A 144,179-nucleotide genomic window follows, 5' to 3' on the forward strand; every position below is an offset into this window, starting at 1 on the left:
AAAGTAGGTTCACTCCCAGGTGCTCTCAAAACATCCTTGGTCTTCCTTACTCTAGGTGTAACAATAGAAGGAATACCCAACTCATCATCAATGCTCTGTTCTGAGCCACTGGATTCACTATCCACATAAGAGTGACCTGCATTCACATCAAACATGGGCAAATCAACCTTCTCTTTTCCTTTTCGTGATACCTGCATACCACTATCTGCATTGCTTTGAGAAGATTCTCCTGATCTCAATCTACTTGTCCATGGTGAAGAGTGTGAAACACTACTAGAGGACGCTCCAGGTCCACTAATATTTTGTGACTGCTGCTGTGAATTTTGTGCAGCATTACCATTTTGTGCATCTACATCATCAATCACATTTACTGGTTTATACCAGCTACTCATCTCATCAAAAACAACATCTCTGCTCACTGTAAACTTATGAGTAGAAGGGTTATAGCATCTATACTCTTTTTGCTGCAGAGAGTAACCAATAAAGATGCACTTCTCAGCTTTTGGATCCAACTTGGATCTCAACTCATCTGGCACATGTACATAGGCAATGCAACGAAAAATTTTCAAATGAGAAATATCTGGTTTCCTACCAGTATACCTCTCCTCTGGAGTCATTCCATGTATTGCTGCAGTGGGAGTCCTGTTCATTATGTAGACTGTTGTAGCAACTGCTTCAGCCCAATAAAAATCTGGCAAGTCTTTTTCATTGAGCATGGCACGAGATACCTCTCCAATATGCCTGTTTTTCCTTTCTACAATTCCATTTTGTTGTGGGGTATGACTGCATGAATATTGCTGCTTTATGCCATGCTCCTACAGGAACCTTGCAAACTCATTTGAGAGGTACTCTCCCCCTCCATCTGACCTTAGGCATTTTATTTGCAGGCCTGTTTCTTTTTCAACCATAGCTTTAAGGGTTTTGAAATGCCCAAAAACTTCACTTTTCTTTTTCATAAAATACACCCAAACTTTTCTGCTATAGTCATCAATAAAAGTGACAAAATAATGACAGCCTCCAAGAGATGTAGCTTTAGTAGTCCACACATCAGAGTGGATTAATTCCAATGGCTTCTCACTCTCTTGAACATGTCTAGGAAATGGTTTCCTTGCCTGTTTTCCAAACTGACAGGCTTCACATACCTTATGCATTTCTGCAACCTTGAATTTAGGCAAACCTGCAACAATATTTTGGGCCTGCATTGACTTAAGTCGCTGTACATTAACATGACCAATGCGTTTATGCCAGATATCAATATCTGCAACTACACCGGTCCCATGTGCAAACATTGCTGTACTCAATTCAGACATGTCTGCATCCAATGTAAACATTCTGCCCTTCTTCTTTCCTTTTGCTATCAAGCGACCTTTATTTTTCATATCCTCAACAAAGCATCCATGAGGATTAAATCTGACCTGCAAGCCCTGCTCAACCATTTGACCAACAGAAACCAGATTCTTGGTGATATTCGGGACATGAAATACATCGGACAGGTATTTCTTTTTCCCATCCTGCATAGACAAATGAATTTTTCCAATCTGCACAATAGGATGTGCAGTATCATCACCAGTCTCCACAAATCCTAGTTTTTCCATTTTTCTTGCATCCTCCATCCACTCTGCATGACCTGTCATGTGGTTTGATGCACCTGAGTCAACATACCATACATCATTGCTTTCTTCTACACTTGTCACAGAATTATTCATGTGCTACACCATAAACAAGTGCTCATTTCTGTCATCACCCTGTCTGCTAGAAGATGCATAATTCCCTTGTTGCAGTTTTCCATTCACGATGTCATTCTGCTTTTTATAGCAGTCTTTAGCCATATGACCCATTTTACCATAGTAGTAGCATTCAACATTACTGTTTGCATTTTGACCTCTTTGCCATCCACCACAACCTCTTTGGCTCCCCCTGCCTCTAGAGTTACCACGTCCTCCTCCATAGGACTGGTTTTCTTGAGTTTGCTGCATATTCTGATTTCTACCACGGCCTCCATATCGGCCTCCTCTACCTCTGCCTCTACCTTTGCCTCTACCTCTTCCAGCATTTGAGTAGAAGATAGCTTCTTTTGAAGTTCCTCCTGAAGAAGATGCACCACCATTTCTCTGCTCCTCAGAAATTAGAAGAGCAATCAACTCCTCAAAATCAGGAAATCTTTCACGGACGGAAATGGATGTTCGGAATTGTGCATAATCCTTTCCTAGACCATTCAAGGTCACAGAAACTAAATCATCATCTTCCACTAGCGACCCAATGGAAGCAAGTGCATCTGCAATCTTCTTCACCTTCATGTGGTAGTCATTGATGCTCATACTTTCTCTTTGCACATTGTGCAACTCTTGCTTGAGCTGCATTTTCTTGGCTTGAGTATTTGTGCTATACATTTTTGACAGAGTATCCCATGCCTCCTTTGGCGTACTTGCATCCTGAATATGCACAATCATAGAGTCTGAAATGCTGATAGGCAGCCAGTACATAACTTTTCTGGCTCTCTCATGCCATGATTTAAATGCCTGCATTTGCTGTTGATTGGGAACATCAGGAAGAACTGGTTCTTCTTCATTTCCTGTAACAAATTCCCAATATCCTTTTCCCATAAGGAAATTCGTCATTCTAAACTTCCATGCTTGGAAGTTGTTCTTGTCAAGCTTTTCAGTGACAATCTGTGAAAGAGAATCAGACGCCATTAAAGAATACTGCAAAAAATTCTGTCACTGCAAAAAACACAGCTTCACCCTCACAAGGGCAAATTTGCAAAACTGGCGAAAGTGGTATTTGACCACACAGTCACTTCCTAGTGACGATTTTGCATAAACATGAACCAAGGATGATTCTAAAACTCCCTATGTCTCTGCACACAAGCATATGATGCAATTTCTGTGGTAACTTTTCACGGACCTGTAGAACAGTGGTCGCACAGCATAAAACAGGGCTTTTTCCTGAGTACGTGCAGAAAACTTCCGCCTCCAAAACAGGCCCCGAAATGGCCTCAAATCAAAAAAACAGGGTCGCCGAGGGCTAAAGCCTGTTCCCGCAACATATACTGCCCTCTTGCTTCACCGCGAAGGGCGTCTCAACCTGAGACAATGCACTCCTGCACTTTCCGGCTATGCTACCTGCAGAGATCTACTCCCAAAACAGAAAATGAAAGCAACACTGCTCCTCTTACCAGAACACCGCGAGCTTGGCTTGCTTTCTTGAGCTCCTTACCACGAATAAGGCTCTGATACCATGTCAAGATTGTGGGAGAGAAGGAAGGAGTCTCACTTGTAGCTTTCTTGCTTGCACAATGGGGGAATACACACAAGGGTGGAGGCTGAAAACAGTTTTCCTCTTCTTAGTTGTGTAAGCCAAAAAGAACTCAAGTACAAAGAAATAGAAGAACCCTATATATGGGTCTCAAACCAAACTCAACTAATTAAGGTGGCATACTAACTGAGCCACGAACTAGAGTAGATAAGGATAGCTATCATGTAGCTATTATTCATTGGCGGTGTACCAACCGTGTTTGCAACTGACAAGTCGGTGACATAAATACTCAACGGTCACCCTGGCGTATCACGAGTGGAGCTCGATATCTCAACAGGATGTTGATAAACAAGTTAAGCATGTGCCCTTGTGACCAAGGATTTGGTCTATTGACAAGGGCACCAATGCTTCTGTAGAGGAGATTTCAATTCTTATAAAATGAGGTTTTGTATTCAAGCATGATGGCATTCCACCTACCCCCAAAAATACTACGACCCACGAGACAAAACCACTTATCTCTTCAAGTGGCAAGCGAAGAAAAAAATGGAGACATGGTATTTCTAAGGATGCAGAAAGAAAAATTGCGTTGGCTGAGGCATTGGATGTAGTTTTCATGGAAGAGAAAGTAGTGGTGGAAAATGAGAAAGTCATATTTTATGTTATGTCAGAGCATTTGTATGAGGTGCATGTCAATCCCGAGCCCTTCTGCACGTGTCCTGACTTTCAAAAGAGAGAGTTGAAAAGTAAATCCTTCCTAGCCTGTGAGCACATGTATTATGTCTACATTCGTGTGCTTGGGATGGACAAAAATCAACATATGATGATGCATCAACCTTTCCTTAAGCAAACTGATTTAAATTTTATGCTTGCCCTTCCGCGAATCATAAAATGCAAATCAAACACTTGAGAGTTTTATGTTGGCTATTGTTCAATGAGATGGGGACCATGCAGTACTGAATGAAAGATTTAAAGGGCATATGAAGAAGTGGAGGTGGACGTTCATTTTGGATACATGATGTGAAGGGACCACATATTTGGTATTTTTCTTTTTGAGCATAATGAAAACTCTAGTAAAAGTAGACATTATTAATCATGGACCAGTTATCCATTTGTGGACATGATTGGACGAGGATCTAAAAGTGGAATTATTGATCATGCTTTTTTGATTCATTGAGGGGGCCATCTATTTATAGGTTAGGGATCTCTTTATAAACTATGCTTATTTAGTATACAAAGTAATTTCATTTTTCCTGATTTGATGCTCCAACTTCATTTTTGTTGAGCCAATTTTTTTTCAAGGTAATCTAGATCTTTCTCCTCTTCTCCTATTATGAAAAGTGTGCAAGTTTATTGTTTGCCTTTTGCTATGATGAATACATCCATAAAGCTTGGTATTCACTGAGGGGGGTACCTATTTGTAGGTGATGGATCTCATTATAAATCATGCTTATTTTGTGTGCAAAGAAATTTCATTTTTCTTAATTTTAATGCTCCAAGTTCATTTTTGCTAGTTGTGACAATTTTTTTCTCAAGGTAATCTCGATTTTGTTTCATAAAGCTTGTTGATCACTTTGTTTTAATTCCCCTCAGAGGATTGTCTATTTATATGTGAAATATCTCTTTATAAATCATTATTGTTTTGTGTGCAAAGCATTTTCATTTTTCCTGGTATTGATGTTGCAAGTTCGTTTTTGTTGATTGTGATACTTTTTTCTTAATCTAATCTTGATCTTTATCCTTTACTCCTATTATGGAAAGCATGGTTACATAGAATATAATCATGTATCATCTACTCTAGGCACATTTCTAATATATATTATGGTTGCTTCTCCTTCCCATGTTACACCTTCTCAATTGTTTGCTTCCCCTTATCACGTTATCAAGGTGTTTTTTGATCTAAACCATGTTCTAATTTCTAATTTTCATTTGTTAATTGGGTATTTTTAATCTAAACCATGTTTCATCTAACCTTTGATTGGCAAGTCTGCTATTGATCTAAACCATGTTTCATCTAACCTTTGATTGGCAAGTCTGCTATTGATATAAACCATGGCCAAGTTTGATGTTGAACCAAACCATGATATGGTTGCTTCCCGTCCTTATGCAACAACTCTACTCTTTGCTTCTCTTTTGCATATTGCTCTTCCTTCCACTTTCCATAGTCAATTTTACTAATTTTTATTTTTAGCACAAGGTTTTCTTTAAATTCTACATGAGTCAAGTCATGCCTAAACCTACACAGGAGGAGCTAGACATGAGAAAGACCTTCAGAACCGCAAATGGTAAACTAGATTCGTTGTCAAAAGCTACAAACTATGATGAGAAGTGGTCAATAACTGATGCAACATTTGCCATTGGAAAGGCTGAAAAAATACTTGTGGCCAAATTTTTCAACAAGAGGATGAAAATGATATATCCCTTGTAGATATGTTAGAGTTAAAGCTCCCTACAACCATTGCATATATGAGAAGCTTTGGAGTGATTAGTAAAAAAGATGAGGAAGATATTGACATTTGTTGCTATCAAGTCCACATATCGACACTATATAATAGTTATATATAAGTGGCTTTCATAATTTGCCTAAATAGTTGCAAGAGAAATAATTATATTTTCCTATATTGAGTTCTTTTTGTGTTTTGTTTAGATTGACTCATAATTTTAGAGATTAGTCTGATTGATAAGGATACTTTTTGAGATGTGTGGTAGAAACCCAATTTTGTTCATTTTTCTCTCTTGGGTATATTTTGAGAGTTTGAAAAAAATGGTCCCTTGAATAGCTTGTTTAATAAAAATTTTCAATATGGATAGCAAGATTATCCCTCATAAAGTTACAAATTTTGTGAAAAAACTCCAAGTTTTGGCAAATACATTGAAAAACTCCAAGTTTTGGAAAATTTTGTGAAAAAACTTCAAATTGGGGGCTTGCTTTTTTAAATCCCCCGTTCTAAGTGACTTTTTTGAATTTAATACTGACCTATTCAATGCACTTTGCTTACATGCAGTTACCCTTGAGTTTTTCTTAAATTTTTTCATGATTTCCTATCCTAATTGATTTTTTAATTTCAGTGTGAATTAATTCGATGTATTGTGATTGCATGCTGTTATTCTTGTTTTTAAAATTTTATAATCTAAATTAATATTTTCTACTTTATTCCAACATTCCTTTCTTGTAAAAAATTTAACTTGCTGTTTGCTAATTATAAAAAATTCATCTAAAATTTAAAAGAACTTTCATTATGCCTATGAAAAGGACTTGGGATTGTGTTGCGAGAGATGGTGCATTGTATACACTCATGGCTTCATTTGTAGCTCCTGCACTTTCCTCTCCAAAGTATCGTCTTTTTGGGGCCATCATAGATAGAGAGTTCTCATATGCTAGCCTTCCAAGCTTCATCAGTCTTGAAGGGTATGACTAGGAGCCTCAAATCAAGATGAGGATCTTGTAGAGATGAGTCTTATATTCATAGACGCTATAGTTGAGTGGGGAGAGGAGTTTTGTTGATCGTAGTGGGTTCTTTGATCGATAATCTCGAGATTCTTTCCTTTGTAACTCTCATCTTCCCTCCCTTTACTACTACACCCTCTTCTTCTTGTCCCTATCTCTCATACTCCTCTATCCTCTCCTTATCCCCTTCTCCTTAATTTCTCCTACTCCTTGTCCTTTCACTTCCTTTCTCTCTTCTTTTATCCTTCTTCTAAATCCTCCTTCTACTCTTCTCTTTCTTCTTCTATCCTTCTTCTTTTTATCTTCTCTTTCCTTCTTCTCTTCTTCTCCTTCTTACTCTTCTCTCCTCTATTCTTTTCTCCTCCCCTTCTCCTATTTCTCTCCTTCACATTCTCCTATCATCGTCTCCTCTTACTCTCCCCTCCTCCTATTCTCTCATCTTTCCTCTCTCTTTCTCTAATAGTAGTAGCAAAACTGACATGCAAGAAGGAGATTAGCTTAGCTTTAAGGCTTTTATAGACTTAGCTTCTAAGGCTTCTTATTATGATGTAGTGGATAGATGGTTATGATATCATTGAGACACTCATCGGGAAGAGATTAATGGCGTGATGATTATGAAGTTTTGATTTCATGCTCAAGTAGCATCGCGCGTTGATGGAGATGAAGATGGCAGCATTTCAAACAAAGGTATATGCTATTTCATTAATGATTACCTCATCTATTTTTCTTTCCTTTCTCTCATGCAATTATCACTAAGGTGAAAATTTTAAGTTTGAACCCCCTCATGAACTCAAGTTCATGCAAAGGAGGGGGGAAAAATTAATTACAAACTTTATTTGATTGTCCTCAATTACCTTTCTAATGAAGTCATAATAGATCTCAATGTGCTCGATCTTTGCATGAAAGACCCGATTTATGTGCCAATTGAATGACACTCATAGAGTCTAAATACAATGTAGGAGTTATAGTCATATGGAGGTCAAACGACCTAGAACCACAAGACCTTGCAAGTCTTTGTGGTTTGCCATTTGCTTAGCCTTGGTACTAGACAAGGCCATTTATTTTTGCACCTTTGACATCCAAGAAATAGTACCTCCAACAAAGGTGAAGATATAGCTAGAGGTAGACTTCCTACTATCTACATGTCCTACATACTCAGGGTCTGTGTAGCCCATGACTCTAGTATCTTAGCCACCATAACAAATCCATATATCTGCAGTGCCCTTAAGGTGTCTTTTGATACCCTTCACAATGTCCCAATGTCATCTACCAGGTGATGCCATATAATGAGCCACAATTCCCACTTCGAATGCTATGTCAGGTCTAGTGGGCTAACATGGCATACATCAAGCTACCCATCATAGATGCATATGGGATCTTGGATATCTTGGCCCTCTCATCATCTTGACTAGGGGCACTAAGAATAATTTTCATGAGTAACCTTCACATGAAAAGGTAATGGGTAGCGAATAAGCTTACCACATTGCATATGGAACTGCTCAAGGACCTTATGAATGTGCTCCTTCTGTGACAAGTAGAGGGGTCCCTTAGAGCGATTGCATATGATGAGTATACCAACTATGTAAGGCATGCCCCATGTCGTTCATCTCAAAGATATTTTTAAGTTGAGTCTTCAAATCATCTAGCTTATTATGAGCACTCCCAATAATCAACATATCATCAATATATAGCACCAAATTGATAAGGCTACCATCACAAGGCTACCATCACACATCTTTTCATGTAAACACTCGGATCCATATCATTATGGGAGTAACCTTGTGAATGCATACAAGCATCCAACTTCTAATACCATGACCTAGGTGCCTACTTAAGTCTATGAATACTCTTTCTCAACTTACATATTAGGTGTTCCCTATCATTTTCCTCAAAGCCCTAGGTTGCTATATATAAATGTCCTCATGCAAGTCCCCATTAAGAAAAGTTATTTTCACATCCAATTGGTACAAATCCAGATCCATCAATGCAACCAAGGGTAATATCAAGGGTAGAGTAGTCATCTTGACCATAGGAGAGAATATCTCATCAAAATTAATCCCCTTTTCTTACTTAAAATTCTTAGCGATCAATTTGGCTATATATACTAGCATGGGGTGACATGGATACTCTTCAACTTATACATCCTCTTGCATGAGATCAAGAGGACATGAGGCTCTAGTGGAGTAAATCAAAACTAGATATGGGGCATATATGGTATGCCCTCTTTGTCCAACATCGTGATCTTGCATAACAGGTACATCCTAGGCCACTACATCATTAGCACAACTACAATAGTTGTACTATAATAAGAGGCTCTAACATGATGGCTGCAGATAACCTTCTGATCTTGTGGATACCAAAGGAGACAACCCATCTTACCTACATCACTAGATCTAAGAAAGATGCATTTGATGGATTTTGGATGCAACTTATTACACTTGTCTTTGGACATATGTCACAAAGCCTCACATGTAAATACTGGCAAGTGTGTATATAAGGGAGATTTACTAGACCATACCTTCTCTGCAACTTTACCCACTAAGAGAAATGCATGGGGACCTCAACTAGGGGAGTTTTGAGGTCTCCAAAATGCCTTTTAGAATGTAGAGAGAGTGTGATTTAGACCAATAGGAGTAAAACCTCCGTGATGGAACTTCTATTTTGAAAAAATAAGAGATTATTTTCTAAAAAGATATAAAATTTTTATAATTAGCCTTTATATTAATGATGTAGGGTCTCGTCCCCTTCATATTATTGGCACGATCATATTTAATCTAAATTCAAATCACAAAATTTTGGGTGCTTCAAACTTTTCACTCGTATTTTTCCCTCCTTATTTATCTTACTCCTCTCTCTCTCTCTCTCTCTCTCTCTCTCTCTCTCTCTCTCAACCATGGATCAAGAAATTTGATGTTCAACAAGGCACCCAAGCTCTTAAACTACATTTATACCAGTGTTCAATTAATTTCAAAATGATGAAAAATGGATTCATATTTTATTCAACTTCTTTAATGACAAACATTTGTGTTAAAAAGTTTTACAGATATCAAATAGGAGAAGAAGAGTATACCATATAAAGATATTGAAGCAAATTTGTCTTTACTTTCAATACATTTTCAAGTATTTACAAAGCAATACAGGAAAGTTATTACTTTTTATGAGGACTTTTCCTAGAAGAGATATCCCTTTTAGGAGTCCTTTAGGCTTTCTTTAATACTATAGTTGTCATAGGTATTGAGAATATGCCTTCAATCTGTGATGGTTTTGGACATATCTTCTTCCTTGTCCATTTTCACACTTTGCATGGTCTCTTGTCACTTTTGTCTTGACATCATTTTCACTATCTTTTTAAACCTTGTTCTTACCTTGATTATATTTCTCTTGTTGTGGTTGGATACAATTGATAACCATATACATCAATAGCAAAGATTAAAAAATCTAAATTGTTTTATAAGTAGCAAAAGTTCAAATGATGAGATAAGCCTTGAATCATTGCACTTACACCTTGATATTTTCACGTGATTTCTTCAAAGAATTAATGAAATGAAATTTATTGGCCTAAAAAGTTTAGTTGGCTTTAATGCATGATAAATTTTCTAAGATAGTTATCTAAGATTGTACTTTATCATTGATTGCTTTGCAAAAAATCAATGCTAATGATGGAAAAAATAATTAGGATCTATAGTATCCAATTACTAGTTTACAAATTCGGATCCATATAGAAAATACTTAAGACTTAAGAATTCAGTGATTTTGACACTAAATTTAATCCTAGGAGGCCCAAAAACCTTAAAAACTATTGTGAGCATGAGCTATTTAAGCTCTGGGGATAAAGTTTCAAGGTTGTAGTTTTACATTGTATCTTATGAAGTGTGAAATACTAAGGAAGAAAAAGCAGTGTAAGCTACAATATGTGCGTTTCATAAGACATTGGTGAAAAATGACAATGTGTCTTATGAAATGCAAAATACTGAAGAAGAAAGGTAGTGCAAGCTACCATATTCATATTTCACAAGACAGTGGTGAAGAAGGATAACGTGTTTCATGAAACATGAAATACTAAAGAAGAAAAGTAGCATAAGCCATCATATTCACATTTCATAAGACAATGGTGAAGAATGACACAACATTAGAATATAATAGTGAAGAAGGATACACAATTAGATGTTTCAATCCACCCAGGCAAATCACTATATGTATACCCTCTATATCACATGTGTTCAAGGCCTATTTATAAATTTCCTTATTTGTGAATTTTCCCTTAATAAACATAACCCTTTTCTATTCAAATTGTAAGTACTCCCTTTATCTGGGACCTTTCTGTATGTAAAAATGTGTAAAAATGGTATTTAAAAAATCCCTTATGTTGAATCCACGTGATACATACATATATTTATGACTGAAATCCCTGGGCAATCTTATAATGTGTCTTAGGAAAAGTGAATTACTAATAAGGAAAAGTAATACAAGCCATTATACTCACATTTCATAAGACAATGGTAAAGAAGGACACATGATTATATGCTTTAGCCCTTAGCTTTAGAAACATTATTTTTAGCCCATAGCATGCATAGATACCCAAAAATTGTGTTTCTCAAGATAACTAGCTAATCTAATTAGTAGTTACCCATTTTTAAAGAAAGTAAGGTTTGCAAGGATTAAAACCCTAGGTACCCATTTATTTAGCAATATTCAACATCAAATTTTTATAAAATTTTGGGAGATGGAGATTAGACTTAGATATTTTACTTGTCCCAATAGTTGATATCTTCTAAGAGGTATACACTTCCCAAAATTAGACTTTTCTTGTAAGAAACATTTTTGGAATGCAATAAACTACATCCTTGTAAATGTCTTGTTTGAAATAGGAAGCTCTTTTATATATGACTTCTCAAAAGGTATTAAATACCCCTAGATTTTTAATTTTAATTTTTTTGAAAAAGTATACACTTTCAAGGCCAAAATGGCTATTTTTTCTTACTTTGAAGCCCTTTTGTAAACACTTTCTTTTCATTCTCAGCTCATTTCTTTAGACACTCAAACAACATAACTGTATGCATACACTCAAGACCTTAGACTTATAGGTAAGATATCTTTTCAAATGTGTCTATTTTCTCCTTTGAGATATTATGAAATAAAGTTTAATTATTTTCTAGATAGATTAGGATAAATATTTACATATTGAACTATGTGTTTTGTTGCAATGTGTGTTTGAAACTAATGTTGAGAAACTTATCATGCAAATATTTTTTGACATCTTTAGATTCAAATAAATACTTGGTTATTTCATGAAATAAAATTATAATTACCCCAACTAATAGTGTAGATTTATATTGTGCATGTCTTACCACAAGTTTTGATCCATTTGATACTTGGAAACTAGTTTTTCTCTCTTGTCTTATGAAATGCGATTTTAGTTCATGACTTTGTACTTTGTCTCCAAGAAATTTGTATTTCTTACAACACTCTAAATTTTTCTCCCTTTATCTTATGAAATGCGAGTTTAGTTATGACTCAACTGTAGTCTCTCTCCAAGAAATTTGTGTTTCTTACAAATAATCTAATTTTTTCTGTGTTGTCTTATGAAATATGATTTTAGTTTATGGCTTTGTAGTCTATCTCTAAGAGATTCACATTTCTTACAATAGTCTTACTTTTCATATGGGTTTTTATTTTGGGTAAAGACAAAGCACATGTGAGTGTTTGTTATAAAAATTGACAAAAATGAATCCATTGAGGAGATGAGTAATTATATGCTTTTTGAATTTCTTCACAAAGAAATACATTCATCTAAGTTCAAGGATATCAAGGCAATGTTGAATGTTCCTTGATTTGATCCATTTAATCCTTGAAATCTAGTTTTTCTCCCTTGATTTATAAAATGCAATTTTAGTTCATGAATCTATAGTTTGTCTCCAAGAAATTTGTGTTTCTTACAATAGTCTAACTTTTTCTTAAAAACCTTAGAAATCAAATGAATGGATCTTTTGTTAACAAAGTAGAAAATGTAACTAAGTTTAGGTATATCAAGGTAGTGTTGAATATTCCTTTCAACCTTCAAGAGCTTCTAGAGAATCTTATTGACATTTGTGAAATGTTATGATTTGATTTGTAAAATTTTGATCATAAACCTACTTTCTTAATATGTTAATGCTAATAAATACAAAAAGCATACGAGGTTCACTTGTTTTCACCATGCACTAACTTATCTCTATGTTTTGTAAATAAGTAATTCTTCAATCTCAAAACATCTTTCTCTACAACAAGATTGAGTTACATCCTACAAAACAATTATAACCATCACTAATAAAACTCATGAATGACGAGTTATTATGATGATTGATCTATAGCTAAGGATGTGATTGAAGATCAATATTTGAAAGCTATGCGAATTCAAAAAAAAAAGAATAATGGGGAAGAAAATAGCAAGAAGAAGGAGAAAGGAATAAGGAAATGAGGAGGGAGGAAGACCACCAAAGGTCGAAAAAATTCAATGAGTATTTATTATCACTTTTATTATCCTTGTCATCTTTATGGAGGCCTAGATTTGTAAATTTGATGTAGGCCACAAGAATGCTATGATAATGACATTTTACGATGTTAGATATGCTTATTTATTTAAAAATAATCTTTTTAAAATAGCAAAAAATACAATTTCAATCCCCAAATATTTTCTCTCTCTAGGATCTCTTATAGGGCAGCTTTGAGGCCTCAAAAATCTCCTAATGATAAACGAGATTAACAGTAGTAGTAATTGTCTCAGCTCAAAAGTACCATGGTAAACCTACCTGACTAAGCATGATGCGGACTCTTTCTTGAATAGTCCTATTAATGTGCTTTGCAACACCATTTTGGGGTGGGGTATATGGAGCAATCACTTGATGCTTGATACCCCTCTCATCACAAAGCTGCTAAATACCTTAGAGACATGCTCACCACCATTATCAAATCGGAGGCATTTTAGCCTATGCCCAAACTCGTTCTCAACCATAGCAAGAAAGCATTGAAATGTAAATAAAATATCCAATTTTTGCTTAATAGGATAGTCCCAAACCTTATATCAATAATCATCTATGAGTGTAAACAATGTCATCATCTAATTGTCTAGCTAAGATAAGGCTTTTAGTCAAAGTCATGACATGGTGTACATCATGAAGCAAAAAAGGAGCACTAGTACCAAGCTACAACCTAACATGACCTATGCTAATGATATCCAATTCAGTCTCCTAGTCTAATAGAACTCGTAATAGTATGGTAGCTATGAAACTAATGACGATGTGGGGTAACATGAAATGAAGCCCCCAAAAAAATCAAGAATCCAACATGGAGAGTAAGAAGATAGAGCATCTTCAATTGAGTAGTATCAAGTGATGAGCCAACAAGTATGTAATAATTAAAACTATACTCCATGGTAATTATCTCCTCTATCTTCACACTAGACTTAGGAACAATGCCACAATCATTAGAAGATTTGGCACGCTATCGTGCCACTTTTCATCCTCTGTGTGAAAACTCCAAATGTTACATGTGTTGGGACAACTATGTTGAGAAATGACAAATGATGTATGCTCCAAGAAGAGATGTCATGAATCCCATATGCATAATGGAGAGAAAGGGAACCTTCATGAGCCTATAAAGTGATGTACCTTCTTATCATTCAATGATGAAATACAATTGTACTCTTTGCTTTTAGTCATAGTTAGTAAGAATGTATTTATGAGTCCAAGATTCCATCTTGGAACCCTTTTCACTTGAGTAATGGTTGGTCTATCTAATCTATGTCATCATGAACATTGTCTTTGTGTTCCATCTGCCATAGCCATGCTCTAGATCCATGAATTTTCACATGGTATCAGAGCCCAGCTGAGCATGGCATAGCTCCATACACTACTTCCCTAGTTTGTCTTCACATCTAGTCATTTCTATTCAGTTTACATTCAACTTATGACTCCATTTTCAACTTCAACTTCATTTTGACCTTCATGTCTACTATAGCTAGACTACACCTACCCTGCTTTGATCTCCTAGATCTTCCTCCACAAGCCAAATCTCATCAAGCATCCTTCTGAAGAAGTGTTCCATGACTCAATGAGGATCTTTATGTCACTTTACACTATAACATTGGGGTCTCCGATTGCCCAACATTGCACAAATTATTGTTTGTTGTCCTTGTGTGTGCTTGCAAACTTTCATATCTACTGACCTTGGAGAAGGTAGTGTGAGCAAAATAGGTCATTTTATGTAAACGCCCCGAACAACGTAGTATGCTTAACAATTATGATATTCGCTTGTTTTCGAGATTTAATATAAAAGAGAATGAACACTTAAAGCTGAAAATGAAAATTACTCACAAAATTACAGCCATGAAAATGTAAAAAGTAATGGAGACAAGATTGAGGGTTGAAGATGGGAAACCCCCCCCCCCCGAAGGAGTGTATTTCTGCTCAACCCAAGTCCCTTAGGGAAGAGCTCAGTTACAATCAACCTGAGAGTGAGAAGAAGTAATTCTCACTCTCACAAGATCCGGCAAGATGTACAAACACACATGCATTATCTATTATGCAATGATAAGAACCGATTTCTTTACAGTATGAGAGAAGAAAAAGGGGAAATCAGCCTTCTCCATCGTTGAACAGTAGTACATGGATAGGGCTTGCTTCTTGTTGCTAAAATGGAAGAAAGAGCTTGAAAAGGAGGTGCTGTAATGAATTTACAGGCTTGCTATCCTGTAAAACAGCAGTGATAGAAGAGGGAATATGGAGGAATTTGATAATGGAGAAGTGGGGGATGATGATGGGGATGGATGGGGCCAGTTTCTGGCTATCTGTGGCTGCTGTACATGAGTTTACAGTAAAGAAAAATGATGCTGAATGAAGAAAAACGAGCTCTTATTCATAGGAGAGGGAAGAGCTAGTACAAAAGGGGAAAGTGGAGTAGCACAAGACAAGTGTCCAACCACATGTCATGAGATGTGACAAGTGGTGGGACACTTGGAAACTTGTGTGACAAGTGTCTTGACACTTGTCTCTTCTCTATGACCTTCCTTTTTGGGTTGAATACTGTCAAGAATAGAAACAACCAAATTTAGTAAGCACAGTCAGAGTACAGAACTTACTATTTTTAGGATGACATCCCTATTTTTTAGGACTAGCATTTTTAGGCTAATTCGAGGCTCCTAAAATTTAGGGACCTCCTAAATTTAGGGATCTTCTAAAATTTAGGGACCCCCCCAATATGGGTGTCATATGAAAGTTTTTTCCGTGTACATCGAAAAAATGGTATCCGAATCTTCATGTGACTTTCCTATGCAAAGAAATGTGCATTTCAAGCTTTCAACCCACACATGCACATTATACAAGCATTTCATGATCATGCCATCTTGTTGATTGTAACTGTATGTTCTAGTGGATCTAGCCCACACTTCAAGGCATCAATCCTTTCTGTGTGTGAGTCTAACCCTGATATGCATGAGTTCTAGTCACAAGCGCTCAATCGGGCCATATAGGTGGAAGTGTGAACTATCTTTTCTCTAACCCACCGCGTGGGTCCACCATAACCTGTGACCACTCATCAGTGGCCAACTCCAATGCACTTTTCTTTATATCTAATTATTGCAAAGGAAATAAATTTAATAAATCACTATATAGACAAATTAATGAAAAAGGATACAAATTCTGTTTCTATAGAGTTGTGACAGCCCTCTGGCTTTTATTCAGCTATCCTCAATTGAAAAGCTTCTTGATATTGCTGTAGAATATTTGGGTAATCCTTCATGAATTTTTTATCTACCCACTGCATCTGTTGTGGGTAGATTCTTGAATTTTAGTAAGAATTTTTGTGTCACAAGGCCACTTCTCGTGGTTCGATCCTTGAGAATCAAAATCTTTTCAGGTTCCAAGAGTTGCTCTATTTCTTCAACTTCTGGGGGATTTTCAGTAATGGGTTCCTTTGGTTCTGGTCCTATGTAAGGTTTTAGCAAACTTATATGAAAAGCATTGTGTATTTTCCAATGAGTAGGAAGCTCAAGTCGATAAGAAACTTCATTTATTTTCTCAATCACTTTGAAGGGTCCAAAGTATCTACTGGAGAGCTTTGGAAAAGACGAATTTTGACCAGAAGCTTGTTTGAGCCTGCTTTTATCAAACTTTAGCAAGACATATTGACCTTTTTCAAAAGCCAAAGGTCTTCTTCGTTTATCTGCTTGTTTCTTTTGTCGCTCTTGGGCAACTTTGATAGTGGCTCGAACTTGATCCATCGTGGTTTTTAAATCTGAAGCAAACTCATAAGCAGCAAAAATCTTATCTTTAGTGTGAATAATTGGAGGAGGAATCACTTTACCCTGTACTATTTGATTTGGAGCTTTCCCTGTGGATGAGTGCATTGTATTGTTGTAAGCAAACTCCAATAATGGAAGATATTTCTCCCATTGTGACTTATGCTCACTAACATAAGCTTTCAACATATCCAAAAGAGTGAGATTCATCACCTTTGTTTGGCCGTTAGTTTGAGGATGAAAAGCTGAGGAGAACTTTAAAGTGGTTCCCAAATTCTCAAATAAAGCACGCCAAAAGTTACTTGTGAATTTGGAGTCTCTATCTGAAATGATCTCAGAAGGCATACCATGTAATCTAAAGATATGTTGAATAAAAAGTCTTGCAGCTTGTGCGGATTTCAATGTTTTATGACATGGAATAAAATGTGATTGTTTGCTGAATCTATCAATTATGACCCAATTCATGTCATGAACTTGAGGTGTTCTTGGAATACCTGAGATGAAATCCATTGTGATAGATTCCCATGGATCTTTGGGCACTGGAAGAGGTTGCAACAATCCTGGAATCTTCTGCCTATCATATTTGGATTTTTGGCATACCAGACAAGCCTCAATGAAGTTATGTGTATCTCTTCGTAATGTTGGCCAATAAAAGTAGCGCTCAATTGCACTTAGAGTGGCTGCCCTCCCTCTATGCCCTGCATAAGGGGGTTCATGACTTTCTTTAAGCACATTTTGTCGAATAGGAAGAGTGACACAAAGGCGATTGTTCATGAGAAGGTAACCGTCTTTGATGGAATAATCTGGATGAGAACCTCCTTGCTGTAAATTTGACCAAATTGCCGCAAAATTAGTATCTTCATCATAAGTATTCTTAATCGTTTGAAAATCTTCATGATGAGCCACTGTAATAGTTGCAATGTGAGGCACTCTAGAAAGTGCATCAACAACTACATTTTGTTTCCCTGGAGTGTACATAATTTGAAAATGAAACATAGACAATAAATTTCCCATCTTGCATGTTTCTCATGCAAATGCTTTTGAGTCTTGAAATACTTCAAGCTTTGATGATCAGTAATAAGGAATTCATTGCCTAAAAGATAATGTTTCCATATCTTTAAAGCATGAACCACTGCTAAGAGCTCCTTTTCATAAATGTCATACATTTTCTCCACATCATTTAGACGGTGGCTTTCAAAGGCTATGGCATGGCCTTCTTGATTTAGCACTGCACCAATACAATCACCGCAAGCATCTGCTTCCACCATAAATGGTTTTACCAGATCTAGAATGATAAGAACAGGTCCAAAAGTAAGAGCTGTTTTTAGCCTTGTAAAGGCTGCCTTCTCTTTTTCCTTCCATTGGAAAGAGATCTTCTTCTTTGTAAGGTCATGAAGTGGAGAAGCCATATGTGCAAAATGCTTGATGAAGTGGCGGTAATAAGAGCATAAGCCAAGAAATGATCGCACCTCATGTACATCATGAAGATGAAGCCATTCTTGGATTATCCTGATCTTTTCAGGATCCATCTGAATCCCTTCAAAAGAGATGACATGCCCAAGGTAATTTATTTTATGCATGAAAAATTCACTCTTTTTACCATTTACCAAGAGTTGATTTTGTTGAAGTAATTGTAGAACAATTTCCAAGTGTTGATGATGCTCCTCTTCATTCTTGCTAAAGACAAGAATATCATCAAAGAAAGTATCAACATATTGTCGATGCTCTCTAAAGATGCGCTCCATCATTCGATTAAAGGTGGCTGGTGCATTGGTGAATCTGAAAGGAACCACCAAGAATTCATAGAGACCATATGAAGTGCGGAAAGCAGTTTTGTGTACATCTTGTGGTATTACCCTAATGTGATGATAACCACTCTTTAGATCAATGCGGCTGAAAACCTTTGAGCCTCCTAGACGATCCAAAATGTCGTCAATTATGGGAATAGGAAACCAATTCTTCATAGTAATTTTCTTGAGGGCTCGATAATCAATGCACATCTTGAATGTGCCATCTTTCTTTTGAACAAGAAGAACCGGTGAACAAAATGGTGAGCTACTTGGCCTAATTAGCCCACGGTTGAGTAGGTCTTTGACTTGCTTTCTGATTTCTTCTTGTTGAGCACGGCTCACACGGTATGGTGCTATATTAGGAGGAGAACTACCTGGGATAATATCAATATGATGGTCTTCTGGCCTTTCTGGGGGAAGCTGATAAGGAAGATCTTCCGAAAAACAATCTTTATACTTTTCCAAGAGCTAAAGTCGGTCTTGGTTTTCAGCATTCATATTATCTTTTACATAAGTGACATAAAGCAAACAACATTGAACACAATCCTTAATTGCTCTAGAGAATTGTATCTGGCTTACCATAGGTATGGTGTCTCCAGAAACTCCAGCTTGGATCTCATACTTCTTGCCTTTGTTGGTGAGTTCTACCTTCTTTTTCTAAGAGAAGATGGTTGAATCTACTCTATGATTCCAGGGCATGCCAAGAATCACATCGCAACCATCAAGGTCTCCGATACAGAAGGTATCTTCCTCACTGTAGCCTTGAATTTGAAACTTGAGCTTGCCAATGTAGGGTATCACAATCTTCACTATGTCACCTTCATCAACATTTAAAGCTTGGCAAACTTCTGCCGGAGTGTCCATCTCTTCATTCTTTAATCCAAGCTCTTTACCTAATTGCAAGGAAATGATATTTTCATTCGCTCCAAGATCTATCAAGAATCGTGCTTGTTTACCTTGCAACTGTCTCCAAGCTTTTAATAATTTGCGCATCTCTGGAGTGTGAGTTGTGTTTGCAACTACATCATTGATAGCATTGATTCTCACTGGCAACTTAGGCTTGTTGTCAGAAACCTTGCTTTGTCCCTTGTTTGGACATTGCTTCTCTATGTGGCATGTTTGTCCACATTTAAAGCACTTCCCTTCTTTCATGAAGCGTTGCTTTTCTTCTTCGGAAAGTTGCTTTGCTTGTGGGTATAGATTGGAGTAAAATTGAGGAGCATTAGGAGGTGCATAGGGCTTCATCTTCTTTTGATTTGATGGCTGCTTTTGCCGCTGCTTTTGTCCTTCATTTGGGACTGAATACTCCTCATCATCAGCTACTCTCTTCTTATCATTCTTTTGGAATGATTTGTTGCCATTGTGCTCCATTTCCCATGTCTCAGCATGGTCAATGAGTTCCCTGAGACTAGAACAATGATAATGATTAAGAGCAGTACGAAGTTTAAAATGCAAACCTCCTTGAAACTTCCTAAGCTTTTCCAAACTGCTGATCTTCTTGAAATGTTAGACCTTCAAAAGTAGCTCCCAGAATCTCTTGGTATAGTCACCAAGTGACTCATTTTTCCTTTGCCAAAGCTGATTCCATTCCATTTTTACATCTCTTTTGAAATGAACAGGAAGAAATTGGCTTTGTGTCATGCGAACAAAGGACCGCCATGATTTTGGGGTAGCATGATCATATTCCAACCCCGCCCACCAAGTATGGGCTAAGTCGGTTAAATGTAAAGCTGCAAACTTAATCTTTTCTTTTTCTTTATACTTGTCACGACCATACAAAATTTGAAATTGACGAATAAACTTCAAAAGAAGATCAGGATTTCGAGAACCATCATACATACTGAACTTGATCTTCTTTTCAAGTTGAGATAGTGAGTTAATCTTCTTTTTCTTCTTATGCCTTTGTCCATGCCCGGATCTTGAGGTTGAAGATGATGAAGTGCTTGATGGGGATGAAGATGGAGACGTGGGTGAAGAATGTCGACGCCTTTGACAATGATGAGGCCTTCCACGAGAAGGGTGTGAATCTTTGTTACTAGAAGAGGGTCCATTAGAGTAGGTGCCAGATGACTTTGAAGAAGAGGATGAGCTTCAACGCGATCTCTTTCTTTGTCTTGAAGTAGAATGGGATTGCCTCTTAGAAGTAGTTGGACTTGTTGATCGGCTCCTTTCATTGGTATGGCTTTGTCTCCTTGAAGCATATGGGCTTCTTTCCTTGAATTCTTTGGGATTCTCAACTTTTTCTAGTTTGAGAAGTTGGTCACAAATTTGATGATTCTCCTCTCTAAGACTTTGAATGGCTTGAAGGATAGCACTCGACTGATCCATTGAGACTCTTAAGAAAAAAAAATATGCTCAAGCACTCAATGCAAGGGCTGAAAACAAACAAACTTATAATTGTAAGCACTACCAGTGTTGGGGGTGAGGACCGAGCCAAAGCTCTGATACCATTGTAAATGCCCCGAACAACGTAGTATGCTTAACAATTATGATATTCACTTGTTTTCGAGATTTAATATAAAAGAGAATGAACACTTAAAGCTGAAAATGAAAATTACTCACAAAATTACAGCCATGAAAATGTAAAAAGTAATGGAGATAAGATTGAGGGTTGAAGATGGGCAACCCCCCTTGAAGGAATGTATTTCTGCTCAACCCAAGTCCCTTAGGGAAGAGCTCAGTTACAATCAACTTGAGAGTGAGAAGTAATTCTCACTCTCACAAGATCATGCAAGATGTACAAACACACATGCATTATCTATTATGCAATGATAATAACTTATTTCTTTATAGTATGAGAGAAGAAAAAGGGGAAATCAGCCTTCTCCATCGTTGAACAGTAGTGCATGGATAGGGCTTGCTTCTTGTTGCTAAAATGGAAGAAAGAGCTTGAAAAGGAGGTGCTGTAATGAATTTATAGGCTTGTTGTCCTATAAAACAACAGTGATAGAAGAGGGAATATGGAGGAATTTGATAATGGAGAAGTGGGGGATGATGATGGGGATGGATGGGGCCAGTTTCTGGCTATCTATGGGTGCTGTACATGAGTTTACAGCAAAGAAAAATGATGCTGAATGAAGAAAAACGAGCTCTTATTCATAGGAGAGGGAAGAGCTAGCACAAAAGGGGAAAGTGGAGTAGCACAAGACAAGTGTCCAACCACATGTCATGAGATGTGACAAGTGGTGGGACACTTGGAAACTTGTGTGACAAGTGTCTTGACACTTGTCTCTTCTCTATGACCTTCCTTTTTGGGTTGAATACTGTCAAGAATAGAAACAACCAAATTTAGTAAGCACAGTCAGAGTATAGAACTTACTATTTTTAGGATGACATCCCTATTTTTTAGGACTATCATTTTTAGGCTAATTCGAGGCTCCTAAAATTTAGGGACCTCCTAAATTTAGGGATCTTCTAAAATTTAGGGACCCCCCCCAATATAGGTGTCATATGAAAGTTTTTTTTGTGTACATCGCAAAAATGGTATCCGAATCTTCATGTGACTTTCCTATGCAAAGAAATGTGCATTTCAAGCTTTCAGCCCATACATGCACATTATACAAGCATTTCATGATCATGCCATCTTGTTGATTGTAACTGTCTGTTCTAGTGGATCTAGCCCACACTTCAAGGCATCAATCCTATCTGTGTGCGAGTCTAACCCTGATATGCGTAAGTTCTAGTCATAGGCACCCAATCGGGCCATATAGGTGGAAGTGTGAACTATCTTTTCTCTAACCCACCGCGTGGGTCCACCATAGCCTATGACCACTCAACAGTGGCCAGCTCCAAAGCACTTTTATTTATATCTAATTAGTGCAAAGGAAATAAATTTAATAAATCATTATATAGACAAATTAATGAAAAAGGATACAAATTCTGTTTCTATAGAGTTGTGACATTTTAGGCTTTGCGTAGCCATAGCCAGAAACCAAAAAGCTTGACTTTGTCTTACTATTATCATTAGTAGTGATTCTAATCACCGAGCTACACTCTTTGGAGATCACAATAGATCTGGAAGTCCCGAGTAAGCTTAGAAGTCATCCACAAAGATTCAAGAGAAGACCAAGACTCCATACCCATTCCACGTTGTCGTATTGCTGCGCATTCGAGGTGTGAAAACCACCCAAAAGTTGTGCATGAGCTTTGTTACTTTGTACATACTTTGATGTAGACGTTGTGCTTTGCTTTGCTTGAACATTTTTCTTTCAGTTGGTTCATGTTTAATTTTACAGAAGAAACAAGCGTAAGTTCCTTAAGAGGTGAACTGTTCTTCCTCACAACTGAGAATGGAACGGTGGATATCTTGTTTATCCATCTCTTTCTACATTACACACACTTGATGCTCACACAGCAGGTTGTTATTGTTTTGCCATTGATCCGACTGGGAGGTGCTTTGCAATGGGAGTGCAGATGCTCGTGTGAAATGCTTTGTGTTCGTACTTTTATCAAGCTTGAAGTAAAGCAAAAGACCTAGAGTTGAAGGGACATGCAACGTGAAGAGGAAAAGATGTTGCTTTCCTGTGTGTGTAAGAGAGGAAAGTGTGGCTAAATAAGTGGGTTTTTTCTGGTTTATGACGCAGGTAAAAGAGGGGAATTTTAAAAAACTAAAGAGGGCGGGACAGAAAAAGAGGTAAAGACTAATCTAGGAAAAGGAGGACAGAGTATTCGGGAAAAAAAAGAAGTGCAGAGAACAAGTGAAGAAGAACAGAGCATACGGAGGAGGAGGCACTCTTTCAGAAATAGATCTAGGACTCTCAAGGAGCTTGGGCATGGGATCTTAGAGGAGTTGTGAGAGCTTGGCATGACTCAACAGGCTGTATTGGATGTCGGAATTGGCAATGGGATTCTGGCTATTTGGGCAGCTCAAGCAGGTGCAAGGAAGATGGTGTTGAAAACATTGTCGAAGTGAAAGAAGGATCTGTCGAAAAAAAAAATAGATCTACCTGAACAAGTTGATGTCTTCATATCTGAGTGGATGGGGTACTTCCTTGTTCGTGAATCAATGTTTGATTATGTCATTCATGCTCGTGATCGGTGGTTGAAACCAACACGAATCATGGATGAGGGTGTGAATTGAGGAGGCAAAGACCTGTTGCTACAAAGAAGAAGTTATAGCTGAAGCCTTGCGCAGGAGGGAGGCAAGAGTGCTGAAGCCTTGCGCAGGAGGGAGGCGGGAGTGCCATCGTTGTTTTCAACATATTTCGGTTGCAATCAGTATCAGCCCTGGAATGCTACAGCTGAGTCAGAGGAACTAGAAACCACACACGTTGCTGTGAGACTGAGAAGGAACGAATGTGAAGACGACGAACCGAGGAGCTCTGTGACATCAAAGGACAGTTACGAGAGGAAGACTACATCAAATCTTCGTCGTATGATGCTGTGAATAGGGTGATGAAAGTGAGAAGAAGAACGACGACGGCTACTGTGGCAGAACGAGGAAGACGGCTACTATGGCAGAATGAGGAAGGAAGATAAGCAAAAGAAGAAGGGAGATGGTACTCTGCTGGAGAACAGGGGAGGCGAAAGTGCGGGACGAACAGGAAGATGGGACATACACACACAGAGGATCACTTTAATTCCTGGAAAACCTGCAGCAGACCTCTCCTTTTGCTCGATTCCGCCATCGTCGATCTACCAGGAGTCTGCACACCAAGGAGCTTCATTCAAAGAGCTGCAAAGAACCAGGGGGTCGCCTGCTGGCTGCATTCCCATCGTATAGGGTCGTCCTTGTGACAATCCTTCTGGCATGATTCGATGAAGCAGCTGAGAGGAGTGGTCTTTGATCTTGTTATAAGGCTATTTCATGCAAATCCATTCGAGCATGGGGACGATTGCTTTGATGAAGCTTGGAAAACGTGGTTGATGATCTGATTCTGGAGGGAGCGATACTGCACACGCCACCGCCCATGCAAATTGCCAATGTCTGGGAGCTTTCTTGATGGCTCAAATCAAAATGAAAAACAATTAAAAACTAATATCTGATAGTGTCCTCTTGCTGCTGTGTCTAAACTTCCATATCTATCTACTTTCAAATTCCCCTCAGCAAGTGGCCTGCTTCTGGAGCCAGTATCTATTTCGGGAAAATGCAAGAACATACACAGAGAAATCAAGACAATGATTATACCCAGCAAGCGTAAACAACATGAACAGTTGTTACATTGAAGAAGACATCTGAGGACTGAGATTCCTTGCGAGGTCTACGAACAATTTCTACTATAGGGATCTTGGAATGTTGCAAGGCGAGGATCACCAGTGAACAAATTGAAAGCAACACCACATCATTGCTGTTCTAAATGCATCAGAAACATGTGGAAGCATTGATTTTGATGATCTCTTGGAGCACCATAAAAAAATGATGTTCAGCAATCTGAAGAGAAATCCAAATCTGTCTTCATTGATTGAATCTTAGCATATCTGAATGACAAAGAATACTTTCATAAACACTTTTTCTTTGGATATCTATACTCTTGCTAAAATTGGGAATTGAATAGGTTGTTTCCTTTCTTTCTTCATGCAAAGCTTTGTATCTATGATAATGAAGACAGTAAAACAGTCTATGATTGAGGAAACAGATTTGTGACCTTATGAAGATGTTTGTGATAAACATGAAGGATTGAATTCATAAGAGATCATTGATAATTCAGAGATTGATCCATCGAACCACTGTAATTAAAACTTGTGGAAAAAGCAACTCTCCTTTTGTTCTTATAGACTTTATTGAAGCAACTATGGAGCTGAACAAGAGGGTGGAATCCCTTTTAAATGCTCAAACGAATGCAGGGTGTCCTGAAATTATAACAGATTTTACTTCATTTTTCTTGCTAGATCTTCTAGCCTGAAATTATCAAGGACTTCTGAAGTTGCGACATTGCTTTCCAAACCCTTCGACATCTTTGGTGAACTCGACGTGAAAGCGTCGCAGAAATTTGAGGATGGGAGATACTTCAGCCTCTATTTCAGCTTCCTCTACAACTCCAGCTGCGTCTACTTCAGCTCCATCATTGACTGCTGCGTCAAGTACTTCAACGGAGGATCTAAAACAAATTTTGCAAAATATGTCCATGTATATGCAGCTCCAAAATCAGCAAAACACAATTGTATATGCAGCAGCAACAACAATTGCATCAACAGCAATTGTCTCAGCAAAGGCAACTCTATTCGGAGCAGGAGAATGCAAACAGCGCGACTAAGGCTATTGAAGCAGTTGAGAGTGAGAAGAAGCTATTTGATGGGCGTAATGTTTCAGCATATTTGAAGACATATGAGATCAAGATGGGGTTTTTTGGAGTTCCTGCTGGACTTATGAGTAAGTACTTCCTTCGTCTTGTCACACCTGCTTTGAGGACAAAAGTGACTAATCTTTTTATTCAAAATACACATTGGCAAGATTTTAAGAAGGCCTTGAAAGAAGAATACTTCCTTGAGGACTTTGGTATGGCTACTCGACGGTCATTCCGAGAGTGGGTCTACATGCCAAACAAAGGTCTCGCTACTTCGGAGTTGATTCGAGAGTTCGAAGAGAGGTATAGTCAGCTTGATGCCATTGAACAAAAAGCATTGGATGTTGAAAAAGTTGAGCTTTTCTTGCAAGCTGCAGATCCTGCTCTTCAAGAAGAATTGGGTGAGCTTCTTGAAGATCGCACGAAGCCTATGGGTCTTAAAACTGATTGGCAGGATGCTCAGGATGCAGTCTCGACTTTGACCAAGAGGAGGATATGGAAGACTCACCTACAGAATGGTTCCATGACACCTACACCATCATCAGCTCCTATGCCTACTTCTATCCCTGTTATTTCTTCTCCTCCTCAGCCAGTTTCTTGGCCTATGCCAGTGCCTACTGTTTCTACTCCACCTATTCCTCCTGTTCCACGACCGATGCCTACACCTTCTGCTCCAAAACCATCCGCTCCATAGGTGCCTACTTCTCTTGATGACATAATCAAAGGCATCACAGATTTGACACTGGAGTCAGTCAAAGCGGAGTTGGTGGGTAAGTTGAAGGAGCAGTTTGCTTCGATTGTGCCTACTACTTCTTCTAGTCTCCTACTGTACCTAGGAGTGCTCCTAGTGCACCTCGGAGAGATCGGAGATGTATTTGGTGTGATAGTACGGAGCATCAGCATTGCAGGGATTGTGACTCTTTTCAGGATGCAAGGAGGCAGAATTTGGTATATTGGGGGCAAGATGGTAAGATTTGGTTGACTGAGACAAGAGATCCACTTGCTACCAACTTTGGTAAAGGTGGAATGAAGAAGTTAGTGGAGTATATGGCTGCGCGTACTTCTTATGTGACAGCTAGAGGTGATGCTTCTGCATATGGAGTACAGATTGAGAAGGGATCAGAGACTCAATCAGCACTATGGACTTATGCTATGGAGACTGCAAACAAGGGGAAAATTCAGCAAACTGTTTTGACTAGTGCAGGCTCTAGCATCAGATCAGAGACAGGTTGGGACTCGCCTGTTGACAGGTACTCTATTTATGCTTATTTGGCTAAATCTCATGGTGCATATGTATTTGTTGAGGAGAAGCGTAAGAGGGATGAAGAAAATCCAAGTGCAGCTAAGAAGACTAGAGGGGGTGAGTTTGTTACTCCACCTACTGCATGACCATCTTCAAGACCAGGGCCAGATCGACAGATGGAGGATGCTCAAAAGAGAGAAAAGAGGCAAGAGCCTAGAGAGAGAAAGCAGCCAGGATTCAGATTGATGTCCGATATTGAGACATCTACAGACATGAAGAAAATCTTTAATGATAAGATACTTGGCAGTGAGGTGACTTTCACTATTTCTGAGATTTTGGGTATCTCAAAAAGAGAGTTTCAGGATCAGTTTCAGGAGGTCTTGAAGAGGAAAAGACATGCATTGGCTACCACTGATACACAGGGAGTTTTGATTGGAGAGTTGGATGAGGATGAGGATGAGGTCATGGTTGATAATGCTTCTGTTTTTCCGCAGGTAGAGAAGAGGGTTCAGCCTATGCATTATGCTGAAATTGATGAGCCTGTTTTGATACCGCGTAGTCACTTTTCGCGGAGCCATTGGGCTAGGGCAACTACAGAGACGATGGTAAAGATTGGAGAGAAACAGGTGCCTTATGTTGCATTGGTTGATCATGGTTCAGAGATTAATCTCATAGTTCGTGGAGTTTATGAGAGTAACAGATGGCCTATGGATGTAGAGCATGGGTGGCGTATGAGAGCCGCCAATAACAATGCAGGTGATTTATATGCTGCTTGCCCTAGTGTCAGGGTTTCTATTGGTGATGTAGAGGAGGATTTTCATTTCTTTGTGCAGGATTCATGCTCTTATCCCATAATTCTTGGACAACCATTCATTACAGAGATGCGCATGGAAACAAAGGTCATGGATGATGGATCTGCTTATGCACGGATTCGCAGTAAAGATGGTATGAGAGCAGTTCAGTTTATGACTGTATGCGTGAACCATGTTAGAAACAGAGATACTCTCAGAGATGCACCCTTACCCACTATGAGGGATTCGGGTTTTCATTAGGTACCGCCGTTTCGTGAGACGACGGTGGTACAGAGGAGAGGAGATTGGAGTTCTCGCCTCGTGGCAACAGTGTTTTCTCCTTCGGTTATGTTGGGATTTCAGCAAACAGTTCAATGAGTTATCAGAAGACTTCTAGGTTGCCTAGAGCTGCCAGGTAGTATATATGCAGGAAGGAGAAAATTTTGAAAAATGCAGGAATTTTGGAGGATGATGAGCACATAGATGGTATGTATGACAGTGTGATTTGTGCAGATACAATGGCAGAGATGGGAGATATGCTGAAAACTGATATGTTGAATTGTCATGGTAATGTATTAGTGCAATCCCTGGACATGTTTCATGAAATTGCAGATTTTGTCACAGATTGAGTCAGAGGCTGAGGAAACTCAGCAAAGAGTGTTGAATGCTGAAGAAATTCAGCAAATAGAGTTTCCAGCTGGTTATGATCAGCTTTCAGAGAGATAGAGGGCTGAAAATTTTCAGCCAACAGAGTTTACTACTGAAATATTTCAGCATTCAGAGTTTGGGGCTATTTCTATGCAGTCCATAGAGCAGAGGGCTCAGAATATTCAGCCATTAGAGTGCAGAATTGCTGATTTACAGCAAGGTTTATGTAATGCAGAAGAGCATAATGAAGCCAGGGTTGACACGAAATACAAAACCGTGGATAAGAAGGTGAAGCCGGTTGCTGTACCGCTTCCACCTGACAGTGATCAGCAAATAGAGAGGGCTGCTAAACAGCAAATTTTGAGGAATCCGGAGCATATTGGTCATAAATTTTCAGCAGAGACACTTGCTGAATTGAAAATTGGAAATGGTGATTTCTTGTTACCCATAGAGAAGCAATGCTTTCAGGATATGCTTGAGCGTCATGGAAGGGGATTTGCTTTTTTGCCACATGAGATTGGATGTGTGAATCCTGATATTGTTGCTCCTATGGTCATTTTTACTATTCCTCATATCCCATGGAATCTCCGACCTATTCCAGTGCCTAAAGCACACTTGCCAAAGTTGATTGATTAATTGAATGAGAAAATCAGGATGGGAATCCTTGAGCCCTCATCTGCACCATACTCAAACAGGTGGTTTACAGTTCCTAAGAAGAATGGTACTCTCCGATTTATTCAGGATATGCAGCCAGTGAACAGAGTTACTATCAGGAATGTTGGTATAGGTCAATTTGTGGATGAGTTTGCAGAGGCATTTGCTAGACGTGCCATCTATTCTTTGGGTGATTTGTATTCAGGATATAATCAGTTTCAGCTGGCTTTGGAAAGCAGGGACATAACCACCATGAGAACTCCTATTGGGCTTGTCAGGATGTGTACCTTGCCTCAAGGTGCCACTAATTCTGTTGCGCATATGATGAATGCCATGCATGAGGTCCTTCGTGATTACATACCTCAGCTTACTATGCCTTTCTTAGATGATGTGCCCATTAAGGGGTGTGCAGAAGAAGAGAAGAATGAGAGCCTAAATGAGCAGGGATGCAGATACTTTGTGGCTGATCATATTTCAGCATGTGAGAAGATTTTGGCCAGGTTAGAAGAAGTGAACTTGACACTTTCAGGGCAAAAATCTGTTTTTGGAGTGAATGAGGTTGTTATTGTTGGGCATATGTGTGGATATTATGGCAGGAAACCCTCACCTGATAAGGTGAATGCTATAGGAAAGATTGCAGAGTTTTGTTCTACTACTTCAGAGGTACGGAGATTCATTGGTGCTTGTGTGTTTTATATGATTTGGATACCTAATTTTGCACACATAGCAGATTGTTTGTATCAGCTGCTTCGAAAGGGGCAGAAATTCTATTGGGATGAGAGCCACACTAAAGCCATGCAGAAATTGAAGAAGTTATTGCAGAATGCTCCTACTCTCAGGAAAGCAGATTATAATTGTGATAGGCCTATTGTATTGACAGTTGACACTAGTCCAATTGGCATAGGTTGGGCTGTGGGTCAAGATGATGCAGATGGAAATAGGTATGCTATTCGGTTTGGGGTGAAACTCCTAAACGAGAGACAGAGGAGATATCCGCAAATCAAGAGGGAGTTATTGGGGATTGTCACGGCTCTCAAATGTGACAAGGAGTACTTTATTGGAGCTTCAGTTGTGGTAGAGACAGATTGCTTGCCATTGATTGGTATGATCAAGAGTTGCTCTACTCCGGATATAGCCATGTTGAGATGGATTGCATACATCAAGTCATTAAATCTAGAATTTAAACACATAGCAGGGAAGGATAATCCAGTGGCAGATATGTTTTCTAGAGCCAGATATGATGATGAGGAGACTCTACTTGCAAAAGAGGATGATGCAGAAATTTCAGCCACTATGGTTGATCATGTTTGTCATGTCCATGATATTGTGGCTTTCATAGAAGAACTTTATGTTGGAGATTGGTTGCAGATTGGCAGGTACCTTAGTACACTAAGCAAAAGAGATGAATGGACAGATGAAGAGTTCAAGAAGATCAGAAGGAAAGCCTATGGTTATTTTCTCAAGGACGGATTTCTTTGGAAGCATCCGAAGAAAAGAGGCGGATTACCTTTGCGGGTTGTCTGCGATAGAGAGACACAGTTAAGGTGATGAGGGAGTTTCATGAGAGTCCTTGGGCTGGTCATAGAGGAGTATGGGCTACTTATGAGAAAATCAAGGAGAAATATTGGTGGAAAGGCATGTACAGAGATGTTTCTCACTTTGTTGAGACTTGCAAAGACTGCCAGATGTATTCAGTAGTGCGTCATAGAGATGAGCTTCATCCGACTTATCCGCTATGCATTCATTATAAGTGGGTGGTTGATTTGGTTACCATGCCTATGGGTCTATGGCAGATGAGATACATTTTTTTGGCTAGAGAGGATCTTACCAATCATGTTGAGGGAAGATCTTTGAGAACGAAGACCACTAGTGCAGTGTGTAAGTTCTTATTGGAGGAAATTTTCTGTAGGTATGGTTGTGTGGGTAAGATCACTGCGGATCGTGGTGAATTAGATGCAGATGAAGCTAGGGAGTTTTTCTCTCAGCTAGGAATCAAATTGGCTCTAACCACAGCATACAATCCAGAGGGAAACGGAAAGAGTGAAAGAGGGCATCCGCTGATAGTGAAAGCATTAGCCAAAGCATGCAGAGGACGGATTGGAGAATGGCCAAGACTTCTACCATTTGCTTTATGGGCTGATCGTACGACTCATAGTGTTACCACAGGATATATGCCTGCAGAGTTGATGTATGGTCAGAAACCTGTTATGCCGATTGAGACTTGTGCTTTGACTTGGTCAGTTTTACCTTGGCAGGAGGATTTGACGAGAGAGGAGCTCTTAGCTCTTCGGATTCGACAGTTGGAGAGGAGACCTGAGGATATTCAGCTAGCTATTGACAGGTTGAAAGTTGCTAGACTAAGGAACAAGGACAGGTTTGATAGCAGGCATCGCTTGCGGCCTAGAGCAATAGAAGAGGGAGATTGGGTATTGGTCTTTGATAGCAGCCTTGAAAATCAGCATACTGCACTTCGGAAGATGGTGAAAAGATGGTTTGGGCCATACATAGTCAGACATGTCTTTGATAATGCAACATATGAGCTGACTGAATTGGATGGGACAGTGCTTAGAGTGCCTATTGCTAGAAAAAGAATCAAGATTTTCAAGAAAAGAGATGATGAGGATTATGCATTGGAAGAATTTTCAAGAGAAGAGCAACAACAAGAAACTCCAATGGAAGAGACAGATGATATGATAGATAATCTTGTTGATCTACCGGAAATGCATAATGAAGAGATTGATCTGTTTGTGGATCTAGATGATAATGATCATGGGTAGTTGGCCCATCCGGAGGATGCGCACGATTAGAGGGGGTGGATGTTGTATTGCTGCGCATTCGAGGTGTGAAAACCACCCAAAAGTTGTGCATGAGCTTTGTTACTTTGTACATACTTTGACGTAGACGTTGTGGTTTGCTTTGCTTGAACATTTTTCTTTCAGTTGGTTCATGTTTAATTTTACAGAAGAAACAAGCGTAAGTTCCTTAAGAGGTGAACTGTTCTTCCTCACAACTGAGAATGGAACGGTGGCTATCTTGTTTATCCATCTCTTTCTACATTACACACACTTGATGCTCACACAGCAGGTTGTTATTGTTTTGCCATTGATCCGATTGGGAGGTGCTTTGCAATGGGAGTGCAGATGCTCGTGTGAAATGCTTTGTGTTCGTACTTTTATCAAGCTTGAAGTAAAGCAAAAGACCTAGAGTTGAAGGGACATGCAACGTGAAGAGGAAAAGATGCTGCTTTCTTGTGTGTGTAAGAGAGGAAAGTGTGGCTAAATAAGTGGGTTTTTTCTGGTTTATAACGCATGTAAAAGAGGGGAATTTTAAAAAGCTAAAGAGGGCGGGACAAAAAAAGAGGTAAAGACTAATCTAGGAAAAGGAGGACAGAGTATTCGGGAAAAAAAAGAAGCGCAGAGAACAAGTGAAGAAGAACAGAGCATACGGAGGAGGAGGCACTCTTTCAGAAATAGATCTAGGACTCTCAAGGAGCTTGGGCACGGGATCTTAGAGGAGTTGTGAGAGCTTGGCATGACTCAACAGGCTGTATTGGATGTCGGAACTGGCAATGGGATTCTGGCTATTTGGGCAGCTCAAGCAGGTGCAAGGAAGATGGTGTTGAAAACATTGTCGAAGTGAAAGAAGGATCTGTCGAAAAAAAAAATAGATCTACCTGAACAAGTTGATGTCTTCATATCTGAGTGGATGGGGTACTTCCTTGTTCGTGAATCAATGTTTGATTCTGTCATTCATGCTCGTGATCGGTGGTTGAAACCAACAGGAATCATGGATGAGGGTGTGAATTGAGGAGGCAAAGACCTGTTGCTACAAAGAAGAAGTTATAGCTGAAGCCTTGCGCAGGAGGGAGGCAGGAGTGCTGAAGCCTTGCGCAGGAGGGAGGCGGGAGTGCCATCGTTGTTTTCAACATATTTCGGTCGCAATCAGTATCAGCCCTGGAATGCTACAGCTGAGTTAGAGGAACTAGAAACCGCACATGCTGCTGTGAGACTGAGAAGGAACGAATGTGAAGACGACAAACCGAGGAGCTCTGTGACATCAAAGGACAGTTACGAGAGGAAGACTACATCAAATCTTCGTCATATGATGTTGTGAATAGGGTGACGAAAGTGAGAAGAAGAACGACGACGGCTACTGTGGCAGAACGAGGAAGACGGCTACTGTAGGCTGTTTCTTGCATGATTCGACGAAGCAGCTGAGAGGAGGGCATATCCTTTTGCAACCAACCTAGCTTTGTACCTACTAATAGAACCATCTGCATTGTGCTTAATCTTATAAACCCACTTACATCCAATAGCTTTCTTGCCAATCGGCAATGATACTAGATTCCAAGTCTTATTGCTCTCTAATGTAGCCATCTCCTCATCCATTGCTGCATCCCAATGAGAATGACCAACAACATCCTCAAAACAAGTGGGATCAACATCCTCAACTAGTTTCACCATATAAGCATAATGGTGGGCTGCATAACCTTCAAAACCAAATCTTTTAACAAGATATCTGACCCTGCTAGATTTGCGTACCATCGGATCACTCAATAGAGCCTTTACATTACTATGAGCTCTCTGTACACCTGATGTCCTGACTAAAGAAATACCAAGCTCATTATCCAAGATCTTTGAGCCACTGGAGTCTCCATCAAGAACTACATCAATGCCATCTAACGCTTTATTATTTCCTTTGTCTTTACCTATAGTGCTACTAGATGCACCTGAAGATGTAGAGCTACTCCTTAGTCTCCCAGACCAAGGACTACCAGATGATGTCTCTCGTCCACTAAGAGTATGTGATTCTTGCTTTTCAGCCTGCACATGAGTGTCATGATCATCATCATCCTCCAATACATCACCACTAGATGCATACCAACTGCACATTTCATCAAAGATGACATCCCTACTCACTCTGAACTACATGTGATAGGGTCATAACAACGATACCCTTTCTGCTCTAAAGAGTATCCAATAAAGATAAATTTTTCTGCCTTTGGATCAAGCTTCTTTCATAGCTCATCTGGACCATGAACATATGCAACACAGCCAAATACCTTCAAGTGCGATACATCAGGCTTCTTGCCAATAAAGCATTCTTCAGGAGTCATCCCATGAACTGCATATGTGGGAGTTATATTCATAATGTAGACAGTAGTATGGACAGCCTCAGACCAAAAATGTTTGGGCATATTCTTTTCAACCTTAATACCCGTGCAACTTCTACAATATGTTTGTTTTTTCTTTTTGAAACACCATTTTGCTGTGGGGTATACCTGCATGTGAACTGTCTCTTTATCCCATGAGACCTCAAAAAATCACTAAACTCATTTGAGAGGTACTCTTCCCCTCCATGTGACCTCAAGCACTTTACTTTTAAGCATGTTTCTCTTTCTACTGTAGCCTTGAAAGTTCTAAAGTGCTCCAACGCTTCACTCTTTTCCTTTATAAAATATATCCACAACTTTCTAGAACAATCATCAATGAATGTGACAAAGTATAAACTACCTCCAAGAGATACATTTTGTGTAGGACCCCAAATATCTGTATGCACAACATCAAGGATATTTCTACTTACATCTTTGTCATGTGAAAAGGGTTGTCCTGCCTACTTATCACACTGACATGCTTCGCATACCTTATGAAATTCTGCAATTCTATACCCTTTGGACTGCATTAATTTCAGTCTTTATACATTTGCATGTCAAATGTGTTTGTGCCAAATTTCAATATCTGCAACAACATCTTTTCCTTTAGCATTCATAGCAGCATTCATAGTAGGAATTCCAACATCCAGAGTAAACATGCGTCCAACTCTACTTCCCTTTGCAACCAACCTGCACTTGTCATTGAAGTCTTCTGCAAAGTAGCCCTTTGCATTAAATCTGACTTGTAGCCCTTGCTCTACCATCTGACCGCGACTGACACCAAGTTCTTTGTAATAGATGGCACATTTAATACATCTGAAAGACTCTTTGTCTTACTATCATGCAAGGACAAGGGAACTTTTCCAATGTGTGACATTGGGTGGCATGAATCGTCACCCGTCTACACATAACCTGTATTTTGCAAATCCTACATCTCTCCAAACCATTCTACATGGCTGGTCATACGATTGGATGCACCTGAATCAACATACCAAACATCATCATGTGTTCCCTTTCCTATAATAGTATTCAACAAATGTTGCATAACAAACAAACATTTATTTTTTTCTTCATTTTGTCATGAAGACGATGATAGTTTCCTTGCTGCAACTTACCACTACAAATATCATCTTTTTTAGCATAACATTGGGCTGCAATATGACCTGTTTTGCCACAGTAGTGACACACAATACCAGAGTTGTTAGAACCTCTATTCTGCCATCCACCTCTTCCTCTAAAGCTCCCCCTGCCTCTAAAGTTACCACGACCTCCTGAAACCTACATATCGCCAAATTGCTGATTCAATCTATTTTGCTAGTTGTCACTACCATGGCCTCTTGAGAAGGATCTGCCACGTCCCCTTCCTGAACTGGAGTAGAAAGCTTGGACCTGTTCACTACTTTTTTCAGATGTCTCACTCTGCATATTAATCTCTTCAATGATCATAAGGGAGACCAACTCATCGAAATCTGGAAATGGCTTTCTAACATATACGAAAGTTACAAAAGACTTCCAAGCCTTTGCATTGTTAAGTCCACCCTAGGTAGACAACACCAAATCATCATCATCAAGCATTGCATCAATTGCTACCAAGGCATCTGCAATGCTCCTTACCTTTAGTGCATACTCATTGATAGACATCTTCCCTTTCTTCAATGTATTCAAATCTTTCTTGAGTTGAATCTTTCATGCCTTTGTATTTACGAAAAACATACTTTCAAGTATGGTCCAAGTTGCATATGAATTCTCTGCATTTTTAATATGTCCCAGCATATTATTGTCAATTACTGTAGACAGCCAATACATGACATTTTTATCTTTTGCATTCCATTTCTTCCGTGCCTTTGTCTCTTCTACAGTTGGAGGATCACTTACCTCTGACTCCTTTTCTTTACCTAAAAAAAACTCGTAGAGGCCTTTTCCAATAAGGAAGTTCGTGACATGGAACTTCCATGAAGGGTAGTTGTTCTTGTCAAGCTTCTCAATGATGGGGTTTCCAGTGTTCTCTACCATTATCACAAAACTAATATGAAACAGCAAGCAAATGTTCTGCAACCCTCAACTTGTAGTGCACAGCAATACATCAGAGAGCCTTTTTCACTCTCTGCTCAACAATACATGCAATCTGCAAACAGTTTGCAGATAAACCTTGTGTTTATTTGCTGGTAAACACCTTTGAACTTACAGATCTAAAATCTGTAACATGTGCACTTGTATACAACAAACACACCTCAAATTGTAGGATACCTCGAACTGTTGTCCGTAACATTGCGAGTCTAAAACGGGGCCTGAAATGACCTCAAATGGCAAAATAGCAACGGGAAAGCCCTTAAGGGATAATCTGTAGAATACACAGTGCTCTTCGTGCATACCAAATCTCACTGCAATCTGAGATTTTTCCTATGCCCTGCTTCCAATGCCTCCATAGGCATTGTCCAAGAGAAGAAGTAGAGAATGTAAGAGCTTCTTACATGTTGCTTGCTTGCTCAAATCCTTAGCTTCTCTCCTTCGATTTAGCCTTCATAACCAGCCTCAATCAGTGGTGCAGCTCTGATACCATGTCAAGAATCGCGTGGTGGGGGGACTTGCTCAAGATACTACGTCGAACACACACAGAATGCACAAGGAGAAGCTCACTCAAGAGACAAGAAGAGAGATGGAGACCAAAACGTTTTCTTGCTTGTTTCTTCTTCTTCTTCCACACACTTTACAATGTACACAAAGTATAGATAAGATACATCATAAAGGAATGTGGCCTAATAAGTCAAACAATGCATAACCAACTACACTAGTCGACTGATGCTATAATTATGCCAGCTGTAAATAGGTGTAACAACCTGAATATAATAAGTAATGAGTCAGTGGCCATGTGAGAGTCATAATGACCCCTGATGTGCTAAGTGTAGATGTGTGGGCCCATCTAACTAGGTGGTCCATCATTAATGTCCGCATGTGTTGAGCTTGTCATCTCAACAATTAAGACATGCAACATATAACTCACTAGAAGAGTTGTTTGCAGCTCTCAATCGCCAATCTGGATCAATATCTATGGGCCATCTACCACTTTCATAGAGACTCCTTGCCATGAGTTTATCTTGGATCCATGGTCTAAGAGTGCAATACATGGTGTTTCTTTTTCTCCAATTTTGACGGTTGTCTCCATTGTTGCTCTTGCCCAATGCGTATGGGAGTAGTGACTGTTTGGAATGAACCGAGCCTCTTCCTCCTCATGCAAGTGTTGTAGACGGCCTTCTTTTTGAGAGGTGGACTGCCCAACTGGTTGGACCAGGCGACCATTACATTTTTAGCTTTCACTTATTTAATTTTTGCATTTATGCTTTCTTTATCTTCAACTTCAATTGCTACAATTAATTATTTAACTGCTTCAAGATAAATTCCTTGTGAAGTCATCTTCTCTTCATCATGTACTAAAACTCTAAGAACTTGCAAAAAAGCATGCACTGTTTCTTCAACTTCATCACCAACATATTGTCTTTTCCTTTTGATTACATTAATAATTACATCATGGAATTCACATTTGGAAATTCCAAGAATTTTACCTAAGGTGAATTCAATTTTGCTTCCCAGAATTCATTCTTCTAGGAGTCGTTTAAGATCAGTTCACAGATTCTATGTCAAACTGCAATTTGTAGCCTTGATCCTTGCCTTTCTTCATTCCTTCGATCTTCCTTGTTTGTGGCGCATCTTCCATCTCTTGATCTGGGGTTATATTTTCAACAAGATTTAGTTGTTCAGGCGTTCTTCTAGTTACCCATTTCAGAGGGCTAGAAGAGAAAGGACCTGATTCATATTCTCTTCTTCTCTTTTCTTCAATCAAGACTTCTTTATGATTGATGTTAGCCAAATGTGCAAAGGCAGAAAAAGAATCTACCAGCTCTTTCCAACTAGTTATTCCTCGAATGCAGTGTCCAAATCTTCTTTGGTTGCTTTACCACATTCCATTTGATCTAGTGCCTACATCCATACTTTAGATTGCACATTAGCTTTACACGCTTTCAAACTTGATTCAATTGGCTCAATTTGTAGCCCAAAGGTAGCTACATCAATTGTTGCATAGGCATTCTGTACAGCTAAATCTTCTAATCTTTTCTTCATTCCACCATTGCCAAAATTTGGCTCTAGTGGAAGACCACCAGTGGAAGACCAGCTTCAACTACATGAATTTTTTCATCTTTCCAAAAGAGGAGCTTCTGTGCTTCAACCTCACGGAAGGCAGAACACTCCCTCTTTGGCTGTCACACAAAATACATCATCTCTTAAAGCCTTCTCTCATGGATCTTTGAGTTGATGAACGTCCTCATTCTTCAACTTTGACATCTAGCTTCTCCACCTTGGAGCTAATTTCTAGAAGATTCAAATGAAGGGTACACATACTTTTAATGAGTTCATCCATGGCATCATTTTTAGAAGGAAAAGAAGAAGAGAGAGTTGGTTGGTTAGTCAAAGGAATAGGGGATTTTAAAGGTGGAACAAGCTCTACCAATGGAGTTGTTGAAGTTGAAGTAGATCCCAATCTTAGTGGCATCCACTCTTTTCGAGCAATCATGTTAATTGCATCAGTAACATCTCTCCATGCAATCTTGACTCTTGATTCGAAAGTAGCATCTTCTAGGCGATCAACACGCTTCTATTGTAGAATGGGATTTGCAGCCTTAAGGAATAACTCAATCTTCTGACCTTTCATATTTTATTGGTATTTAGCATCAAGTTGTCCAAATTTACTTTCAAACTGGTGGTATAAAGCTGTTGCAGCTTAAACCTTTGTTGGGTTTCTCAACCCAATCAGTGAAACTTTTCTTCGTCATGAGGCGAGAGTCTTCTAAGAAGAATTCTTCCATAGGGCTTTTTTGAATGTAGCCCAATCCGCATCTTGCTGAAAAATACCATGGATTGTCTCTTGCAAACCATGCTTGGCTAGTCTCGCAAAATAGAGACTCTATGAATGTTGTGGTACACCACAGAAGAGCATTTTTTCAACATACAAGTGAATAAAAACAAAGGCATTTTGACCATTAAATTGTTTTAATTGCTGCCCACAACTTCCTCTAGGGCCTTGATAGATGTGGAATCAATCTTATCTTCATCTTACCTTTGTTGTTATTGTCTCCGAAGATGGTAGAGATAAGAGAAGGTTTGAAGGTCTCAAGCCAAGTTCTTGAAGATAAGAGACAACAGGGCAAAGGTAAATTTAGGAAGAGGAGACAGAAGAGAAGGGGTTCGAAGAAATTCAAGACATAAAAGAATACTAAAAAAAAGAATTAGAAAATGTAGAAGAATACTAACAGAGATGAAGCCTGTTAGTTTCTTTCAGTATTATGAGAAGATATAACTCTAATAGACAAAAACGTGTATAAAATAATACCTTCCTCTATGCTACTCAGATCATCAATCTGATGCTTCCAATGGCTCTGAAAGGGGGTAAAGTACTAGCACACCTAGTCAGAATTCTGCCAAATCACTTCTTCTTCATCTCCCCCTTAAGAATGCTGTTCACTGCCTGAAAACAGTGATCGCGCGTCGCGCGATTTCATCAATATCTCTTTTTACATAAAATCCTCTCAAATTGGTTGAAAGCTACATGCTTTCTTTTATATGTCATCCTAATCTAGAAGTTGTCTATAGTTTTATAGATTTTTACAAGATATAATATCTAGAATATCAAAAATTGGCTAAAAACTTGTCCAAAAAAATATAATATTTTGAACCATGGATATTAATACTAATGCCTAAAGTGGCATTGGCTCTCTAAATCTAAAAGGAAGTCACACTCTAGATTTTTTTACACGGTGTGCTTCTAGCGGCACGATAATGTACCAAGAGAAAGAGAGATTTTCACTTTCAATTGGAGGATGAATATGAACCAATGCTCAAAAGAACTATAGAAAGGGATGATGCAATAAGATACATGATGTAACAAGAAATAAATGTAGGGAAAAAAAATGTGGACCTTTGGGTTGATGGGTGCATTTATCCACCCGATCTAGTCACTCAAAGGCCACTACAATTTGAAGGGCTTACATTATTTGTAAAGTTCTTTTGTGAAGGCAATGAAGGATTGTATGGATATGCATGCAGACTTGTCACACAAGGATTAGCAAGGGTTCATCAAGCCTTGAGAAATATGCAAACAAGATTACAAGGGAATATGCAGTCTTTGATGGAAAATGATAGATTATTGGCTAAGAATAGGGAGAACCAAAGCCTACAACAATCAATGTCTATCATTGAAGATGCTATGCATGCTACACACATGCAAAACATGGAGTCACAGTCTAAAGTTATGGACTTGGAGAAGGAGAATCGAAACATAAAGAGGAAGCTCATAAAAACTTTGGAGATTGGGCCCACTTTAAAAACCAAAGAAGCACATCGGCACATCCGATTAGTTAAACCAATTCACCAATTATTTAAAGGAAGTGGACAATATCATAGACACTGGTACAATGAGAAATATGTTCCCTCATGTAGAGAATGATACTATTGCCAAAGTCCTAAGCAAGGATATGGTAAAAAATGCATTGGAAAATCGTAAATTCAAGGATATTGTAGATTGTGCCACAAGTGAATATCTTAGGGATGTGAGCAACATGTTTACTACTACATATGCTTAGGGATTATGTGACATGGTGGGAATGAGTTCTAAGTCATATAGTTTGCTCTATCAACAATTGGATACAGAATTTAGGCAAGTCTTCAAAACTAAGCGAGTAATACCTCTGCCAAAACCATTTCATGTGAAGAAGGCTCGAAAACAACTAAATGAGAAAGTTTTAGAACTAATTGGTGAGCCAACACATCTGGAAAATACACACATATTGAAGTATGATTCCAAATAAGTTGCATTTGTATTGAATACATCCAACAACTTTGTATTGGATATATGTAGGGCTCAAATTGCTATGGTCAAGTTCTGCAGTATGTCTATGGAAGAATGTAGAGGTAAGCTTAAGTTTCTCCTCAAACTTGGTGAGAGTGAGATTATTAAGGGACAAAAACTTGAATTTGTGAGTATAACACTTATGAATCAAGCATTGGATCCCAACATCAATGAAGAAGATCCTTTATACTTCAATGTACAATCACAGAGTAAAATATTTTGCAGAGGGTTTTTCTATTGATGCAAAGTAATCTCCCGCAATAGAAAAACCTTGGGCTAAGTACTCCCTCTGCGAGATCAACAAACACTGGTCCCGCACCGTGTGTAGGAAGCCGTGGCTATAAAAAAAAATAGTTCCACGCAGGAACACCCTTCATGGGACAAAAAGATAATGAATTTAGTGCAAATTTTTTAATTAAACCCCCTCCCCTTCAGTTGTTGCATGGTAGGGAGAGGGAGCATGAGTAATGGTGTGGAGGGGCATGGGGAGGAGGGCATGCACCCTGCCATGTGTGTAGCTATCCCCCCCCTTTCAAGCTATATGAACCCCCCCTCTCAAGATTGAGGGGAAGAGGAGAGAGGATCGTACTGTGCTGCATGTTGCTGTGGTCGCCACGCTGCCATCACACTGCCATGCTGTCATGCTGCCTGGCCACTGCTCTCGCCTTCACCACCACCATCATCAGCATCGTCATCATCGTCTTCATCTACCCCATCATCATCATCATCATCTCCCCAATCAACACTCTCTCTCCATGTCATCCCAGTGACAAAAGCTTAGAGGCTTCTATTGGAAGCTTCTAATAACAAGGCTTCCATAGGCCTTATTCACCCGTGCCTTCCCCGATTTTTAAAAACCGGTCTTGCAAGGCCCAATTTCTGCACAGGGGAGAAATCTCGGCCTGGTAGGCCATTTTGGAAATTGAAAAAAAGGGCAAGGAGAGTTTGCAGATTCCAAGTCCACTGCACCAATGGCTCCTAAGAAAAAGGCGAGAGAAGCAGACGTGGGAGCTTCCACCCTGAGTATGCGAGTGGACAACGCCCCGAATCTTAATGCCCAGGTTCCCATAATACTTCCGCATGGAAAAGAGGCATTAAGCATGTTTTAATTATCGTAGGGAAGTTTAAATGCATTAGGAAATTTATTTACTCATTCAATCCACAAGCTAGTTGCATGTTGTTGAGATATCGAGCTCCACTCGTGATACGCCAGGGTGACCGTTGTATATTTATGTCACCGACTTGTCAGTTGCAGACGCCGTTGGTACACCGCCCATGAATAATAGCTACATGATAGCTATCCTTATCTACTCTAGTTCGTGGCTCAGTTAGTATGCCACCTTAGTTAGTTGAGTTTGGTTTGAGACCCATATATAGGGTTCTTCTATTTCTTTGTACTTGAGTTCTTTTGGCTTACACAACTAAGAAGAGGAAAACTGTTTTCAGCCTCCACCCTTGTGTGTCTTCCCCCATTGTGCAAGCAAGAAAGCTTCAAGCGAGACTCCTTCCTTCTCTCCCACAATCTTGACATGGTATCAGAGCCTTGTTCGTGGTAAGGAGCTCAAGAAAGCAAGCCAAGCTCGCGGTGGTCTGGTAAGAGGAGCAGTGTTGCTTTCATTTCCTGTTTTGGGAGCAGATCTCTGCAGGTAGCACAGCCGGAAATTGCAAGAGTGCATTGTCTCAGGTTGAGACGCCCTTCGCGGTGAAGTAAGAGGACAGTATATGCTGCGGGAGAGGCCTTTAGCCCTCGGCGACCTTGTTTTTTTGATTTGAGGCCATTTCGGGGCCTGTTTTGCAGACGGAAGTTTTCTGCACGCACTCAAGAAAAGGCTCAGTTTTATGCTGTGCGACCACTGTTCTACAGGTCGGTGAAAAGTTACTGTAGAAATTGCATCGTATGCTTGTGCGCAGAGACATTGGGAGTTTCAGAATCATCCTTGGTTCCTGTTTATGCAAAATCGTCACTAGGAAGTGACTGTGTGGTCAAATACCACTTTCGCCAGTTTTGCAGATTTGCCCTTGTGAGGGTGAAGCTGTGTTTTTTGCAGTGACAGAATTTCTTGCAGTATTCTGTAATGGCGTCTGATTCTCTTTCACAGATTGTCACTGAAAAGCTTGACAAGAACAACTTCCAGGCATGGAAGTTTAGAATGACGAATTTCCTTATGGGAAAAGGATATTGGGAATTTGTTGCAGGAAATGAAGAAGAACCAGTTCTTCCTGATGTTCCCAATCAACAACAAATGCAGGCATTTAAAACATGGCATGAGAGAGCCAGAAAAGTTATGTATTGGCTGTCTATCAGTATTTCAGACTCTATGATTGTGCATATTCAGGATGCAAGTACGCCAAAGGAGGCATGGGATACTTTGTCAAAAATGTATAGCACAAATACGCAAGCCAGGAAAATGCAGCTCAAGCAAGAGTTGCATAATGTGCAAAGAGAAAGTATGAGCATCAACGACTACCACATGAAGGTGAAGAAGATTGCAGATGCACTTGCTTCCATTGGGTCGCCAGTGGAAGATGATGATTTAGTTTCCGTGACCTTGAATGGTCTAGGAAAGGATTATGCACAGTTTCGGACATCCATTTCAGTTCGTGAAAGATTTCCTGATTTTGAGGAGTTGATTGCTCTTCTAATTTCTGAGGAACAGAGAAATGGTGGTGCATCTTCTTCAGGAGGAACTTCAAAAGAAGCTGTCTTCTACTCAAATGCTGGAAGAGGTAGAGGCAGAGGTAGAGGAGGCCGATTTGGAGGCCGTGGCAGAAATCAGAATATGCAGCAAACTCAAGAAAACCAGTCCTATGGAGGAGGACGTGGTAACTCTAGAGGCAGGGGGAGCCAAAGAGGTCGTGGTGGATGGCAAAGAGGCCAAAATGCAAACAGTAATGTTGAATGCTACTACTGTGGTAAAATGGGTCATATGGCTAAAGACTGCTATAAAAAGCAGAATGACATCATGAATGGAAAACTGCAACAAGGGAATTATGCATCTTCTAGTAGACAGGGTGATGACAGAAATGAGCATTTGTTCATGGTGCAGCACATGAACAATTCTATGACAAGTGCAGAAGAAAGCAATGATGTATGGTATGTTGACTCAGGTGCATCAAACCACATGACAGGTCATGCAGAATGGATGGAGGATGCAAGGAAAATGGAAAAACCAGGATTTGTGGAGACTGGTGATGATACTGCACATCCTATTGTGCAGATTGGAAAAATTCCCTTGTCTATGCAGGGTGGGAAAAAGAAATACCTGTCCGATGTATTTCATGTCCCGAATATCACCAAGAATCTGGTTTCAGTTGGTCAAATGGTTGAACAGGGCTTGCAGGTCAGATTTAATCCTCATGGATGCTTTGTTGAGGATATGAAAAATAAAGGTCGCTTGATAGCAAAAGGAAAGAAGAAGGGCAGAATGTTTACATTGGATGCAGACATGTCTGAATTGAGTGCAGCAATGTTTGCACATGGGACCGGTGTAGTTGCAGATATTGATATCTGGCATAAACGCATTGGTCATGTTAATGTACAGCGACTTAAATCAATGCAGGCCCAAAATATTGTTGCAGGATTGCCCAAATTCAAGGTTGCAGAAATGCATAAGGTATGTGAAGCCTGTCAGTTTGGAAAACAGGCAAGGAAACCATTTCCTAGACATGTTCAAGAGAGTGAGAAGCCATTGGAATTAATTCACTCTGATGTGTGGACAACTAAAGCTGCATCTCTTGGAGGCTGTCATTATTTTGTCAGTTTTATTGATGACTATAGCAGAAAAGTTTGGGTGTATTTTATGAAAAAGAAAAGTGAAGTTTTTGGGCATTTCAAAACTCTTAAAGCTATGGTTGAAAAAGAAACAGGCTTGCAGATAAAATGCCTAAGGTCAGATGGAGGGGGAGAGTACCTCTCAAATGAGTTTGCAAAGTTCTTGCAGGAGCATGGCATAAAGCAGCAATATTCATGCAGTTATACCCCACAACAAAATGGAATTGCAGAAAGGAAAAATAGGCATATTGGAGAGGTATCTCGTGCCATGCTCAATGAAAAAGACTTGCCAGATTTTTATTGGGCTGAAGCAGTTGCTACAGCAGTCTACATAATGAACAGGACTCCCACTGCAGCAATACATGGAATGACTCCAGAGGAGAGGTATACTGGTAGGAAACCAGATATTTCTCATTTGAAAATTTTTGGTTGCATTTCCTATGTACATGTGCCAGATGAGCTGAGATCCAAGTTGGATCCAAAAGCTGAGAAGTGCATCTTTATTGGTTACTCTCTGCAGCAAAAAGGGTATAGATGCTATAACCCTTCTACTCGTAAGTTTACAGTGAGCAGAGATGTTGTTTTTGATGAGATGAGTAGCTGGTATAAACCAGTAAATGTGATTGATGATGAAGATGCACAAAATGGTAATGCTACACAGAATTCACAGCAGCAGTCACAAAATATTAGTGGACCTGGAGCGTCCTCTAGCAGTGGTTCACATTCTTTGCCATGGACAGGCAGATTGAGATCAGGAGAATCTTCTCAAAGCAATGCAGATAGTGGTATGCAGGTATCACGAAAAGGAAAAGAGAAGGTTGATCAGTCCATGTTTGATGTGAATGCAGGTCACTCTTATGTGGATGGTGAATCCAGTGGCTCAGAACAGAGCATTGATGATGAGTTGGGTATTCCTTCTATTGTTACACCTGGAGTAAGGAAGACCAGGGATGTTTTGAGAGCACCTGGGAGTGAACCTACTTTGCGCAGGTCTACGAGAGCTAGGTATCCTGTGGATAGGCTGAAATATGATGGATTTACAGCCATTCACTATGCATATATGGTCAAAGTGATACAGGAACCAGAACCCACATCTTTTGAGCAAGCCATGGGAAAAGAAAAATGGGAGAAAGCCATGGATGAAGAAATGGATGCCTTGGAAGCAAATGCTACATGGGAGTTAGTACCTTTGCCTAAAGGTAAGAATGCAATTGGCTGTAAGTGGGTTTATAAGGTGAAGCACAATGCTGATGGTTCTGTGAACAGATACAAGGCAAGATTAGTAGTCAAGGGGTATGCACAAACATATGGCATTGACTATGAAGAAACATTTAGTCCGGTTGCAAGGATGGCAACCGTAAGAGCAGTCATTGCTATGGCTGCATCAAAGGGATGGTCTTTACATCAGATGGATGTAAAGAATGCCTTCTTGCATGGTGATTTGCAAGAAGAGGTCTATATGGAGCAGCCACCAGGTTATGTGCATGCTGTTCATCCTGAGTTTGTTTGCAGGTTGAAGAAAGCCTTGTATGGCTTGAAGCAAGCACCTAGAGCATGGTCTGACAAGATAGGACAGTATCTTGTCACTATTGGCTTTCAGATTTCCAAGGCAGATTTCTCACTTTATGTGAGAAAAACAGAGAAAGGTATTATGCTGCTTGTCATTTATGTTGATGATTTGATTATGACAGGTGACAGTGATGAAGATATCCTTCATGTGAAAATGCTATTGAAGCAGAAGTTTGAGATGAAGGATTTGGAAGAGCTGCGTTCTTTCTTGGGCATTGAGGTGATTAGATCACCAAGTGGGATACAGCTCTTGCAGAGGCAGTATGGATTGGACATGCTGTCCAAATATGGGATGACAGGTTGTAAGCCTATTTCAGTTCCTTTGGAGCAAAATGTGAAGCTGAGCACAGATGCAGGTGAGCTTCTAGAAGACCCTACTATGTATAGACGCATAGTAGGAAGTTTGATTTATATGACTATTACCAGGCCAGATTTGAGCTATGCTGTTGGATTGGTAAGTCAGTTTATGCAGGCTCCAAGGAAACCACATTTGGATGCGGCTAGACGCATACTTAGGTATGTGAAGTCCACATTGCAGTATGGACTATTTTATGAGACTGGGGTTCAGATACAGTTGCATGGATACACTGATGCTGATTGGGCTGGTAGTATTTCTGATAGACGATCTACCAGTGGATATGTATTCTCTTTTGGGAGTGCTGCAGTCACTTGGAGCAGCAAGAAACAGCCTACAGTTGCCTTTCGAGCACAGAGGCTGAGTATAGGGGTGCAGCAATGGCTGCATGTGAGGTAGCTTGGTTGCATAAGCTACTTTATGATATGCATCAGTCTACAGATGGGCCAGTTGTCATTTATTGTGACAACATGAGTAGTATACACTTGGCAAATAACCCAGTCTATCATGCTAGAACAAAGCACATTGAGGTGCATTATCACTATGTGCGAGAGAGGGTTTTACTAGGTCTTATTGATCTAGTTTATGTCAGCACAGAGGATCAGGTAGCTGACATATTCACGAAGGCATTGGGCGCAGAGAAGCTGCGCAAGTTCAGAGACCTGCTTGGTGTGCAGGAATTGGGATTGAGCTCGAGGGGGAGTGTTGAGATATCGAGCTCCACTCGTGATACGCCAGGGTGACCGTTGTATATTTATGTCACCGACTTGTCAGTTGCAGACGCCGTTGGTACACCGCCCATGAATAATAGCTACATGATAGCTATCCTTATCTACTCTAGTTCGTGGCTCAGTTAGTATGCCACCTTAGTTAGTTGAGTTTGGTTTGAGACCCATATATAGGGTTCTTCTATTTCTTTGTACTTGAGTTCTTTTGGCTTACACAACTAAGAAGAGGAAAACTGTTTTCAGCCTCCACCCTTGTGTGTCTTCCCCCATTGTGCAAGCAAGAAAGCTTCAAGCGAGACTCCTTCCTTCTCTCCCACAATCTTGACACATGTCGTGTATTTGCAATTGCTTGCACTTCCATGGTCAAGAGTAACTGCAATTCTAAACGTATGATGCATAAGCTAAAAGACAAAATTGTGCATCTCCCAAAGGAAAAGATTTATGAACTTGATATTATGCAATTCACGTGCAACGTTACTTACAATCTAGGTTGCGATAAGCAGTAGAAGAAGGATTAAATCAACCATGTATTCATTAGCATCTCGTCACGAAAGAATGATGCATCCATGCATAGAAGCTCTTTTATCAAAGTTTGAAATTGGGAAAGGATGCATTTTCATTAAAAGACTAAAGCCTTGAATTTGATATATATACGTGGGATTTACAAGAAGTAGTTCTGAATGTCAACTTATACCGTTTAGGGCAAGGCAAAGAAAGATCATTGTAGATCTTATAGCTGCATAGAAGGAAAAGGTCTATGGTCTTGAAATTGCCTATTTGCATGGGATGATACATCGCATACATCTTGCAGTTACTTACATTTTTTTTCTTTAGGGGAAAGTACTTGCTAAATTAGAAGAAAGTATTTGCATCTTTAAAGTGAAGATTATCTTTACTCGCGGGTTGGTTGGATCAACTAAGTAATCCACATATAGTTGAGTAGCTCACATGAAAATCATAAAGGTACGATTAGATTGCATATGATGATCACCTCAAAGTGCTAGGTGGGGTTAAGTTATGTTAAAATTTTTCCTAGTATCACACTTGGGTTGCCGACTTAATACTTCCAAACTTAAGGGATCCTACCCACATCCATGAAATGTTAGGATTATCTAATCACCATACAAGAATGATCTAGGGTTCCCACCCTCTGGATTAGTTGACCTAATACTAGACCTCCGCAATGAATTTAGGAACCTTAGGGCCAAAGCGTTATCGGCCTGGTAGGGTTGGGGTTGGGTTGGGTCAAGAGGACTCTCAAGCCCTTATCTTGATCAATGGTATTCTTGATCTAGAAGATCTTACGAAGAAAGATATAATCCCTCAAGTCAGATACTGACATCTATCTTGTGCTACGAGCTGCAATGCCGTACGTTCTTGTGTCTAAATCACAAAATGGTATTGCTACTCCTCAGACCAAGTTTGGCGAGTTCTAATTGCAAATCAAATTTCCTTAGAATTGAGAAATCATCCTGCTTCAACACTCTTCCTTGAAGTCTAGTTTGTCAAGCCAAAGTAACCATGAATTGCCTAGTAAGCAATTGACCAATCAAGTGAGGACAATGGGGTTATCTAGGATTTATTGACCTTAATATAAGGAAACCTAAGGTATTAACAATTTGGGTTAACAGGGTATAAACCCTAACCCAAGGAAAAAGGGTAAACAAGCAAACTCATCTTATGAAACCCTTGGGATCTTGCCAAGTTGGAATTGATCCCGAATCAAATGCTGGATGTATTCAGAGAGAAGGATTCACACCTTAGCAATTGGCCATACAAATGACCACTGGAATGCTTGTGATTGTATACTTAGGAGCACTGTTTGTACTTCTTTGCTCAAGGAACTAATTCCAGAAAAGTAAATAATGCTTCAGCTTGAAATCTTAGAGGGAGAGGCAGTATCAGTTACCTTCGATTGTCAGCCTGACCCTATTTAAGGGGGTACTGGACCAAACCCACCACAAGAGGTCTCTCCGTGGGTGCAACTTGGAGCAGGAGGACGCCTGGGTGCCAGTAGGGACTCTGGTCGTAAATCCCTTGCCTCCGGATCCTGCACAAGAGGCTGATGTGACTCAAGATGGGATCTCGAGGCCCACATACTAGTCAACGGGCGGAACTTGGAATAGGGATCTTGGATTAGCCTTCGGGCGGACTATTTGATGTATTTCAAAGACTGATAAATAAAGATCAAATGTTGAAAAGAAACTTGTTTGACATTGTTTTTCTATATCAATGCCTAAGTTACGTGAAGGGATCGGTGATTAATTGGTTAATTAAGGAAGTTGTTTTTGCGTGTCAAACTAAATGTGGTAGGTAATTAGATAACTAAGGCAACCTGAGGAAAGTGTGGTGGATGTGAACCTGGGTCTGTCTTACGGAAGGGTGGTCTGAGTTGGCCGGGAACTTTTCTCAAAGGAATTGACAGCAAGGTAACAATGACCTAGAATCTTTAGAGCTAGAGTCTCGATTTATGTTGTTTTGGGGGAATGGAATGGGACTATGCCTTACGGGTAGAGAAGTTGAGCTTCACATCCCTCTCGTTTCCCATACTCCTTGAACCAAGTACAGTATAAATCCACTTTGACCTTGATGTTTCTGCATAAAGTAGTTCATCTGGGGCTCGATGCTAGCTACTTCCTAGGAACTTGACCATTAGGGAAACCCTAATTTAGGTCGATCCTAAGTGGAAATGGCCAGAATGCTTCCGCTTCGTGACAGACTCGGGAAGACCTAGATCACAAACCCCGTGACATTCCTTGGGAGTGCCGAGCGGCGCTTTTTGGACTCTCTTCCTGATGGGCTACTAAGACGTGTCCTACAAGAGGACAAGGGGACACGTTACAGTTGGTATCAAAGCGAACCAAAAAAATCCAATATTTACAAGAAAACTTAATGAGGGAAAGTAGAGAAATATTGCCGTTAAGAACATTTCCTTACTTACTTACTGATGTTGGCCTATAGAATCGCGAAGCATGGAACAAATTCTTGGTGTTCCAAGTTATGTTTATGACTGCAATGCGTGCTTCAGATTATCGACAGAGGGTAGGTATGATGAATATCCTAGACCGCATCTACAATCCTTCACCCTTGTACGTGGAATGGAGATGGATGGGTGAATCACGAATTTATTACATAGCTGCCCACCGACTTGCGTACCTTCAGACCAACTTGAAGAGAATCAAGTGGATGGAGGATTTAAAGATCGTGAAGCTGTTCATATTTGTCGAGGCTCATGCAAACGCAACCCTACATGTCGGTGGTCGAAAGGTCAAGCAGAACAAGTATGTGTATGAGGAAGTGACTCGAATAATCCCTGCTAAAACAGAATCAAGGTGCTGGGACGTTATGAGAAGAACCAGTACCAAAGGAATGGATACCCCAAGCTTCCTATGACCTATCAATTCCTAAAAATCCATGACCCCATTCCATATTATTACTTAGTTCTCGTAGCTGAATGTAACACAATCTTATTTTCTCCAAACAGATGTGACAATTAGCTTGTTTTACCTTTCCAAAAATAATTGTACTCAGAAGGGCTATGTCCATATGAATGAAATAGACTTTTTATCACTGTCTATCATGGCTATAAGTGTTCGTAAAGGAGTTAAGTGATTAGGTCACTTGGCTAAAAGCCGAATTGGGCATGTAATGTGAGAAACGTTTAGCAAGTTTTTAACATAAAGAATTTTAATGCCCACGCGCAACCTCAAGTGTAGATTCCTAGTCCGGACCCCTACACCAAGTACGGCTGTAATTCAGGAGAAGAAGTTTCTTCTCAAAAAAATCAAGCCATCAGAATTTGATGGTAAGGGAAGGATCGTCCAAATTGATGCCGAGATCTGGATCGAATCCATGGAGGATTATTTCAAAGCAATAGGTACTGCACCCACTAACTAGGCTATGCTCGCCAAACTGAAGCTTACTGGTGAAGCAAGACTTTGGTGCAAACAATGGTACAGAGACCAAGGGATCTCGAAAGGGTCAGTTACCTGGAAGAAGCTTAAAAAGGCTATGCGAGGGAGATATCTACCACCTGCCTACCTCACACAGAAGATGAACAAATTTTATGAACTAAAGCAACTTGGACTATCCCTTGATGCATACTATTCAAAATTCATCTCTCTCTTAAAGTACACACCACAAATAGATATGGCACAACATGTGTCAAAGTTTTGTGCCTGATTAAACCCACCCATTAACACTTGCCTAGAATCAATGCGCCTAACAGACTTTCAAGATGCACTCATTCCAGGTGCACCCATAATAAAAGAGGTGTAGACCAAGCCAAGAAATAACAAGACTTGGTCTTACAAGGATCAAAACAAGGGAATGTATAAGTCTCAGGCTAAGAGAGCGCAGAGCCAAAATCAGGGACAAAGGAAGAAAGCTAGGGCCAACACTTTTAACAACTTTATTCTTAGCCAAGGTAATGGCCGCAATCTCCATTGCTTCCATTACAACGAGCCTGGTCACTTCAAAAGGCAGTGTCCCAAGCTTAGAAGAGGACAACATCAAGGGCCATCCCAAGGAGCAGTCCATGGCTAAGGAGCCACCGTCATGGCCAGAGGAAGAACCTCTAGTCTTACCAACGGGTGATGAAGAAGATCCAACCATGGATGTTGTCATTGAGAGGGCAACGGTTCATGCCGCTCTTCACAAGAAAGGCCCGAATCGCCAATTCTCGGTGATTCAAACTCCACCACTAGATTCCGAGTTATGAACCTAGGTGTACATGAATGTTTGCTAGGAATGGATTGGCTAATATCCAATGATGCCCATATTCACTGTGAAAAGGGCCAAGTCTCCTTTCAAAATTCTAGAGGGGAACTGGTCACAACTCAAGGAGAGATTAGGAAGCCAAAAATTCTACTGGCCAAAGCAACACGAATAATAAAAGGAGTTAGAAAGGGGCTACCAATCTATTTGATTAAACCAAATAAGCTAGATCAAAATCAGGAATCTAGGGAAGAACCTTCGTGGTTAAAGGAACATGCAAACGTATTTCTTGAAGAGCTGACAGAACTTCCTCCTCAAAGGGAAGTTGATCATGAAATCAAGCTAGCGCTAGGAGTTGCACCAATCTTAAAGATACCATATAGGATGTCCATCCCAGAAGCGATTAAGCTGAAAGAGCAACTCAAGAAACTGTTAGACCAAGGCTACATCTGTCCTAGTAGTTCACCATGGGGAGCTCTAGTGCTATTCCAAAAGAAGAAAGATGGAATGCTTTAGTTATGGATTGACTACAAAGAGTTGAATCAATGGACCATTAAAAACAAATATCCCATTCCAAGAATAGATGAACTTCTTGACCGTCTTCAAGGTGCGAAGATATTCTCTAAGATAGATATCAGGTCTGGATATTATCAAATAAGGATCAAGGAAGAAGATATCCCAAAGATGGCATTCAACACAAGGTATGGTTACTTTGAATTCCTAGTCATATCATTCAGGCTGACAAATGCTCTTGCTACCTTCAATAGGTTAATGCAGGATATCTTTAGGCCCTATCTTGATGACTTGGTACTCGTCTTCTTTGACGATACCCTAGTCTACTCCAAGCAGGAAAAAGATCATGAACCCCAGCTTCACATCATCCTTGAGACAATGAGAGCATACAAAATTTATGCCAAGAAGAAGAAGTCTACATTTTTCAAGTGATAGATTGAATATCTAGGAGTCATTGTATCAGCGGAAGGAATTTCAGTAGATCTGGCCAAGGTCAGAGACGTTTTGGAGTGGCCAACACCAAGATTTGTCAAAGAAATACATAGTTTTCTTGGATTGACAGGATGGTACAGGGTCTTTATCAAAAACTATGCTTTGATTCAGCACCTCTGACTGATCTACTAAAGAAGCAAGTATCAATTATATGGTCACCTGCTCAATAGTCCAGCTTTGACAAACTAAAGCAAAGCTTGGTATCAGCACCTATCCTAAAACTTCCAAATCTTAGTAAGAAGTTTGAAGTGATAACTAATGCTAGCACACTTGCCTTAGGATGTGTGCTTATGCAAGAAGGTCATTCCGTAGCACACTCCTCAAGGAAATTGAAGAGCCATGAAAGGAACTATGCTACCCACGATTTGGAGTTGTTGGCTATCATCCATGCTCTCAAACTTTGGAGACACTACTTACTGGGTAACAAATTTACCCTATTGATGAACCATAAAAGTCTTAGATGGATTTTTACCCAGAATGAGCTCAATATGAGGCAACTTCAATGGATTGAGGTATTGGAAGAATATGATTTTGAAATCAAATACCAGCCTGGAAAGGAGAATGTAGTTGTCAATGCACTCGGTTGCAAGGCATTTCTAAATTCTCTAATTTTGCAAGATCCATGAACAGCAAGATCTCTAGCCATAAAGGTATCCATGCCAAACAACCCAATTCTTGAGCTAGTTAGAGAAGAGGCATGCCATGGCCCAACCTATCAGAAATTGCTAAGGGATATCCCTATCAAGGATCAAGACCCAAAGCTACAAACAAAGTATCAATAATTCTCTATCAGTAGTGGACTTGTCTACTATAGGATGAGATTATGTATACCAACAAACCAATCACTCAAGCCACCCCGTCATGACCCCCTTTACCAGGTGTCATTACCTAGTGAGTTCTACTATTTTAGTATTACTCACTTACTTCCTAAGCTCCCCTTAACCCCATATGGGTGTCCAAAGCCTCGAGACGGTCATCCCTTGTGCTTGTCTCCCCATAAGTTACATTTATTAATGTAACAACACAGTTTCTGTGGAGGGTATACAGAGTGCCATGGATGAGAGTGGTATAAGTCGAAATGGCTACGGTTTCTTACAAAAAGACGTTACAAGTTCATTTAAATCACATGGTATTAAGCCAAAGATTCTACCGACAACTGCAGCAATTTGGAGACTTCAAAAATATCTTAACTTAAAGTAGGAGGAGTATGTTGGAAAGCTCTATCACATCAATGGAGAGTTTCAGGTAAAACATGGTCTAGTTGTCTATGATGAATACAACAATATCTTCATGGATTTGGAGATACTGTAGGTTTGAACGGTTGAGTTTTACAACATCTCACATACAGAGACAAATGGCATATTGAACTTTACATTAAAGATGGATGAGTGTTAGATTCTGAAAGACGTTAAGATGGAGAGGGTAGCCATTACATTGATGGATAGGGCAATGGCAAGCATGCCAAGGGATGATCCATGTTACTTCAGTGTATAGTCCGAAATGAATTTATGATGCTTGGGACATTTCTGGTTGTGTCAGAGAATTATGAAGCATTGAAATGGGTCTTTCAAAAGACTTCACTACCAAATGTTATTAATGCTCAAATGAAAAGATAGAAGACACTACTGGTTCTTCCAAACAGGGGCAACTTTCAAGTTACTTGGCATCTTGCATCAAACTTGAAGACTCTAAAGTGCTTATATAATTGTAATAGAGGCCTAGTCACCCTTCCTTGCATGTATGGCATGCAAGATGCAAAACCACTTGATCAAAAGTGGCGGAAGAAGGTGCCTAATCGTCACCATTTTGACAAAGATTTCAAACCAATTTTTGATATACCTCTATCAAATGTACATATATGTACAATGCATGCACTTTTTCAGGTGATTGAGAACCATGTCAACATGTACATTGGATTTGCTTGGAAGATCAGAAACCACATAGAATAAAAGATTCAGGGGATTGCCACTCTTGATATGTTATTGGCAGACATGAATCTTCATGGAGGAGAGAAAAAAATCGTGTAGGATCAAAAAAAGTCAAACAACGATGGTTTTGAGATTCAGGAATCACACTCATTGACAGCCTCTTTGTATGGAGCTTCAGGGCCAAGGACATGCAGGCTTACCTATCCCATATGCACAGTGGTGCCTACTGCAGTTTCCTACTTTCCTATAAAGCATTGTACTTGCTTCCTTTTCTTAATACAATGATAGTACTCTTTTCTTTTCAGTTCAGTGTCATTGTCTACATACACAAGATTGTGTTTATGAGTCCAAGTCTCAATCTTGGAACCTAATTCACTTGTGTAACAAACAGTGTCTTTGTCTTCTCCATCATGAGTCCACTCTTCTCCTTCCATCCACCATAACTGATTGCCATGTCCTAGATCCCGCTCATTTCAACATGGTATCAGAGCACAAATGGACATGGCACTACTCCTTCAGCTCCATTTCACTTTCATCTAGCTCAAGTCCAGCTCAAGATTTCATCTTCTACTCTTTTTTCTCACTGCCCTGTTTGGTAGCCATAGCCAAACCTGCAGCTACCTGCCTTTGAGCTCTTAGATCTCTTGAACCAGGAAGTATCTCCCCAAGATCTCTTCTAGAGGATTGTTCTTAAACTCCTTGAGCTTCTCTCTGTTGCATAGTAGTCCAACATTGGGCTCCTATAGCTCCAGCATTGTCATTCTTCTTTACTTTTGTCCTGTGGCCACCATAGCCAGCCGATAGAGGGCTGAGATCTCCCTCTACAGGTCAAATCAGCCTATGACCTCTTCTTGGAAGATGTTCCCCAACATTAGTGCAACTCCCTATCACATTAATTGATGACATTGTTGCTCTCTGGCCCCGGCATTACAAAAATCGACTGCGCCTGTCCTGATCTGCGCCTTTTCTGATCGAGCTCTCTGCGTGCGCCGTACTGCCCACGATTTGATCGATATCCATGGGGCTTTGATAGCCCTTGAAGTAAGCTTCCTGTACATATAAAAAGTTTGGGAAATGATAAACTACAACTCTTGCAATTTGCAAAAAACCACGCCCCTGTCTCAGAAATCCTAATTCCACCATAGCCAAAATCTCCCAAGCTCATTTTTTCTCTCATTTTCTCACTCTTGACACTAAACCAAGCTAAATCTCACTCTGACCCATTGTCCCAGCACCAAATCAAGGAGGGGAAGGACTTGAGGAGATTGAAGAAGGACCGAACGACCCCGAACAAGAAGAATCAAGCTCAAACATCAACACAGACATAGTGTGTTTTCACACTGTCATTACTTGTGTCTCTTGACACATTGTAATCTACTCTTCCACTGATAAAATCTCAGAATTCTGGAGTTGATTTGCTGCTTTAGCCATCCAACATGGGAAAAGACTCTCCAAATGCTCAGTTCAAGGGAGTCGGGTTTCACACCTGGCAAACCCGCATCAAGCTCATTCTGATGAAGAAGGGTCTTTGGGCCATCACAAATGGCAAAGAGAAGAAACCTCGGGATGCAGACCTTGCAGTTACTTGGCAGAAGAATGATGACAAGGCACATGCCATCATTAAACTGGAATTGGACAACAGCTACATCCATCATGTGGATACCTATGACACATCCCATGACACTTGGGACAAACTGGATACCTTATTTGGTGCACAGTCAAAGTCGTCTAAGTATGGTCTATTAATTGAAATTTTCCAACTTGATATGAAGCCTCATACATCCCTGGCATCCCATCAGAACTACAAGGAAAGCCTGCTTACTCAACTTGCAGGGATAAAGCTAAAAATGGATGAAGATGTTTGTATTGGTGTCTTGTTAAAAAGTTTGACTCCTGCTTGTGATAATGTATCAACCACTCTAACCAATATGCCTGATCCTCAACTTGTTGACATTAAAGCCTCTCTGCTAGAGGAAGAAAAGAAACTTAAAAGCAAAGAAGAGCCTAGCACTTCAAAGGATGAACAAATGTTATATGTAAACAATAGATACAAAGGTAAAAAGGAACCACTCTTCTATGACTTCTGCAAAAGGACTAGACACACTGAGAAGTTCTGTCATGCTAGAAAGAGGTCCCAAAAGGCCTATCTTGCAGCTGTGAAAGGAGAAGAAGACCATGGACAAAAAGATGAAGAAAAAGATGAAGATGAAGACCACTAGGATCGAAAGGACAAGTCTCATCAGTCCTTCTACTCTCATTACTCTGATAGACTATTTTAAAAGCCTTGTATTTCCTTGCCCTAATGCTTCTTGCCATAAGCTTTGTAAACTCCTCATGTAACTTGGCATTATAGTCCCTGTACACTTTGTGAGGCCCCTGTTACAGCCTCTGGATGTCCATCATGTTTTGGTGCCCACACTCTTTTTTTTGCGACAACCTCTGGTGTCTACCATGTTTGTGGTGTGCCCACACTTTGCAGGTGGTTCTCATTACAACCTCTACACACTTTGTGCCTTTCTAGTTGTGATTGAGGAGGGGTGTTGAGATTCAACAATCACACTCATTGACAGCCTCTTTGTATGGAGCTTCAGGGCCAAGGACATCCAGGCTTACCTATCCCATATGCACAGTGGTGCCTACTGCAGTTTCCTACTTTCCTATAAATCATTGTACTTACTTCCTTTTCTTAATACAATGATAGTACTCTTTTCTTTTCAGTTCAGTGTCATTGTCTACATACACAAGATTGTGTTTATGAGTCCAAGTCTCAATCTTGGAACCTAATTCACTTGTGTAACAAACAGTGTCTTTGTCTTCTCCATCATGAGTCCAGTCTTCTCCTTCCATCCACCATAACTGATTGCCATGTCCTAGATCCCGCTCATTTCGACAGATGGACCCTTGGCCCCACAACTATTTGTGCACATGCAAATAGTTTCGAGGGGTGTGTAAGCCCCTCCACTGTAATGAATGAAGCTAAGGGGAGAGAGAAGAAGAGCCAAAGAGAGAGAAAGAGAGCAAGAAGAAGAGAAAACAAGACAAGAAGAGGAGAGAGAGAGACAGAAATGAGGAGAGAAGGGAAGAGGAAGCCATGGAATCTAGAGATGAAGGTGAAGAGTATGTTGTTGATAATAACTGGTTTCCCTAATCTGGGACTCTTACACCTTATATACCCCGGTCAATGTGACTGGGTGTCTGACCCCTAGTCAGTGTGTATCCTATTTATTACAATTCATCTCCACTCTAATGGTTTTTGCCCTAAAAAAAAGGAGAAGTAGAGGGGAGTGATGGTGGGCTAAGGGGGGGTTGCAAAGTACTACTCTGATCCCTTTTACAATGAAAAATGGGTGTGAACACCTCACTTTTCTAACGCATAAATTAAACCCATAATTTGCAAATATGATCATCAATGAAGAAACATAATATATGTAACCACTCAAAGTTGCAATCTTTGTAGGACCCCGTGCATGAGAATGTATCAATTCAAGTGGCTTCTTACATACATGCTTTTCATGTAGAAATGCACGCCTTACTTGCTTTCCAATTTGATACACTTCACATACTTTATGCATCCCACCAACCCTAAACTTAGGCAAGCCATCTACAATCTGTTTTGATTGCATGTCTTTTAGATGCTACACATTCACATGACTAATTCTATTATATCAAATTTCAATATCAACCACAATACCTGAACCTTGTGCAAACATGGCAACATCCATTTCAAGTAGACTTACATCAAGAGTAAACAATCTGCTAGCATGTTTTCCCTTTTGCAATCAACCTGCAATCATTTTTGAGAGCTTTTAAATAACAACCATCTGATCAACTATTATAATAATGCTATTATTCTTCTCCTATAACCACCATTTCCCAGCTTTAGTATCTCAATATTGTTCAGAATCCTTTGCATTTCATGCAACAAGAGCAATATTTCCTTTTATTTGGCTACACACGTAGTTGGGTTTTAAGACTCCCCCTTATTTTTTCTTACCTCTGCTCTAATTGTTTTCTCATTGTATCTATTTCCTAGTGTAACCATTGGTTCTCTTGCTTCAAAATGCTAGAATGGCCTAAAAGATTCTAAGTATATGCTAGAAGCCCTTGATGATCATATCCAATAAACCTCAGTAATAATGAAGAATATGAACAGAATGGATGGGTGCTTCTTGTCATAGAATCCACATGATATAGCCTGCCATCAATCCATAAATCAATGCTCTTTCTTCCCTTGATCTCATTGCTTCCAATACACTCTGTGTGTGATTGGACACCTTGTTTCTTTTGCAAATAGGTGGATGCAATTGAGTTATCAAGAGGTGATCCAAGGTTCAAATGGAAGTAGTTTTGAGGGACAATAGATGATCCAAGCTTACAATGGAAGTGATTTACAATTCCCCAAAACAAAAATTTGAAAATGAAGAGGGAATGTTTTGAGAGAGTCATTGACTCCTCTCTTGTCTTTCTAGTATTTCTCTCTCCTTGACATTCATTCTCTATCCTCTTTTCTCTCTCCTTTGTACTCGTATTTTCTCTCTCTTGCAATATTCTTTCTCTCACTCCTAGCTCACTCATTTATGTACTTGAATCCCTTTTCTCCTAATGTGTATACAAATAGAAACCGATCAGCTTCAATTGATTCATTGTTATAATTCATTAATATAGCTAGATGCATATGTAAGTTATGCTTTATCAAAAGCCAATTTTGTGAGCTCTTACTTTTGCATATCCACCAACCTCTTTTTCTCAAGAGTTTCTCAAAGTGGACTTGCACTTTGGTTTTCTTAGTTTACATGGTTATCCTTGACCTCAAGCAGAGGGTTTCTCTTAGACACATCTTGGTACTACATATTTGTATCCTTATCCTCAAACATAGGGTTTCTCTCAGACACATCTTGGTCAAAGTCGTCTTAGGTTATCTTAGACATCTTGGTCAAAGTTGATTTAGACTATTGTCTCATTGGGGGGTCCAAGTGTTATGAACCTTCATCATGAGAATTCAAGTCATAACCTGTCATGAGGCACAAAAATGGCACAATGGAAAGGCACACAATATATATTGATTAGGAATCCTTGTATTTATGATATAGAAAAATACAACATTGAGGCACATCTTAGGACTACATCCTCATCACGCCACACATGTGAGGACTACTCCTTATATAGGTATTTCTAGCTCCAAAGCCATTGTATAGCTACAAAACCCATACCCTTACACTTGCCCCCACTTAATGGATTGTTGTGCTTAGCAATCTAAGGGTGGTTTTCTTGACTCATTTTGGGATCTTAACATAGCTCATTCTATTAAGATGTTCAATGTCTGCCAATCTAAGACTTGGCTCATTAGCAGGGTATTAACACAACCTTTTCTATTAATATGGTTAGTGTCTACCGCATTATGACTTGGGGGTCTTAACACAACTTTTTCTATCAAGCTAGCTAGGGTCTACCCATACAACTTAGTGCTTATTATTATTTTGCATTCCATTCCACCCTCGACTCCATTACATTTGAGGAGTGGAGGCTTCATAGTCCTAACTTTATGTGCCTTGGTGCTTATGGCTTTGCAAGCCAAGATTTGTAGGCATGATCTTAAGTTGTTGTGTTGTTGGGTTGAAGAAGTGGTGGTGTGATTGTGGCCATGTTGTGCCATACCTTAAGGGAGATAATCTATTGAGTTTCTCCTTGCATTGTTCCTCCCTTTTGTCTTGCCGTCATGTGGACCTTGGGGACTTTGGTCTCTTCATTTTTTACCAAGATGCTTTGCTCTCATCTCCAAGTCAAGAACTTGGGCTATTCTCCTTGGCCTCTTTGTTGGATCTTTCTTTCTTGCCTTAAACTTAAACAAACTAGTTGGTTCAACTTGCCTTTTCACAGGAAGATGTGGTCTTGGTGCATGGCAACTCTTTGGCTCTTCTTAGCCTCATTTGTAGTTGAAATTCTTGGGGGGAAATAGACTAAGATCAGATTTTGGGTTGCAAAAGTAGAGGTGTCATTGACTTCTTGGGGGTGATGCCCATATTTGGAGTGCTGTGTGTGTCACCGATCCATAGCATTGGGATGACAACGACTTGCATAACTTGTGGCCTAAATGCCAAGATATTAAGATTTAGTAGCATTGAATATGGTTCCAATGGGTTCAATAGTCCTAAGACATTCACCTTAAGAGTGAGCTGGAGAATTCCCAAGACTCAACTAGCAAGGATCCCTTCCATGGCACTAAGTTACCTTGATCAAACCATATTATGAGCACTCTCTTGAGCTCTCCCTCCTTTGAGTTTTTATCCTCTAACTCATTTTTTCTGATCTCATAAGGGTTTGCCTCTTTAGGCTCAAAGGTGTAGCCAATGATTCCATTGCTAAAGTGCACTTGCTTCCTGCTTTGATATGAGTTGGCTAGGATGTGGCCTTGGATTGAGTTGGATGGGATGCAGTCTTGGATTGAAAGCTTAGTTTGCTTCATCCTGAGCCACGAGTTTAGCTTGGGGGTTTTGGAGGCATCTTCATTCTCATCTCTCATCTTGGCTCTAGCAGCTTGCCTCTATTTTTTGGTATTTGGTTTTGCCTTCTTCTTTTTCTCATTATCATTCTCCTCTTTCTCTATCTTTCCTTCCTCTTTTTGGCCTCCTTTTTCCAGGTCTATCTTTTGCTCCTCTTCTCCCTTCTTGTTCTTGCCTAAGTCTAAGTCAACTTTTATCTCTTTTTCCTTAGCCTTCATACCTTGATCTATCTTTTATTGTTCTTTTTGTTTTAGCCTATTTTCTTCCTTTGGCTTCCTAGCTCTCCACACTCGTTCTTATAGCTTAGCTCCTCTGCCTCTTTCTACTTGCTCAATATTTTTCCTAGCTTTCTTCTTCTTGTTTTTTTCTACTTGTTTCTGCACATCTTGCTCTAGCTCCTCTTTCTCTTCTAACATCTTCCTAGATAACTCTACTTATTTTTTGATCTCTTTTCTTGTTACATCTTTTCCTTGATCTTCTCTATGGCTCCATCTAATAACTCTTTTTCTTCTTGTTTCCTATCATCTTCTCCTATCTCATCTCATTTAATCATGATTTTCTCCTTCAACTCTCTTTCTAGCTTATCATCATTGAACTTTGTGGGGTTTGGTTAGTTGTTGAGGTTAGGGTTGAGGTTTTCCAAGATCTAGGCTGAGCTCATCCTTACCCTTCTCTTTTTCTTTGACTTGTTGGGGTAGAGGTATTCTAAGATTTGGGTTGAGCTCATCCTCTCCCTTTTCTTCTTCTTTATCTTTTGACTCTTCATTTTTCCTTCTCCTTTAGCTATCTCATCATCTAAAGTAGAAGTGTTGGCTCCATGTAGTGGATGCCGTACCCGAGGTGCTTTCACCCTTCCATTCTTATCTTCTAAGTCTATCTCCTCATCTACTTCTTCATCATCCTTGAGAGCGGAATTTAGGTGACGGAAAGTGCTTAAAAATAGCTAAAAATTATGAAGATCAAGGGAAAAATATCCACCGTCAAAGGCGGCGGCTCGATCTAGGACGATTTTAAGCGCCAAAGTGCTTTAAAGGCGCCCGAGCGACACTTGGTGATTTTTCATAATTTTTCAGACAGTCATGCGGGTTGACACAAGCTACTGGCCAATGCGGGATGCTAAGCTGGACGCCCAGGATTTTTCAGAGCTCAATTCGGAGTCCGGACGGGGAAATGGCCAAGGAAACGGTCAAGATATGAAAAGGTGGACACTTGGGAGGCCAAATTTGAGCATGCCTTTTGAGTTTGGACCCCCCCCAAAAAATTTATGCACCTTATGAAGCAAAAAACGTGGAGAGAGAATGAAGAGGCATGAAAAAACGTGGAAGAAGATGGTGCCCGAAAAATGCGCCATGAATGGATGAGAGGCATCATGGCTGCTGCAAACAACCCCCCCAATGGATTATGGGGCTTCATTCCCCTCTGTCTGTGGACTCTATCGCCGCCTCTCACCCGAGAAATGGTGGTCTCTATGAAGAATTCTGATTTCAGTCTTTCTCTCTCCTCCCTCTCTCTCTTCTAAGAGGCAGTTCATGTGTGGGAAGGAGCAATGAAGAAAGAATGATGGAGACTTGTCCGGCATGGACCGGATTGCTCCACGGGCTGAGAATGGTGATTTGTGATGTTGCTGGACATGAAGTGTTGCTGTTTTCCAAATCTACAGCCATGGACACAAAACCCGAAACACACGTTTAAGCGGTAAACTAAAAAATTACAAAGAAAATTTAGTGTTTTATGCTTTTGATTGATGGAATGCCGTTCATATGGACTAAGATTTGATTATGTTGCTGATTCTTCTGAGTTCTTACTGTTTATAACCAGAAATTATGAAAAACATGCATTTCATGGCTCGAAATAATGTCAAGAAACTCGAAAACCATGAAAAATGGGGAAAAACAAGGGTTTTGGGCATATAAATGGGGAAAACCATTGATACACATCAACTAATCTTTCAATTTTGTTGCAAATGAACTAAGGGCCACAGCCCACAAATTGGTTTTCATTTTCAGCAATTTAAAAAATACAAGAAAATGAAGAAAATGGCGGGAAAATGATAAAAAAACCATAAAAAATAGGGGAAAAATACATTTGGGGCTACGAAAAATATAGAAAAATAGGATTTATGTTTGTTGATGTATAGCAAGGCTGGGGCATGAAGTTATGCTTCAGTTCAGCCTTGTTTATATGTTTTAGTGCGTGTTTCCTTCCTTTCTCCACATAAAATGACAAGGAAACCCTGAAAGAAATGAATATAATGATGCACTATCAACGGGGAAGGGTAGAGTTGTGGAAAAAAAAATGGTTAAATGCCGTTGAGCATGAGGAATAATTTGTTGATTTTATATGCATTGCATCTAGGACGGAATAATAATGATAAAATTAAAACCTAGTAGCACGAAGATCACTTCGGTGCTAGGTGTTGCAACGAAGCACAAAGCGGTTAGAAAGAAAAGCATGAAAGAGATGTTTTGCACTTGCACGCTGCTGGTTTTTAAAATGTTTGAGCACTAGGCATCCACCTCTTTGCATGATCATTTAGAGAAAATTAAAAGTATCAGAGTTAGCTCCTGGATATGCATAGCAATTGTTTTCAGTAGGCCTGTGACCCACCGTTGAGAGCGTGAGGTTCCTATGCTGTAGGCTAGTCGTGGGATCCTAAAGGGGAAGTCAAGTAAGGACAATGGTACATTCCTGGATACGTTTATTTGGTACCTTGAGCGACGTTTGTGCGAAATGTCTAAATGTCGAGCGGCGCATCGAGGGGCAAATCCCCAAGGTGTAGGAGAGTCGCAGAGGGTTGACGGCATTCAGCCGTAGGAGGAACCCCATGTGTATGTGATTCGAGCCTTTTGGCTATGTGAAAGGGACTCCCTCTGAGGAGCAATATTGGGTTAGGATCAGTTGGACTACAACGTATTACAAACGCAATGTTTAGGAAGGCAGAGATTTTGATAGACGCTCCTGGCCGCGAGGCCGAGGGGTTGTCTTGCGCATAGTGACGAGGTCCGGCTAGTGCATGAGCCAGTGCCGGCCCGTTTTTTGGTCCATCAGTGGTGCGTCTGCCGGGAGCTGCTTAAAAGTGGCGGTTCTCGAATCCTGGTTGTTTAAGGACCAACTAGCAGTTTATGCCAGAGGATACTGAGCTTGACCCATTATTTATTGATAAGCATCGTCTAGCAGAAATCCAAAAGCAAGAAAGAGACGAAAGAGCTAGGCGACGTGCTGAAATTTTTAGGAGATATTCCCCTAAGCGTAGCGGTGCTGAACCCTTACGAGGGAGTGGATCTAGTGGTCTTAGGACCACAAGCAGTAAGTTAGGAGAAGGTGGAAGCTCTAGTGCTCCCCTTCCTTCCATAAGCCAGTCCACGTCAATTGCGGGAGGTGTAACCCCACCGTTCCCTATTCCTAGTGCAAATCCAATCCTCGTCATGGCGCAGCCTATTGCAATTCCAGCAGGAACGACGGATTTGCCGGCTCTAGGTTACCCGCTACCCATTTTTAATGGGCTAGTTGAGGAAGATGCGGAACTCCACATTAGGGAGTTTCAAAAGCTGATGTTTAACTGTCGCATTCAAGAAGAAGGGCATTTAATGATGTTCTTCAACATGACTCTCAAAGGAAGAGCTGCTATATGGTATCGTGGTTTAGAAGCCGGAACCATATTGAACATTGATGCATTTTATGGAGCTTTTCGAAGGGAGTTTGCCCCTGAAAGGGGTGGGCAATATTGGTTGCGTGTACTCAACGTGACCCGCCAAGATCCACACGAGGATATTCGTGCTTATGCGAAGAAGATAAAAGAGGTCTTCCGCAAGTTGGACACCTCTATTCCTATCCCCGCAGCTGCCCAATTGCAATATTTCCTACATGGGTTGGACTTCAATATCCAATTGCAGTTGAGTAGTGTCCCCTTGGGGGATATAGATACTGCCATTACACGAGCACAAGAGGTGGAATCCCGACTACAAGCAGCCTATGCTTCTAGAGGCAATTCGAACATGGGTCTAGTATTGGGAAACAATATGGCAATAGCCAATGGCAGTAGTGGCCAAGGGATAACGATGGCTAACCCTAATGGGAGAGGGAACATGATGCAGAATGTGCCTTTATTACCAGCTCCCCCTAGCATGTCGATGCCTACGGGCAGTCAAATGGCTCCAAATGGTGGAGGCCAGGCGGTCAATTCTAACACCATGCCTGCAGCTTAACAGCCTGTGCCTAATCGAATTGTTAGGCCGATTGAACGACATAGTAATGACCAAGGCTATGAGTCGAGTTCTTCCAATGTTCTTGGCGAGGTTAAGGACATGATGAAGCATTATACCGACATGATTATGGAGCAGTATCGACAAATAGCTGTTGATGTCAACTTCCTTAAAAAACAACAAAATTTGATAGGAAGTAGATACCCGGAGGAGGGTGCACCGTCGAGGTTTAGTTGCAAATGGTGTGGCGGGCAGCACTATCCAAGAAATTGCCCAAATGTTAAGTGCGATATTTGTGGAAAATCCGGCCATCTAGCGGCTACTTGCTGGAGTAAGATCAGTTCTCTCCAACGGGGTAGTCGGCAACCAGGGCCTGTTAATCATCGTGCTCAAGGAAATGATTCCCAGCCAGAAAATGGGCCTAAACAAATACTTCAACGACCAAAGACTACAGTGGAAGAGCTACCAAGTGGAAGTGGGGTTAGTTTGATTGAGGCTGTATGCGTTAATGATACTGAAACCTCTAATCTACGAGCTGTCCTTACAAGAGGTAAAAAGGGTAGAGAAGCCGACATGGATAAGCCTGTCGACGGAAACCCTAAACAAGGCGACAAAGGAACGCAAGTTTTGGATCCTGCCCTAGAAGGGGGACCTTTGAAGCCCGTAGAGAGTAAAGCCGATAAGGAAGCACCAAAGAAGAAGGTGAAAGTTAAGAAAGAGGCAATAAAGCCAGTTCAGCGACCTAAAGAGCGGATGATTTGGCGTGAAAAGCGAGCTCTTTCGAACTATCATGAATTCGATTTGGCGGGCTCTCTTTGCGAAGTCAAGCCGGATGTGAACCTTTTGCAGCTTATTAAGCTTTCCCCAGGAGTATGTAAGGAATTTAGAAAGATCCTACGTACCGGGTATATCGTAGAACCTTTGGGTATTGCGCGAGTTGGTGATGACTGGTTTGAGCATGCTGAGAAGCATTGCCCAAGGGTTGCAGCCTATGTCGATGGGATATTAGTAGATTATGCCATTGTCGACACGGGATCATCTGTTAACATTATGAGTTCTGAACTGATGGAAAGGTTGGGTCTTGCGATTCAGAAAGATACTTCCACAATTCTCAGAATGGCAGATGACAGTTTGAGACAGCCGGAAGGCTGCATTACTAAGGTCCATGTCACTGTTGCAAATGTAGAATGCATGTTGGACTTTAGGGTGATTCGTTTTGCAGGGCGGCCAAGTTACCAAGTATTACTTGGACGACCTTGGATCTTGCAAGTGGATTGCCAAGTGGATATACCCGCCGGTCGATTAATATTCGGCAGAGGTGCTCAGCGTGTGGTGGTTGATGCTTATCCTGAGTCCCCGCAGAGTGAGAGGGCTCCTCTATCTTCTACAGAATTGGAGACATTAGAAGATTCATCTGTTAGTGAGGCATCATCGAGTGATGAGTCCAAAGAGGGATCCACCACGGAGGACATCTATCAGATCACTTTGAACGAGCCGATAGAGGCCCAAGATCGTATAAGAGATGCAGATGTTATCGAGCTAGACCTTGGTACGCTTGATGATTCGCGGCCAATCAAATTAGGCTCTATGCTCAGCTCAGCAGAAAGGGAGGACTATGTGGCCTTGATCCAGGAATTCCGTGATATCTTTGCCTGGAGTTATGATGAGTTGAGAGGCATCCCTCCCAGTCTTGCTGTTCATACAATTCCGTTGAAAGAGGGCAGTCGTCCTGTACGGCAGAAAGTAAGGCGTATGCCTTTCGAATTGAGGGACGGGCTGTTTGAGGAGTTACAGAAGCTTCGAAAAGCGGGTTTGATTTTTCCTGTGCAACACACGGAATGGTGTTCGCCAGTTGTGATTAGAAAGAAGAAGAATAATCAGATCCGTTTATGTGTAGACTTTAGGGAGCTGAATAAGCAGACAGTTAAGGACTACTACCCATTACCATTTATTGACCAGATTTTGGATCAATTAGCGGGTAGGGAGATATATTCGTTTATGGATTGCTTTGCAGGATATAACCAAATGGCAATTGCAGAAGAGGACAAGTTGAAAACAACTTTTATCACTGTATTTGGCACTTTTGCTTACCACGTGATGGCTTTTGGTTTATGCAATGCGCCTGGTTCGTGGCAACGAACAGCCGATAAGACATTCGGTGACATATCCCCTGACGAGTTGAGGGTGTTTATTGATGACTTAGGGGCTGCCACCGTGAGAGAAAGGCAGTTGATTATTTTGAGAAAATGCTTTGAGCGCTGTAGACAATTCTGCATCGCCTTAAACCCACGGAAGTGCGCTTTTGGAGTACCTTATGGGCTATTGCTGGGCCATGTGGTCAGTTCGGTAGGAATTGCGACAGACCCCGAAAAGGTCAAAGTTATAATTGCCATGGGTCCACCACGCACTCCGAAAGAAGTTCATAGCTTTCTGTCTTCGGTTGGTTACTACCGTAGATTCATTAATGCCTTAGCAGAAAGAACGTTACCGCTTACAAATTTATTGTCCTTTAGCTGTTCGTTTGTGTGGGGTGACCCTTGTAAGGTAGCATTCGAGGATGTGAAACAAGAGCTAGCAAGAGCGCCCGTTTTAAAAGCACCTAAAAGAGGTGAGGTGTTCTATATATTTTCAGCAGCCACCATGTATAGTATCAGCTGCTGTTTAGCCCAATTTTGGGAAGAGAAGTGGTACCACCCGATTGCTTTTGCTAGTCGGAAGCTGGGGGTATCCGAAATCAATTACACCTACATGGAGAAATTATGTCTAGCAATGGTCTTTGGGACCAAGAAGTTCAGGCATTACATTCTCTATGAGAAAGTCGTGCTTTATACGAAGGCAGAGGGACTTCGACTATTGATGAATAAGTTACAGCCGCCTGATCGTTTAGCGAAGTGGTTGATCACTTTGCAGGAATTTGATTATGAAATCAAGAGTAAGCCACCAAGGTTGCAAGGCATCGTGGAATGTCTAGTGGACTTTGGGGAGCCGAAAGAATCTGTGGCTGAAGGTAGTCACATGGAGATGTTATTTAAAATAGATACGGCATCTATTCCCTCCTGGTATGCTGCAATAACGCATTATTTATCAACGGGAGAGGCGGGATCCGAACTATCTAAGGCTGAGAAAAGGAAAATTAAGCAGCAAGCGTTAAAGTTTGCTTTGATCGCAGGTACATTATATCGGCAAGGGGTTGATGATATCTATCGCCGATGTGTGATGCCTGACGAGGTGCCATTCATTTTGGAGGAGTGCCATGATTCTGCTTGCGGTGGCCATTTTGCTGGACGGCTTACAGCACAAAAGGCTTTAAGAGCAGGTTATTGGTGGCCTGCCATCTTCCAGGATGCGTTTGCGTATGTTAAGCGATGCGATATTTGCCAACGACATGATAGTCGAGAGAATAGGAAACGACCACTCACCCCTATTATGGCGATACTTCCATTTGAGAAGTGGGGAATAGACTTTGTGGGTCCTATTACTCCGTCATCGACTACGCAAAAGCGGTACATCATTGTAGCAACTGACTACTTCACAAAGTGGTCAGAAGCACGTGCAACAAGGAAAGATGATGCTAAAGAAACTGCTAGTTTCCTTTTAGAGCAGATAATATGCCGGTTTGGTCCGCCGAAAGAATTAGTATCGGACCGCGGAACCCATTTCCTGAATAAGGTGATCAAAGGTTTGACAGAGTTGTGGAACATCAAGCATAACAAGACAACCCCATATAATCCGCAAGCCAATGGTCAGGTTGAAAGCACCAACAAGCAGCTTGTAGGCATCCTATCCAAAATTGTGTCGGAAAAGAAACGGGATTGGGATAAAAAGTTATACGTGGCAGTATGGGCTTATAATATGACTTTCAAACGAGCCACTGGCCATACCCCGTTCAAGTTAGTATATGGGGAGGAGTGTGTCTTGCCTCTAGAAATTGAGCTGCCGACTATTCGGTTTGCCATCAATCATTCTTTGAGCGATGAAGACGCTCTTTTTGAGCGCTTGACGACACTGGCACATTTAGATGAGCTTAAGTTGCAGAGCTTATTGCACCAAGAAGTGGCGAAGCGCCGAATGAAGAAGCTACACGACCTCAAAGCCAAGAAATACACCTTCAAGAAAGGACAGCTTGTTCTATATTATGATGCACGACGTGAATTATTTCCAGGCAAGCTAGAACCCAAATGGGATGGGCCCTATAAGATCGTTAGAATAGGAAAGAATAAATCCACAGTTTTGTTAGCTGACCTTGAGGGGATAGAATTTAAAAATAAGGTTAATCTTAATAAGATTAAACCTTATTACTTCTGATTGTACTAATGCTATAACTGCCTTGCAGGTCTAGGCAAGATTGATCAAACATCTGCAAGGAAATCGTGATAGAGGTTGATGGGTCGTCTGATCCCTTATTTAGAACACCCATATTTGGAACAGAGGTATCATCAGGGAAAGCTCATTTGGTGGAGCAAAGGATACAAGGTGATTGAGCAAGAAGGCGGGACATTTATTTGGGAAATCAAGGTCTTCTGCCATCATTGCCTACAACTTTTGACGAGCATCCCTGTTGAATTCAATGATGATGGAGGGATGGAGCCTACAGTCCACCCGTTGAATATGCTGAATTTCGATTACCATAATTACGAGTAGAGTTCAGGATGGCAGGATATGTAAACCCTTTATGGACGTACACCTTGTACTTTGATGGGGCGTCCAGGGGTGCATGCAAAAAAGGAAGTGTAGGAGTTGTCATCCGAGACCCCCGACGACGCATTGTCATGAAGTTAGCTGCTTATCTCGGGGCGAATTTTACCAATAATATGGCAGAATACAAAGCCCTGATTATGGGTTTGAATATTGCAAAGAAGGGTGGTATCCGCCAGTTGTTGGTGAAAGGGGACTCTCAGTTGGTTTTAAATCAACTCAATGGGACGTACATGGTGCGGAACCCGATCCTTTGTATGTACCATCATACTGCCATAGCCCTGCTAGACGAATTCGATCGAGTGGCTTTTCAGCTGATTCCACGAAATTGGAACCAGTTTGCCGATTCATTGGCTAATCTTGCGTATGAAGAGGACCTCTTCTTTAATTGTGGCCCTTGTCCCGATATATCTATTGATGGTGAGACAGGACCTGGTCGTTTGTGGGGTATGCTTTCTGAACATGCCCTCTTTGGCAGACGATGGTTGATTTGGGTGATGCAGAGGGTAAGCGAGACTCATCTACCTTTATTATCTCAGACTCATAGACTGATTAGACGACATGTGATGCGAACACCTCTTGCGATATACGCAGGAGGGATAGGTCATAATTTAATGCACCTAGTTTAGGGCTACAAGCCCTGTTCCCCTGGGAATGGTATGCTTTGATGTCTATCATAATTGTTTCTAGGAGGATGTTATGCATAGTATTGTTTTATTTCATTAGGCCAAGAGGGCCGATTTAGTTTTGTAGCAAAGTCATGTCTGATTTCATTAGGCCAAGAGGGCCATTTCCCTGTCTAGTGCGGGTGCGTTTAATTGGGTTTTGGTTTAGTGTTGTGCTGGACAGGTTTCGCGGGTTGTGGAATTTTGTGGAGCCTGGAGGAGCCTTTGCTGCGATGGAAGCTTCTTGTGGCCATTCCAGGTGATATTTCTCCTTTACGAGTACCTTTCTTTCCTGTTATATGTGTATTTGTACTTGTCAAGGGGACACATTTTTTTTGGGGACCGGCAACCAAGGCATGAAGTCCCAGGTTTGGGCTAAGTATGTTTGAGGAAGGTCGGAGTAGTCATTGCCTCCTGTAAAGACATTGTTAGACATTGAAAGACCTGTTTTAGACGAAAGTCCTCGTGGCTCTGTTCTGCTAACCTGCTCGGCAGCCGTTCTAGGAGTTCTTGTTAGTAGTGAGGCAGTTAGATAAGCCTGCTAGAAGATCATAATGCTGATGCCAAGAAATCCTGAATCTCCCAAAAGATGAATATAAATACGAAGGTGTGTAAAAAGGGGTTCTAACCCCTATCAATGAAAAGAAAAGAAATGAAAATAGATGAGCAGTTGATCATTGCCTTGCGAAGGCCTGGTAGGTTCTTGGGGACGAGTCAGACCCGGGGCCGATACCTTGTTTTCCTAGGGGTGGCTTCTTGCTGGAAAAATAATATCAAAACAAGGAAGGTTGGAGCGAAAATAAAAGTGAGCATTAGAAAAGGATTAAGTGTCGCCTTGCGAGGGCTTGGTAGGTTCTTGGGTGCCGAGACAGGTCCTGAGACCGATGCCCTGTTCTCCTTGGGTCACTACGCTCAGCTCCCTCCTTTTTACATGCCCAAGTATGTTCATCTCATAAAAACCCTAAAAGAAGAAATGGACTGAAAGAAAATATCCTTTGCTCAGGCTATAGGAGTCCTCGCCTTGTAGGAGCTCCTAGTTGTGTTGTCTTTAGTTGGTCAGTAGTTCAGACTACCACTTAGGGCAACCTCTTTGGCAGTTTTTTTTAGTTTGGCTGTGTTGGAGCAGCTGGTTAGTGACTCACTTCGGATCTTCTATTAGATGATGCTAGGCCTACTCCTTGTGGATGTCATGCCTTGGTTCTGTCCAGGGGTAGGGGGAGCATTGTGCTGAGTTTTATGATGATAATTGTTTTGTATCAGTTTGATGCTTCTTTGGTTGTTTATGTGCAGATATGTTCGTGGATTCGACGGGCTGAGTCGCCCTATCCCGTGGTCGCCAATGAGAGCGGAATTTAGGTGACGGGAAGTGCTTAAAAATAGCTAAAAATTATGAAGATCAAGGGAAAAATATCCACCGTCAAAGGCGGCGGCTCGATCTAGGACGATTTTAAGCGCCAAAGTGCTTTAAAGGCGGCCGAGCGACACTTGGTGATTTTTCATAATTTTTCAGACAGTCATGCGGGTTGACACAAGCTACTGGTCAATGCGGGATGCTAAGCCGGACGCCCAGGATTTTTCAGAGCTCAATTCGGAGTCCGGACGGGGAAATGGCCAAGGAAACGGTCAAGATATGAAAAGGTGGACACTTGGGAGGCCAAATTTGAGCATGCCTTTTGAGTTTGGACCCCCCCCAAAAAATTTATGCACCTTATGAAGCAAAAAACGTGGAGAGAGAATGAAGAGGCATGAAAAAACGTGGAAGAAGATGGCGCCCGAAAAAGCTGCAAACAACCCCCCCAATGGATTATGGGGCTTCATTCCCCTCTGTCTGTGGACTCTATCGCCGCCTCTCGCCCGAGAAATGGTGGTCTCTATGAAGAATTCTGATTTCAGTCTTTCTCTCTCCTCCCTCTCTCTCTTCTAAGAGGCAGTTCATGTGTGGGAAGGAGCAATGAAGAAAGAATGATGGAGACTTGTCCGGCATGGACCGGATTGCTCCACGGGCTGAGAATGGTGATTTGTGATGTTGCTGGACATGAAGTGTTGCTGTTTTCCAAATCTACAGCCATGGACACAAAACCCGAAACACACGTTTAAGCGGTAAACTAAAAAATTACAAAGAAAATTTAGTGTTTTATGCTTTTGATTGATGGAATGCCGTTCATATGGACTAAGATTTGATTATGTTGCTGATTCTTCTGAGTTCTTACTGTTTATAACCAGAAATTATGAAATACATGCATTTCATGGCTCGAAATAATGTCAAGAAACCCGAAAACCATGAAAAATGGGGAAAAACAAGGGTTTTGGGCATATAAATGGGGAAAACCGTCGATACACATCAACTAATCTTTCAATTTTGTTGCAAATGAACTAAGGGCCACAGCCCACAAATTGGTTTTCATTTTCAGCAATTTAAAAAATACAAGAAAATGAAGAAAATGGCGGGAAAATGATAAAAAAACCATGAAAAATAGGGAAAAAATACATTTGGGGCTACGAAAAATATAGAAAAATAGGATTTATGTTTGTTGATGTATAGCAAGGCTGGGGCATGAAGTTATGCTTCAGTTCAGCCTTGTTTATATGTCTTAGTGCGTGTTTCCTTCCTTTCTCCACATAAAATGACAAGGAAACCCTGAAAGAAATGAATATAATGATGCACTATCAACGGGGAAGGGTAGAGTTGTGGAAAAAAAATGGTTAAATGCCGTTGAGCATGAGGAATAATTTGCTGATTTTATATGCATTGCATCTAGGACGGAATAATAATGATAAAATTAAAACCTAGTAGCACGAAGATCACTTCGGTGCTAGGTGTTGCAACGAAGCACAAAGCGGTTAGAAAGAAAAGCATGAAAGAGATGTTTTGCACTTGCACGCTGCTGGTTTTTAAAATGTTTGAGCACTAGGCATCCACCTCTTTGCATGATCATTTAGAGGAAATTAAAAGTATCAGAGTTAGCTCCTGGATATGCATAGCAATTGTTTTCAGTAGGCCTGTGACCCACCGTTGAGAGCGTGAGGTTCCTATGCTGTAGGCTAGTCGTGGGATCCTAAAGGGGAAGTCAAGTAAGGACAATGGTACATTCCTGGATACGTTTATTTGGTACCTTGAGCGACGTTTGTGCGAAATGTCTAAATGTCGAGCGGCGCATCGAGGGGCAAATCCCCAAGGTGTAGGAGAGTCGCAGAGGGTTGACGGCATTCAGCCGTAGGAGGAACCCCATGTGTATGTGATTCGAGCCTTTTGGCTATGTGAAAGGGACTCCCTCTGAGGAGCAATATTGGGTTAGGATCAATTGGACTACAACGTATTACAAACGCAATGTTTAGGAAGGCAGAGATTTTGATAGACGCTCCTGGCGGCGAGGCCGAGGGGTTGTCTTGCGCATAGTGACGAGGTCCGGCTAGTGCATGAGCCAGTGCCGGCCCGTTTTTTGGTCCATCAATCCTCTTCATCAAAGGCATCTCATGCCTCACAGATGGCTTAAACTTGGCCTCACCCTCAATCTTAATGGGTGGAGGTGTTCCGAGATTAGGATCAAGCTCTTCCTTCCTCTTCTCAAACTCCATTTTTCCTAATAATTTTTCTTCTTTCAACTGGAACACTACAACCTATGGGTGCTGTAGGGGAGCAAGAGAGCTCTACCCTGAGACCTATGGACCACTTATTGATCAAGAGTTTCAAGCTGAGCGGCCATGGCTACCTCTCACATAGCCGACGCGCAATGCCTACCTTGCGGGTGTAGTGAGCTTACCTTGATGCTTGATTGAGTTTCCTCCTCTCTCTCACACTCTAGTAGCTCCACGATCCTTGTGGCAAGTTCAAGCAACCTCAAGCCCTCTCCGTCAAGCTCCATCCTCCATAGCCGCATGAGATGAGAGAAGAGAAGAAGGGAAGGGAAGATGAAGAGAGAAGATGGGGAGCTTCTTCTCCACAATCCCTCACTCTCACACACTTACTCTCTCACACTCCATCAATCCCTCACTCAAGCACAAGAAAGAAGGTAAGAAGCAAGAGAAGTGGAAGAAGAAGCTTTAGCCACACCCAAGAATGAACTTCTCATTCACTTTTGAACTTTATATACATGCCCTACTTTTTGGACGGTCATCCCCACTTTTTACATGGCCGGCCATTAGCCTAGGCCCTCTTTTCCTATTTCCTACCATTCTAACTTATCCCGTTCCCACTAATGCATACAATTTGCATAGGAGTGAGCCTGACGCTCTTTTTATAAGGATTCGCGAGCGCCTTCATATTTAATGGCACGCTTTTACTCTTTTCTTTTCTCAAGGGCGACGCCATCATTCATATTTTCAGAGTCTGACCTCCATCCAGGACACCTTTTCCTTCCTTTGTCCTATGCCTTCTTGGTTGTCTCCTTCTTCCATTTTTCCCGCACTTCTGCTTCATTTTTCGTTCCTCTGTGCTTCAGTAAACATTACCCCCTCCTAGCGCAGTGCCCGTCCCATGGCACTAGGGTGGGGAGCAATAGGGTAGTTGGGGTTGGTGCTAAGTGGAATTGGCAGGTAGATGACCACTATCGAAAATGTGGTGCTGTGAATGAGAGATGATGGGGTGTTTATTCTTGATGATTGGGATAGATTCCGGCTTGCTTTGATCTGCATAAAGATGCTCGGCCTTGGTTACACAGTTGGAATTTGTCGTCGGCGATGACTGTCAAAACCGGGGCTTTGTAATCAAATGAAGAACACGTGGTTTCAAGATCCATGCCAATGGCAGGCCCTGACTGAGTTACGAACAGTCTTCAAGAGAAAGTTGTGCACTCCCTAAGGGGTGTGTCTGTCTCATGGTGAGGTGTAAGTGCATGTGCATTGGAACTAGGAGATGGGTCTAACCTTGAGAAAGCCCTTGGTAATGTCTCACACTTGAGGACCCAGTTTGTGCGTTATTGGAGGTGTAGTGCAGTGCAGAGCTTAGGGTGATAGGTCTGAAAGTCCTGCCCTTGATGTACCTGAAGCATGAAGTGGGGAGAGGGGCTAGGGGTGATCCCTAGGTGCGGTGAGAAAAGTTTTGTTTTTTTTTGTTTTTTTTTTCATAGAAGGCATTTGGCGATCACCGTCAGCCGAAGCGCGGGGAGGTCATAGGCATTGGGATAGAAAGGCACGGCTTTGGAGGGTTTGCTTCTGGCAGTTGGGGTACGGGGTAAGATATCCATACCCTTCTCCTTAGTCTTGGCTGCAAGAGTCTCCATCAGTGGTTCTGCAATTGCAGAAGGCACAAGAGCTGGCCCTTGTTGGAAGTAGTTACTATACACACATTGCCCATGATCAGGTGAATGAGGTCTAGGTTGTAGTCCACATTGCAGCTTGTCTGCTTTTTGAAAGTGTGCCCTATTAGTGATCTATTACCGGCCCCTTTAGTGTTTGGTAACACATAAAAGACAACTGGGATAGTCCCAGACTCTAGTCCGAGACTCGACAGAGACATATGCTCGGCATTTCCCTAAGAGAGGGTAAGTGTTGCCCACAAATGGGCTAAGTTTTGCATTCATGGGCTATAATTTAGGCCAACCAATGCGTGTCCAATGGTTGTGTGTCAAGACATTATGGTCGGCCCCTTCGTCGATCAGGGCATCAAAAGAATATGTATGTTCTGCAGTGACCGTGATTCGAAGGTAGGCGAGTGCCACTGCTTCTTCATCGTGATTAGTTAGTTCGGTGATTGTGCCCATGCAGATAGAGATGGGCGGTTTGCGCATCGGTGGTTCGTGCAATGGATGGGAAGGGGGATAGTAGTTTTTCATGCGACTACCATTGAAGAAGCCTATTCCTTCCCCTTTGAGCGTCTCCAACTCGACATTGTCCGTTCTGCTAATTGCACGCACCCAGAAAGGCCCCAGCCCTCTAAATTTCATCATCTATTTGTGCCCTTTCACCGAGTAGAGTAGTACGAGGTCCCTATGATCAAAGTTATGATGGTTGACATGCTTGTCATACTGCAGCTTTCGTCGTGCCTTTTCACAGATTAGAGCGTGGGTGGCTAAAAGTCAAGTTTCTATGAGATGCTCTAGCTCCTCTAAGCGGTTAGTCCAAGATTCTCTTCCCTCCCAACACTCCTGCGCTACTATTCTTAAGCTAGGGACGAAGAATTCTAGAGGTAGAATGGCCTCCATCCCGTAGGCCAGCCTAAAGGGTGTTTGCCCGACAGCTGTCTTATAAGCCATCTAATAAGCCCACAAGGCGGCCATCAGCTTATTATCCCAGTCTCTTCTTAATGTGGATACTACCTTAATAAGCACGTAAACCAAGATTTTATTTGTAGACTTTGCTTAGCCATTTTCCTGAGGGTAGTAGGGGGAGGACCTTCTATGAATTATTAAAAAGGTTGAGCGCAGGTGGGATATCACTTCATTAAGGAAGTGTGCGCCTTGATCACTTACTAGTTTGATTGGACAACCAAACCACGAAAAGACCTATTCCCATAGGAACTTCACAATGGTCCTAGCATCGTTCCTTCTGGTGGCTCATGCATTCGGCCACTTTGTCAGGTAGTCTATTGCCACAATGATGTAGCGCGCTTGGAGTATTGAGCTACTGGACTGATAGGTCTGATTAAGTGAATGCCCCATTTTTCGAAGGGCTGTCAAGCTATTATGGGGGTTAACTCCATCTTATCTTTGCGCATGGGCATCTTAGTCCTCTAGCACTCCGTCACAGTGTTTGACGAACTTAGTGGTGTCGTGGAATAGGGTGGGCCACCAGAGTTGGGATTGTAATACCTTACGAGCAATCATGTCCTCACTAAATTTCCCGCCAGCTATCCCGCCATGTGCCTCTCTCAATACCTCATGCATATCGTGCTTGCACATACATCTACGTAGCAGCCCGTCCTGTCCCAACCTATAGAGTTGGGCGGCAATTAGTTGGTATGGCTGGATTTTTAAGATAAGTCTCCTTAGCCTAGCTTTCTCAATAGGTCTCTCTGGCAGGCCGTTTTCTAACACTTGGACAACATCGTCTACCCAATAAGGTGTCAAGTCAGCTCTAAACAAGTCCCCTTCGCTAGACAGGCTAAAGAGGTGCGTGTTCATCAGGGATGCCTTGGCCAGCAGCTTCCCTTGTGGGTATGCGGGACATGTGATCCGCCATGTAATGCTATTTCCCTTTATGCACAATCAGTGAGAAATCAAACTCCAGCAAGAGAAGTAACCACCTTGTATGCGACCTATGGTGCATGGCTTGTTCACGAGATACATCAGGGCTTGATGGTCCACGTAAAAGACGAAGGGTGTGGCCAACAGGTAGTGCCTAAATTTCTTTACGGCGAACACCATGGCTAGCCCTTCCCTTTCTGTAGTGGAGTAGTTCATTTCTATTTTGGTGAGCTGCCTGCTAGCAAAGCTCACGGGGTAATCAATACCATGTTCACCAAGCTGGCATAGAACGGCTCCGATAGCGAATTTGGAGACATCTATGTGGAATTCTACACTCCAGTCTGGGGCTCGCAAGATTGGTGGAGTGGTGAGAACCTTCTTTAATTGTTCATACATGTGTTGGCATTCCTCAGTCCACTCGAATACAATTAGTAGCTTGTACATTAATGGTCTAGCAATCAGCGTGTAGTTTAGTACAAAGCGTCGGTGGTATCTTGTGTGGCCTAAGAAACACTGGACGCCCTTGTAATTGGTGGGCGGTGGGCGGTCGGTAATGGCCCTGCTGACTTTTGAGAAGTCAGTGGCGATGCCATTCGGTGACACTACATGCCCTAGGATGCATCCGTGCTTCACCCATAACTGGCACTTCAAGGGGTTCATCGAGAGTTTGTATAGTCAGCATTGTTCGAAGACGGCTCCCAGCCTCTCTAAGTGTTCGATCCAATTGGAGTCTATGCATAGGTCATCTACAAACACCTCCAGCTTGAGTCATAGCATATCCTTGAAGATCCTACACATTAATCATTGAAAGGTTGTAGGAGCATTCATTAGCCCAAAGGGCATAACAATGTAGGCAAAGACACCCCACTCCATGGCGAAGGCAGTCTTGTGCCTATCATCAGGATGCACTTGCACTTGATTGTAGCCTGAGAATCCATCTAGAAAGCTGTAAGATTCTTTGCCTGCTACTCTCTCCAGCATGTGCTCAATATATGGCAAAGGGTAGTTGTCTCTCTTCGTAGCGACATTCACCTTCTTGTAATTCACGCACACTCGAATCTTGCCGTTCTTTTTCATAACAATCACTATGGGCGATACCCAATCTGTGTGCTCGATCTCATATATAAATCCCACCTTCATGAGCTTATTGATCTCTTCCTTCACTGCATGAGCGTGTTTGGGATTCATAAGGTAAGGTCGCTGCTTTATTGGCACCGCTTCTGGGACCATGGGAATGTTATGGGTTAAAACCCTAGGATCGACTCCTCTCAGTTCCTCCAAGGACCAAGTGAACACATCGACATACTCTCGCACGAGAGCAACCGGTCTAGCATCCTCCTCCTTGGTTAGGTCTTCAGCAATGAACACTAGTCAAGGTTTCTTGCCCTCCCTTGCTAGGTCAACTTCCTTGACCCTGGCGGGTCCCTCGATTGGTTCCCTGGCTTTCCCTTGTCTCTTTGCTCCTAGCAAAACCACCACTCTATCACCCTTCTTAAACTTCGTGAAGCGTTTGGGTAGGTCCCCTGGTTTCTTTTGCCTCTGTCCTTCTGAGTCTCTAGTTTGCTTCCTAGTCCCCTCCTTAATCTGCTTGTGCCTTAAGTGGACAGGAAAGTCCCCTTTAGTGGGTATGACCTTAGAGGGTTGGGGTATTTTGGGATTACTCTCTGTACTAACTTCAGACTCTGAGTGAAACTCACATCCCTCGCTTGAGGAAGGGGTTTTTCCCGGAGGTCGTAGTTCAGTAGGTGACTCTGTCTTCAGTATTGGGACTACCGGCGATTGTGCCACCCCTGCCTGCTCATAATCCATAGCTCCCACCTGCTCCAGCCAGGTCCTATCGCATTCCATCTACACAACTCCTTTTCCGTCCCTTTCCCAGTTCGGCCTAGAGTCTGCCTCGATCTACTCGATTGCTTTGCCTTTAGTGTCATAATCTATCATGTTAAACCCTTCCTCGCTCTCATTCGTCTCAGGGCGACAATGCTCGTACTCCTCATCACCGGAATCTTGCCCCTCCAATTGCTCGTCATCCCCTAGGTTTTCCTCTCTGATCTCCTCTTCCTTGGTGATTAAAGCCCAGTTGTATGATAGGTTGAGATCGTGCACTTTGGTCTATTCCCATTCAGGCCGAGCCAAGAGATCGCTTAGGGGTTTTATAATAGCTGCTTTGCTGCCTTTCAGTTTAGTGGTTAGGTACCCTACGATTCCCTGAAGCTCAAGATTGTTTGTGGGGGTGTGGAACAAGACCGGTCTCCCTGGATCCTGCAACCTCCCTGCCATCATGCAGAGTGGCACAGTGGGCTCCTCTGTTAGCATGCTTGGTGACTTAGCCACTTGCTTATACAAATCTTCCTCATCTGAGAATGGTAGGTCAATGGTTGCCAAGACATGCATCCAATCCCTCTCGTCCTCAGGGCAAGGAATGTACTTGGTCAGTGTCCCATAGTGCTTGTGCGCCTCGGCATCGCCTTTTAGCATGGTCGAGATAGCATCGAGGTCGGCTGGGGTAGTCTTCCATGTTTCCATCTCAACCCTTACCTCCTCTGTCCTATTCCCCAAGAATATGAGGTTTTTTCCCCAGTCTTCGACCACTCGTGCATTCCTCCTAGCAGTATGTCGTAGTCCACCCCCTTCATGACAATGAAATTCATGGAAAACTGCACTCCTGCAATCTTCACTGGCCAGTTTTTTAAGACCCCGAATGGTCTAACCTTCATTCCGTTGGCCAATGTAACATTGAACCTAGCCGCTTCCACAAGTGGGCTTCCCCAAGCCTGTAGAACTGTGTGGCTCAAGACACTGACCCCTGCGCTGGTGTCCACAATTCCTTTCCGTGTTGCATTGCCTAAGGCTAAGACAGGTAGGACTGCATGCATCTCCGTGCCTTCCCAGAAAGCATTGATGTGCAGTGTCCTTGGAGCCGAGTGCAGTGTTAGGCTTGGAATTTGCGTGACTGCATCCTGCTCGTGCAAGTCAACAGTAGCATGCTCCCCCTTCCCCTCCACCCAGTGCCTCAATTCTCGCCACAATGGAGGGTGCTGCCGAAGTAGGTCTCCCAAATTAATGGTCACTGGGGTGGTTACTAAGGTGGTGGGTTGCTGGGTAGTTGGCTTCCCCCTTGGTCACCACTCTTTGGCCACATGTTGTGGCTAGCTTGTTGATAAGCTTCTCCTTGGTCTTGCCTTTGCGGCATCTCTCGTGGTGTTAGCGCATTCCCTGATTGAGGTCGCGATGGCGAATCGGGTGTGCTTGCACTAGCAAGGTCCTCCGTCGGATCCTCGAATATGGGTTCTACATCTTTAAGGTGTTCTTGGGCAACCTTGATCTACTCCTTTACCTTAGCAATAGCCTCGAGTTGCCGCCTGGGATGAGGGTATTTCTCCACCTTGGCACTACCTAGTTCCGCCGTCTTGGGGGCGGAGGTCTCTACCTCGGCATCTGTGACGCCCCATCCCGCCACTAAGGTTGTAGCTTCCTCAGTCTTAAGAGTGATCCTTGCATCTGCTCTCTTTCTTCTTCTCCTCTGGCTTTTCTTACCCAGCGAGGCTGCGTCCAGGTTACTTGGCCCGTGAGATGCTTGTTCGTCTTGTTTGCGCTTGCATCATGACATTCCGTGGGATGGGTGTGTCCTCCCCACCAAAGGTCTCTATCCTAAATAGCCCCAAGGGCACATAGGGCACGTTGGCCAGACTGGCTGATGGTTTTTGCCTAGGGTAGTCAGGAAACAAGTGCGTGATCCCACATTCGGCGCACCTAAGGTCAGCTTTGTCCTGATTTGCCTGTCTCCTTTCTAGGCAGGGTGATGATATATGGCCTGGATGACCGCAGGTCCAACATGAGATTGGGTCCTAGCTTGGTCCTCCAAAGCCTCTGTCTCTTCCTCTCTCTAGTGCCATCACTGGCATCGGTTGATAGTCCATCAGGATTGGATTGCCTTCCTCGTCATAGGAGATGTATGGGTTTACGTAGCTCTCTTCTTCACTAGGTTCCTCCACATAATGAACAGGAGCATCACTCAGTGGTTGGGTCACGTAGGGTCTTGGTGGTCTGGGTATGCCTGTTGGGTTTATCTCTAGCCTAGGGATGGCTGGTCTCATGTCGTTTGGTGCTGGAAATGCGAGTTGGGCTCCCCTGCCAAGGAAGTTAGATGGCCTGTTGCCTAGGTAAGGAGGTTGCATTGCTGCGCATATGGAAACCTCCTGGGTAGTTTGCAGTGCAACGCATCATGTTTGAACCTACCACAATTCGTACACAGCCTAGATCTAGGATCTTGACACTTGGCTGGAAGGTGGTTTCCACCACAGTGTATACACTGCACGTGAGCTTGCGTAGGCTTCCTTATTTGTTCTTGCAAACGTGCAAGCTCCATTCTCACCTCAAACAGTTCCTGGCCTTGGTTGACTCCCTTTCCCTTATCCCATGCGCTAGAGCTCTCTCTGTCACCCGACGTCGTTGATTGCTCTGAAGCCCTCTCACCTGCACCGTCTCAACTGGTGTTCCTCATGCTTTGCTCCCTAAGCTGGTTGTATACCCTTATTGCTTCATCAAAAACCCTAGCCAGCACATCTCTGTGTAGGGTGGCATTACTAGCCAAGGCCTTGTAGAGTTCCTTGCTACGGATTCCATTTATGAACATGGTAGACACAACCTTTTCGTTAGGTCACTCATTGGCCGGGATCCTCTTGAAGAGGCTACGTACATGTGTGACGAGTGTCTTACATCCTCCTTTTCTCTCTGACTGACATGGATATGTACCGGGCCTCATACATATCCATGTCTTATTGGAGTTTTCTAGTCTTTTGCTCCTGGTTATAGGCGATCATGCTCTCTAGCGCCCTTCTGATTGCCTTTCGTTCCTCTTCTAGGGTCGCTACCACTTCCTCTAATGGCCTACCCTGAACTACCATCTTGGCCAGCAAGTCATACTCGTTGACTAACTCCTGCACCATGACTGGGAACTCTCCCAAGTCCAGTTGGTCCTCTCCTGGTCTGCCTTGGGATCCTAGCATTGCTTCCACTTCTTGTTTCACTGGGTCGTCGATCAACTTGAGTAGCTCTGGCAGCATTCGATTCTCTATGTTGTGGTCCTCCGAATCTTCGTGTCCTCTTAGGGCCCTACAGATGGAGTTCCCTAGTAGCCCGCTATGCTTTGGGATCCTCTCCTGGTAGTGGGTTCCTTGATATTATTATGGTTCCTGTTAAGCTCCTTGTTACTAAAATTGTCGTTAATCTTATCCACAACTTGTGCTTCGTTCATTCTAGTGCTCAGTGTGGAAGCAAGCTTTTCCCTTCCTTGTAGTTCACCCTAGGTGATGAAATCAAAAGGTGAGGTGAGGATGCACTAAATGCCTGATGTAGGCTCCACCCCACTACCTACGATTGTGGCTAATGTGGCTTTTGGTGCAAGTCCTGGACAATCTGAAGTCTTACAAAAAGACCCTGCTGCATTCCCTATCCTGCTTCAGGGTTGGTTAGTTGGTTGGCTAGTCGCCGAACGTCACATCCAATTTCAAATTATGTTTGCCCGGTGTCTAGCTATTCGGGGTGAATCTTCGGTCACCTTGTCTGGTCTCTAGATTCCAAGATTAAACTGGGTTCCTTGGGGAGTCAAAGACGTGACCAGGGTACCCACGTCTATGGCCTAAGTGAACCACCTTCTATTCAAGCTCTAGTGCTCTGGTCTTATTCTAGGAATCGGATGGGCAGGTCCAGTCTTACTTTTGTCCCTGGCCTCCCTTAGTTGGACGGGGATGGTCCGATTTTGGGACTCGGACACGTGGCCCGACTTGGTGGGCTGGTCCGATTATAGGAGTCCAATTTTCAACTGGTCCGATTATGGGAATCGGATGGTCCGACTCTCGAAATTGGATAGACAGGTCTAATGGCGCGGCCGATGGCCCGCAAGTTGCACACAGCGCCTTTAGGTCAATGCCTACTCTATCAAATCATGCCGCACTTTCCAAATCAATGCGAGCAACAAAGGGAAATGTCTGGCATACCTCAAAGTGATGGGACGCTTGATTGGTCAGCACTTCATGATCTCCTGCAGCTCTCTCCCTCTCTTGCTCTCTCCCGGGCTCTCAGGCTCACAGTCTTCTCAGAAAACAGGGTGTCAAATGTGGGTACCCTGGTCTGCTAGGCCCCTTATTACCTCCCTCATTCTATTGTAGGCCCAGAGACTAATCTCATACACTCCACCAGCCAAATGTCTGAATATGCGCCCCAACTTCCCTGTCTCCAGTTGTAGAAAAACCCTTCTGTTCCCTTCTTTTTCCTATCCTACCCTTAACCTATTACAACAGAAATCAGAAACAGAAATAAAGACACACGGTTCTACTCTAACATACAGCAGCAAATCAAAATAATTACTTGCTCCAAGGATTAAAACCTCCTAATCCTCCTAACTATCTCAAGCAATGGTTTAGGCTGCAAACCCTACTGCCATGCTCGATCTGATGCACGTGATGCTCAAGGCTCGATTCCGTCAGTCTCGGCAACGGAACCAAAATATAGGGGAGTGACGGAGCTCTACCCCGAGACCTACAGACTGCTAATTGATCAAGCGTTTCAAGCCGAGCGGCCATGGCTACCTTTCACATAGCGGACGCACAATGCCTACCTTGCACGTGTAGTGAGCTTACCTTGATGCTCGATCGAGTTCCCTCTCTCTAACACTCCAGTAGCTCCACGATCCTTGTGGCAAGTTCAAGCAACCTCAAGCCCTCTCCGTCAAGCTCCATCCTCCATAGCCGCGCGCGATGCGAGAAGAGAAGAAGGGAAGGGAAGATGAAGAGAGAAGATGGGGAGCTTTTTCTCCATGATCCCTCACTCTCACACACTCACTCCCTCACACTCCCTCAATCCCTCACTCAAGCACAAGCAAGAAGGTAAGAAGCAAGAGAAGAGGAAGAAGAAGCTTTAGCCACACCCAAGGATGAACTTCTCATTCACTTTTGAACTTTATATACATGCCCTACTTTTTGCGCGGTCATCCCCACTTTTTACATGGCCGGCCATTAGCCTAGACCCTCTTTTCCTATTTCCTACCATTCTAACTTATCCCATTCCCACTAATGCATACAATTTACACAGGAGTGAGCCCGGCGCTCTTTTTACAAGGATTCGGGAGTGCCTTCATATTTAATGGCGCACTTTTACTCTTTTCTGTTCTCGAGGTAACACCGTCATTCAGATTTTCAAAGTCTGACCTCCATCCAAGATACTTTTTCCTTCCTTTGTCCCGTGCCTTCTTGGTTGTCTCCTTCTTCCATTTTTCCCGCACTTCTGCTCCATTATTCGTTCCTCTGTGCTACGATAAATAGGTGCTAGGGTTCATCCTCTTGACATGTCCACCTATCTTCATCATCTCTCTTGTATCCTAACTCTATTTTGTCCATAACCATATGACCTCAAATGGAAGGAAAAAAATGCTCAATAGAACCTCATAGAAGCAATCAAAACCAAATAGTCATAAAATAGAACTCAACAAAATATTCTAAACAAAACTAGAACCTCAACTAGCTTTCAAAAGATATTCAACCCAATGCAAACTCATCCCATTACTCTCAGAATCAATCATAAAATATTTATAACAAACAAAAGCATGCATAGAATAGGCAATAAAGATCCAAATAACAACAAAAAATAGTCAAAAAGTAATCACTTCAAACATACAATATATCCCCACACTTAGCTAGGGAGTCTCTTGAAGACCTTGGAAAGAGGTAGAATAAAATCCTTTTAGCTATCCTTAACTTTATTTAATATTTTCTACCTTTGAAGGCACATCCTTTCTCCATCCTTCTACCCTTGTTCTATTTCTACCCTTGTGGGGTGTTGAGATGGCAAGCTCAACACGTGCGGACATTGATGATGGACCGCCTGGCTAGATGAGTCCATATATCTACACTTAGCACGTTGGTGGTCATTATGATACTCACATGGCCACTAACTTATCACTTATTATATTTATTTGTTACACCTATCTACAACTGGCAAAGATATAATGCTAGTCGGTTAGTGTAGTCAGTTATACACTGTTTGACTTAGAAGGCCACTTTCCTTTATGTTGTATCTTATCTATACTTTGTGTACATTGTATAATGTGTGAAAGAAGAAGAAGAAACCAGCAAGAAAATGTTTTGGCCTCCATTTCTCTTCTTGTGTTCTTGAGTGAGCTTCCTCTTGTGTATATAGTGTGTGTTTGGTGCAGCAACTCAAGCACATCCCCCCATCACGCGATTCTTGACATGGTATTAGAGCCGCGCCATTGAGAGAGACTGATTTTGAAGGCTGAAGTGAAGGAGAAGAAGAAAGGCTTGAGCAAGCAAGCAATGGGTAAGAAGCTCTCCCATTCTTCCACTCTCTCTCTTGGATAGTGCCTATTGAGGCACCGGAAGCAGGATCGAGTAAAAATCTCAGATTACTGTGAGATTTGGTGTGCGAGAAAATCACTGTATATTCTGCAAAAAATCCCTTTAGGGATTTTTTTGCAATTATTTGGGCATCTGAGGCCATTTCAGGCCCCATTTTAGAGCCACAAGGTTGCCTATAGCAGTTTCACCGTACACTGTGATTTTGGTTGTATTGACCAAATGTGGGTGCACATGTTACAGATTGCAAATCTGTAATTTTTGAGGTATTCGCAGGAAGCAAACATAAGGTTTATCTACAAACAGGTTGTAGATTATATGTATTATTAAGCAATCAGTGAAAAAGGTTGATTGGTGTATTGCTCTACACGTGTTGTGAAAGATTGCAGAAGACTAGCTTGCTGTGTTGTATTCTTGTTTGTGATAATTGCAGAGAATAGTGGAAATCCCATTATTAAGAAGCTCGATAAGAACAACTACCCTTCATGGAAGTTTCATGTGACAAACTTCCTCATTGGAAAGGGGCTTTATGAGTTTGTTTCAAGTGAAGAAAACGAGCCAGAGCTGGGTATCCCTCCGCGACTGCAGATGAGTTAAAAGCATGGAAAGAGTGGAATGTGAAAGACAAAAAGGTGATGTAATGGCTATCTGCAGTCATTGATAATACTATGCTAGGAATGCAGAAACTTCACATGCAACTTGGACAATTTCATCTTAGAAATGTGGTTTTTTTGTTCTAGGATCGCGTATTAAAATTAATGTCATCTATGAAATTTATCAACTATAGTAATTAAATTTGTTTCAATCAATTCTACTCATAGTCATAAAATTTGAGGAAAATATCATATGCTCAATTTAAGGGATTCTTCTTCTATAACAATACTTTTGGGTTCATTTTGATGAAGTACCGTAATGACCATTAGCTAGGGTATCATTTTCTTTTAGTCCTTCCGTTGACTAGTTGGCATGATTTCTAATTTGTTATCCCTATAAAGTTAATACAAAAACAATGAATTATGCATATCACAATTAGATCCCCTACTTGGACATTATGAAGGATATGACCAATTTTAAGCCATCTTAAAGAGTCACCAATGTACGTGGCCCATGGCAAAGCACATTGCATACCATTATCGATAAGTCTATCATCATGCATCTTAAATATCCTAATTAGACTTTATAAAGTGTATGACTAATTTTTAGCTCTCTTAAGGAGTCAATGTAATGGTACCCATAAAAAAAGAAAAGTGGATACCATTACCATAATCATGGATATGCTATCGTTCCAATATATGTTATCTTTCTCTTTCTCTCCCTCTCTCTCCCTCTCCCTCTCTTTCTCTCGCATTTCCTCTCCTTCTCACAATATATCTTAACACTGTCCAAAAGCAAAAGGGAGAGGGAGAGAGAGAATGCACTCTCCCTCCCTCTCCCTCTCCCTCTCTTTCTCTTTCTCTCCCTCTCTCATTTCCTTCCTCTTCCTCTCCCTCTCCCTCTCTTTCTCTCTCTCCCTCTCTCTCCCTCTCCCTCTCCCTCTCTTTCTCTCTTTCTCTCTCATTTCCTCTCCTAAACAAGTAAAAAAGAAAGTGATTTAAACCTTTAATAAGAAAAAGGGAGAGGGAGAGAGAGAATGCACTCTCCCTCCCTCTCCCTCTCCCTCTCTTTCTCTCCCTCTCCCTCTCTCATTTCCTCCCCCTCCCTCTCCCTCTCCCTCTCTTTCTCTTTCTCTCCCTCTCCCTCTCTTTCTCTCTTTCTCTCTCATTTCCTCTCCTAAACAAGCAAAAAAGAAAGTGATTTAAACATTAAACAAGCAAAAGGGAGAGGAAGAGAGAGAATGCACTCTCCCTCCCTCTCCCTCTCTCTCTCTTTCTCTTTCTCTCCCTCTCTCATTTCCTCCCCCTCCCTCTCCCTCTCCCTCTCTTTCTCTTTCTCTTTCTCTTTATCTCCCTCTCCCTCTCTTTCTCTCTTTCTCTCTCATTTCCTCTTCTAAACAAGCAAAAAAGAAAGTGGTTTAAACCTTAAACAAGTAAAAGGGAGAGGGAGAGAGAGAATGCACTCTCCCTCCCTCTCTCTCCCTCTCCCTCTCTTTCTCTCTCATTTCCTCTCCTAAACAAGCAAAAGAGAAAGTGATTTAAACCTTAAACAAGCAAAAGAAAGAGAGAGGGAGACTCACCGATGAGATATGGCGAGTGTGGGGCAACTCCTCTTTGCGATGAAGGCTCCTCCTCTCCTTCGCAAACAACAGTAGTGGCAGCGGCGGCAAGTCTTCTTTCTCTCCTTCTCTCACGACGATCGCTCTCTCCCTCGCTCTCGCTCTCAAAACACAAAACATGCAAACGCAAAATAAAATCGAGCTCGGTTTTGGCCCGCTTTTTTCCCTGTGGAGCGTCGCTATTTGCATCACTATTTGCATCGCAAAAGCGACGCAAATAGCTGCCGTCGCTAATCGCCGTCGCTACTAGTTCAAATCCTTGTAGTGATTGGATCTTGTCTCTTTCTCTTGATTTCAGTCATGATAGACCTTGATCAACACCTAATCTTCCTGTAATCTTAGCTTTTAATCTACCTCTAATTAGCATCCAAGCTTATCTTTTATTCTATCCAAAATATTCTCTCTCTCTCTCTCTCTCTCCCTCAAGAAGAATTGATCAAATATATTTAAATACATTTATACAGAAGCTTGGCTATTGGAGAACAATAACATCATCTTATCTTCTATCCTAATTTACTCTCTGTCACTCTATCACTTATTTTCTTTGTTCATCTCACACAGTCCTCTCTCTTCTCCCCCTTCTTCCTTTCTCTCTCTACATATATATATGTGTGTGTGTATATATGTATATATGTATATATATATAGGTATATATATACATATATATATATATATATGAATTAACACTTAAGGATTAAACAACTATAAAGAATAATAACATCACAGAGTAAAAAATTAAAGATATATCCATTACCACTTGATTGCTTGTAGTATAGAGTATTGAAGAGGAAGATATCTTATGGCATAGTACTGAAGAGGGAGATTGCTTGTAGGGTAGAGAGTGTTGTAGATAGAGATTATTTGATTTCAACAAATGCTATCAAAACCACTCCTCGGATTGCTTGTAGTAGGGTAGAGAGTATTGTAGATAGTAGTGAGTGTTGCTTCAGAAGAATCTGTATGCAAGAAACCATATTTTGGAGAAAAGGAGAAGAGTACGCAAAATTTCAAACCAAACTAGAGCTTTGAGAGGGAATGAAAAAATGCCCAAAAATAGGCATATACTTGTCCAAAAAATATAAAAATTTACAAGGAAAATCTCAAGTCAAAAAGGTGTCTCAAGGTAAAAAATAATCTTAAAATATGATGTGTACATCATTTTATATCATTTTTTAACTTTTGCCCTCTTAAGAAGTAAGAATGAGAATGATTCTAATATATTTTCATGTTGAAAAATCATGAGGTCATTAAAGAGTCAAATATTAATAATTGGATCTATTTTTAGAGAAATAGAATTGCTTTTTTTTAGTTATGAGGTTTTTGAGAAAAAGTAACCTTATCCTACAGTTTGGGAATAAAATAATAGTAGCAGAGATCTATTGAAAATACAAATACGAGATTTTTTTGATTTTAGAAGATCTCTTATTATAATATTATTTTGGAATCTCTTTTTCGACACAATGCATCACTAGTCTCTACATAGGCATCCTCTATGTGGCTACTCAAATCCTTAATAGGCTCATTAGAAACATCTATAGTAGGGCTAAGCTTGCCTCAGTAGCAAGTACTGAAACCTAGGCAAACTCCTATGCATCCTCTATAAGTTTAGCATCCTCTTGCTACATCTGCATCCTTAGTTCCTCCTCTTCCCACATGTGAAGTTCCTTCTCTACTTATATTCTTAGTTCTTCCTCTTTCCACCTCCTTTGTTCTTCCTCTTCTTGTTTCACCAATTGTTGATGATTATTTACTACAATGAGCCTCTTGCATAAATCCAAAAGTTTCCTGCCGAATTCTTAATCTACACACCCAAGCTCAAGCATCTGTATATGGGAATCCACCACTTACTATACATCTTTCACAGAAAACATATTTTCTTCTTGGTCCATCAAACATACATGATAACACAAATCTAGCTTCCTTTAAGCTTAGCTATAGTTAACTAAGCCTTTTTCTTTCCTCCTCTCATACCACAAACATAGTCAAATAATCCTCCCCAGTGATCTATGAGCTTTGGATAAATATGCAATATTTCCTCCTCTCCCACCTAAGGTTTGCAAGTGCTTTATTCCAGTAAGCACTTAAGAGTGCATCTTCACTAAGAGTGATGGGCTACTTAAAGTTAAGTTCCCACGTAGTGCTAAGTAGATATGAAAGTGAGCAAGATCAGGCTTATGAAGCATGAAAGCATTAACTATTCAATATCCCTACATGCTTTATTATTTTCATATCTTTTACTTGATGCACTATTTCCATAGATGGTGTGTGAAAATGCATGGATCTAGAACATGGCTATGGTAGATGGAACATAAAGACAATGTTCATGATGACATAGATTAGATAAACCAACTATTACTCAAGTGAATTAGGTTCCAAGATGGAATCTTGGACTCATAAACACAATCTTGAGTATGATAGTGACTATGACTAAAAGGACGAAGTACAGTTGTATTTCATCATTGAATGATAAGAAGGTACATCACTTTATAGGCTCATGATGGTTCCCTTTTCCTCCACTATGCATATGGAATTCAAGACTCTTCTTGGAGCATACATCATTTGTCATTTCTCAACATCCCCCCTCAAATGATGAGTTCCTATAGTTGTTGATGGGAGAAACTTCTTCTTCTTCTTCTCTTTCATTCATGAACTAATTCTAGTGGTTACCATTCTACACATGTTGTGCTCTTTTATGATGGAAATATTCACTAGCTATATGGCCAATCTTACCACAATAATGACATGTCATCCAATCTTTGTTGCTGGAGTTGAATCCTTGACCTGAGCCTTTAGGTCCAACAACTCCTTTGTTGTATAAGAGATTTTCCCTAGATGATGGAACACCATCTTTTGCATTCTTGTTCTTCTGTTTATTCTCTTCATCAAGAAGAGAGTGGTAATATCTTTCTGTGAACAAATTAGGTACATTGCTGAGATTAGAAACAAGATTTTCATATGGATCTTGGTTTACACTACAAGGAGTACAACAATTGCTTCATCTTCATCTTTTTTCTTTTCAAAGTGGTAGGTCGAGTTTTTAGACTTTTGAATTTGTTAATATGCATAGTCATTGAAGTGTTGGTTTTTATGTCAAGCTTATAGAACTGTATTAATAACTTCACCTTAGAGTTTTTTGCTTGACTTCCAAAGATCTTGTCAAGGTCATCCTAAGCATTTTTAGCATCTCTGATACCATAGATATGGTGCAATACATCATCACATAGTCCCCAAGCAATGATGCCTAGAGCCTTGTTGTTCATCTTTTTCCACTCCTTTGTCTTGAGCTGGGTGTCTTGAACTGGTCTTCTTCAATGAACCCGTCTTCATAATCTTCCTTCTTGCTATCTACATCATCCTCAAACACGTCCCACAACTCCTTCTGCATAAGGTGGTACATGGTCTTCTCCTTCTAGGCCTAAAATGTTGAGAAATCCGGATCTAGAGCTAGTTAGCTATGGTGGACGTAAATCCAACACATGATACATGATAGAGGGAAGAGATTGCAACTCAAGTGAATTAGGTTCCAAGATAGATTAGCTTGGACTCATAAAGACAATTTTGAGTGACTCAATTGATAGTACCATTACATTGAAATGAGTATCAAGTACATGCCTTTATAGTTTTGTGGATAGTACCACTTTTCCTCTCTATGTTTATGGGATTTTGGACATCTACTCCTAGAGCATACATCATTGTCTCTCTCTCTCTCTCTCTCATACAAAGCCACTTATGGTCAAGCCTCTTTTGGGCACACATCCAGCCTCTACGGGCATTCATGTTAAGCATCATTTGCTATTCTCAACCACCCCCCTCAAATGATGAGTCTCTACCGTTGCTGGCTTTTGCCCCCCCTACATGTAGACATGGACTAGGAGACTAGCTCTTTGGTAGCCTAGTCAAGTTAAGGCTTGAAACTTTACATCTTGGTAGGGTTTTTACATCCACTACGGGAAACATGATCCACTATGGGAAATTCTTTGTTGTCAGCAATGGAAAGTTCTTTATCTTCTTTATGCTTCTTTGGCATTCTTTGCTTTTCTCAAATTTTTTGGATCTTCTTGGTTGTCTTTGTCTTCAAGCTCTTTTTCTTCATTTTGCTTCTTATCCTTTTTGTTGGTGCGTGGTTCTTCTCTTTTTAGTCTTCTTGACATAGTCTTTTTGCTTCAGGATTTTATGATTGTTTTGACTTGACAAGCTCTCTTTTGTCATACATGACATAGATTTTGACGTACATGATTTGTGAGATTTATTTGGCTTGGGCTCATGGCTCATTATTACATTTGTATTGATCGTTTGATCATGTGGGCAACTCTTATCGAATGAATGCGAAAGGTGTGAATTGACTAGTTTTGGAGAAGTTTAGGTGTGAATGGCCTTTAAAAGTTAGGGCTTTAACCTTAACAATACCCTTTAGGAAGAAAAAAATGGAGTGAGGAATCATATCGAACTGCAAGCGGCACTGGGCATTTGGGTTTTGATGAGGAAAGGAATCAGGAAGAAACCCAATAAAGCTTACACACCCATAGCTTGTTCCACTGTTGTAGCCTTCACGGATCAAATCATCTTTCCCCTCTGCTAAAGACCTAGTATCCACTCTTGGTTTACCCTCTGACAAGAGACAAGAATCCAGTTTTGGCTTTGCTGACTGCACTTCGAGCTTTCCATCTACTAAAGACTATGATTCCACTTTGACCTTTCCCTCCGATGGACATTGGGAACGTAGTTTTGGCTTGCCCTCTCCTGAAGACTGAGAGTCCAAATTCGACTTACTTTTGCATGCAACAAGGTCAATAGGTTCAAGGGGTTCAATAGGTGTCTCATGCTTAATGTCAATAGAATTTTTGTCACAGTTTACAGTCACATTATTACAATTAGCATCTCCAGTCATCTTCAGATCAGCTACTTTGTCGTCGAGGTTGGCATCTTTCACATCTTCTTGTTTTGCTGGAGCAGGTGTGCTATCTTGCTCTACTGTATTAGCTGAGTGATCAACTCCTATCGCGTGCTTCTCTTCTTCAACAAGGCCCTGATCTTTGTGTGCATCTAGTTTCGCTGCTTGACCATTCTGCTCAGCGGGGTGTTTCTACTTATGTCTTACAGCAATACCTATAGTGGGTGCAAGCCGTTTGGAAATCCCAGCACTTTTGAGCTTTTCCAAATTAAATCCACAACCTGCCTTGAACTTCATGTTGTACTTGATTATCTAAGAGTGAACCACAGACCTGAATGGACCACTAGCAGGGCATGGAAATATTCAAACATCTTTCTTTTGATGAGCAAGGCATCTATGCTTCTTCTTTGATTCAATAAATCTTTCTTTGTTAGCTCTCGTCCTTGAGCATGTGACGCAGGGTTGTCTTGTCAACGTTGTCGAGATAGAGGAACAAAATCTTGGCCTCTTTCTGCTGTAGCCCGAGGGAGGCGAGGATGCCGTAAAACCAATTGAACAATAACATGATGATGGGAGCATGGACAAAGGGATCAGTCAGATCTGGTGACTACGAGGTCCGCCTTAGAGATTCTTCACAAAGAGATGAAAGCAAACTAAACGTAGACGTAGTCTTCCCTTCTTTCTTCTCTGATAGCAGTCGTCTTCTCCTTCTTCTTCTTCTATTGCAAGGACAACTACATACCTTAGGTAGTAAGTAGCCTTAGTAGTAGATACCCACCATCATTCTTTCTCCAACCTCTTAGATGACCTATGGGTAAAAATATCACTGCGAGCTCTCCCACTCTCCAGTAATCTATTCAGAAAGTACGCCTCCTTCACCAAAAAATCAGAAACCTTGCAGAGTTAAATGCTAAATTGAAAGAAGTGGAATTTTTGGTCTATAGAATGGAATTGACTAGGAGGAGTCACCTACAAGCTCTTCTCTTCTATGTCGTCTCTTCTCTTGAGCTCCACAATATTGAACCTTTTGAGATCCTTCTCCTCTTGTGCTGTAGTGGATAGCTTTGATGGATAAAGAAGATGATAAAGGAGTTTGAGAAAAGTGCACACACTAACCAACTAGCTCAGTTGGCTCTGATACCATGTTGAGAAATCCGGATCTAGAGCTAGTTAGCTATGGTGGACGTAAATCAAACACACAATACATGATAGAGGGAAGAGATTGTAGCTCAACTGAATTAGGTTCCAAGATAGATTAGCTTGGACTCACAAAGACAATCTTGAGTGACTCAATTGATAGTACCATTACATTGAAATGAGGGTCAAGTACATGCCTTTATATTTTTGTGGATAGTACCACTTTTCCTCTCTATGTTTATGGGATTTTGGACATCTACTCCTAGAGCATACATCATTGTCTCTCTCTCTCTCATACAAAGCCACTTATGGGCAAGCCTCTTTGGGCACACATCCACCCTCTACGGGCATTCATGTTAAGCATCATTTGCTATTCTCAACATGAAAGCCTTCTCCATTGAACTTGGATATATGCTCAAGTTCTACCATGTTGATTATCTTCAAATAACTGAGATAATACCAGAAAGTGAGTTGCCCAAGAACACAAGTAGATTAGTGCCAAGAGACACTAGTTAAGTATCAGTAGATACTATGCTTGAAGATTTGAAAATCTTTATGTTGGACTTGATGTTGTTAGTGATTTCTCCCCTTCTTTCTAATTTGATGGGAAACAACTGAGTGAATCACCAAATTAGAGTTGTAGGAACTTCCTCCATCTAAGAGAGGTGTGAAAATGAAGTGAAAATTAAGCTTGACGTTGTCGAAGGGTTTGGAAAGCAATGTTGCAACTTCAGAAGTCCTTGATAATTTCAGGCTAGAAGATCCAGCAAGAAAAATGAAGTAAAATCTGTTATAATTTCAGGACACCCTGCATTCGTTTGAGCATTTAAAAGGGATTCCACCCTCTTCTTCAGCTCCATAGTTGCTTCAATAAAGTCTATAAGAACAAAAGGAGAGTTGCTTTTTCCACAAGTTTTAATTACAGTGGTTCGATGGATCAATCTCTGAATTGTCAATGATCTCTTATGAATTCAATCCTTCGAGTTTATCACAAACATCTTCATAAGGTCACAAATCTGTTTCCTCAATCAAAGACTGTTTTACTGTCTTCATTATCATAGATACAAAGCTTTGCATGAAGAAAGAAAGGAAACAACCTATTCAATTCCCAATTTTAGCAAGAGTATAGATATCCAAAGAAAAAGTGTTTATGAAAGTATTCTTTGTCATTCAGATATGCTAAGATTCAATCAATGAAGACAGATTTAGATTTCTCTTCAGATTGCTGAACATCAATTTTTTATGGTGCTCCAAGAGATCATCAAAATCAATGCTTCCACATGTTTCTGATGCATTTAGAACAGCAATGATGTGGTGTTGCTTTCAATCTGTTCACTGGTGATCCTTGCCTTGCAACATTCCAAGATCCCTATAGCAGAAATTGTTCGTAGACCTCGCAAGGAATCTCAGTCCTCAGATGTCTTCTTCAATGTAACAACTGTTCATGCTGTTTACGCTTGCTGGGTATAATCATTGTCTTGATTTCTCTGTGTATGTTCTTGCGTTTTCCCAAAATAGATACTGGCTCCAGAAGCAGGCCACTTGCTGAGGGGAATTTGAAAGTAGATAGATATGGAAGTTTAGACACAGCAGCAAGAGGACACTATCAGATATCAGTTTTTAATTTTTTTTCATTTCGATTTGAGCCATCAAGAAAGCTCCCAGACATTGGCAATTTGCATGGGCGGTGGTGTGTGCAGTATCGCTCCCTCCAGAATCAGATCATCAACCATGTTTTCCAAGCTTCATCAAAGCAATCGTCCCCATGCTCGAATGGCTTTGCGTGAAATAGCCTTATAACAAGATCAAAGACCAAATGCTGCCAAATACCTTCAAGTGTGAAATATCAGGTTTATGACCATACAGCCGTTCATACGGAGTGACATCATGAATCCTTGCTGTAGGGGTTTGATTCAGCACATATATAGCACCACTGCTTCAACCCAATAACCATTTGGCAGACATTTTTCATTCAGCATAGCTCTAGCTGACTCCATCAAAACCCTGTTTTTCCTCTCTGCAACACCGTTTTGCTGCGGTGTATAACTGCGTGTGAGCTGTCTTCTGATCTCATGTTTAGAAAGATATCTGTCAAAGTAGTTTGAGACATATTCACCTCCTCCATCTGATCTCAAACATGATATGTAACATCCCAATTCATTTTCAGCATGTTTCTTGAAGTCTTTGAATGCATCAAACACATCATCCTTATGTTTCAAGATATAAAGCCAAGTGTACCTGCTGAAATCATCAATAAATGAGACATAATACCGTGCACTGCCAAAAGAAGCATTATGTGAAGGACCCCAGACATCAGAGTGCACCAACTATAAAGGCCTAGTGTTGTTTTTTACATGTCTCATGAAAGGAAACCATGCTTGCTTCCCAAACTGACATGCAGGGCATACATGACCAAAATCATTATACTTGAATTTGGATAATCCAAGTACTACTTCTTTCTGCTGCATAGATTTCAGCTTTTGTACATTGACATGTCCAATCCGCTTGTGCCAAATCTCTACATCCCAAATGGCACTCTCATCATGAGCAAACATGGCTGCCTTGAGTCCCGGAATGGTCGCATCCAATGTAAACATCCTGCAATCCCTTCTGCCCTTGGCAATTAACTTGCAGCCATTTCCATACTCCTCAATGAAACACCCATCTTTGTTGAACCTCACTTGCAGATTCTGTTCTGCCATTTGACCCACAGACAACAGATTCTTTGTTATGGTTGGTACATGTAATACATCATGCAAGCCTTTCTTCTTGCCATCAGGCATCATAAGAGGAACAATCCCTTTATGCTTTATGTCATGTTGGGTGTCATCCCCAGTACATACATGACCATGTGTACCTGCAACCATCTCATCAAACCACTCTCCATGCGGGGTCATGTGGTTTGACGCTCCAGAGTCAATGTACCATCTGTCATCTCTATCATGTCTCGACGCATTTTTAGATACATGCTGCATAGCAAAGAGTCTATCAACTGACTCATCATGAGCACCACTAGAAGATGCATAGTGCCCATGCTCTCTGCCCTTTGCCTTCATATCTCGCTGCTTCTTGTAACAATCCTTTGCAATATGCCCATACCGGCCACAATAATGGCAGTCCTTGTCCCTGTTGGACTGATCAGACGACTGCCATGAACCAGAACCACCACCTCTACCCCGGGGTGATCTCCCCCTGCCTCTAAACCCACCAAATCCACGCTGGCCTTGTGTATTTGCACCATGCCAGTTACTTTGCTGCTGCTGTTGTCCATAAGTATTACGAGTGTTTCCACAACCTCAAAATGAGCCACGACCTCTAGATCCTCTGCCACGCTAGCTAGAGTACAACACAGTGTCTCTACTCTGAGATGCACTAGAACCTGTATTCAAACCAAGTTTGACTTCCTCATGCAACAGCAAGGCAACTAGCTCTTCCCAGCTAGGGGGCTCTTCTCTGACAGAAATGGAAGTGTCAAAAGCTTTGTACTCTTTGCCTAAGCCATTCAAAGCAACAACAATCATATCATCTTCTGATACACTTGAGCCAATAGTAGCAAGTTGATCAGCTATGGTCTTAATCTCCATGGTATACGTCTGGATGCTCTTGCCATTCCTAGACATGTTGTTGAACTGCTGTTTCAACTGGATCTTTCTTGCATGTGTCATGGTTCCATAATTTTTCATCAGTATGTCCCAAGCATCCTTCGGAGTCTCACATCCAATGATTTGAATTACCATAGCATCATATATACATAAGGAAAACCAATGCAGCACCTTGCATGCTCTTTCATTCCATAGCCTGTAGGCTCTTTTCTGTTCATTTGTTGGATTGTGTGTAGGCAACTCAAGAGCAACTTCATCTCCTGTACATAAATCCCAATAACCTCTGCCAACCAAAAAGTTTTTCATTCTGAATTTCCATAATGTAAAGTTCTTATTATCCAACTTCTCTCCAACTATCTGAGTGATATTGTCAGTCCCATGTGCATTAGCCATGATGCAATAGATTGTCTATCAAGTGCCTAACTCCCTGCAATCCAATAAGTATGACTGACTAAGTTCAATCCATAACAGTTTATGACAGTTTTCTGCACTAAATTGCAGAAAAAAACCAGGGTATTTCAGCCCACTGACACCCCAAAACAACCCTCAAACAAGTGGTCTCAACTGTAGATATAACTGTCAATACATAAGCTATGTGTTTGCTTCTGCTTAAGCTTCTGTAACCTCACTGCCAAGGTACATACATGTAGTCTAAAAACTTGTAAACTGTGAGTAACCAGCAGCAATTTCAAGTCCAAAACTGAGTGGTAATCATGTCATACATGTTCCAAAATCTCCCAGGTAGCTGCTAGTACATTTGGCAGTCAAGACATGATCATAAGGGCACAGAACAGTGCATAACCAGCACATACAAGTGTCAACAAATTCAGTTGCAGGTTGCAGTCAACCAGAATTCAGCATACCAAGCTCCAAGCGACTCCAAAATGTCTTTTGACCATGTCATACATTTACTTTGTAGTGGCAAGTTCAATACATGAGCATCTGAGTAGGCATAGACAACCTGTCTTCATTAACCAATGGCATAAACCTCATGAGCTGTTTGTAATTAACTAGGACAGTGTAACTGCATTTACTTCAACTTTAAAATTTAGTTTTCAATGATGCTCATTGCTTGCTTCAATTCTCCATGCATTCAACATGTATAGGCCAGTTCATATAGATGATGGAACCCCCAAGATGACTTGTATTGCTTCAGTAATGCACAGTACTTGTCATTGACTATGTATGACAGTTTTCAGCCTATCAATGATTTTCAAATCTGAGTATTCTGAGCAAAAGATCTCATCTCCAAGACATTTGATCCAATGTATACATGCTTTGACACATTCTTATGCTCCAAAGATGCCTTCTGGGTGTAGTACAAGGCTCCTGTGTGTCAGTAATGACTGAATGCATGCTATCCATTCATATTTACAGCAATTCAGAAATGATTACAAGTCTGTGTCTGTCACTCCAGCTCATAACAGAGCTCCCACACAAGCATTTACTTCTTGCACACTTCAAATACCTTCAATAGTGAGCATACATGCTCTATGAACCTTGTCCAGGTGCCCCACTGAAGATTGACAGGTTGCTGTCCACTCAAATCAGTAGGCCCAGATCACGCAGAATTCATGGCCTTGTTTCCAGCTGGTCCTCCTCATCATGAGGCTCAACGACCACTTGCAGATGCTCAAAGATGCCTACCAAGGCTCCCAGGAAGACCTCAACCACTGTGATAAAGCATGGGGTCCAAGATGAGCAAATGCATACCTTCAGCTTTCAATGGCATTCAGCCTGTTTGAGAAAAATGGCAGAAGTCTTCAATTGTAGACCATCTTCACTCCCTCTTGCTCCAGGAGGTCCACCAAGTAAGGCTCTGATACCATGTTCAAAGAAAGGAGAGAGAGAAAGGGAGAAACTCCATATCCATGAGCCTTCAGGCTCTCAAGATCATTCCTTCATTTCCACACACTCTACAAGATAAAGTGACCTAGTGTAAATGTAGACTAGACTGACTAACTCTAGTTAGGTCACTAACTACTACTAACCCGACTTATTTAATGTAGTCACATGTAGACAGCTGTACACACTAGCTGTCATAGATGTCGGTCATAGATGAAGACACACTGACGGTGAGCTTGATTTCTAACAACAGAATGAATCTCTTGGGGGATCACGTTACTATGTGTCATTCATAGGTGACTATAGTAGGTACACATGGTTGTATGTGCTGAAGCACAATAGTGATGTCATGAATGCTTTTCAAGACTTCAAGAGACATGTGGAGAAAGAATTGGCTTGCTACATCTCATGCTTGACATCTGATTGTGGTGGAGAATATGTCTCTAAAGACTTTGATCATTTCTTGGCAGCCCATGGGATTAAAAGGCAATTGACATGCAGGTACACACCACAACAAAATGGTGTGGCAGAAAGGAAAAACAAGGTAATCATGGAATTAGCTAGAGCCATGTTGAATGAAAAAAGCCTACCAAATGCATATTGGGAAGAAGAGGCTATAATGACTGCAGTGTGTGTCATGAACCGTACACCAATAGTAGGGATACATGAAACGACTCCTCATGAGAGATTTTATGGGATAAAGCCAAACATTATCCATCTTAAGTTTTGGATGCTTGGCATATGTACATGTTCTAGATAAAAAGAGGAAGAAACTTGATCCAAAGGCAAAAAAGGCCATCTTTATTGGGTATGCACAAGATAGGAAAGCGTACAAATGCTACAATCCTTCTAATCATGATACATTGGTCTCAAGAGATGTAGTATTTGATGAGCTGAAACCATGGCACAAGAAGAAGATCACCTTGATCAATTATGATGATGTTTGTTAGGAGACTTATGTATATGCAGTTACAAATGAAAGTGTTGAAATTTTTGGGCCTTCGAAAGATGCTACTACCTTAGTTAGTCCTTGGACATGTAGATTGAGGACTTCAGCATCTTTGTCCACTAACATGGGTATGTCAATGAGGGGGAGAAATGTGGATAAAGACAAAGGAAAACTTGATGACGTTACAAGGCCACTCACTTTTGGTTATGATTCACTTGGCACTGACAGCTTGGATAGTCAGTTTGATATTCCATCAGTTGTGACTCCTGGTATGAGACATAGATACATACCATCTCATGAGAGAGGAGAGTCTCATAGTGTTGAGATGACAAGCTCAACACATGCGGACATTGATGATGGACCGCCTGGTTAGATGGGTTCACACGTCTACACTTAGCACGTCGGTGGTCATTATGCATCTCACATGGCCACTGACTCATTACTTATTATATTCAGGTCGTTACATCTATTTATAGCTGGCATAGTTATAGCGCCAGTTGACTAGTGTAGTCAGTTATTCATTGTTTGACTTAGTAGATCACTTTCCTTTTATGTTGTATCTTATCTATACTTTGTGTACACTGTAAAGGGTGTGGAAGAAGAAGAAGAAATCAGCAAGAAAACGTTTTGGCATCCATCTCTCTTCTTGTCTCTTGAGTGAGCTTCTCCTTGTGCATTCTGTGTGTGTTCGGCGCAGCATCTTGAGCAACCCCCTCCACCACGCGATTCTTGACATGGTATCAGAGCCGCGCCATTGAGAGAGGCTGATTTCGAAGGTTGAAGCAAAGGAGAAGAAGCAAGGTTCGAATAAGCAAGCCACGGGTAAGAAGCTCTCCCATCCTTCAACTCTTTCTCTTGGATAGTGCCTGTGGAGGCACCGAAAGTAGGGCAGAGCAAAAATCTCAGATTGTAGTGAGATTTGGTGTGCACGAAGAGCTCTGTGTATTGTGCAAATTAAGCCATTTAGGACTTTCCCGCAGTTATTTTGGGCATCTGAGGCCGTTTCAGGGCCCGTTTTAGAGCCGCAAGGTTGCGGACAGCAGTTTCAAGGTACGCTGTGACTTTGACTGTATTGACCGAAAGTGGGTGCGCAAGTTACAGATTTCAGATCTGTAAGTTCAAAGGTGTTTACCAGTGAGTAAAAACAAGGTTTATCTACAAACAGGTTGCAGATTTCATGTATTGTTGAGTAGACAGTGAGAAAGGCTGTTTGGTGTATTACTGTGCACTACAGGTCCTGCTGTTGGTATTAATTTTGTGATAATGGCAGAGAACAGTGGAAGCCCCATCATTGAGAAGCTCGACAAGAACAACTACCCTTCATGGAAGTTCCATGTCACGAAATTCTTTATTGGAAAAGGCCTCTACGAGTTTGTTTCAGGTGAAGAAAAGGAGTCGGAGATGAGTGATCCTCCAACTGCAGAAGAGACAAAGGCACGGAAGGAATGAAATGCAAAGGATAAAAAGGTCATGTATTGGTTGTCTGCAGTAATTGAAAATAATATGCTGGGACACATTAGAAATGCAGAGAATTCATATGTAGCTTGGACCATGCTTGAAAGTATGTTTTCTGTAAATACAAAGGCACGAAAGATTCAACTCAAGTAAGAGTTGAATACATTAAAGAAAGGGAAGATGTCTATTAATGAGTATGCACTGAAGGTAAGAAGCATTGCAGATGCATTGGTAGTGATTGATGCAATGCCCGACGATGATGATTTGGTGTCATCTACCTTGGGTGGACTTAACAATGAAAAGGCTTGGAAGTCTTTTGTAACTTCCGTATATGTCAGAAAGCCATTTCCATATTTTGATGAATTGGTCTTCCTTATGATCACTAAAGAGATCAACATGCAGAGTGAGACATGTGAAAGAAGTGGTGAACAGGTCCAAGCTTTCTACTCCAGTTCTGGAAGGGTACGTAGCAGGTTCTCTTCAAGAGGCCATGGTACAGGACGTGGTAGTGACAACCAGCAAAACAGATTGAATCAGCAATTTGGCGATATGCAGGTTTTAGGAGGTCGTGGTAACTTTAGAGGCAAGGGGAGCTTTAGAGGAAAAGGTGGATGGCAAAACAGAGGTTCTAACAACTCTGGTATTGTGTGCCACTACTGTGGCAAAACAGGTCATATTGTAGCCCAATGTTATGCTAAGAGAGATGATATCCACAGTGGTAAGTTGCAGCAAGGAAACTATGCATCGTCTTCACGACAGAATGAAGACAAAAATGAACGTTTGTTCGTTATGCAGCATATGCTGAATGCTGTTACATGAAAGGGAACACATGAAGATGTTTGGTATGTTGATTCACGTGCATCCAATCATATGACCAACCATGCAGAATGGTTTGGAGAGATGCAGGATTTGCAGAATGCAGGTTATGTGCAAACGGGTGATGACTCATGCCACCCAATTTCACACATTGGAAAAGTTCCCTTGTCCTTGAATGATGGTAATACAAAGAGTCTTTCAGATGTATTACATGTGCCATCTATTACAAAGAACTTGGTTTCAGTCGATCAAATGGTAGAGCAAGGGCTGCAAGTCAGATTTAATGCAAAGGGCTGCTTTGTAGAAGACTTCAATGACAAGTGCAGGTTGGTAGCAAAGGGAAGTAGAGTTGGATGTATGTTCACTCTAGATGTTGGAATTCCCACTATGAATGCTGCTATGTATGCCAAAGGAAAAGGTGTTGTTGCAGACATTGAAATTTGGCACAAACGCATTGGACATGCAAATGTACAAAGGCTGTAAGCCCAAAGGGTTGGTTACAGGTTTGCCTACATTTAAAGTTGCATAAATTCATAAGGTATGTGAAGCATGTCAGTTTGGTAAGCAGGCAAGACAGCCCTTTTCACATGATAGAGATGTAAGCAGAAATATCCTTGATGTTGTGCATACAGACATTTGGGGGCCTACACAAAATGTATCTCTTGGAGGCAGTTCATACTTTGTCACATTCATTGATGATTGTTCTAGAAAGCTGTGGGTACATTTTATGAAGGAAAAGAGTGAAGCTTTTGAGCACTTTAGAACTTTCAAGGCTGCAGTTGAAAGAGAAACAAGCTTGAAAGTAAAGTGCTTGAGCTCAGATGGAGGGGGAGAGTACCTCTCCAATGAGTTCAGTGATTTTCTGAGGTCTCATGGGATAAAGAGACAGTTCACATGTAGGTCTACCCCACAACAAAATGGGATTGCAGAAAGGAAAAACATGCATATTGTAGAAGTTGCACGCCCCTTGATGGTGGCTGAAAAGAATATGCCTAAGCATTTTTGGTCTGAGGCTGTTCATACTGCTGTTTATATTATGAACAGAACTCCCACAGCTGCAGTTCATGGTATGACCCCCGAAGAATGTTTTGCAGGTAAGAAGCCTGATGTTTCACACTTGAAAGTATTTGGCTGCATTGCGTATGTTCATGTGCTAGATGAGTTGCGGAAGAAACTGGATCCAAAGGCTAAAAAGTGTGTCTTTATTGGATACTCTTTAGAGCAGAAAGGGTATCGCTGTTACAACCCTGTCACATGTAAGTTCAGAGTGAGCAGGGATGTCATCTTTGATGAAATGAGCAGTTGGTATGCATCTAGTGGTGATGCATTGGATGATGATGATGATGATGATCATGACACTCATGTGCAGGCCGAAAAGCAAGAATCGCGAACTCTTAGCGGACCAGAGACATCATCTGGTAGTCCTTGGTCTGGGAGACTAAGGAGTACCTCTACATCTTCGGGTGCATCTAGTAGCACTACAGGTAAAGACAAAGGAAAGAATAAAGTGTCAGAAGGCATTGATGCAGTTCTTGATGGAGACTCCAGTGGCTCAGAGAGCTTAGATGATGAGCTTGGCATTCCTTCAGTGAGGACTCGAGGTGTGCAGAGAGCACGCGTTAATGCAAAGACTCCATTGAGTGATCCAGTGGTACGCAGGTCTAGCAGGGTGAGATACCCTGTTAAAAGATTTGGTTTTGAAGGTTATGCAGCTCACCATTATGCTTATATGGTGAAACTAGTTGAGGATGTTGAGCCCACATGTTTTGAGGAGGCTGTTGGTCATGCTCATTGGGATGTAGCAATGGATGAGGAGATGGCTGCATTAGAGGCCAATAAGACTTGGGATCTAGTATCATTGCCGAAGAGAAAGAAAGCTATTGGATGTAAGTGGGTTTATAAGATTAAGCATAATGCAGATGGTTCTATTAGCAGGTACAAAGCTAGGCTGATTGCAAAAGGCTATGCCCAGACATATGGCATAGATTATGATGAAACCTTCAGTCCAGTTGCTAGGATGGAAATTGTCAGATGTGTGATTGCTTTGGCAGCAGCCAAAGGTTGGAGGTTGCAGCAAATGGATGTAAAGAATGCCTTCTTGCATGGTGATTTGTAGGAAGAAGTGTATATGGATCAGCCAGCAGGTTATGAAGATTTAGAGCATCCCACGTATGTGTGCAGGTTGAAGAAGGCACTCTATGGGCTCAAGCAAGCACCTAGAGCATGGTCTGACAAGATCAGAGAGTATCTTGTCAATATTGGCTTTTATGTTTCTGATGCTGATCACTCACTTTATGTGAGAAAGGGAGATGCAGGTTTGGTCATCATAGTCATCTATGTGGATGACTTGATTATTACAGGTGATAGTGATAGTGGGATTGCTGAAGTCAAGGGTTGTTTGAAGATGAAGTTTGAGATGAAGGATTTAGGTAAGCTAAGGTACTTCCTTGGCATTGAGGTGATCAGATGTGATGATGGTATATGGCTGTCCCAAAGACAGTATGGCTTGGATATGTTGTCCAAGTATGGTATGACTGCATGCAAACCACTTTCAGTCCCGTTGGAGCAGAATGTAAAGCTGAGTGCTGATGTTGGGGATGAGATAGAAGACCCTACTATGTTCAGGAGGATAGTGGGGAGTTTGATCTACATGACCATTACAAGGCCAGACTTGAGCTACGCTGTTGGTCTTGTGAGTCAGTTTATGCAAGTACCTAGAAAGACACATTTGGATGCAGTCAGACTCATATTGAGATATGTAAAGTCCACATTACATTACAGACTTTTCTATGAGGCAGGTACAGATGTACAGGTGTTTGGATACACAGATGCAGATTAGGCTGGTAGTATGTCTGATAGAAGATCTACCAGCAGATACATGTTCTCTCTTGGTAGTGCAGCAGTTGCATGGAGCAGCAAAAAGCAATCTACAGTTGCTTTGTCGAGTACAGAGGGTGAGTATAGAGGTGCTGCTGTTGCAGCATGTGAGGTAGTATGGCTGTAAAAGCTATTGGCTGATTTGGATGTGCAGGTGGAAGGTCCAGTTGTCATTTATTGTGACAACATGAGCAGTATACATTTGGCTAGGAACCCTGTGTTCCATGCCAGGACAAAACATATTGAGGTACACTACCACTTTGTGAGAGAGAAGGTACTAGCAGGTGAGATTGACTTGGTGTATGTCAGCACACACGAAAAGATAGCTAACATCTTCACGAAGGCATTGGGTACAGAGAAGCTTCAAAAGTTTCGAAGCTTACTTGGAGTTGCAGAGATGCAGTTGAGCTTGAGGGGGAGTGTTGAGATGACAAGCTCAACACATGCGGACATTGATGATGGACCACCTGGTTAGATGGGTCCACATGTCTATACTTAGCACGTCGGTGGTCATTATGCATCTCACATGGCCACTGACTCATTACTTATTATATTCAGGTCATTACACCTATTTACAGCTGGCATAGTTATAGCGCCAGTCGACTAGTGTAGTCGGTTATTCATTGTTTGACTTAGTAGACCACTTTCCTTTTATGTTGTGTCTTATCTATTCTTTGTGTACATTGTAAAGGGTGTGGAAGAAGAAGAAGAAATCAGCAAGAAAACGTTTTGGCATCCATCTCTCTTCTTGTCTCTTGAGTGAGCTTCTCCTTGTGCATTCTGTGTGTGTTCGACGCAACATCTTGAGCAACCCCCTCCACCACGCGATTCTTGACACATACTGCACCTAAGTTGAGGATATCATAACCCTATGGATAGGCTTACATACAATGGCTACATAGTGAGGCACTATCCATATATGGCAAAAGTCACTAGCTTCAAGGAACCCACAAAGTTTTTTGAAGTTATTTTGGATGATCATTAGTGTAAGGCAATGGATGAGGAATATTCAGCATTGGCTGAAAATGACACTTGGGATTTGGTTGATATGCCTAGAGGAAAAATGACTATTGGTTGCAAATAGGTATATAAAGTAAAGTGCAAATCATATGGCACATTGGAAAGATACAAGGCAAGACTTGTGGCAAAAAACAGGTATGCACAGCAATATGGTCTTTCTTACTGTTTTGAGAAGAAGGAGATGGAGACAAAAGCTCAGGCCCAAGGGTAGCAGACAGCTCCCTTCAGTTCATTTTTCATTATACACTACAGTCACACACAAGTCAACTGTATGTACCACACTCATTCAAAGATCAACTGACCTAGATCTAATCATGGTTAAGTCAGTGTGACTTAACCTTATTCACTAAGGTAAACAACTGACAGAAGACAAATGAGCTTGAGTCTCAACACTCCCCCTCAAGCTCAAGTAGGATACTTGACTCCAAGTAACTCTCTGAAATACACAAACTTATCTTTACCCAATGACTTGGTAAAGATATCTGCAACTTGGTCTTCTGTCCTCATGTGGACCAAATCAATGTCACCTGCAATCACTTTTTCCCTGATGAAGTGATAGTGTACCTCAATGTGCTTAGTCCTAGCATGATAGACAGGATTACTGGCTAGGAGCACACTACTCATGTTGTCACAATAGAGTGTGACAGGCCTGACTTCCTGCATGCCTAAATCATCAAGAAGCTTCATGAGCCATGCTGCCTCACATGCAGCTAGTGCAGCACCTCTATACTCTGCCTCAGTACTAGAGAGTGCAACAGTAGGTTGCTTCTTACTGCTCCAGCTGATCATACTACTACCAAGGGAAAATGCATATCCACTAGTAGATCTCCTGTCATAGGTACTTCCTGCCCAGTCAGCATCTGTATATCCTGTAAGCTCCAAAGGCTTACCATGCTCATAGAATAGACCATAATTTGATGTAGCCTTTACATATCTCAAGATCCTCCTCACTGCATCTAAGTGTGGCTTCATAGGCTTCTGCATGAACTGACTAATCAGTCCAACTGAATAGCTAAGATCCGGTCTAGTAATGGTAAGGTAAATTAGGCTACCCACCATTTGTCTATACATAGTGACATTCTCAATCTCATGTCCAACATTTGCAAGTAGCTTAACATTTTGTTCCAATGGAGTGCTCAATGCTTTGCAATCCAACATACCATACTTGGTTAACATATCCTGTGCATACTGCTTCTGCAACAACCAAGTACCATGAGATGTAGAGATAACCTCAATCCCAAGGAAATACTTCAGATCTCCCAAATCTTTGACCTGAAATTCAGCATGTAACATTTCCTTGATATCTCCAATTCCTGTGACATCATCACCTGTAATGATTAAGTCATCCACATAGATGACTAATACTACATAACCAGCTCTTGTCTTCTTTGTGAATAGGCTATGATCAGCCTTGCCCATAGTAAAACCAAGTTTTTGTAAGCATGCACTTATCTTAGCATTCCAAGCTCTAGGTGCTTGCTTCAACCCATATAATGCTTTCTTCAATCTACACACATATGTAGGAAAATCTGGATGTGTATAGCCCTCGGGCTGATCCATGTATACTTCCTCAACCAAATCACCATTGAGAAAAGTATTCTTCACATCCATCTGATACATACTCCATCCTTTAGATGCTGCCAACGCAATCACTGTCCTCACGGTTGCCATTTTAGCAACAGGACTGAATGTTTCCTCATAATCAAGACCATATTGTTGTGCATACCCTTTTGCCACAAGTCTTGCCTTGTACCTTTCCAATGTGCCATCTGATTTGCATTTCACTTTGTATACCCATTTGCAACCAATAGCCATTTTTCCTTCAGGCAATTCAACCAAATCCCAAGTGTCATTTTCAGCCAATGCTGAATATTCCTCATCCATTGCCTTACACCAATGATCATCCAAAATAGCTTTAGAAAACTTTGTGGGTTTCTTGAAGCTAGTGACTTTTGCCATATATGCATAGTGTCTCACTGTGTAACCACTGTATGTAAGCCTATCCATAGGCTTCCTGACTCTTTCTGATCTCCTCAAGTGAGGTGCAGTATGAGACTCTCCTCTCTCATGAGGTGGTATATATCTATGTCTCACACCAGGAGTCACAACTGATGGAATACCAAACTCACTATCCAAGCTGTCAGTACCAGGTGAATCATAACCACAGGTGAGTGGCCCAGTAACATCATCAAGTTTTCCTTTGCCTTTATCCACATCTCTCCCCCTCACTGACATACCCGTGTCAGTGGACAAAGATGCTAAAGTCCTCAATCTACCTGTCCAAGGACTAACTGACGTAGTAGCATCTTTAGAAGGCCCAGAAATTGCTGCACTTTCATTTGTACCTGCATGTACATAAGGCTCGTGATAGCCATCCTCATCATTCATCACAGTGATCTTCTTCTCATGCCATGATTTTAGCTCATCAAATACCACATCTCTTGATATCAATGCCTCATGAGTAGAAGGATTGTAGCATTTGTACACTTTCCTATCTTGTGCATACCCAATAAAAATGGCATTTTCTGCCTTTGGATCGAGCTTGCTCCTCTTTTCATCTGGAACATGTACATATGCCAAGCATCCAAAAACCTTAAGATGGCTGATGTCTGGCTTTATCCCATAAAGCCTCTCATAAGGAGTCACCTCATGTATACCTGTTGTTGGTGTACGATTCATGACATACACTGCAGTCATTACAGCCTCTGCCCAATATGCATTTGGTAGGCTTTTCTCATTCAACATGGCTCTAGCCGATTCCATGATCACCCTGTTTTTCCTTTCTGCCACACCATTTTGTTGTGGTGTGTACCTGCATGTCAATTGCCTTTTAATTCCATGAGCTGCCAAGAAGTAATCAAAGTCTTTAGAAACATATTCTCCACCACTATCAGATCTCAAGCATGAGATATAGCAAGCCAATTCTTTCTCCACATGTCTCTTAAAATCCTGAAAAACATCCATGACATCACTCTTGTGCTTTAGCACATACAACCATGTGTACCTACTATAGTCATCTATGAATGACACATAGTAACGTGATCCCCCAAGAGATGCATTCTGTGAGGGTCCCCATACATCAGAATGTACAAGCTGTAATGGTCTAGTAGTAGTGCTTACATGCCTCATAAATGGAAGCCTTGATTGCTTTCCAAATTGACAAGACTGACATACATGTCCCAATTCCGCATGCTTGAACTTAGGAAGTCCAAGTACAACTTGTTTATGCTGCATATTCTTCAACTTTTGAACATTTACATGTCCAATCCTTTTATGCCATATCTCAATGTCCCTTATTGCAGCATTTTCATGTGAGTACATAGCAGCATTCAATGCTGGAATTTTCATATCCAATGTAAACATCCTGCCATTTCTTTTGCCTTTAGCAATGAGTTTGCATCCTTGACCATACTCTTCAATGTAGCATCCATCTCTATTGAATCTAACTTGTAGATTTTGTTCAGCCATTTGTCCCACAGAAAGCAAGTTTTTGGTTATTGAGGGTACATGCAATACATCATAAAGACTCTTTCTCCTGTCACCATGCATCATCAAGGGAACAGTACCTATATGCATAATGTCATGTTGTGTATCATCCCCTGTGCAAACATATCCATGAGCACCTTCTACCAATGTGTCAAACCACTCTCCATGAGGAGTCATATGGTTAGACGCCCCTGAGTCTATATACCATACATCATCTGCTTTGTCGTGTACAGGCAACCCTTTCTTCACATGTTGCATTGCAAACAACCTGTCATCCTCCTGCATACCACTAGAAGAAGCATAATTACCATGTTGCTTTCCTCTTGCTCTCTGATCATTCTGCTTTTTGTAGCAATCCTTAGCTACATGCCCGTATTTGCCACAATAATGGCAATCCTTATTTGTATTTGATTGCTGTCCATAACTCATTTGAGGCTGCTGCCAAGTGCCTCTTCCTCTAGGTGAATAACCTCCTCTTCCACGAGTATTTGAGGCACCTCTATTTGCTTGAGGCTGCCTATTTTGCCATCCAGTAGCTTGCTGTCCACCACGGGCTGCATATGCATTTCCAGCACCTCTTCCTCAAAAAATTGATCTTCCTCTTCCACCTCTACCCCTTTGATTTGAGTAGAAGACATTGTCCCTACTGTTTTTAGACCCACTGGAACTTGTATTAAGTCCAAGTTTCACTTCTTCATGCAAAAGAAGTGCTACAAGTTCATCAAAGTCAGGCTGCTCCTGACGCACTGAAATGGAAGTATCAAACTACTTATATTCCTGTCCAAGTCCATGGAGGGTAGTTGCTACCAAATCATCATCCTCAACTTCAGCTCCAATTGATCCTAGTTGTTCTGCAATGGATCTGATCTCACTGACGTAGTCCTCAATAGACCTTCCATTCCTGGATATGTGGCTGAACTTTTGCTTCAGTTGTGTCTTTCTTGCATGAGTAACATGCCCATAATTCTTCATCAATAAGTCCCAAGCAGCTTTTGGGGAAGTACAATTTGCAATTTGCATAGCCTTTGTGTCTGACACACATAGTGACAACCAATGCAAGACCTTGCTGGCCTTTTCCAACCAAGTCCTGTGTGCCTTCAACTGATCCTGTGTTGGAGGTCTATCTTTCGGTAGCTTGGGCTCATCTTCAAGACCTGTGACTAGATCCCAATATCCTCTTCCAATCAAAAAATTAGACATCCTGAATTTCCATAGAACAAAATTGTTATAGTCCAGCTTCTCACCAACTATCTGAGTGATAGTATCCTTCTCTCCTGTGTTTGCCATTTTAAAGCCTTAAGTTTTGCAAAACCAGTCAATTTTCCAAAAATGCCAGCAGGCAATACGCTTGCATGATCTGTAGTACAACCAGTTTTTACTGCAATCAGTAGTCTGTCAAATCAGCCTCATAGAAGTCAAGCTTGAGCATACAATGCTCTTGAGTATGCACACGTCTATCACTGACCATTTAGTGCCACACTACCGACATCTGTGATTAGCACCCTTGAACTTCACAAGTACATTCAATTCCAAAAAAAACTGCACAGATTTCAGCCTATATGACTGCATAAGATCCAATACATGTAGGAAGTAAATACTCAGTATTCCTTCAACTGACTGCAACTGCAAACATAATCCAAATACAAGCTTCAAATATTGATACCAATTGTACCCTTGAATTTACTGCTCAGGACTTGTTGCAGAAGGTAAACATAACTTGCTGAATTGTTTTCATAGTCCACAGAAAAAAACTGAAGCATTTCTTTCTTGCTGTCCATATTGAATACTGATGGTTATTCTCCAAAGTACACACCCATACATGCTTAAATAGCTATAAAGCATACGACTCTTGCTGATTAGCAGACATTTGCACCAAGGCTCTTTGAAGTTATAACAGATAATAGCACGAGAGACGAGATTATGCTATGTAGCAGATTGAGAACTGTCAATCATCTCTTCTTCCAAAGATCAATTCTAATAGAACCATCCCAAAGCTATAAACATCAAGCTTCACTGTCACATAAATTTTCAGTTTGTATTAAAACCAGATAGCAACATGACACAGCTTATTAAGCTGAGTGATCCCTGACATTGACTTGATTCCTCCATTCCATGTGAATATACTGCTCAAGCCATTGCTGCAGCCTTCTGCTGCTTTGAAGGTGCCACAGTACCTTCACGGAAGTTGTTCTCAAATAGCCTTGGCAAATGACTGCAATTACGTTCTTAGCCTCTGCAGTGCTGTTATCTTTCCCAAGCTCTACAATGAGGTCTTGTCAAAACTTGACCGCTTCCATCTCTGCAAACTCGGAGGAAGCACAGACAGTAGTCAAAAAAAAATGGCAGCTTTCAATTCCACAAGGCGGCAAGGCTTCCTGACGAGTAGCAGGCTTCTGCTGTGCTGGCGAATCCATCTCTCCATGCAACCAGGGAAGAGCGAATGGCAGCTTATTCTTCGTCAAATGCTAGCAGGCTTCTGCTGTGCTGGCGAATCCATCTCTCCATGCGACCAAGGAAGAGCGAATGGCAGCTTGTTCTTCGTCAAATGCTAGCAGGCTTCTGCTGTGCTGGCGAATCCATCTCTCCATGCGACCAGGGAAGAGCGAATGGCAGCTTGTTCTTCGTCAAATGCCATGCTGATCCTCTGAGTACTCTCGCATCACAATTCGGCACATATGCAGCCTACGACTATGAATTCTTCTCACATGTTAGCTGGCTTGAGCTTTGATAGGTTTCCTGTGCCATGGCAATGAATCGTCCTGGCTTATGAATAAGAATAGTTCCTACACTTTAGTCAATGCGTGCTGCCGCCTTCTGCAGGCTTGAGGCTAGTGAGGTCTTCACCAAAGCCCCCAAAGTGAACACATTTGTCTGGCATGCTATCATCTCTGCCCACACTAACTCAGGCCACAGCCATGAGGCCGTCAAGCTCTGATACCATATTACTATTTTGAGAAGAAGGAGATGGAGACAAAAGCTCAGGCCCAAGGGTAGCAGACAGCTCCCTTCAGTTCATTTTTCATTATACACTACAGTCACACACAAGTCAACTGTATGTACCACACTCATTCAAAGATCAACTGACCTAGATCTAATCATGGTTAAGTCAGTGTGACTTAACCTTATTCACTAAGGTAAACAACTGACAGAAGACAAATGAGCTTGAGTCTCAACAGTCTTGATTATGAGGAGACATTCAGCCCTGTTGCTAAAATGGCAACCGTGAGAATAGTGATTGCATTGGCAACATCTAGAGGATGGAGTATGTATCAGATGGATGTGAAGAATGCTTTTCTCAATGGTGATTTGGTTGAGGAAGTATACATGGATCAGTCCAAGGGCTATGTACATCCAGATTTTCCTATAGGTGTGTGTCGATTGAAGAAACCATTATAAGGGCTAAAGCAAGCACCTAGAGCTTGGAATGCTAAGATAAGTGCATGCTTACAAAAAGTTGGTTTCACTATGGGCAAGGCTAATCATAGCCTATTTAGAAAGAAGACAAGGGTTGGTTATGTGATATTAGTCATCTATGTGGATGACTTAATCATTACAGGTCATGATGCCATAGGAATTGGAGAGATCAATGAAATGTTACATGGTGAATTTCAGGTCAAAGATTTGGGAGAACTGAAGTATTTCCTTGGGATTGAGGTTGTCTCTACACCTCGTGGTACTTGGTTGTTGCAGAAGTAGTATGCACAATACATGTTAACCAAGTATGATATGTTGGATTGCAAGTCTATGAGCACTCCATTGGAACAAAATGTTAAGCTACTTGTAGATATTGGACATGAGATTGAGAATGTCACTATGTATAGACAAATGGTGGGTAGCCTAATTTACCTTACCATTATTGGACCAGATCTTAGCTATTCAGTTGGAATGATTAGCCAATTCATGCAGAAGCCTATGAAGCCTCACTTGGATGCAGTGATGAGGATCTTGAGATATGTGAAGGCTGCATCAGATTATGGTCTATTCTATGAGCATGGTAAGCCTTTGGAGCTTACAGGATATACAAATGCTAGACTGGGCAGGAAGTGCCTATGATAGGAGATCTACTAGTGGGTATGCTTTTTTCCCTTGGTAGTAGTATGGTCAACTTGAGAAGTAAGAAGCAACCTACAGTTGCACTCTCTACTACTGAGGCAGAGTATAAAGGTGCTACACTAGCTACATGTGAGGTAGCATGGCTCATGAAGCTTCTTCATGATTTGGGCATGTAGGAAGTTAGGCCTATCACACTCTATTGTAATAACATGAGTAGTATGCTCCTAGCCACTAATCCTATCTATAATGCTAGGACTAAGCACATTGAGATACACTATCACTTTATCAAAGAAAAGGTGATTGTAGGTGACATTGATTTGGTCCATGTAATGATAGAAGACCAAGTTGCAGATATATTTACCAAGTCATTGAATAAAGATACGTTTATGCATTTCAGAGAGCTATTTGGAGTGAAGTACCCCAATTGAGCTTGAGGGGGAGTGTTGAGATTCAAGCTCATTATTCTTCTGTCAATTGTCTACCTTAGTTGAATAAGTTTAAGTCAAACTGACTTAACCATGGTTAGATCTAGGTCATTTGATCTTTTGTATGTTTGTTGTGTACAGTTGACTTGATTGTGTTGATGAAATGGACTGAGAAGGGAGCATGTTTGCTACCCTTCATGCCTAAGCTTTTTTCCATCTCTTTCTCTCTAAATTGTCATAGATCATCGATGACTATAGTAGGAAGATGTGGGTGTACTTCTTTTGTGATGATAAGGCTCAAGCTTTTGGTAAGTTTAAAGAATGGCTAAAACTTTTTGAGATTGAAACAAGGAGAATTGTGAAGATATTTAGAACATATAGTGGTGGTGAGTTTAACTCAAATGAGTTTGAAGACTTTTGCAAGAGCAAAGGGATCAAGTGTTAATTCACAATGCCTCTCATACACCTCAATAGAACAATGTTGTGGAATGCATGAATCACACCATTGTGGAGATGGCAAGGTGCATGCTAAAAGGCAAGGGATTACCAAACCATTTCTGAGCTGAAGCTGTAAATATTGTAGTCTACATTCTCAATTGTAGCTACACAAAGGCTCTCAAGGGAAAAACACATCTTGAGGCTTACAATAGTAAGAAACCATCTATCTCACATTTCATAACTTTTAGATGGTAATGCTATGCACATGTTCTTGGTGAGAAAAGAAACAAGTTAAAATCAAAAAGTAGAAAATGTATCTTCTTGGGTTATAGTGATGAGCAAAGGGCTTATAATCTGTATGACCAAGAGGCAAAGAAGATCATAGCGAGCCATGATATGGTTTTCAAGGAGCATTTGCATACAATGGAGGAGGAGAAGGTAAGTTCTTTCACTTTATCATCAAGCAAAGAAGTAGTCCACCCAAGAGCTACCCCTATCCTTAAGGAGGAAGAATCATCTTTGGATGATGATGATGTGAAATTCACCAACATGACATCAAACCACTAGAAAAGCCGTTGCCATGATAGGTAAAGTAGCTCTATGACCAAAATAAGCCTATACCCACATCTGTTGAGGAGAAGATAGATGGACCAAGGAGGTCTCAAAGAATAGAGGAGGAAAGAAGAGCTTCTACTCACATAGTCAATATGGCCTTGATGGCTAAGATAATGAGAGAAGTAAAGGAGCCAGCTGACTTGGAAGAAGCGCGTGTAGATCCAGCATAGAAGGCATCTATGCAAGCTAAGTATGAGAGCATAATGAAGAATGATACTTGTGAGCTAGTGGATCGGCCACCAAAGAGAAAGATTATTGGCACCAAGTGGGTCTAGAAAGTCAAGTACAAGGTTGATGGAACCTTAGAAAAGTACAAAGCTTGACTCATTGCACAAGGATTTTCATAGGTTGAAAGGTTTGATTTTCAAGATTCATTTACTCCAACTGCCATATTGACCGCTATTTGCACAGTACTTGCAGTGGCCGCTCACAATAAGTGGTCAGTTTTCCAAATGGATGTTAAATCAACATTCTTAAATGGTGACCTTAAGGAGGAGGTATATATGGTTCAGTCACCAAGGTTTGAGGCCCCTCATTTGGAGAACAAAGTGTGTAAGCTAAAGAAGGCATTGTATGGGCTAAAACAAGCCCCTAGAGCATGGTACCAAACCAATAAATAAATTCTTTTTAAGCTTAAACTTCAAAAGATGTGTCTCAAATGCTAACTTGTATATCTATAAGGAGGTAAAATGTCTTTAGTTATTGTTCTATATGTGGACGACCTTATTATTATAGGTGACTATGAAGATATTATAAACCAAACTCAAAATTCTTTGAGCTCCGAGTTTGAAATGACAAAATTGGGCTTATTGCACTATTGTTTGGGGATTGAAGTCTAGCAAGAGTGAGGAAAGATCTTCATCTCTCAGAAGAAGTATGCATGGGAGATCTTGAAAGCATTTGGTATGGCTGAGTGCAAGGAGACAACTACACCTTTAGAGGTCAATGCTAAGTTATATGTTGAGGATACATTAGCGCTAGCAGACACTAGAAAGTATAGGAGGTTGGTCGGAAACTTGATCTACTTGTGCAACACTAGGATAGATATTAGTTTTGGTGTTGGAGTTTTGAGCAGGTTCTCAAATAAACCTTGTGAAAGCCATTGAAAGGCTCGGATGTGAGTGCTTACATACTTGAAGGGAACTCTTAACTATGGTATCACATACAATTCCAATACTTCTCTTGTGGGGTACTGTGACTCAAATTGGGTAGGAGATAGTGATTCGAGAGAGTCAATTTTTGGTTATTGTTTTTCTTTTGATTCTAGAATTTTCTCTCAGATCAATAAGAAGCAACCTATAGTGGCATTGTCTTCTACTGAAATAGAGCACAATGCAGCTTGTTTTGCTACATGTGAAGCAGTATGGTTAAGGAGGATCTTATGGCATATGGGAGTGTAGGATGAAGACCCAACTATGCTAAGATGTGACAATCAGAATTACATCACCATTGCCAAGAATCCAGTGTTTCATGCACGTATAAAACATATAGAGATCCAGTATCGCTATGTGCATGATTTGATCGAGGATGGGATAGTGGAGCTAGTGTACTATCCAACAAAGGAGAATGGAGAAAATGTCTTCACCAAAGCACTCTCAAAGGATTTGCTTCAAGTTTATCTTCAGAGATTGGCATTGTGCCAAGAAGTTAGTTCACTTGTCGCGATGGACATTGAGGAGGAGTGTTAGATATGCTCAATGCCCTATCCGTGTAAGATGCCACCAATGATCCATGGTGTTCAAAGTTGTAAGGCCCCCATTATGTAAAGAAGCTATGTGTGAGCCTAGACATTAGAGGTTCCTGATTTGTATGCCAAATGAGGTCTATGTGATTGGATGGCCAAAAGTTGATCCTTGTAGGTCTAGCCTTTGGGTTAGACAGAGTAGTTAAAGCTAGTAGTAACTTAAGGCACACCACATCGAATTGTGGGGTAAGAAAGTTATTAGGGACCCCTATTTTGGGTCTAATAGCTGCAAAAGTAGCCCTTGACTAGGGGTAGAGAATATTCCTAGAAATATTCTCTGCTATGAATATTCCTTGGCCAACTAGTGGAGATCAATAGACACATGCACATGGAAGGTCAACAGACATAGGTGCATATGGAAAGTTATCTATCATGACCCCCTCCATAAGCTATAAAAGGTAGACCCCTTTAAAGATTTCATTATTTATTCTTTCACCCAATCAGATTTATTCAAGCTAATCTTAAGCTCTTCACCTATCTTCTCTCTAGATCACCATCTTCACATTGGAAGCGCACGGATGGGCAAGGCCATTTTTGTTTCAGCTTGTTTGGAGTTAAAGAAATTTTTTGTTCTTCTCTTATATGTTGTGTATTCTCTTTCTCTATCTCTTGCTCAAATTCTATTCATGTGTTGTGTAATTTTTACTAGAGAGAGAGATTACCTATTGTAAAAGGGAGGCTACCACGAATGCATGTTTGAGAGCAAAGAGAGAAAGCACTTCAATTGACCTTGGACTTTTGGTGCTACCATTTCCAATTCCTTCTTTTGGATCTAGCCATAGGATCTACCAAACTGCCTTGGCCTAATTGTAGTCTCATCCATACCCTACCATGGGGCATGTTGCCCAAGGAGAGAGAGAGAGAGAGAGAGAGAGAGAGAGAGAGAGAGAGAGAGAGAGAGAGAGAGAGAGATTATTTATTATGAATAGAACTACCATGGATGCTCTCCTCTCATTCAAACCCTATGAATTTGGAACCCTTTTATTGCAAGCCAAGGTCTTGAACAAGACTATTAACAAAATGTTGCAAGACAAAAAATAATTGGGTAGACTTGTTCTTGAAAGCTATTAGCAAACATGGTTTTCGTCCGTCCCCCTAATGAAAAATGATAATGATCGGGGCTGCTCTATCACCAATGTGTAATTGATCCTGGCTAAAATTTGTGAAATGTGGAAACTCTTATCAAACATGCTCTCTATTTATCCAATCCATAATAATCTTTCCCTAACTTTATACTAGTGGCCCACACACTCTTTCTTTTTGAAGATGACATTGGTATTCAATTAAGGAAGGAAATCTACCAGACTTGGACTCTAACTTCACTCTCCTCTCTTACAGAAACTCCCTTGCTCCAACATTTTCCTTTTGCCGGATTGCAGAGACACATCCTCCAAAGAGAGCAATTACGATTGCATCCGCATAATATTAATCTGAAAGTCTGGTAAGAACATGTCAAATGTATAGAAGTTTATTTAAAATTTTTGAAATATTTGGCATGTTTAAGAAGAAGAGGAGGAAGATAAAGTATGGTGGCAGTGTTTGGTCTATGCCACTGGCAGCTATGGAGGACGTTCCTTCTTGAAAAGCTCAAACAAAGAAGAAGAGGAGGAGGAGGGGAAATAACGACAACTCTGTCGTGCCAGCTTGTTTCTCTCCTTCCCGGCTTTCAATCGACACCATAGCCCTGCACCCTCTTCCCCCAATTTCACATCTCAAAGCATCCTTCAGGGCGGCCCAATTCTTGCATCTTCTATATTTTTCTCATTAAAAACACACAAAAACGGCTTCTCTACACACAAGATTATGGCGCTATTTTCCTTCTTCATGAGATCCATGCTTCCTTCTCACACGGCGGATGTTTCTTCTCTCACTTGCGTGTGCTACAGCCGACTCATTTTTTTTCATTTTCCTTCAACACGATAGAAAACCAAAGCTTAAGCCTGTCCATTTTCTAATGTAAAACTACCTTTATCTCCTACACTTGAAAACCTTGCCTCTAATTGATAAGTTAAATAACACACAACCACATTTCTTTAAAAACTGGCTGGAGCTCTTCATCTGTAAACTTTTCAGCGAGGGTGTGCTTCAAGCAAGATTCTTTTGTGGCTCAAATTTTGATGGTCTTTTCCATGGCTCAATGAACAATGTGCTTAATTGATGGTGGTTTTCATTAGTACTTCCTTTGCTCAAGATTGTGTGCATACTCATGTTCCTTTGGAAGGATTTTTCCTTGTGGTGGATGATTTTTAGCAATGTTGGTGTTGAACGGTTAGAAGTTGAGATGAAAGTGAAGTGTGGTGTGTGAAGAAGATGGTATTCTTGGATAGGTAACAATTGAGGTAGTCCAGTAGTATTAACTGAAGTGAAGTGGATTTGTAGTTCTTCATTGACATGAGGTGTTTATTCCAAGGCAAATGTTTCTTCAAAGTGTTCATAGGACCTCACAAGATTGGAAGAGAAGGAATGATAACCCCCAAAGTTTGTGCAAATTTAGGCACAAAAAGATGATCTCCATTGACATATTTCATGAAGCTTGATTATTTAGTTTTATAAATTCCATTGCAAAATCTCAAGCAAGACATTGTAAAAGGCATGACTATAACATTATAAAGTCATAGCCTTATGTGTGTGTGTTTCTTTTCAATATTTGGAAGGTTGAGAAGTGTCTTTATTTTAAATAGAGGAACCTTCTATATAAGGTCTAAAAAACCATGTAAAAGAAAAACTTAAAAGAAATATGAAATGGTGGGATTGAAGAGTCATATGCAATTTGTTGGAAAAGGTGGTTTGGGAGAGTTTCAACTTCTTTCCTCTCCTTTATCAAATGTTACATGCTTCTTTTCTTCTGTCGTTCATTCTTTGGGCACAACTTTCTTGCTTTCTCTTTGTGCTTTCTTGTTTGATCTAATGGAAGAGGGAGAGCTTGAAGATGGTGAAGACAATGCTATCCTTTGTGTGGCCCATTTGTGATACTTGGGGTTCCTTGAGTTGGAGGAGTGGATTCTTGTGTGATTTTGGATATCAAGCATTGTTGATGCGACCTTACAACCTAGGTCTTGTGTGTATTATGGCTCCTCTTTTGGCCTCTTCAATAGATGGCAAGATGTGGTTACAAATACTTTGCATCCATCTCTATATCTATCCAAAGTTGGCGATGATCATTGAGCATATCAACTCACTCCAAGGTAGTATCCTAATGTTGGTCAAGGGCTTGAAAGTATTTCATGAGCAAAAGTTACTTGGGGTCCTCAGAGGAAGTACCAATTGAGAAGTCTTAGGCTGGATGGTTTTGCAATGCTTCTTGGGGTCCTCAAAGGAAGTACCAGTTGAGAAGTCTTGGGCTGGATGGTTTTGCAATGCTTCTTGCGTCACTAAGGGGGATGGGCTCCTCTTTAAGCACTTCCTTCCCTTTACTTGATGATGTTGGCATTGGGGTTGTTCCTTCCTATACCTTGGCTATTCACAAGGTGTGTTCCTTCTCCTCTTAAGTCCGATCTCGTGGATTAAGATAGACTTTATGCCTATCCTACCACAAGCTACAACATTTATGACAACCAAAATGGGTGTTAGGATTATTGTTGCCTTGCCACCATGGGTACATCTTTGAGGAATACACATTGTGGTGGGGGTCTTAGCCTCTCCTTGGAGTTTGGCCATCGAGCTTCTTACAAAAGGAGAGGCAACAGGGGCCAAAGAAGTGGAAGCACCTACGTCAAGAGTAGTGGCTAGTTGGGAAGGAAAAACCAATGCCAACTACATCAGAGGCTAGTATTGCATATCCACATCCAAGTCATAATTATCAGGTGGCAAAAGCGAAAACTCAAAACGTGGATCTACTAGTGCAGCTTGGAATCATTATAGAGCCTCATCCCAAGATTCACGCTACTCTGCTTGGAAGGACTCTTGCAACTCCTACAAGACGCTCAGAGAGATGGCCACAAATCTATAAGCATTGGTGGGGCTAGTGCCACCTATCCCCACAAGAAGATGGACTCCATTTGTGCTTGCTACAGCTAGTCCTAGATGGAGTCTACAAAGTCAAGCTAAGCCTCTTGATGACAAGCCAGAAGGTGCTACCGTTGCTCCTGGAGTTTTTCCTATTGATGTTGAATTTGGTCTCAAATGGCTGCAATCTCCTATTGCACCTTCTCCATTTTCATCTAGAGCATGTGATATTGCTAGTAAACCTCTTGGTGCTAATAAATTCCTACTGCCACATAGGCAAGGCAATGTTGTGTGATTTGGGGGTAGAATTCCATTGGGATGTGAATATCAGCCCTAGAGAAGTAGGGGAGTGGTCTGGGTAGGTTGAATGGTAGTCCTAATGACTATTATAGTAGATGGACTGGCCATTTACAAAGCTTCCTCTCAGCTATGTTTTCTACCACGGGAGATTTGTAGCAATTGAGCACTCTATGACTTGAAATTGACCTTGCTTGGTTAGAGTGGAAGGGTTCTTCTATAGAGGTGGGGTAAGCGATGGCTTGAGTTGCTTGTGGGGCTATAGGCTTGTCCTTATTGGGTTTTTTTTTGGGACGTCCAATAGATTGAGCCATGTGTCTTTAGGCTCCTACACTATGTTGTCCTATTTATCTGGCTACACTCATGTAGTATCATGTGGGAAAGAAGGGGGAGGATTATTAGCATCAATGATGGAAATAGAGTGGGAAGGATCCATAATAGCAATAGGAGGAAGGATAAAAGTGAAATGCCAGCCATGCACGGTCCTCAAGGATCTCATGTCTAAAGAGCTAGTCACCACTTGCTTGCACTCCACATGTAGTTGTTCCAAAAAAAAAATTCTCCATGCTATGGTTGGAGTGTTAGGTAGGAATAATATTGAGGTGACTATGTGAGAGATGGTGAAGACCTTGGCTTGTAAATATAGTTCTACTAGGAAAATTTTGAGTACCTCTTGTTTTGATTTGTGGTTGGCCACTATGCTATTTAGGCGGTACTCATTTTTTGTGGCATGCCTGAACATAGCTTCTGTTGAGATATCGAGCTCCACTCATGATATGTCAGGGTGACCATTGTGCATTTATGTCACCGACTTGTCAGTTGTAGACCCGGTTGGTACACCACCCATGAATAATAGCTACATGATAGCTATCCTTATCTACTCTAGTTCGTGGCTCAGTTAGTATGCCACCTTAGTTAGTTGAGTTTGGTTTGAGACCCATATATAGGGTTCTTCTATTTCTTTGTAATAGAGTTCTTTTGGCTTACACAACTAAGAAGAGGAAAACTGTTTTCAGCATCCACCCTTGTGTGTATTCCCCCATTGTGCAAGTAAGAAAGCTACAAGTGAGACTCCTTCCTTCTCTCCCACAATCTTGATATGGTATCAGAGCCTTGTTCGTGGTAAGGAGCTCAAGAAAGCAAGCCAAGCTCGCGGTGTTCTGGTAAGAGGAGCAGTGTTGCTTTCATTTTCTGTTTTGGGAGCAGATCTCTGCAGGTAGCACAGCCGGAAATTGCAAGAGTGCATTGTCTCAAGTTGAGACGCCCTTCGCGGTGAAGCAAGAGGGCAGTATATGCTGCGGGCGAGGGCTTTAGTCTCGGCGACCCTGTTTTTTTTATTTGAGGCCATTTCGGGGCCTGTTTTGGAGGCGGAAGTTTTCTGCACGCACTCAGGAAAAGGCCCAGTTTTATGCTGTGCGACCACTGTTCTACAGGTCGGTGAAAAGTTACCACAGAAATTGCATCGTATGCTTATCTGCAGAGACATTGGGAGTTACAGAATCATCCTTGGTTTCTGTTTATGCAAAATCGTCACTAGGAAGTGACTGTGTGGTCAAATACCACTTTCGCCAGTTTTGCAGATTTGCCTTGTGAGGGTGAAGCTGTGTTTTTTGCAGTGACAGAATTTTTTGCAGTGTTCTGTAATGGCGTCTGATTCTCTTTCATAGATTGTCACTGAAAAGCTTGACAAGAACAACTTCCAAGCATGGAAGTTTAGAATGACGAATTTCCTTATGGAAAAAGGATATTGGGAATTTGTTGCAGGAAATGAAGAAGAACCAATTCTTCCTGATGTTCCCAATCAACAGCAAATGCAGGCATTTAAAGCATGGCATGAGAGAGCCAGGAAAGTTATGTACTGGCTGTCTATAAGCATTTCAGACTCTATGATTGTGCATATTCAGGATGCAAGTACGCCAAAGGAGGCATGGGATACTTTGCCAAAAATGTATAGCACAAATACGCAAGCCAGGAAAATGCAGCTCAAGCAAGAGTTGCATAATGTGCAAAGAGAAAATATGAGCATCAATGACTACCACATGAAGGTGAAGAAGATTGCAGATGCACTTGCTTCCATCGGGTCGCCAGTGGAAGATGATGATTTAGTTTCTGTGACCTTGAATGGTCTAGGAAAGGATTATGCACAGTTTCGGACATCCATTTCAGTTCGTGAAAGATTTCCTGATTTTGAGGAGCTGATTGCTCTTCTAATTTCTGAGGAGCAAAGAAATGGTGGTGCATCTTCTTCAGGAGGAACTTCAAAAGAAGCTGTCTTCTACTCAAATGCTGGAAGAGGTAGAGGCAGAGGTAGAGGAGGCCGTGGTAGAAATCAGAATATGCAGCAAACTCAAGAAAACCAGTCCTATGGAGGAGGACGTGGTAACTCTAGAGGCAGGGGGAGCCAAAGAGGTCGTGGTGGATGGCAAAGACGCCAAAATGCAAACAGTAATGTTGAATGCTACTACTATGGTAAAATGGGTCATATGGCTAAAGACTGCTATAAAAAGCAGAATGACATCATGAATGGAAAACTGCAACAAGGGAATTATGCATCTTCTAGTAGACAGGGTGATGACAGAAATGAGCACTTGTTTATGGTGCAGCACATGAACAATTCTGTGACAAGTGCAGAAGAAAGCAATGATGTATGGTATGTTGACTCAGGTGCATCAAACCACATGATAGGTCATGCAGAATGGATGGAGGATGCAAGAAAAATGGAAAAACCAGGATTTGTGGAGACTGGTGATGATATTGCACATCCTATTGTGCAGATTGGAAAAATTCCTTTGTCTATGCAGGATGGGAAAAAGAAATACTTGTCCGATGTATTTCATGTCCCGAATATCACCAAGAATCTGGTTTCTGTTGGTCAAATGGTTGAGCAGGGCTTGCAGGTCGGATTTAATCCTCATGGATACTTTGTTGAGGATATGAAAAATAAAGGTCACTTGATAGCAAAAGAAAAGAAGAAGGGCAGAATGTTTACATTGGATGCAGACATGTCTAAATTGAGTGCAGCAATGTTTGCACATGGGACCGGTGTAGTTGCAGATATTGATATCTGGCATAAACGCATTGGTCATGTTAATGTACAGCGACTTAAATCAATGCAGGCCCAAAATATTGTTGCAGGTTTGCCTAAATTCAAGGTTGCAGAAATGCATAAGGTATGTGAAGCCTGTCAGTTTAGAAAACAGGCAAGGAAACCATTTTTTAGACATGTTCAAGAGAGTGAGAAGCCATTGGAATTAATCCACTCTGATGTGTGGACTACTAAAGCTGCATCTCTTGGAGGCTATCATTATTTTGTCACTTTTATTGATGACTATAGCAGAAAAGTTTGGGTGTATTTTATGAAAAAGAAAAGTGAAGTTTTTGGGCATTTCAAAACCCTTAAAGCTATGGTTGAAAAAGAAACAGGCCTGCAAATAAAATGCCTAAGGTCAGATGGAGGGGGAGAGTACCTCTCAAATGAGTTTGCAAGGTTCCTGCAGGAGCATGGCATAAAGCAGCAATATTCATGCAGTCATACCCCACAACAAAATGGAGTTGCAGAAAGGAAAAATAGACATATTGGAGAGGTATCTCGTGCCATGCTCAACGAAAAAGACTTGCCAGATTTTTACTGGGCTGAAGCAGTTGCTACGGCAGTCTATATAATGAACAGGACTCCCACTGCAGCAATACATGGGATGACTCCAGAGGAGAGGTATACTGGTAGGAAACCAGATATTTCTCATTTGAAAATTTTTTGTTGCATTGCCTATGTACATGTGCCAGATGAGTTGAGATCCAAGTTGGATCCAAAAGCTGAGAAGTGCATCTTTATTGGTTACTCTCTGCAGCAAAAAGGGTATAGATGCTATAACCCTTCTACTCGTAAGTTTACAGTGAGCCGAGATGTTGTTTTTAATGAGATGATTAGCTAGTATAAACCAGTAAATGTGATTGATGATGTAGATGCACAAAATGGTAATGCTGCACATAATTCACAGCAGTAGTCACAAAATATTAGTGGACCTGGAGCATCCTCTAGCAGTGGTTCACATTCTTCGCCATGGACAGGCAGATTGAGATCAGAAGAATCTTCTCAAGGTAATGCAGATAGTGGTATGCAGGTATCACGAAAAGGAAAAGAGAAGGTTGATCAGTCCATGTTTGATGTGAATTCAGGTCACTCTTATGTGGATGGTGAATCCAGTGGCTCAGAACAGAGCATTGATGATGAGTTGGGTATTCCTTCTATTGTTACACCTGGAGTAAGAAAGACCAGGGATGTTTTGAGAGCACCTAGGAGTGAACCTACTTTGCGCAGGTCTACGAGAGCTAGGTATCCTGTGGATAGGCTGAAATATGATGGATTTACAGCCATTCACTATGCATATATGGTCAAAGTGATACATGAACCAGAACCCACTTCTTTTGAGGAAGCCATGGGAAAAGAAAAATGGGAGAAAGCCATGGATGAAGAAATGGATGCCTTGGAAGCAAATGCTACATGGGAATTGGTACCTTTGCCTAAAGGTAAAAATGCAATTGGTTGTAAGTTGGTTTATAAGGTGAAGCACAATGCAGATGGTTCTGTGAATAGATACAAGGCAAGATTAGTAGTCAAGGGGTATGCACAAACATATGGCATTGACTATGAAGAAACATTCAGTCCGGTTGCAAGGATGGCAACCGTAAGAGAAGTAATTGCTATGGCTGCATCAAAGGGATGGTCTTTACATCAGATGGATGTAAAGAATGCCTTCTTGCATGGTGATTTGCAAGAAGAGGTCTATATGGAGCAGCCACCAGGTTATGTGCATGCTGTTCATCCTGAGTTTGTTTGCAGGTTGAAGAAAGCCTTGTATGGCTTGAAGCAAGCACCTAGAGCATGGTCTGACAAGATAGGACAGTATCTTGTCACTATTGGCTTTCAGATTTCCAAGGCAGATTTCTCACTTTATGTGAGAAAAACAGAGAAAGGTATTATGCTACTTGTCATTTATGTTGATGATTTGATTATGACAGGTGACAGTGATGAAGATATCCTTCATGTGAAAATGCTATTGAAGCAGAAGTTTGAGATGAAGGATTTGGGAGAGCTGCGTTATTTCTTGGGCATTGAGGTGATTAGATCACCAAGTGGGATACAGCTCTTGCAAAGGCAGTATGGATTGGACATGCTGTCCAAATATGGGATGACAGGCTGTAAGCCTATTTTAGTTCCTTTGGAGCAGAATGTGAAGCTGAGCACAAATGCAGGTGAGCTTCTAGAAGACCCTACTATGTACAGACGCATAGTAGGAAGTTTGATTTATATGACTATTACCAGGCCAGATTTGAGCTATGTTGTTGGATTGGTAAGTCAGTTTATGCAGGCTCCAAGGAAACCACATTTGGATGCAGCTAGACGCATACTCAGGTATGTAAGTCCACATTGCAGTATGGACTATTTTATGAGACTGGGGTTCAGATACAGTTGCATGGATACACTGATGCTGATTGGGCTGGTAGTATTTCTAATAGACGATCTACCAGTGGATATGTGTTCTCTTTTGGGAGTGCTGCAGTCACTTGGAGCAGCAAGAAACAGCCTACAGTTGCCTTGTCGAGCACAGAGGCCGAGTACACGGGTGCAGCAATGGCTGCATGTGAGGTAGCTTGGTTGCATAAGCTACTTTATGATATGCATCAGCCTACAGATGGGCCGGTTGTCATTTATTGTGACAACATGAGTAGTATACACTTGGCAAATAACCCAGTCTATCATGCTAGAACAAAGCACATTGAGGTGCATTATCACTATGTGCGGGAGAGGGTTTTACTAGGTCTTATTGATCTAGTTTATGTCAGCACAGAGGATCAGGTAGCTGACATATTCACGAAGGCATTGGGCGCAGAGAAGCTCCGCAAGTTCAGAGACCTGCTTGTGTGCAGGAATTGGGATTGAGCTCGAGGGGGAGTGTTGAGATATCGAGCTCCACTCGTGATATGCCAGGGTGACCATTGTGCATTTATGTCACCGACTTGTCAGTTGTAGACGCGGTTGGTACACCACCCATGAATAATAGCTACATGATAGCTATCCTTATCTACTCTAGTTCTTGGCTCAGTTAGTATGCCACCTTAGTTAGTTGAGTTTGGTTTGAGACCCATATATAGGGTTCTTCTATTTCTTTGTAATAGAGTTCTTTTGGCTTACACAACTAAGAAGAGAAAAACTGTTTTCAGCCTCCACCCTTGTGTGTATTCCCCCATTGTGCAAGCAAGAAAGCTACAAGTGAGACTCCTTCCTTCTCTCCCACAATCTTGACAGCTTCCATGTGAGGGCCGAAGAGTAGAGAAGGAGCCTATAATGCACCATCCATGGGGAGGTATAATTTCTCCTACACATGTTGGGGTTTAAGGTCATAGCAATGCCCTCCCACTTTGACCTATGAACTATGTTAGTTATGAAGAGCTAGTCATTTGTGCAGGCCCATGGAAGGTGGTCCAAGACTTGTCCTAAGTCTAAGAAGACCAATCATACCAAGTCCAAGGAGGGCTAGGCAGATTAGTAGGTTCTGGACAATCAACTACTGCTACAAAAAAGAGTTAAGTGTCCATAAAATCATCATCAACTCCTAAAGAGGCTTCTCCAAAATCTAGTCGAGAGGAGAGGAAATATGCAATGATATGCCAAGCTCTCGATCTATGTACTGAATGATTCACATGAAAAACAAACGAATGGGCAAGAAAATAATACCTGAACTTTTGAATTGTACATATCATTCCAAGTTATTCTCATTCAATTACAAAATATTTTTTTCTCAGTAGAGGAGAGTTGTGTGACGGTATAAAAGTTGGGTTGGAACCGTCCATTAGAATCCTACTGCATTCACACTGAGGGCTGAAATGATGAACGGGTTGCCTCTTACACATCCAACCTCCAATCCTCACTAAGAGAACTAAAGAGGGGCACCATCTAGCCAAAGGGAGGATGGGCTAGGACATCCCTTTTCTCAAAGAGAATCAAGAGAACCAAGACACAAATTTACAAGAGAGGATATATGTACTAGACACCATATTGGAATATGAGAGAGAGAGATGAGAGGAGAGGGAGACAAGAGGAGAAGAGGTAGAGGAAACTTGCCATTATGCTACATGGAATGAGAAGATGAGAAGAGGGAGATAATAGGAGAAGAAGTAGAGGAAGATTGCCATTATGCTACATAATAAAAGAACTCACTCATAGCTCACCTCAAAGAGATGGACTAGTATGAGGGTATTCTAGAGTACTCTCATGTTCTTGTAATTGTCCTCCTCCTCCTCTTCATTCTCCATGGGCTCTTTATATAGTCTCCATGAGGGATTAGATTAAGCTAATCTTCTTGATTAACATAATCCTAGATGATGTATGGCATCTTTGAAAATATGGAGAATAGTGGATGGGACAAGTCCCCACCTTGGTCATCATGCAAGAAGCCAAGGGTGGTGGTAGACAAAATAGAGAAATGGAGCTAGATTACAAGAGGTGGGTGCCCAAATCACATTATTATAATATATTTACAAGAAGGATAGAGTGGAAAGTTGGTGTGGTTAAAGAGAGAAGCAAATTGCATGTAGCCAACAGTCTATGCCTTCGTAACTTTAAATCCGTGAGAAATTTGAAAAAAGTTTCTTCTGCAACTTTGTAGATTAGGTCGAAACCAATCGGGTAGCGTGGGAATTTTCTTGAAATTCGCTTTTTCTTGGAAGTTATTGAGATGATAAAAAATAGCTTCCAAAAGCTACTTTGACTTTAGTCCCCCATATATATATAAATACATATAAGCATGTGACAGAAGGGGTCCATGCTTGTAAGCTTTTGTGTAAGATCCAAATGACACCATGATGTGGATATTGACTTGTGTGCTAGGGTGAGGTGTCCTCTAATGATGGTGATAGATTCCAAATCTTAGTGATGCAAGCGGAGCCCATGTGTAGTTGGAGGCTAGTCCTTTGAAAAATCTATGCACTCACTCAACTCCTAGGTGTAATCCATTTTCATCTTCACTAAGATAACCATCCCTTTTACCCTTTACATTGACATGCCTCCTAAGAACTTGTTCCCCCATTTGCTAGAGTTATCATAATCGAGAAGCAATGTATCATACCGAGTGCTTGAAGAGTAAACCCAAAGTGATATGGTAAGCTCTTGATAGGGGTTTTGGCCAAATTTTGTGGTAATAATCCGGGTTGTAAAAAACCCGGATCAACACTATCCATTGCAATATTCGATGCATCCACAAATACATGGGATAGTTTGGTCCAATCTAGAGACTACTATCCATGCAAGTGAATTTGCCCAAAAAAGCAAGCAAAACTTGGTTGTATCTACTAAAGCCATTTAGAAAAGAATATATTTCATGGCTAGCTACCTCATCTAAGATGTTATCAAGGTAGGGAATGGGTTTGGGATGGTAAGAGCATTAAATTTCTTGTAATCCACACATATTCATAATTTTTTGTTTTCCTTTGGGATAATGATACTTGGCAAAATCCATTCTGCCTAATCTATTGGAGCAATACATCCCACTTGGAGGAGTTGATCTAGCTCCTCCTTTACCAATTTGGTCATGTGTGGATTCATGCAATGCCTATACATGTAAAGTGGAACGACATTTGATTTGAGTGGAATCTGGTGTTGATAGAACCTAGGATCCAATCCTTTCATTGCTAAATAATCCCATATAAATGCATCTTGAAATTTTATTAGGAGGACAATGAGTTGCTCTCTTAGAACTTAGGTTGAAGGTGAACATTGATTTTCACTAGCTTAGTGTCTTTGGATGAAGATAAATTATGGAAAGTGCATCCTCCATGACCCTTGTTTGCTTTTGCATTTGCACTTCAAACTCCCTTTCTTATCTTGACATTTTTGCTATACCTAATTTGGCTATATCTGCATCTTGAGCCACTTCTGCTCCAAAGTCCAAAATCTTGATTTCTATACCCTTTGAAATTTGATTCTATGTTGTTGTTTACTGGCCTCCTCTAGGTAGGGTAAAGTGGGGATTAGAGGTCCAAGTATTCATGATTGATTTGCATGACATCCACAAGATAGAAGGGTTTCAAATGTGCATTTCTTACTAGGAAAGCAACTTCCTTATCATAATCCAAGCCATCCACCATGTTGACTATCTAAGTTGCGACCAGTTTGTTAGTTGTTAATGGAGGCAAAATTCTATTTAAAAAGATTGTGATTTTATTGTGACCTTAGGGAATTGTGAGCCAAGATCACAATCCTAGTTATGAGTGAACTAGGCTTGCTGCAACTAGAGCCGTTTGAGCAAGAGGTGGTACCACCAAAGAAATTAGAAATGGAACACCTGCTACTTCCATTTAGATTGAACCAATAATTCCAAGAGGTTGCACATTCTACTCATTTGCCATAGACCAAAAAGGCGGTTGGTTCCCAATTCATCAATCTAAAATCTTGACAAGTGGCTACTATGATAATATTGACTCCAAAGCCACTTCCGAGAAAAAAAATTTGATTATTTGACCCTTAAGCTGAAGAGAAATCACTAGAGTAGTGGGGTTTGACAATGATCATAGTAGAATTGGCTCCTGCTCCACCTTGCAGACTTCCTTCTCTAGTAGTTCAAAATTAGTTGGAATTGCATGTGAAGAAGATTGGGCCTTAGCTTTTGTGTTAGCCGGTTCCTTTCGCTTTATGGGTATTAACTTTGGACCTAGAGTTTATGGATTCTATATCAATATCGATGCTTCTACTATTCCTTTTGCTCTTATGGACATTGACTTCAAACCAAGAGTTGGTTGCAGATTTGGCATCACCACTGGTGCTCCTGCGATCCCTTACACTTGTAGGTATTTAATCTAGTACAAGAATCAGTTGTGTTTCCCTTGTTTTCCTTGATTCCTTTGTTGTCCACTTGGCCATCATGTGGTGAGCTTTCTCCAGTTCTGCCTACAAAATCATGTAGGCTTCCTGCTACCCTTTTGCACCAATTGGATAACCACATTTACTTTCAACTTAGATAGCTCTTTAATTTCCACCCTATGGATTGAAGGAAAGGGATTTTGAACTTGACTTTGCCTCTTCTAAGCATCAAATTCTCCAGACACTCCAATCTCTAGTGTTCTTCCTACATGCAAAAGAAACATTTTATGTATGAGGGGTTGTAATTTCCTCCTCGGCCAAGAGAGGGATAATCCTAGTGGGTCTAAGCAATTGTCGGTGGTGCCGTTGCTATAGATAGACCAAGGCTACTCTAATTGGTAAGCTATGCTCCTCCCATGCCTTGCCATGCCCCAGTGTGTCCCATTTGACTCTTGGTATTGTATCAACAAACCTCTGTATTGTAAAGATTGTGCTAGGTTACTCGAATTATTACACTTGGTACAACATAGATTTTTTGTTGTAGGTTTTATGAGCACCCTCTAAGTGCAGCCCTTGTCCTTCCGCTTGGACTTTGTAGGCTTTCACAATCCCTCATCCTCAGAGTCCTCTTCCTCACCACCAGTACTCTCTTTCTCTAGGTCTAAATTTTTATCCAAGTCATTAAATCCTTGATAACGACTTTTGTCAATAGATTTAGTCAAACTCTTTCCTTTTTCTAACTTCTTAGCCAAAAGCATTTCAATGAGGATAGCATGCTAATAAAAATAATCTAAATTATGACCAAGAATATCTTTTGAAGCTAAATCTTTGTGGATATCATAATTAATCCCGTGCACATATAATGAGTGCAATATTTCACCCATAGGTTATGTTTTTGGAGACATTCTTCATTTTAGAAGCTTACATTGAGCTATATAGCTTTGGACTCTAGCATCTCCTTGCTTGAGATTGCGGAGTTTCTCTAGCTTCTAGGCATTCATTTGATCTGGTTGAAACTATGAGCCAAATACTATCTTGGAATCATCAAAATTTGCATAGTTATTTTTCATATTACGAGCCAAGCCACCACCTTCTTTTGCATTAATGACTTAAATATAGCCATCTCATGGGAAGGAGATCCATGTTTGGTGGAAAAATTGACAACATATGCCACCTCAAACTATCAAAGAAATGTATTCAAGTCCTCAATTGATGAACCAAAAATTTTAGGAAATGGAACCTAGGTATACCATGGTGTTGGAGCTAGAAACACCTATATAGGCAGTAGTAGTGACTCTGAGCCCTGCTTGGTTTGCACTCTACATATGATTCCCTATACTTAGTGGTAAACCCTCACATGTGTAGCATCATGAGGGTGTTGTCCTAAGATGTACCTCAATGCTGTATCTTTCTATATCATGAATACAAAGGATTCCTTATTGATATATCTTGTTTGTCTTTCCATTGTGCCATCTTTGTGCCTCTTAATAGGTTATGACTTGAAGTCCCGTGAAGGTCCATAATACTTGGTATCAAAGAAACTCTAATGCATAGCATACTAGCTTGAGAGGGAAGTAGGATTGTGGATGTGGAAGAGATCCTACCATAATAGGTCATGCAACATGACGTGACAAACTCGATATGGCACCATACGATACGACATGATGCAACACAACATGGCACGATGCCCCACATCACAACACCCCCTTGGGCATGTTAGGTTCAAAAAATGGGAAGAGAATCTACGATGCAAAGAAAGTTGAGAGGGAGCTGTGGTGTAATAGGGAGGCCATGGCATACAACTCAAAGATGAGTTGGAGAGAGTTGAAGTTGGGAAGGAAATTTTCTTTGAAGAGGAAGACAAGCTATGTCACTAGCTCAAAATCACATACAAGAAGAAAGAGTTGTGGCTCATACTCATCGAGCAAACAAAGAAGATCATCAAAACACTAGAGAAGACCCACAAAGGAATAAATGTGATGCATACTCTCAAAGAGAAGGTTTAAGAGCTAGATGAAGACATGGAGGAGGTTGACTACCAATTGATCATGATGCAAGAGAGAGCATGATTGTGGCAAGTGAAGATGACCCGAGACCTCGACATGGAGTTGCAAGAGGAAATCATGCTAAGGTGGGACCGGGAGACTGTATCTAGATATGAAGAAGCCAAAGAGTGGGCCAAACTATACTTGAAGCTTATGAGAGCCGAAAGAGTTCAAGAGCTGAGGGCTGGAGTGAAGCCAACCAAAGAAGAACCAAGGTTCCAAGAAAAGAAGAAACAAGTAAAAGAAGAAGTAGAGTTTTGGTTAGATCAAGATAAAAAAGAAAAAAGAGAGGATGATCTCAGCCTAGATCTTAGAACACCTTGTCTCGAACAAAAAGGAGGAGCCGACTGCTACTACTCCGAGTACTATCCTGAAGACTACTACTGAGAAGGCTACCTTCAAGACCAATACCTCTATAGCAAATACCCTCCTAAAGAAGATGGATACTACTACCTCGAAGATTCTCCCATCAAATACTACCACCTATAAGGAGATTACCTCCACACTAACTACCCCTATCACGAAGAATGCCAACTTGAAGGAGTTCAAGAAAAGAAAGAAATGATAGAGTATTATGTGATGGGAGAAGGATGGAGAAAGGATGTGCCTTCAAAGGTAGAAAATATTAAATAAAGTTAAGGATAGCTAAAAGGATTTTATTCTACCTCTTTCCAAGGTCTTCAGGAGACTCCCTAGCTAAGTGTGGGGATATATTGTATGTTTGAAGTGATTGCTTTTTGGCTATTTTTTGTTGTTATTTGGAGCTTTATTGCCTATTCTATGCATGCTTTTGTTTGTTCTAAATATCTTATGATTGATTCTGAGAGTAATAGGATGAGTTTGCATTGGGTTGAATATCTTTTGAAAGCTAGTTGAGGTTCTAGTTTTGTTTAGAATGTTTTGTTGAGTTCTATTTTATGACTATTTGGTTTTGATTGCTTCTATGAGGTACTATTGAGCATTTTTTTCCTTCCATTTGAGATCATATGGTTATGGACAAAATAGAGTTAGGATACAAGAGAGATGATGAAGATAGGTAGACATGTCAAGAGGATGAACCCTAGCACCTGTTTATCGTAGCACAGAGGAACGAATAATGGAGCAGAAGTGCGGGAAAAATGGAAGAAGGAGACAACCAAGAAGGCACGGGACAAAGGAAAAAAAAGGTATCTTGGATGGAGATCAGACTTTGAAAATTTGAATGACGGTGTCACCTCGAGAAAAGAAAAGAGTAAAAGCGCGCCATTAAATATGAAGGCACTCCCGAATCCTTGTAAAAAGAGCGTCAGGATCACTCCTGTGCAAATTGTATGCATTAGTGGGAACGGGATAAGTTAGAATGGTAGGAAATAGGAAAAGAGGGTCTAGGCTAATGGCCAGCCATGTAAAAAGTGGGGATGACCGCCCAAAAAGTAGGGCATGTATATAAAGTTCAAAAGTGAATGAGAAGTTCATCCTTGGGTGTGGCTAAAGCTTCTTCTTCCTCTTCTCTTGCTTCTTACCTTCTTGCTTGTGCTTGAGTGAGGGATTGAGGGAGTGCGAGGGAGTGAGTGTGTGAGAGTGAGGGATTGTGGAGAAGAAGCTCCCCATCTTCTCTCTTCATCTTCCCTTCCCTTCTTCTCTTCTCTCATCGCGCGCGGCTATGGAGGATGGAGCTTGACGGAGAGGGCTTGAGGTTGCTTGAACTTGCCACAAGGATCGTGGAGCTACTGGAGTGTTAGAGAGAGGGAACTCGATCGAGCATCAAGGTAAGCTCACTACACGCGCAAGGTAGGCATTGTGCGTTCGCTATGTGAGAGGTAGCCATGGCCGCTCGGCTTGAAACGCTTGATCAATAAGCAGTCCGTAGGTCTCGGGGTAGAGCTCCGTTCCTCCCCTATATTTTGGTTCCGTTGCTGAGACTGACGGAATCGAGCCTTAAGCATCACATGCATCAGATCGAGCATGGTAGTAGGGTTTGCAGCCTAAACCATTGCTTGAGATAGTTATGAGGATTAGGAGGTTTTAATCCTTGGAGCAAGTAAGTATTTTGATTTGCTGCTGTATGTTAGAGTAGAACCATTTGTCTTGATTTCTGTTTATGATTTCTGTTTCAATAGGTTAAGGGTAGGATAGGAAAAAGAAGGGAACACAAGGGTTCTGCTACTACTAGAGACAGGGAAGTTGGGGCGCAGATTCAGACATCTGGTTGGTGGAGTGTATGAGATTAGTCTCTGGGTCTACAACAGACTGAGGGAGGTAATAAGGGGCCCAACAGACTAGGGTACCCACATTTGACACCCTGTTTTCTAAGAAGACTGTGATCCTGAGAGCCCGGGAGAGAGCAAGAGAGGGAGAGAGCTGCAGGAGATAATGAAGTGCTAACCAATCAAGCGTCCCATCGCTTTGAGGTATGCCAAACATTTCCCTTTATTGCTCGCATTGATTTGGAAAGTGCGGCATGATTTGATAGAGTAGGCATTGACCTAAAGGTGCCATGTGCAACTTGCGGGCCGTCGGCCGCGCCATTAGACCAGTCTATCCGATTTCAAGAGTCGGACCGTCCGATTCCCATAATCAGACCAGTTGAAAATCGGACTCCTATTAACGACAATTTTAGTAACAAGGAGCTTAACAGGAACCATAATAATATCAAGGAACCCACTACCAGGAGAGGATCCCAAAGCATACCGGGCTACTAGGGAACTCCATCTGTAGGGCCCTAAGAGGACACGAAGATTCGGAGGACCACAACATAGAGAATCGGATACTGCCAGAGCTACTCAAGTTGATCGAAAACCTAGTGGAACGAGAAGTGGAAGCGATGTCAAGATCCCAAGGCGGACCAGGAGAGGACCGACTGGACTTGGGAGAGTTCCCAATCATGGTGCAGGAGTTAGTCAACGAGTATGACTTGCTGGCCAAGACGGTAGTTCAGGGTAGGCCAGTAGAGGAAGTGGTAGCGACCCTAGAAGAGGAACGAAAGGCAATCAGAAGGGCGCTAGAGAGCATGGTAGCCTAGAACCAGGAGCAAAAGACTAGAAAACTCCAACAAGACATGGATATGTACGAGGCCCGGTGCGTGCTAGCCCTAGCTAGAGCAGCAAAGGCAGGACCAAATGCAGAGAGAGAGCGGGCAGTGGAGACTGACTTGTCATTAAGTGAACTTGTAGCCAGGCGGCTCATGGACAACACATCCGCTGAGTAGGGCGTGATAGCCTTAGCCACAGCGTTACTCTCAGGATTAGGGGTCACACAAGGGGCAAAGGGGCAATCTAGGATCCCTATAGTGGTGAAACGACTGGACAAGTATGAACCTAGCAACAACCCATATAGCTTTGTGGAGCAGTTTGAACAAGTTTGTGAAGCAAACGGCCTCACAGACCCTGCATAACGCTCCCAAGCTTTTGGGTTGTGCTTAGGTGACAAGGGGAGGGTGTGGTACACCAGCCTGGATGCAGCCGAGCGCGGGAACTTTTCCCATCTTAAGGACCGCTTTATCAAGAGGTTCTCTGAGGCAGGATACTCCGACAACCTCATCGTCCGCTTAATGAATGTCAGTCAGAGAGAAAAGGAGGATGTAAGAGACTACGTCACACATGTACATAGCCTCTTCAAGAGGATCCCGGCCAATGAGTGACCTAACAAAAAGGCTGTGTCTACCATGTTCATAAATGGAATCCGTAGCGAGGAACTCTACAAGGCCTTGGCTAGTAACGCCACCCTACACAGAGATGTGCTGGCTAGGGTTTTTGATGAAGCAATAAGGGTATACAACCAGCTTAGGGAGCGAAGCATGAGGAACACCAGTTGAGACGGTGCAAGCGAGAGGGCTTCAGAGCGATCAATGATGTCGGCTAAGAGAGAGAGCTCTAGCACATGGGATAAGGGAAAGGGAGTCGACCAAGGCTAGGACCTGGCTGAGGTGAGAATGGAGCTTGCACGTTTACAAAAACAAATAAGGAAGCCTACGCGAGCTCACGTGCAGTGTATACACTGTGGTGGAAACCACCTTCTAGCCAAGTGTCAAGATCCTAGATCTAGGCTGTGTACGAATTGTGGTAGGTTCAGACATGATGAGTTGCACTGCAGACTACCCAGGAGGTTTCCATATGCGTAGCAATGCAGCCCTCCTTACCTAGGCAACATGCCATCTAACTTCCTTGGCAGGGGAGCCTAGCTGGCACTCCCAGCACCAAACAACATGAGACCAGCCATCCCTAGGCTAGAGATAAACCCAACAAGCATACCCAGACCACCAGGACCCTACGTGACCCAACCACCGAGTGATGCTCCTGTTCATTATGTGGAGGAACCTAGTGAAGAAGAGAGCTACGTAAACCCATACATCTCCTATGACGAGGAAGGCAATCCAATTTTGATGGACTATCGACCGGTGCCGGTGATGGCGCTAGGTAGAGAAAGAGGCAGAGGCTTTGGAGGACCAAGCTAGGACCCAATCTCATGTTGGACCTGCGGTCATCCAGGCCATATATCATCATGCTGCCTAGAAAGGAGACAAGCAAATCAGGACAAAGCTGACCTTAGGTGCGCCGAATGTGGGATCACACACTTGTTTCCTGACTGCCCTAGGCAAAAACCATCAGCCATTCTGGCCAATGTGCCCTCTGTGCCCTTGGGGCTATTTGGGATAGAGACCTTTGGTGGGGAGGACACACCCATCCCACTGCATGTCATGATGCGAGCGCAAACAAGACGAACAAGCATCTCACGGGCCAAGTAACCTGGATGTAGCCTTGTTGGGAAAGAAAAGCCAGAGGAGAAGGAGAAAGAGAGCAGACGCAAGGATCACTCTTAAGACTGAGGAAGCTACAACCTTAGTGGCGGGATGGGGGGTCACAGATGCCGAGGCAGAGACCTCCGCCCCCAAGATGACGGAACTAGGTAGTGCCAAGGTGGAGAAATACCCTCATCCCAGGCGGCAACTTGAGGCTATTGCTAAGGTAAAGGAGTAGATCAAGGTTGCCCAAGAACACCTTAAAGATGTAGAACCCATATTGGAGGATCCGACGGAGGACCTTTCTAGTGCGAGCACACCCGATTCGCCATCGCGACCTCAATCAGGAAATGCGCTAACACCACGAGAGATGCCACAAAGGCAAGACCAAGGAGAAGCTTATCAACAAGCTAGCCACAACATGTGGCCAAAGAGTGGTGACCGAGGGGGAAGCCAACTACCCAGCAACCCACCACCTTAGTAACCACCCTAGTGACCATTAATTTGGGAGACCTACTTTGGCAGCACCCTCCATTGTGGCGACAATTGAGGCACTGGGTGGAGGGGAAGGGGGAGCATGCTACTGCTGACTTGCACGAGCAGGATGCAATCACGCAAATTCCAAGCCTAACACTGCACTCGGCTCCAAGGTCACTGCACATCAACGCTTTCTGGGAAGGCACGGAGATGCATGCAGTCCTACCTGTCTTAGCCTTAGGCGATGCAACATAGAAAGGAATTGTGGACACCGGCGCAGGGGTCAGTGTCTTGAGCCACACAGTTCTACAGGCCTGGGGAAGCCCACCTGTGGAAGCGGCTAGGTTCAATGTTACGTTGGCCAACGGAATGAAGGTTAGACCATTCGGGGTCTTAAAAAACTGGCCAGTGAAGATTGCAAGAGTGCAGTTTTCCATAAATTTCATTGTCATGAAGGGGGTGGACTACGACATTCTACTAGGCCAGCCATGGATGAGGAATGCACGAGTGGTCGAAGATTGGGGAAACAACATCATATTCTTGGGGAATAGGACGGAGGTGGTAAGGGTTGAGATGGACACATGGAAGACTACCCCAGCCGACCTCGATGCTATCTCGACCATGCTAAAAGGTGATGCCGAGGTGCAGAAGCACTATGGGACACTGACCAAGTACATTCCTTGCCCTGAGGACGAGAGGGATTGGATGCATGTCTTGGCAACCATTGACCTACCATTCTCAGATGAGGAAGATTTGTATAAGCAAGTGGCTAAGTCACCAAGCATGTCAGCAGAGGAGCCCACTGTGCCACTCTACATGATGGCAGGGAGGTCACAGGATCCAGGGAGACCGGTCTCGTTCCACACCCCCACGAACAATCTTGAGCTTCAGGGAATCGTAGGGTACCTAACCACTAAACTGAAAGGCAGCAAAGCTGCTATGATAAAACCCCTAAGCGATCTCTTGGCTCGGCCTGAATGGGAATGGACCAAAGTGCACGATCTCAACCTATCATACAACTCGGCTTTAATCACCAACGAAGAGGAGATCAGAGAGGAAAACCTAGGGGATGACGAGCAGTTGGAGGGGCAAGATTTCGGTGATGAGGAGTACGAGCATTGTCGCCCTGAGATGGATGAGAGCGAGGAAGGGTTTAACACGATAGATTATGACACTAGAGGCAAAGCAATTGAGTAGATCGAGGCAGACTCTAGGCCGAACTGGGAAAGGGATGGAAAAGGAGTTGTGTAGATGGAATGCGATAGGACCTGGCTGGAGCAGGTGGGAGCTATGGATTATGAGCAGGCAGGGGTGGCACAATCGCTGGTAGTCCCAATACTGAAGACAGAGTCACCTACTGAACTACGACCTCTGGGAAAAACCCCTTCCTCAAGCGAGGGATGTGAGTTTCACTCGGAGTCTGAAGTTAGTACACAGAGTAATCCCAAAATACCCCAACCCTCTAAGGTCAAACCCACTAAAGGGGACTTGCATGTCCACTTAAGGCACAAGCGGATTAAGGAGGGGACTAGGAAGCAAACTAGAGACTCAGAAGGACAGAGGCAAAAGAAACCATGGGACCTACCCAAACGCTTCACGAAGTTTAAGAAGGGTGATAGAGTGGTGGTTTTGCTAGGAGCAAAGAGACAAGGGAAAGCCAGGGAACCAATCGAGGGACCCGCCAGGGTCAAGGAAGTCAACCTAGCAAGGGAGGGCAAGAAACCTTGACCAGTGTTCATTGCTGACAACCTAACCAAGGAGGAGGAGGCTAGACTGGTTGCTCTCGTGCAAGAGTATGTCGATGTGTTCGCCTGGTCCTTGGAGGAACTGAGAGGAGTCGATCCTAGGGTTGTAACCCATAACATTTCCATGGTCCCAGAAGCGGTGCCAACAAAGCAGCGACCTTACCTTATGAATCCCAAACACGCTCATGCGGTGAAGGAAGAGATCGATAAGCTCATGAAGGCGGGATTTATATATGAGATCGAGCACACAGATTGGGTATCGCCCATAGTGATTGTTATGAAAAACAACGGCAAGATTCGAGTGTGCGTGAATTACAAGAAGGTGAATGCCGCTACGAAGAGAGACAACTACCATTTGCCATATACCAAGCACATGCTGGAGAAAGTAGCGGGCAAAGAATCTTACAGCTTTCTGGATGGATTCTCAGGCTACAATCAAGTGCAAGTGCATCCTGACGATAGGCACAAGACTGCCTTCGCCACAGAGTGGGGTGTCTTTGCCTACATTGTTATGCCCTTTGGGCTAATGAATGCTCCTGCAACCTTTCAATGATTAATGTGCAGGATCTTCAAGGATATGCTATGACTCGAGGTGGAGGTGTTTGTAGATGACCTATGCATACACTCCAATTGGATCGAACACTTAGAGAGGTTGGGAGCCGTCTTCGAACAATGCTGACTAAACAAACTCTCGATGAACCCCTTGAAGTGCCAATTCTGGGTGAAGCACGGATGCACCCTAGGGCATGTAGTGTCACCGAATGGCATTGCCACTGACTTCTCAAAAGTCAGGGCCATTACCGACCTCCCACCGCCCACCAATTACAAGGGTGTCCAGTGTTTCTTAGGCCACACAGGATACTACCAACGCTTTGTACTAAACTACGCACTGATTGCTAGACCATTAATGTACAAGCTGCTGATTGTATTCGAGTGGACTGAGGAATGCCAACACATGTATGAACAATTAAAGAAGGCTCTCATCACTCCACCAATCTTGCAAGCCCCAGACTGGAGTGTAGCATTCCATGTACACATAGATGCCTCCAAATTCGCTATCGGAGCCGTTCTATGCCAGCCTGGTGAACATGGTCTTGATTACCCCGTGAGCTTTGCTAGCAGGCAGCTCACCAAAATAGAAATGAACTACTCCACTACAGAAAGGGAAGAGCTAGCCATGGTGTTCACCGTAAAGAAATTTAGGCACTACCTGTTGGCCACACCCTTCGTCTTTTACGTGGACCATCAAGCCCTGATGTATCTCGTGAACAAGCCATGCACCACAGGTCGCATAGCAAGGTGGTTACTTCTCTTGCTGGAGTTTGATTTCTCAGTGATTGTGCATAAAGGGAAACAGCATTACATGGCGGATCACATGTCCTGCATATCCACAAGGGAAGCTGCTGGCCAAGGCATCCCTGATGATTTACTGGACACGCACCTCTTTGGCCTGTCTAGTGAAGGGGACTTGTTTAGAGCTGACTTGACACCTTATTGGGCAGACGATGTTGTCCAAGTGTTAGAAAATGGCCTGCCAGAGAGACCTATTGAGAAAGCTAGGCTAAGGAGACTTATCTTAAAAATCCAGCCATACCAACTAATTGCTGCCCAACTCTATAGGTTGGGACAGGACGAGCTGCTACGTAGATGCATGTGTGAGCACGAGATGCATGAGGTATTGAGAGAGACACACGGCGGGATAGCTGGCGGGAAATTTAGTGAGGACATGATTTCCCGTAAGGTATTACAACCCCAACTTTGGTGGCCCACCCTATTCCGCGACACCGCTAAGTTCGTCAAACACTGTGACGAGTGCCAGAGGACTAAGATGCCCATGCGCAAAGATAAGATGGAGTTAACCCCCATAATAGCTCGACAGCCCTTCGAAAAATGGGGCATTCACTTCATTAGACCTATCAGTCTAGCAGCTAAATACTCCAAGCGCGCTACACCATTGTGGCAACAGACTACCTGACAAAGTGGGCGGATGCACGAGCCACCAGAAGGAACGATTCTAGGACCACTGCGAAGTTCCTATGGGAATAGGTCTTTTTGTGGTTTAGTTGTCCAATCGAACTAGTAAGTGATCAAGGCGCACACTTCCTTAATGAAGTGATATCCCACCTACTCTCAACCTTTTTAGTCATTCATAGAAGGTCCTCCCCCTACTACCCTCAAGAAAATGGCCAAGCAGAGTCCACAAATAAAATCCTGGTTAATGTGCTTACTAAGGTAGTATCCACATCAAGAAGAGACTAGGATAATAAGCTGATGGCCACCTTGTGGGCTTATCAGACAGCTGTCGGGCAAACACCCTTTAGGCTGGCCTACGAGATGGAGGCCATTCTACCTCTAGAATTCTTCATCCCTAGCTTAAGAATAGCAGTGCAGGAGTGTTGGGAGGGAAGAGAATCTTGGACTAACCGCTTAGAGGAGCTAGAGCGTCTCACAGAAACTCGACTTTTAGCCACCCACGCTCTAATCTGTGAAAAGGCACGACGAAAGCTGCAGTATGACAAGCATGTCAACCAG

Source organism: Lygodium microphyllum, chromosome 28 (assembly GCF_053477565.2).
Source record: "Lygodium microphyllum isolate KBCC chromosome 28, Lygodium_microphyllum_v1.1.10, whole genome shotgun sequence".
Taxonomy (NCBI): domain Eukaryota; kingdom Viridiplantae; phylum Streptophyta; class Polypodiopsida; order Schizaeales; family Lygodiaceae; genus Lygodium; species Lygodium microphyllum.